At 43.8% G+C, this 121896-nt stretch overlaps 1 protein-coding gene across 1 annotated transcript; it reads left to right on the forward strand.

The window, feature by feature from the left end:
- Positions 1–34786: 34786 nt before the first annotated feature.
- On the forward strand, positions 34787–121527 carry PDE6C (phosphodiesterase 6C). Its single transcript, XM_073681362.1, has 22 exons — positions 34787–35419; positions 53299–53451; positions 54895–54984; positions 71194–71334; positions 72147–72221; positions 73993–74057; positions 74149–74215; positions 74571–74618; positions 74846–74995; positions 77806–77949; positions 78030–78095; positions 80463–80609; positions 86253–86360; positions 88497–88606; positions 89010–89097; positions 90333–90433; positions 98131–98238; positions 105964–106027; positions 107051–107125; positions 107664–107747; positions 112594–112750; positions 120680–121527. Exons 1-22 carry the CDS (start codon positions 34943–34945, stop codon positions 120733–120735), a joined length of 2574 nt encoding a protein of 857 aa, XP_073537463.1. The 5' UTR covers positions 34787–34942; the 3' UTR covers positions 120736–121527.
- Positions 121528–121896: the final 369 nt, after the last annotated feature.

The following is a 121896-nucleotide window of genomic DNA, read 5'->3' on the forward strand; positions in this document are numbered from 1 at the left end:
TATTGGGCTTCTAGCTGTGTGTGGGTCTTGTTCTATTAATCCATCTATACTGACCTCCATCAGGTTGCAAACTGAATATAATTTTTTTCTGCATCTAGCTCTGAAAAAATATTTGGCCTTCTAGTAGTGTGTCGGACTTTCTCTATTAGTCCATCTATACTGACCTCCATCAGGTTGCAAATTAAAACTAATTTTTATCTGCATCTACAGTACCTCTGAAAAAATATTTGGGCTTCTAGCTGTGTGTGGGACTTGTTGTATTAGTCCATCTATACTGACCTCCATCAGGTTGCAAACTGAATATATTTTTTTCTGCATCTACCTCTGAAAAAATATTGGGCTTCTAGCTGTGTGTGGGACTTGTTGTATTAGTCCATCTATACTGACCTCCATCAGGTTGCAAACTGAATATATTTTTTTCTGCATCTACCTCTGAAAAAATATTGGGCTTCTAGCTGTGTGTGGGTCTTGTTCTATTAATCCATCTATACTGACCTCCATCAGGTTGCAAACTGAATATAATTTTTTTCTGCATCTAGCTCTGAAAAAATATTTGGCCTTCTAGTAGTGTGTCGGACTTTCTCTATTAGTCCATCTATACTGACCTCCATCAGGTTGCAAACTGAATATAATTTTTTTCTGCATCTAGCTCTGAAAAAATATTTGGCCTTCTAGTAGTGTGTCGGACTTTCTCTATTAGTCCATCTATACTGACCTCCATCAGGTTGTAAATTAAAACTAATTTTTATCTGCATCTACAGTACCTCTGAAAAAATATTTGGGCTTCTAGCTGTGTGTGGGATTTGTTGTATTAGTCCATCTATACTGACCTCCATCAGGTTGCAAACTGAATATATTTTTTTCTGCATCTACCTCTGAAAAAATATTGGGCTTCTAGCTGTGTGTGGGACTTGTTGTATTAGTCCATCTATACTGACCTCCATCAGGTTGCAAACTGAATATATTTTTTTCTGCATCTACCTCTGAAAAAATATTGGGCTTCTAGCTGTGTGTGGGTCTTGTTCTATTAATCCATCTATACTGACCTCCATCAGGTTGCAAACTGAATATAATTTTTTTCTGCATCTAGCTCTGAAAAAATATTTGGCCTTCTAGTAGTGTGTCGGACTTTCTCTATTAGTCCATCTATACTGACCTCCATCAGGTTGCAAACTGAATATATTTTTTTCTGCATCTACCTCTGAAAAAATATTTGGCCTTCTAGTAGTGTGTCGGACTTTCTCTATTAGTCCATCTATACTGACCTCCATCAGGTTGCAAATTAAAACTAATTTTTATCTGCATCTACAGTACCTCTGAAAAAATATTTGGGCTTCTAGCTGTGTGTGGGACTTGTTGTATTAGTCCATCTATACTGACCTCCATCAGGTTGCAAACTGAATATATTTTTTTCCTGCATCTACCTCTGAAAAAATATTGGGCTTCTAGCTGTGTGTGGGTCTTGTTCTATTAATCCATCTATACTGACCTCCATCAGGTTGCAAATTCAAAATATTTTTTTTCTGCATCTAGCTCTGAAAAAATATTTGGGCTTCTAGCGGTGTGTGGGACTTGGTCTATTAGTCCATCTATACTGACCTCCATCAGGTTGCAAATTAAAAATAATTTTTTTCTGCATCTAACCCAGCCAATAGTTTTGGCCTAATACCACAGTTTGGCCACTCAGCTCTGCTCGGTTACCATCCATTGTTTTTTTGTGTAAACAACTCCAGAGTTGTGAATTAGTTAACCACCAAAATGAGTGGAAAAAGGCCTGCTGCTGGTGGAAAGGGGAATAGGCGTGTTGGGAAGGGGAAAAAAGGTTGTGTCCGTGGGGTAAGTGTTAAAGCAACAGTAACATCTGCAGAAGAAAGACCATCTTCCAGCCAAACTAAAATGTCTACTTCTTTTAGCGGACAATGTGATAAGATCCCTTTCTTACGGCCACGCCAATCGCTACAAATTCCAGATGAGGCACAAAAACAGCAGGTGCTTCAACGGATATCAAGTGCTCCTTTAAGTGGGCTCTCCTCCACATCAACTTCAACATCACAAATACTCCAGTCCTCAAAGGTGTCACCCAAATCGCACTTGCTTCCTCACAGCTCCCAAATCTCCAGCTGCCCGTCTGAGTATGAGGTAGAACAGATGGTTGAGTCTGCAGAGCTGTTTACTCATACTATAGCCTGGGAATCAGAGGTCGACTCCAGCGCTTCTGTGAATCCAGACGAGGAAATGATCTGCACTGATGCCCAGAATCTTTATGAGTCGGATCCAGGACCAGACGCAGAAGGTTCTGACCATAATGTAGACCCTCATTCCCAAACTGTAACTCCTGTTGGTGGAGACAATGAGGAAGACGATGATAAGACTCAAATACCTGATTGGAGCGACAACTTTAGTTTTTTGTCAGGGCAGGAACAGGTTGGCTCTGAGGACGACGGGTGTGATAACGCACAGGGTGATGATGATGAGGTTGGAGATCCCACTTACTGTCAACCCACAGTCAGCCAAGAGATGAGGTCAGCAGAGGAGGTGGAGGAAGATGCTAGTGACGACGAGGTCAGGTTGCGCCTTCCTGGACAGAGACGTAGTACTGGAAGCACGTCAACAACTGCATCCTCAAACACAACTCTGCCTCTCACCACAAGTCGTGGTGGCTCTTCAGGTCGCATGGGTGCTAAGCCTTGCATAGCCTGGGCATTTTTTCAGATCGATAAAGATGACCCAACTCGTGTTATCTGTAACATTTGTCAGCAAAAGCTAAGTAGAGGCCAAAAAATACATAGTTTGAGTACTTCATGCATGAACTGGCACATGGACATGAAGCATAAGTTGCAGTGGGAAGCTCAGTGTGCTACAATGCGGCCTAGCCGGCCGGGCCAACCACCGTCTGCCATATCTTGTGCATCCGCGGCCTCTTCATCCTCTGTGACTGGGGGGACAGCAGTCACACCTGTTTTGGGGCGCAGACCTGCCACCTCTTTACCCGCAACAGCCAGCGTGATTGGCAGGTCATTATTTTCTTTGGAGGTGGTAACACCAGCTGGTGTTGAGCGCTGTCCGACATCGATAGCACCACCTTTGGATCAAGGCAACCTAACATGTCCGCCTGCATCTTCCTCACAGACCGGCAGTTTGCCGGGGACACCCTTATCAACCCCGTCTAAGCACAATAGCCAGCCCTCGGTCCCTCAGATGTGGACAAGTAAAAGACCATTTCCTCCTAGCCATGAGAAAGCTAAGAGGTTGAATTTCACCATCTGCAAGCTCTTGGCTACAGAAATGCTGCCTTTCCGCCTGGTGGACACAGAGGATTTTCGAGACCTTATGTCCGTCGCAGTGCCCCAGTACCAGATGCCCAGTCGGCACTACTTCTCAAAGAAAGGTGTGCCTGCGCTCCACCAGCATGTCGCACATAACATCACCGCTTCTTTGAGAAACTCTGTGTGTGACAGGGTGCATTTCACCACAGACACTTGGACGAGTAGGCATGGACAGGGGCGTTACATGTCGCTGACTGGGCACTGGGTAACTATGGTGACAGCAGGACAAGGGGCTGCTGTCCAAGTCTTGCCGTCCCCACGAGTTGTGCGTCAATCCTCTTTATGTCAAAGTTCCTCCACTGCTTCTGCCTCCTCAACCTCCTCTCGGTCTTCCACCTGCACCCAAAGCCTGTCTGGTCATGCCACAAGCTTTCTAACTGCGCAGAAGGGATCCTGCACACCTCCTTACTATGCTGGCAGTAGGGCTCAACGTCATCAGGCGGTTTTTACATTGAAATGTCTGGGAAATGTGAGTCACACAGCTGAGGAGTTGTGGTCAGCTCTGGAGAACCAATTTCATGAATGGTTGTCTCCACTGGACCTGAAACCAGGGAAGGCCGTGTGCGACAATGCTGCAAACCTGGGTGCGGCCCTTCGCCGGGGCAATGTCACACACGTGCCTTGTATGGCTCACGTGTTGAACCTGGTTGTCCAGCAATTTTTAGCCCACTATCCCAGACTAGATGGCCTTCTGCAGAGGGCACGGTCGCTGTGTGCTCACTTCCGCCGTTCGCATCCCGCAGCTCAGCGACTTACATCTCTACAGAAGTCGTTGGGCCTGCCACTTCACCGGCTAAAATGCGATGTGCCTACCCGGTGGAATTCAACTCTGCACATGTTGCAGCGACTGTGGCAGCACCGACAAGCCCTGGTGCAATACGTTCTGACGTATAGCCTGGGCCAACGAGATTCAGAGGTGGGGCAAATCACGCTGGAGGAGTGGTCTCAGATCAGGGACCTATGCACCCTTCTGCACAGTTTTGAAATGGCGACGAAGATGTTTAGTGCTGACGATGCCATTATCAGCATGACTATTCTGGTGATTTACATGCTGGAGCACATGTTAAACAGAATTCGGAGTCAGGTGGTGGCACAAGAGGAGGTGGAGGAAGTAGAGGAGGAGGAGTTGTATGCGGAAGGGCTAACATCTGCAAGGTCCAGACGGTCGGCAGCACCAAGGCGGCAGGCATGTGAGGGTGGGGGAGATGGTTTTACCAGGGCGCATGGTAGCAGCCAAACTAGTGAGGAAGGTGCAGGAGCCCAGGAAGAAGTGGAGGACGAACTGATGGAAGACTCATCAGATGAGGGAGACCTTGATCACATTTCTGTTGTGCGAGGTTGGGGGGAGAGGACAGAGGAAGGAAGCATGATTGTTACCTCGCCACCAACACAACAGGGACTTGGTGGTCCTGGATGCGCAACACACATGAGTGCCTTCTTGCTGCACTACCTGCAACATGACCCTCGAATTGTGAGAATTAGAAATAATCCTGACTACTGGGTTGCCACACTGTTAGATCCCCGGTACAAAAGTAAATTTGCAGAAATTATTCCTGCCATAGAAAGGGATGCACGCATGCAGGAGTATCAGCAGAGACTGTTGCAGAATCTTACATGTGCTTTTCCACAAAATACCAGTGGTGCACGTAGTGAATCTCACAGTTCCAACTTGCCAACCGTGGGACCGTCAAGTGTTCAGCACTCAAACCGTAACAGAACCACAGTATCTGCTGGTAACATCAATTTTGCGGAATCATTTCACCACTTTTTTAGCCCATCCTTTGCAAGGCCACAGGAGACAAGAAGTCTGACACATAGTCAACGCCTAGAGACGATGGTACAGGAGTATCTCCAAGTAAACATTGAAGCCACGACTGTGTCACTGGACCCTTGCTCTTTTTGGGCTTCCAATCTGGATAAATGGCCGGAGCTAGCCACTTACGCCTTGGAGATCTTGTCATGCCCCGCAGCCAGCGTTCTGTCTGAACGTGTGTTCAGCGCTGCTGGTGGTGTGCTGACAGATAAGCGCACGCGGCTCTCCACTGATAATGTAGACAGACTCACGTTCATAAAGATGAACAAATCATGGATCCGAAACGACTTTTCTACCCCTGTGTCATCCTGGGGAGAGTAAAAGCTTGATGATTGGTTAAAATCACCCTACCAACCGTTTTAAGCTTTCAAATTACTAATCATGTTTATCTGTATCTTGACTGGAAAATAATTTGGGCTTTGTAGCAGTGTGCAGCACTGATCCTATTAGGCCATCTATAATAAGCTTCACCAGATTTAAAATTAAAAATAATTTTTAGCTGCATCTAGCCCGGAAAATAATTTTGGGGCTCCGAGATGCGCAAGGCACATAAGTGCCTTCTTGCTGCACTACCTGCAGCATGACCCTCATATTGTCAGAATTCGAAGTAATCATGACTACTGGGTTGCCACACTCTTAGATCCCCCAAACTTTTCGATCAACCTTTTCATTTTAATAAAGACCAAAAAAATGGTCATTTTTGAAATTATAAGCATTAGCAGGTTGTTGGAAACTGAAATCAAACAGTTTTCAACTCAAAACTTTATTCTAGGTGATGTTACATTTTCACATAGGACCCCTTGTTCGAAAGGAGCTTCTGAACTCTCTCGTCCATTGAATTTGTCAGGTTTTGGATGGTTTCTGCTTCAATTGTTTTGCATGAGGACAGAATACCCTCCCAGAGCTGTTGCTTAGATGTGAACTGCCTCCCGCCATCATAGACACTCCTTTTAATGATGCTCCAAAGGTTCTGAATGGGGTAGAGGTCAGGGGAGCATGGGGGTCACACCATAAGTTTGTCCCCTTTTATGCCCATATCAGCCAGAGATGCAGATGTTTTATGTGCAGCATGAGATGGTGCATTATCATGCAGAAAAATGATCTTGCTGTGAAATACACGGTTCTTCTTCTTGAACCATGGCAGGAAGTGCTGTTTGAGAAAATCCACATACATTATGGAGTTCATCTTTAGCGCCTTCAGGGATCCTAAAGGGGCCGACAATCTCTCTCCCCATGATTCCAGCCCAAAACATTACTCCACCTCCTCCTTGTTGGCGCTGTAGTCGTGTTTGCGTGGGGTGTCCATCAACCAGCCATCCTCCACTCCATCCATCTGGACCATCGAGCGCTGCACGGCACTCATCCGTGAACAAAACAGTTTTGAAATCAGTCTTCATGTAATGTTTGGCCCACTGGAGCCGTTTCTGCTTGTGTGAAGTGGATAGAGGAGGTCGACAGGATGGCGCATGCACAGCTGCAAACCTCTGAAGGACCCTGCATCTTGTTGTTCGGGGGACGTTGGAGGCACAAGCAGCTTCAAAAACTTGTCTGCTGCTATGACAAGTCTTTTTTGCCGCTGCTCTTTCAACCTGACGTAATTGCCTGTAGGAAAGAGTCCTCAATTTGCCCTTATCAGCACGCACACGTGTGTACTGTTAATCAGCTACATACTTCTTGATTGCCAAGACACTTCATCCTGATCATCGCACAATGTTGATTATAGTCATGCCTTGACCTAAACACTCCACAATTTGTTGCTTCTCAGCAGCCGACACATCCTTTTTCTTTCCCATTTTGGCAGAAAATGTAGGCTGCTTAATAATGTGAGAGAGCCTTCTTAAGTAGTCTTGCCTTTCATTGGACACACCTGCCAAACTAATTAGCACAGGTGTCTGCAATTGCTTACAGTGATATAAAGAGCCCTGACACACATCACCATCAATGAGTTTAACTGACAAACAAACAAATTCTTCCCTTATCACTCCTAAACACTTTTTGCATAATAATTTGGAACGCGGTGTACATGTGCTTTTCCACAAAACACCAGTGGTTCACGTAGTGAATCTTACAGTTCTAACTTGCCAACCGTGGTCTGTATGGAGTTGTTCAATAAAGGGCCCAAAATTAAGATAACATAGATGGGAGAGGTCTCTATGAATAGGAATTCCTAAGTATTTGATACCCTGTGAGGGCCAGGCAAAGGGAAAGTTGGACTGGATGGAATCCTATATGGATTTGGGGAGGGAGACATCGAGGGCCTCAGGCTTCGCTGCATTGATTTTAAAATTTTACCATGTAACAAAGTGATCTATTTCAGCCATAACAGCATGGATGGATATATGTGATTGAGTGATATATACTAGGACATCATCAGCAAATAGAGAGCACTTGTACTCGGTGCCTCCCACCTCAATCCACCTAATATTGGGGTTATGGCGAATTGATGAGAGCAGGTGCTCCGTCACTAGGATGTATAAGAGAGGGGACAGAGGACATCACTGCCTTGTCCCATTGGTGATTGTGAAAGGTGATGAAAATGTTCTGACGCACCCCCTGGGCCTTGGGACACCCGGAGCCGGACCCTTTTTGGTGGATGCTGGTGGTTGTAGTCTTCGTGGCGGCGACCCGGTTCCGTGGCTCAGGGCGGTCAAACCAGTGGCGGAACTATTTATGTGGTTTTGATGTTTAAATGTCCGACTACGCCACCCGTGGATTGCGGTCAGAGTGAACCGCCGCTACAGGGCAGACCGCTGAGGCTGGTGTTGTGGGTGCAGCAGAGCGTAGCATAACTCCCCACGGGAGGAGTATAGCCTCAGGGCAGTGTATGCGGAGGATGGGGGTGATGGTGCAGGGCAGCAGCAGTAACGACACGGAGTCAGTGATGCAGTTCAGGGCCTTTACTCACAGTTCTTATTATCCAGACCACGTCTGCAGGTAACGGCTGCCCACGTCGTACTGTGCTCACCAGGTGAGGGGCTCAGACAACTCCCAGATAACTTTGGAGCACTTCACAGGACCCCCTTTGTGTGTCCTTTGTCTGGCCTTTCTTACCAACACTTCTGTCCGGCTGCCTCGGGCCTCCTCTTGGTAAACTTGGCGCCAGTTTCCCTGACCCTATGTGGTGCCTTCCTAGCGGGTGTAGCGAGGGGCTGCGCCACATAAAATGTCAGAGCCTCCGGTTTCTAGCTGAGGGTCGTTTCCTGCCTCCACTAGTTCGGGGACCGGTCTCCCCCTTTGGCCTGACCCCTCCACGCAGGTGGATTCGGGCGTGCGGTGGCGACTCGCCCGTCCGCACCCCTGGGATCCCTTCATTCCTCGTTCCTGGAGCCTTCTCCGCTCCTCTTCCTTCCTTCTCCCTCTTCCAGGCCTGGGCCTCTGTTACTAGGCCCGCCTCTGGAGCAGAGCTCATGCAGAGCCCCTGCTCCCTGCCACTTCTGCTCAGACTTCTCTGCACTGAACTAAGATGGTGCCCACCTTTTATACTCCCTTCTCAATGCACCCAGGAACCGCTTCCTCCCTGCTCCTGCACTACAGGGTTCCCCTTCCTCAGTGTTCCCTCCCCCCACTCCAGCCAGGGACAGGGACTGTCGTGCCCATCTCAGGGGCATATTGGTCGCCCTGCCCCACGGCAATGTGGTGTAATGCATGCAGGTGTCGGGTCCTGATCCACACTCCATCCTTACCTGAGAGTGAGATATCACACCTCTGGGTGAGGTGCAATACGTCTGTAGCAACCGAGCCCTCAGGGTGCTACAGTTCCATTTATCTTCAGCCTAGGTGACGTATTGCGATACAGGGCCGTGATTTTGGCTATAAAAGGGTCCCCTAGACCCCTACCCCAAGCTTTTTAAGATAATCATATATGGCGTGCCAGGAGACTCTATGGAATGCTTTCTCAGCATCCAACGAGAGTATCTAATTACAAATTTTTAACTGCATCTAGCCCAGGAAATACTTTGTGCCTAGTAGCAGTGTCTGCTAGTCAGCGGATTATCCCGGCTGTTAAGCAAGCTGCACCACCTGTAATTTAGACACTTAATTTTTTCAAAGGAAATGCTTCGGGACCATGGGATACTTAGTGAAGAGCATCAGGAGGCACCCCAAGGCATAGGGGCTGGGACTGGCAGTAGGATGCCTTGCGGTGGACAGCCGAGCTCGATCCTTATAAAAGCTTTTTAACTGCAGCAGCTTTAGTGGACGCTACTGGAGCTGGAATTACCGCGGCTGCTGGCATGAGACTTGCCCTCCAATAGATCCTTGTAAATGGATTTAAAGTGTATTCATTCAAATTAGAGAGACAATTTAAATTAAAAAGCTTAGAGCTGCCTCCACCACAGGGGGGCTCGCTCGACCCACCAGCGGACAGGCACCAGTATTGGGAGAGGGGGGCTGGCCGTCAGGGTTCACCGCGGCTCTGGCACAAACCCGGCGACACGGAGGTGGCACGGGCAGGAGCGGACTGGCCGTGTCGGCTTCTCACTTTTTGGATTTTAGAAGGGCATGACATGCCTATATCTGTGTCTCCCCCTCCTTTTACTCCTCCACCTCTTTTATTTTCGCATGACTATATGTACTTGTCACTTTTCCATGTGTTAGTTATGTCTTCTGAGCAGTTTGTCAGCTTTTGGACACCTTTGAAGGTGTTTTCTATGTGTTTCTATGTGTTTTTGTTTGCCTGCCATTGGTTTTAACGGTGTTCGAAGGTGTTCGACGAACAGTTCGACGAACAGTTCGGCGAACACACGGGTGTTCGACGAACCGAACTCGAACACTACGGGGGTGGCTCAACACTATTGGTAAGGTGGATTCTTTAGCTATAGTTCAGGGAAATCAACACAAACTGAAGGCGGTGGCACTGCAACAGGACTTACCAGATGGCATGTAGGACCAGGACATCAGGGTATGCCAGATGGTAAGCACACAGGGAGCAGGAACAGCAGAAGACACAGAGCCAGGAGTGTGGATATGCACAGGAACTGTAGATGTATAGTCAGTCCAGGACTTGCAGCAATCAAATGGGTAATGGCAGAGTTGTATACTATCAGCACACTGATGGTCAATGGCAGAGACATAGGCAATCAGCAAACGAATGAACAGGCACATTGGATAATTGCTTGTATAATTGCATAATAATTTGAATGGTAGCAGTATTAGCAGAGAAAAGATTGTTATGCTTACAACAGACAATTGGTTAACTGTAAATCTGAGCCGGAAGATAAATGCAGATAGATGATAAACAAGCAGGAGTTTGCTAAAGAGATGATTAGCCAGCTGAGCAAAATGGATGGTGAAGCAAAACTCCTGAAGTACAGGGTGGGCCATTTATATGGATACACCTAAATTAAATGGGAATGGTTGGTGATATCAACTTCCTGTTTGTGGCACATTAGTATATGGGAGGGGGGAAACTTTTCCAGATGGGTGGTGACCATGGTGGCCATTTTGAAGTTGGCCATTTTGGATCCAACTTTATTTTTTTCAATGGGAAGAGGGTCATATGACACAGTGGGTGTTGGTGGAGGAAGTAGCTTAGGGGAGCACATGAGAGGAAGGTATAAATAGAGAAGCCATCTTGTTTAGAGAGAACAATCAGAGAATTCAGTGAGTGATGAGTGGAGTTGGAGGAGGAAAGTGAGGGGAGCAGAGGCTCTGCAAGAGCTCTGCTCCAGAGCGGGCCTGAGGAGAGGCCCAGGACTGAAGGAAGAGGAAAGGGAGCAGGAGAAGGTCTCCAGGAATGAGGAAGGGACCCCAGGGGTACGGGCAGTGCTGGAGGCCACCCGTATGCCCGAATCTACCAGGAGGTGGAGGGGTCAGGCCACACAAAGGGGACCGGTCCCTCAACTAGCAGAGCACTTTATGTCTCAACTAGAAACCGGAGGATGCAGTATTTCAAGTCCTGTAGTCAACAGTCCATATCAGTCTCACCAAGAAGGTAGCTATAGAGGACCCAGGGGACGGAACAGACGTCGCCCGACAAGGCCCGCAGGTACCGGAATGGGACAATTGGTATGAGGTGCAGGGAAACGGCCAGAGAGAGAACACACAGAAGGGGGTCCCGCTAAGTACTCCGGAGATATCTGAGGGTGGACTGAACCCCTCCCTGAGTAAGCGCAGCACGACGAGGGAACTTACCCCGGTACCTGTAACTTGGACTGCAACAACCGTGAGTAAAGACCCTGAGGACTGCACCCCACTGTCTATGTGATTATTAACTGCGCCATCACCCCTGCACTACAACGCTCAGCATCACCTACTACATCTACACTGCCCTGGAGCTAAGCTCTACCTGTGGAGAGCCACACCAGCTTTGCTGCGTTAACATCAGCTCCAGAGGACTGCTCCGCAGCGGCGGCTCCACATAGCCGCATACCACAGGTGGCGTCTCGAACTGTACATAAAAACTTTATTAAATTCCCCTGTAAATAATCCCCTTTTGAATGACCGCCCTGGGTCACAGACCGGGTCACCGCAACTGTGACATCTCCCCTAGCAACGAACGACCCGGCACCGAGTACCCCACGGCCAAGGGGGGCGCGTCACTTACATATACCACATTAGCACTATGTTTTACAAAAAAAATATTTGGTCTTGGCATCACGTTTCTGACTGAGTTGGGTTTCCATCTAAATCCCTGAAAACGGGATTCAGATTGAGCACCAACTGAGTCATTCACTATAATACGGTAGATGGAGTCACTTTTGTACTCCACCTGATCTCCATTCTGTCAGTATTCTTCTTTATAGGCAGACAAAAAAAGCGTGGGCTATCATTAATTGGGGAAATTGGGCAGAAACCACAGTTGAATCGCAAACATGAGGTCGAAATGTGATGAGAATTGTCCAAAATCATTTTTTTATGTGTGTCAAGTGCAGGATGTTAGATTTTCAGCAGTATAATAAATTCAAGACTCCAAGTGGTGACCCAAGTGGTGTAGCCCTCTACTTCCCTATATACATTTGGTCTAGAATAGTGTTTAGGGTCGGCGATCTATACAGGAGCATAGCCTACCCATTTGTGGGATCTCTGTTTTTTTGAGATTCTTCCTTACATCTGGTGGTAGTAGGCAACGATGCTTGTCTTAGCCATGACTACTTGGGATATATTGACCTCTGATAGGATCATGGGACACATTTGAAGGCTCTAGTGCAACATTTTAAAATTTTACTTTAGTTTCTGTATCCAATGATTAATTATGAGTATTTCGCAATTCATCTCGTCTACTTTATTCTTGCAGATTTACATCTTTGCTTTCCTGAGGGTAGGGTGATGGATCTGTAAAGACAGGCATGCCTACTAGCATAGAAAACACTATCACTCATAATAATCTCTAGTCTACAGTTAGACAGATGGGATTGGAGCCAACTGATGAAATGCTGAAATTTGTGCTGAGTCAATTCATATAGTATGTAAGAGGATTGAAAATAAGTCCATTGCCATCTTACAAAAATGTAGAATTTATGCCACCTGAACCCCATTGTTATGTTCTGAACTGACCTAGACTGAGATATTCTTTGTACAATGGGTTACCTTCGATGGTGATATCAGCTGGCTATGTCATGCTATGTGACCTATTATGTTTTGAGTGAAGTGTACCGCCGGCAATGCGCTGGTGCTAGGTAGTATTAAGCCCTTGCAATTTATATAATCTCGTTACTGATGGAAATTTTGTTCTTTGCCCAAATTCATAGACATGACAGACAGAACTTTTTTTATTTTTACATAAACTTTGCTGTATGAGTTGTTTTTGCCAGACAAGTGACAGTTTTGTCAACCACATGTACAGATCTCCTTAAATAATATGTTTACAGTATTGTACAGATTGCCACAATTACAGGAATAGTAAATATGTCCATGTAATTTACTGGTTTGTCATTTATTAAAAAAATTATTCTTTCTTTGCGTCATTATTTTTTTCTATACTTTATGTAAGAAAAAAACTCTGACTATTACTTTTCTATTTTTTTTTACCTATAATGCATTGGTATGTAGAGATGTACACTACACCAGTAAAGAAAAAGAATACATTTGGATTGTTAGGCAGAGAAAATTCTCTAACACATAACAGTGCAGCCTAGGGCTCACTATTAATATTTCAGGCTACAAATCCTGAGTTTGAATCCTGGGTAAGACCGTCCATAAAAAAATTAAATATTTTAAGAGCATCCTTTGAGCATATTCAGATGCTGGGTGAGAACTTGTCTACTAGGAGAGATGATGAAGACAGTAACATCATGTGTAGTCGCAAAAGATATCTCCAGGAGCTGTTATGAGCCTATATAAAGTTGCTTTAGTATCAGCGCACTTCAGCCATGCTGGGCCCGCCAACTCTATAGCCCCCTATGAAGCTGATGTTTGGTTCTGCTCATCCATACGCTTTGTTAGTGTTTCAGGGAGCATAAATTATTCCTTTTTCCCACCATTGGAGATCAGACAGAAGAAGATGGAGCAAACAAGTAGAGGAGGAGAAACTGTGCAGCCAGCCAGAAAAGTCTGTGGCTTAGCTTGCTAGCAAGTGGGTGTGAGTAGCACTCACTATTATGTTGCTCTACCTCAGAGGACCACAGTTGAGTATGTGAAAAGTCTGAGCTACAGTCTGTATTTTTTGTTCCCCGTCATCATAAGAGTACCATCATTGCTGAGAGAAAGGTGAAGAATTGCCACCACAGAGTGGAACAGGGAAGACTTAGCTTGAGTGCACACTGAACGTTTTTGATGCATTTTCACTGCGTTTTTTTCCGCGTGGAAATGCACCAAAAACGCTAGGTAATCCGTCTGCCAGCTAATGCAATGGCAATCCTGATGTGCTGTGGACATGATGCAGGATTTTCTGCTCAGGATTGTCATTGCGTTAAAATATGCAGAATGTCCATTCTTTGTAGCGTTTCTGCAGCGCAAAAACACTCAAAGAATGGTGCTCGGGCAGGGGAAAAAGACTACTTCTCCTATCATGGGACCGTCGCTCCCGCTGATAACAGCGAGAGCGGCGCGGCTGAGGTGAGAATTAGTCTCCTCAGCCGAGCTGGGGCTGTGTGCGGCGTATTTTAGCAAAGAGTGCATTACCCTAAAGGGTGAAGATTATCACAATCAGAGTGAGGAAAAGATGAAGTCTAAAGCTGATGCATGTGTGTGGAGAGGATTGTCAGAGACAGCAAGCAGACTAGTGCCTGTAAGGGTCTGATACTGCTTAAGTAGTCATCAAGATGTAAGGGTGTGACAGGGGCTGTTATATGCCTCTCCCTCTCTAAACAGTGTTTGCACCAGGTGTATGGTTTTATTATATTTTTGTGACTATATTAATATATGAATCTGCATTGTTTCATAGGCGCTAATGTACACAGTTAATGTAATGTATTGTGATTAATGTATAATGCTATCCATGTATAGTGTATAGGGAAAGCATAGGATATAGTTTAGGGTTTAGATAGTAATAGACAGAAACATTAGGGCTGATAGGCAGCAGTCGGCCTATTAGTGTATAAAAGATAAGGCATAATTTAGGACATAGGAGGTTTAGTGACTGCAGTAGAGTAGTAACGGGGAAGTTTGCCCAGCAACCAAATGCGAGTTGGTGATTGGTCCAGTTAAAAAGTGGGAGGAGTTTGGACCAGAGCAGAGGAACGTTTTGTTTTTTTCCAGTCAGTCAGTCAGAGATGTAGTTGTTGGTTGTAACCTTAAAGTATGTGCAGGAGGGATAACGGAGAGGAGTGGAAAAGTTCAGAGCCAGTGGGCTGAAGGTCGACCGTATAGCAAGAGGTAGAGAAAGAGAGAAGCAGTGCGGTAAACTGCGAGGAAACTTCCCTAAACGTCCGGGGCCTATGTTCCAGAGAAGGCGTGGAGGAGCCAGCCTTACTCACTTCTCAAGAAGGGGAAACGGACGGGGACGTCACTATAGCAAGCAGTACCAGGTTCTGGAAAGCAGCTGCAGTACCGGGTGATTCATACCTGGGGTTAAGAGTTAAGAGTGAAGTGGGTATTGAAGAAAGCTGAAACTGTCTGTTGTACCCCAATGTGCTGTATCTGAGACCAAAAACTGAACTGAACATATACAGTTAAAAAAATGGTTTTGTTAAGAAAGAATCAAGAGTCTGAGCTTGACTGTGTGCCCGCCTCTGAGAAAGGGACCGAGTATCAGATGTGGTCCTCAGCGGAAAACATAAGTGTTATCTACTACACAGAGCCCACAAGAAGGATAGGACTTTATTTTTTATTTGTGGGGAGCCAGGGTGTGGGAGAAGAACAGCAGCCCCTCTCCATGACTACCACCCTGCGCCCCTCACAAAGAGACAAAACTACTATATGGCATTGCTGCCAAGAGATGTGACCAATAGAGGACTTGTGTCAAGAACTGTGAGTGTGTGCTGTACAGTACAGCATTGAGAGTAAGAGAGTAAAACCGGCAATGTGCTGAATGGTAGACTAGCAGCTAAATACTACCAACAGGCTGTGGTGAGTGGGAGTAAAGTATCACAAGTGTTCAAGCCAAGGTGATGCCTCTGTTCAGACCATCAAGCTCATTGGCTGCGTTCACACATTGCGTATTTTCGCATGCTTTTTTGCGCGCGCTTTTTCAAAATACGCAATGTGCCTTGTGTCTGCCAGCAAAGTGAATGGGAAATTCACTTTGCCGTTCAGACACTGTGTGATTTTACGCAGCGCAAAAGCGCAGCTGCGTAAAGAATTGACATGTCAATTCTTTACGCAGCTGCGTCCCGCGCTTTCTCCTATTGTGCCCATTATAAGCGATGGAATTACGCAGCGGTGTTCACACACTGTGTAATTCCAGCGCTTTTTAATGGAGGTGCAGGAGAAACTATGGATAGTCACCTATCCGATGGATGGGAGAGGCGTCCGCTCCGGTCCCGCACTTCCAGAATCTGCCGGTGAAGGGATCAGGTAACTGTAGCTTACCGGCTTCCGGTCAGCTGATTTACAAGCCGGTCACGTGACAGTCAGCTGATCGCTTCACTGCAGATGCTGGAAGCCGCGGGACCGGACCGGACGGCTCTCCCATCCATCGGATAGGTGAGTATCCATAGTTTTTTTCTTTTAAAGCAGTGTATGTACTGCAGCCAGAAGCTGTCTGTACATACACTGCTAGGGGGACACTCACACACATGACACATAGACACAGACACATACATTACATTACATACAGGTGTCAATGCTCCTCACACTTCATTTTCTCCTGCACCTCTGTAAAAAACGCAGGAAAAAACGCAGTGTGTGAATGGAGGTGCTTTTTTTTACCTGCGTAAAAAAACACAGGTAAAAAAAGCAGGAAATACGCGCGCGTAAAAAAATACGCAATGTGTGAACGCAGCCATTGCCTCATGTAACACTCTGTAAACATCAAGTTTGTTGCTTCCCTGTAAGTGAAGTTATAAACTGTTACCTGTGTGCACCTGCATTCCTTCTCCCAACCGTAAAAGGGGAACTATTCTATTAACATCAGCCGCTACATCCTATATCCTATGTAAAGGGACATACTGTAACACCATATACCGCCCCTTACATCTGCAATGAAAATGTGTATTTGTGAACAGTATCGGACTGGGGTGCTAAGGGCCCACTAGTAACCAACTCCAGGGCCCCACTATTCAACTACATGCAAATGTGGCATTATCGTCAATCACAAATTTACATAAAAATTAACTTGGTAGATTGTTATATGAATAAAATGCAGCCTTTGTCTGTACATAATGATTCATGTATATAGTGCCAAGTATTGCTCATATAAGAGGGGGCCCACCGGAGGATTCTCCTGTACTCCTGTGGGCCAATCCAAGCCTGTTTGTGAGTATAGTTGAAGTAGTAGTCTTTCAGTGATAATTTACATAATATTTTTTACATTATATATTTAAAATATGTGAAATTAGCTTTGCCTCAGATTAATCCCACTTCCTATATTTCCCAAATATAAATATACAGGAATTACTAGTAAAATGTCATGCCAGGTGTGGGAAAAGAGTTAGTGCAACACAGAGGGAAAAGGGAAAGGGAGCCCAGACACTAGGGAAAGGGGGAAGTGGAGACATCCTAGTCTGGTCTAGCGTCACCCTGTCTCAACTGCCGTCCCTATATTGCCTCCTCAGCAATCGCCACACGTGTGTCTCGCCCTACTCTCTCTGGCGTGTGGCTACAGCTAGGGATGGAAGGAGATGAGCACTAGTCAACCTCCACTAAACTCTATAGACAACAAAGGTGGACAAAACAGGGGAAATGGCTTAGCTTTAGATAAACTCCAAATATGTACACGACGATCAAGCTCCAGAGAGGATGAAGTACTGCTCCTGGTTAAGCCTCACAAGTAGAAATGGATATAGCCGGCGACTCCCTCTCAGACATACCAGGTATATATACACCCAGGCCAGAGAGCTAATTAGCAAGAGAGATGTAGCCGCTTGGTCCTAAAGACAGCCTCTTATCTAAGAAGCTGTCTGCAATGCCAAAGATCTCCTGCAGCCAACTGCAGGGCAACTGTCTGTCACCTCCGACACAACTGTGACAGTACCCCCTACTCTACGAATGGCCTCCGGACACTCAGGACCAGGTTTCTCAGGAAAAGAGGTGTGTATTGAGTGAATTTATCTGGGAGTGTTCACCTCTGATGCTGAAACCCACATCCTCTCCTCTGGACTATAGCCTTTCCAGTGCACCAAGTATTGTAGAGAATGATGTTGGAGACGAGAATCTACAATCCTCAAAATATGGAACTCCAGATTACCATCAACCATTACTGGGGGTGGTGGTAGAGGTGAGGGCTCAAGAGGTTCCACATAACTTTTTAGTAAAGACCTGTGGAACACATTGTGGATCTTAAGGGCCTGTGGAAGTTCAAGACGAAACGCTGCTGGGTTAATGACGGCGGTTATTTTATAGGGACCAATAAACCTAGGTCCCAGCTTCCAAGAAGGAACTTTCAATCTTATATTCCTGGTAGACAACCACACAAAGTCATTCACATTCAGGTCCAGACCTGGCAAGCGTTTTCTGTCAGCCATATGTTTATACCTGTCACCCATGGTCTTTAAATTACACAGAACACCCTGCCATACCGAGGAGAGCGACAAAACAAATCATTCCTCCTCAGGAACTCCTGAAGCTCCTCCCCCACTGAAGGTATCAAACTGTGGATGATAACCGTTTGCACCGATGAACGGTGACCTGCCAGTGGATTCTTGACGATGATTATTGATGGCAAATTCTGCCAACGGTAAGTAGGATGAACAATCCTCCTGATTTTCGGAGATGAAACACCTGAGGTATGTCTCCAAGTTCTGATTGACATGCTCGGTCTGACCATTCGACTGAGGGTGGAATGCAGAGGAAAAGGACAACTGCACCCCCAGTCGAGAATAGAATGCCTTCCAGAACTTTGAAACACACTGGGTCCCACGATCAGACACCACATCGGAGGGAAACCTGTGAAGCTTCACAATCTAATTTATGAACACCTGAGCAAGTGTCTTGGCATTGGGAAGTGCAGGTAATGCGACGAAGTGAACCATTTTACTGAACTTATCTACTACCACCAAAACCAAACCGTTTTGCCTGCAGAAACCGGTAGGTCAGTAATAAAATCCATGGACAAGTGTGTCCATGGCCTACTAGGGATAGGTAGCAGAAGAAGAGTACCAGACATACGGGTATCCGAAACCTTAGAATGCACGCAAATACTACAAGCAGCTACATGTTCAATTACATCCCGATGCAACCCCGGCCACCAAAAACGACGAGAGAGGAGGTACGCAGTTGCCTTTCCACCTGGATGCCCAGCAAGCACAGAGTTATAATGTTCCTTGATTACTTTGCGGCGCAGATCAGATGGTACAAATAACTTTCTTGAAGGGTAGGAGGCAGGGGCGTCCCCCTGAGCCTCCAACACCTCAGCCTCCATTTCAGGATAAAGAGCCAAAATGACTACCCCTTTCTGTAATATCGGGGCAGGGTTCTTATGGTCACCACCACCAGGGAAGCAATGGGACAAAGCATCAGCCTTGACATTTTTGACCCCTGGACGAAAAGTGACAACAAAATTGAACCTAGTAAAAAACAGGGACCATCTGGCTTGCCTAATGTTGAGACGTTTAACTGACTGGAGATATGACAGGTTCTTATGGTCAGTAATAACTGTAATACGATGGACAGCCCCCTCCAACCAATGTCGCCATTCCTCGAACGCCAATTTGATTGCCAAAAGTTCCCTATTACCCACGTCATAATTTCTCTCAGCCGAAGACAATTTTTTAGAAAAGAAGGCGCATGGACGCCATTTACCAGAGGACGAGCCCTGAAACAACACAGTCCCAACCCAGACATCCGAAGCATCGACCTCCACAATAAAGGGTTGCGAAACATCGGGTTGACTGAGTTTAGGTGCAGTGGAAGAAGAAGGAAGAAAAAGCCTGGAGGGAAGCATCCGACCATTTGGAAAAATCAGGCCCCTTCTTAGTCATGTCAATAAGGGGTTTCACTATAATAGAGTAATTTTGGATGAATTTCCTGTAAAAATTAGTAAAGCCTAGAAAACGTTGTAGAGCCTTCAGGTTCTCGGGACGTTCCCAGTCAAGAACTGCATGGATCTTCTCAGGATCCATCCAAAAACCTGAAGATGACAACAAATACCCCAAAAACTGCACCTCCTGAACAGGGAAAACATATTTTTCTAGTTTGGCATAAAGTTTGTTATCCCTTAATATCTGGAGCACCTGCTTAACATGCCCTCGATAAGTCTCAAAATCAGGTGAATAAACCAAAATATCATCCAGATAGACCACCACAAACCTCCCCACCAAATGATGGAAAATATCATTTCTGAAATGCTGGAATACCGCAGGTGCATTGGTCAAACCAGACTCTCGAAATGTCCTTCCGGGATATTGAACGCTGTCTTCCATTTGTCCCCTTCTCTGATTCTAACCAGATTGTGGCCTCCTTTTTAATCCAACTTGGAGAATACCTTAGTTCCCACAACCTGGCTGAACAAATCAGGAATCAGAGGAAGAGGGTATGGATCACGAATCGTAATTTGATTTAGTTCCCGGAAATCTAAACAGGGACGAAGACCGCCATCTTTTTTCTTCACAAAGAAGAACCCTGCCACCACGGACGAAGATGAGGGTCTGCTATGTCCCTTCTCCAGACTTTCCGCAATGAAATCCTTCATGGCTTGCCTCTCAGGGCCAGAAAGATTATACAGTCTGGCCTTCGGTAGTTTAGCTCCGGGGGTCAAGTTAATAGGACAGTCATAAGCACGATGAGGAGGCAAATCCTGACACCCCTTCTCAGAAAAAATGTCCTCAAAACCAGACAGAAAAGCAGGTAATATTTCTGTAGAGACAGTAGCAATGGAAATATCTAGACAGTTCTTATGGCAGTAATCTCCCCATTCAATAATCTCCCCGGTTTGCCAATCCACCAATGGATTATGTTTAACAAGCTAGGGTATACCCAAGACAATCGGAGTGGGAAGATTGTCCAGCACATAGCAAGGGACGATTTCACAATGAACTGACCCCACCCTCAGTTTTACATTTGTTACGCTCACGCCCGGACTGACTGTCGTGAGCGTGGTTAGTGGTCCCACTGGGCCACGAACTGAGGACTGCCTGGAGGGGCGTGACTAGGGGCCTCGCCAGATCCGACCACGAACACACGGTGGCACAAGGAGGGACGTGGGAGGTGGCCCAGGTGCTACTCCAGGTCAGACCCCGGTCACAGCTGTTGACCCACACCGGGGAATACAGGAACGGGCAGGGACGGCTGGTATGCAGACAGGTGGGTACTAGCAGGCACAGCTGGTATGCAGACAGGTGGGTACTGGCAGGCACGGCTGGTATGCAGACAGGTGGGTACTGGCAGGCACAGCTGGTATGCAAACAGGCGGGTACTGGCAGGCACAGAAGGTATGCAGACAGGTGGGCACTGGCAGACACGGCCGGTATGCAGACAGGCAGATACTGGCAGGTAGGAAAGCAGGCTGGATAGGGACCAGTACAGACTGGAATACAGGAACAGAGCCGCAGGTGCGGTGAAGAAGCAGAGCAGAACCACAGGCGCGGAGGACAAGCAGAGCAGAGCAGAGCGAAAACCGCAGGTGCAGAGGACAAGCAGAGCAGAGCAAAAACGTAGGTGCGGAGGACAAGCAGAGAAGAGCAAAACCGCAGGTGCGGAGGGCAAGCAGAGCAGAGTGAAACCGCAGGTGCGGAGGGCAAGCAGAGCAGAGCGAAACCGCACGTGCGAAGGGCAAGAAGAGCAGAGCGAAACTGCAGGTGCGGAGGGCAAGCAGAGCAGAGCGAAACTGCAGGTGCGGAGGGCAAGCAGAGCAGAGTGAAACCGCAGGTGCGGAGGGCAAGCAGAGCAGAGCGAAACCGCACGTGCGAAGGGCAAGAAGAGCAGAGCGAAACTGCAGGTGCGGAGGGCAAGCAGAGCAGAGCGAAACTGCAGGTGCGGAGGGCAAGCAGAGCAGAGCAAAACCGCATGTGCGGAGGGCAAGCAGAGCGAAACCGCAGGTGCGGAGGGCAAGCAGAGCGAAACCGCAGGTGCGGAGGGCAAGCAGAGTAGAGCGAAACCGCAGGTGCGGAGGGTAAGCAGAGAGAAACCGCAGGTGCAGGGGGCAAGCGAGGCGGAACAGAGCAGAGCGTAACCGCAGGTGTGGAAGGTGCAGGCAGACAGGACAGGGCTCTGTTCACATCTAACAGACTGGGAAACACAGGAAGATAGCTAGAACACAGGAGGTAGAAACGAGGCAGGGAAATGGGACAAGCAGAACCAGATACACACAAGGTACTTGCAATGAAGTAACGAGTGGGCACAAAACTCACAAACAGAAGTACAGAGACAACGAGTTGGAGTTAGGTGCAGGTTCAGACACTGCAGGAAAAGGAAAGGATCGGACATAGAGACAAACAGGTAACGGGCTAGGACACAGTTCAGACAGGAACTGAACCTGGAAAAAGATACAGGAACGAGCCTGGTACTCAGCCCCCAGGGAGGCAGAAACAGACTAGAAGTCACAGATACAGATAACGGGCCTGGGTATTCAGCCCCCAGGGTGGCAGAAACAGACTAGAAGTCACAGATACAGGTAACGGGCCTGGGTATTCAGCCCCCAGGGTGGCAGAAACAGACAAGATACAGGACAGGACCTGGCAATCACTGAAAGAAAGTGATGCTCAGGCACCTCCTAGTGGGTGGAGGGGGTTTAAGTAGCCAGTGACTCACAGCAATAAGCTGGGGATGCATCAGGACTGTGCACACTATAACTTTAAGAATCAGGAAGTAACAGGGCCGCCGCCCAAAGCAATCAGACAAGAGACATGCACACAGCAAGTAATGGAGCAAAGTGTGCAGCCTGGACTGATATGTAAATTGGCGGTCTTGCATGGTGGGAGATGGTAAGCCATGCCAGCACGCCGCCAGGGATGTTACAGTGCCCTCCCTTTACGCCCCCTCTTCTTCAAGCCTGCAAGGATTTTCTGCAGAGAATTTAGAGGCCGATTCTTCTCTTCAAGAAGATTACCTCTTCTGTCCACTAGAGGGAACGAGACTGGTCTCACCATCTTGGTGACTAGGATGCTTCCTCCCATCGAGCCATCCTCAGCATCAGATGAAGTGTGCGAAGTACCAGGAACAGGACACAGGAAAGTCTCTCTCCATTTGTTAATATCGGGTAGCACCCCAAAGGATTCACGGGACAACTGGAGATCTTCCACCGGGTTGGAGGGGTGCAGAGACTCGGTGGTAACCACCGCCTTGACGTACACTTTGCCAAGCTTACTGGATGAAGTGGGCAAAGTACCAGGTACAGGGTGTAGGAAAGGCTCTCTCAATTTGTTATCAGGTAGCACCCCAGAGGATTCAAGAGACCTCTGGAGGTCCTCCGCCTGGTTGGAGAGGTGCAGAGACTTGGAAGTAGCCACCGCCTTGATGGACTTATTGCCTGATTTATTAGAGATGGAGGATCCTTGCTTTGGGACCATCTTCAGTCTGGTTTCTGAGATGACACATCTGCGAGGCAGGGCGGTACCTGAAGCCAGATCATTGGTACAATCATCAAAACTGTGTGGGGACATTGCCTCCGCTTCCCTTCCTTCGGAGACTTCAGCGCACAGCAAGTCAGCAACTAGCAGATCTGGTGAAGAAGAAGAAGACATTGCTGACTGTCCTGAAGGTATGGGGACTGGACACCCCTTGTACCTCAGCAGTCCCCCAGGAAACACCACGCAGGATCTCCAGACCTGAGTGGGCACTAGATCTCTCGGCTCTGGACGACCTGTGGGTAAACCAGAAAGCACCTGGAATGTGAACTTCTTCATGTGTAATGCTCCAATCTTGAGCTTAATTTGTAGAGACATATTTTGACTGTTTCTGAGTAGGGCTTGTCCTTCCGCTGACAATGCCCAAATCGGATTCTGGAGTTGTCGGACGGGAATCAGACACCGACTCTTCAAGGCTTTCCGCCCGAAACTTCCGGTTAATCCGAGGCCTTCACTTGCCACGGAGACAGTGAAGAGGAAACACTAATGCCAGGGCAGCCTCTCCTTCAGGCCTAATGTCTTGGGATTCTCCAACCTTCGCTGGACAAAGACCGTCAGAGTGTCCCAAACAACCGCAGCGGGTCCGCAATCCGATTTTATGACAGAGTTCCAGCCTCTGCTTTGCCTGACGAACATGGCCAACCTTCATGGATTCTGTGCGGATAGCTGCCTCTACAGGCTGGGGAACAAGAGGTCTTTGGGATGACAGAACCTGACGTGACGGTTTACCTGTCACGGGTGTGTTGCCACGAAGATCGTCACGAGTACACAGCCTGACTTCTCGCAGCTGACTTGTTGGTGCTTTGTGTCTCTCGGCAGTGAGGGAGTTAATTCTCTCTCTCTCTGGGCTAGATGAGGTCCAGCCTCGCCCAGCTGCAATCAATACTTCTGTAGTGAGACTCCTTCTTATACCTGCTGGTCTGTTTGGGAAGTGTCGGTGAAAGCATTTCATTCAGACTGACAGAGCGGATCGTGGTGTTTGGAGTTGCTGAGATAAGTGTATTTGGAAGTGTTTTCCCTTTCCTCGCTTTATCATTTATCTCCTTTCCCGTTGGTTTTCCCTCTGTTGTAGTTGAGAAGTTGTTTGTATGCAAGGTGGTTTTGGTTTTTCCCTTGTACTGTCTCGTTCGTCTAAGTATTGTGTTTGGGCATATTATGTCTTGTTCCCTTTGGTTGTGATCGGGGTCCTTCTCAGGACTAGATTACTGTGGTGCAGGGATCTTCAGGAGGTAGGGGTTACGCTGGCGGCCTGGACCTCTGTACCTTTAACAGTACCTCCAGGTTGAGGGATTAGTCAGGGCCCCAGCTTAGGGTCAGCTTAGGCCCCCTACTTCCAGTATACGGAGACAGCGTGACATTTTCACCGACCCAACTTAGTTTTTCTCCAGCTACCATGGATCCAGTAGCCGGTCTAGCTCGGCAATTGCAGAGTTTGTCCATGGAGCTGGCGGACGTTAGGTCCAAGGTTTGGCATCCTCAGGAGCAAGCCGGACCAGAACCTAAAGTAGCTCTCCCTGATAGGTTCACTGGGGGGCGGGACAAGTTTTTTGTTTTCCGGGAGGCATGCAAATTGTACTTTTGGCTGCGGCCTCGGTCATCGGGGAGTGAAGAACAAAGGGTGGGAATTGTCATCTCGCTCCTACAAGGGGACCCACAATCCTGGGCGTTCTCTCTTCCCCCGGGTTCCCCGGCTCTCCAGTCAGTGGATAGGTTTTTCGCTGCTCTGGGACTCGTATATGATGACCCAGATCGGATCTCCCTTGCTGAGTCTAAGTTACGTAGGATCCAGCAGCGAGATCGTCCGGCGGAGGAATTCTGTTCGGAGTTCCGTAGGTGGGCCACGGACACCCAGTGGAATGACCCGGCTCTTAGGAGCCAGTTTTGTCATGGTTTATCCGACAAATTACAGGATGTGTTGGCACAGTATGACTCTCCCGTGTCACTGGAAGCCGCTATGGCCCTTGCTATTCGCGTGGACAGACGGCTTCGGGAGAGGTGCGGGATAATTCTACCCCCTGTGATGACTCCACCTCCTACAAGGTCCCCTCATATGGTGGTTCCCCTGGTCAGTCCAGAGGAGCCTATGCAATTAGGAGGGACATCATTTCGGGGGAGGGGACCGGTGGTGCGCCATAAGGCAGGAAGGTGTTTCTTCTGCGGGAGAAAGGGACATTTTATTGGGGGGTGTCCATCCCGTCCCTTGCAGAGTGAAGAGTCGTCGGAAAACTGTTAATCCCAGGTTGTGTGGTGGACGGCAATCTGGGAGTAGGTATTTCGTCCCTAGGTTCGTCTCAGTTTCTCGTACCGGCGGAGGTGGTGGTGGGTACGAGAACTGAGAGGATATCTGTTCTTCTGGATAGTGGGGCCGGGGCTAATCTGGTTGATGCTCGGTTTGCCCGGGTCCAAGGTATGCGGTTGAGTGAGTTGGCTAAACCCATCCCCATATTCTTGATCGATGCCAGGCCTCTCGGTCAGGGAAGTTTTTTGCAAGCTGTGCATGACGTAAAACTTCAAGTGGGGGCAATACATAAAGAACTGTTGTCTTGCTACGTGTTGGAGGGTCTTCCCACTCCTATTGTGTTGGGCCTTCCTTGGTTAGCTAAGCATAACCCGGTTATTAATTGGCAAACCAGGGAGATAAGCCAATGGAGTAAATTCTGTAATAAAAACTGCATGAACACGGTCATTGGTGCGGTTACTCCTTGGGTCTTACCTCCATTTCTGGCGGACTTTGAGGATGTATTCTCGGAGAAAGGGTGTCAGGAACTACCTCCTCATCGCGTGTATGACTGTTCTGTAAAACTGCTCCCTGAGGCCAAGTTACCTAAAGCTAGGTTGTATAACCTTTCTGGTCCTGAGAGGCAGGCCATGAAGGATTATATCTCAGAAAGTCTGGCTAAGGGGCATATTAGACCTTCATCTTCACCGGTGGCTGCGGGGTTCTTCTTTGTTAAGAAGAAAGATGGAGGCCTACGCCCTTGCCTGGATTTCCGTGAACTTAATCGGATTACGGTCCGAGATCCGTATCCGCTCCCACTTATTCCCGATCTCTTTAATCAGATCGTGGGCGCCAAATGGTTCTCTAAGTTGGATCTCAGGGGGGCGTACAATCTGATTAGGATGAAAGAGGGGGATGAGTGGAAGACGGCGTTTAACACTCCGGAGGGGCATTATGAGAACCTTGTCATGCCATTCGGTCTGACTAATGCCCCGGCGGTGTTTCAACACTTTGTTAATGACATCTTTCGCCGCCTGGTGGGACAGTTTGTTGTCATATATCTGGATGATATCTTAATTTACTCGCCGGATCTGGTGTCTCATCAGGAGCACGTTAGGCAGGTGTTACAGATCTTGCGGGATAATAAACTGTATGCCAAGTGGGAAAAGTGTGTGTTCGCCGTACAGGAACTCCAGTTTTTAGGCTTCCTGGTTTCAGCGTCCGGTTTTCGTATGGACCCTGGGAAAGTGCGGGCAGTTCTTGAGTGGGATCGGCCAGAGAATCTTAAGGCACTACAACGTTTCCTGGGGTTTGCTAATTATTACCGGAAGTTCATTCGTAATTTCTCGTCCATGGTTAAGCCTCTCACAGACATGACTAAAAAGGGGACGGATTTTTCTAGGTGGTCTGACAAGGCTTGTCAAGCATTCTCCTCTTTGAAAAAATGTTTTGCCTCGGCGCCCATACTCATTCAACCTGATGCGTCTCAGCCATTCATTGTAGAGGTAGACGCTTCCGAGGTAGGGGTGGGAGCAGTATTGTCACAGGGTTCGTCCCCTGGTAAGTGGCATCCGTGCGCCTTTTTCTCTAAAAAATTGTCGTCCGCTGAGAGGAATTACGATGTCGGCAATAGGGAACTCTTGGCCATTAAGTTAGCTTTTGAGGAGTGGCGCCATTTTTTGGAGGGGGCAGTTCATCCGGTCACCGTCATCACCGATCACAAGAACCTGCTATATCTGGAGTCCGCGAAACGTCTGAATCCCAGACAAGCTAGGTGGTCATTGTTTTTTACCAGGTTTAATTTTGTCGTTACATATCGTCCTGGGTCAAAAAATGTAAAGGCGGATGCCTTATCTCGTAGTTTCCCGGGGGCCGGGAATACGGACGACCCGATTCCTATCCTTCAGGAGGGGGTGGTGGTTTCGGCAGTATGCTCTGAGCTGGAGGAGGAGGTATTGGAGGCTCAGGGGGACGCCCCTGTTGGACCTCCAGGGAGACTGTTTGTTCCAGATCAGTTGCGACAAAAGGTGATCGAGGCACACCATAACTCTGTTTTTGCAGGACACCCGGGGAGTAAAGCAACTGTGGATCTCCTCTCGCGTCGGTTTTGGTGGCCTAACTTACATAAGGAGGTGGTAACTTTTGTCGCGTCCTGTGGGGTTTGTGCGCGCTCTAAGACCTCACATACCCGTCCGTCTGGGGCCCTCTTACCTTTGAAGATCCCGGAGCGTCCTTGGACTCATCTGTCTATGGACTTTATTACGGACCTCCCTCCGTCTTCGGGTAAAACGGTCATACTCGTTGTAGTGGACAGGTTCAGCAAGATGGCACATTTTATCGCTCTTCCGGCTCTCCCTAATGCTAAAACTCTTGCGCAGGTGTTCATTGGGGAGATTGTGAGGCTTCACGGGGTACCCTCCGAGGTGGTGTCTGATCGGGGGTCTCAGTTTGTGTCTAAGTTCTGGAAGGCGTTTTGTGCACGGCGGGGGATGCAGTTGTCATTCTCTTCGGCTTTTCATCCTCAGACCAATGGTCAGACGGAACGTATGAACCAGAGCTTGGAGACATATCTCCGGTGTTTTGTGTCAGAGAACCAGGAGGACTGGGCTTCTTTCTTACCTCTGGCAGAGTTTGCTCTTAATAATAGGCGGAGCGAGTCCACTGGTAAGTCCCCGTTTTTTGGGGCATATGGTTTTCACCCCCAGTTTTGTACTTTCAGTAGGGGGGGCTCTTCGGGGGTTCCTGAGGAGGAACGATTTTCCTCATCACTCGCTTCAGTATGGAGAGGGGTGCTGAAGAATCTGAATACTATGGGGAACCGATACAAACGTATGGCTGATAGGAGGAGAGTGTCTGGTCCGGACCTAAGTGTGAACGATCGGGTATGGTTGTCTACCAGGAATATTAAACTTAAGGTTCCCTCCTGGAAATTGGGTCCCAGGTTCATTGGGCCGTACAGAATCAGTTCTATTATTAATCCGGTGGCATTCCGTCTTGATCTCCCCCCTACGTTTAAAATTCACAACGTGTTTCACAGATCATTGCTTAAGAGGTATGTGGCGCCGGTGGTACCGTCACCTTTACCTCCCCCTCCAGTGGTTGTCAATGGTAACTTGGAGTTCCAGGTATCGAGGGTCATTGATTCACGCTTTAATCGCCGGTCCCTTCAGTACCTGGTTCATTGGAAGGGGTATGGTCCTGAGGAGAGGATGTGGGTTCCTGCGTCGGATATTAACGCAGACCGATTAGTTCGGGCCTTCCACACGACTCACCCGGATAAACCTGGCCCTGAGGGTCCGGAGGCCCCTCGTAGAAGGGGGGGTACTGTCACGGGTGTGTTGCCACGAAGATCGTCACGAGTACACAGCCTGACTTCTCGCAGCTGACTTGTTGGTGCTTTGTGTCTCTCGGCAGTGAGGGAGTTAATTCTCTCTCTCTCTGGGCTAGATGAGGTCCAGCCTCGCCCAGCTGCAATCAATACTTCTGTAGTGAGACTCCTTCTTATACCTGCTGGTCTGTTTGGGAAGTGTCGGTGAAAGCATTTCATTCAGACTGACAGAGCGGATCGTGGTGTTTGGAGTTGCTGAGATAAGTGTATTTGGAAGTGTTTTCCCTTTCCTCGCTTTATCATTTATCTCCTTTCCCGTTGGTTTTCCCTCTGTTGTAGTTGAGAAGTTGTTTGTATGCAAGGTGGTTTTGGTTTTTCCCTTGTACTGTCTCGTTCGTCTAAGTATTGTGTTTGGGCATATTATGTCTTGTTCCCTTTGGTTGTGATCGGGGTCCTTCTCAGGACTAGATTACTGTGGTGCAGGGATCTTCAGGAGGTAGGGGTTACGCTGGCGGCCTGGACCTCTGTACCTTTAACAGTACCTCCAGGTTGAGGGATTAGTCAGGGCCCCAGCTTAGGGTCAGCTTAGGCCCCCTACTTCCAGTATACGGAGACAGCGTGACATTACCTCTACGCCTTGCACGTCTGGACTGCCTCTTGAGGTTGGGAAGAGAAGTATTCTGTGGAGCATTTTTATCCTGTGTGGATTCTGCATGGGCAGCAGCCTCTTCAGGCTGGGGAACTGGTGGGCTACCTACACGCATCACCCATCGGGACTGCTCCAGGATATTGGGAAGGGTAGCTTTAGCGGAAGCTTCAGGGTAAGGGCCATCGAAGACCATTAGAAAGGCCACCAGGAAGGCCTGCAGGTCAGAGACGATAGGATCCCATGCTTCCCATACCGGGGTGATCCAATTCAAGGCATCACCCGCTAGGTAGGACATCAGAAATGCTACTTTAACCCGATCAGTGGGAAAATAGTGAGCATAGAATTTGAAATGCAGCATGCATTGCTCCACAAACGCACGGCTTTGTTTTGGATCCCCATACTACCGTGGTGGATCTGCAGGAATGAATGCTGATAGCTCCATTTGGGCTGGTGCGTAAATCGCCAGGACCTCAGCTTGAGAAAAATTTTTTCCTTGGTGTATGTATTTGCCAGACAGGGATTCAAATGTCTCTGAGAGCGAAGGGCCGTGGGGCTCAACGGGGCCCATGGCCTGAGCAAACTGTTACACTCACGCCCGGACTGACTGGCGTGAGCGTGGTTAGTGGTCCCACTGGGCCACAAACCGAGGAGTGCCTGGAGGGGCGTGACTAGGGGCCTCGCCAGATCCGACCACGAACACACAGCGGCTTAATCGACTCCGTGGTACAAGGAGGGACGTGGGAGGTGGCCCAGGTGCTACTCCAGGTCAGACCCCGGTCACAGATGTTGACCCACACCGGGGAATGCAGGAACGGGCAGGCACGGCTGATATGCAGACAGGCGGGTACTGGCAGGCATGGCTGGTATGCAGACAGGTGGGTACTGGAAGGCACGGCTGGTATGCAGACAGGCAGATACTGGCAGGTAGGAACATAGGCTGGATAGGGACCACTGCAGACTGGGATACAGGAACAGAGCCGCAGGTGCGGTGGACAAGCAGAGCAGAACCGCAGGCGCGGAGGACAAGCGGAGCAGAGCAGAACGAAAACAGCAAGTGCGGAGGACAAGCAGAGCGGAGCGAAACTGCAGGTGTGGAGGACAAGGAGAGCGGAGCAAAACTGCAGGTGCGGAGGACAAGTAGAGCAGAGCAAAACTGCAGGTGTGGAGGGCAAGCAGAGCAGAGTGAAACCGCAGGTGCAGAGGGCAAGCAGAGCAGAGCGAAACCCCAGGTGCGGAGGGCAAGCAGAGCAGAGCGAAACCGCAGGTGCGGAGGACAAGCAGAGCGAAACCTCTGGTGGAGAGGGCAAGCAGAGCAGAGCGAAACAGCAGGTGTGGAGGGCAAGCAGAGCAGAGCGAAACCGCAGGTGCGGAGGGCAAGCAGAGCAGAGCAAACCCCCAGGTGTGGAGGGCAAGCAGAGCAAAGCGAAACCCCAGGTGCGGAGGGCAAGCAGAGCAGAACGAAAGAGCAGGTGCGGAGGGCAAGCAGAGCAGAGCGAAACCGCAGGTGCGGAGGGCAAGCAGAGCAGAGCGAAACCGCTGGTGCGGAGGGCAAGCAGAGCAGAGCAAAACTGCAGGTGTGGAGGGCAAGCAGAGCAGAGCGAAACCGCAGGTGCGGGGGGCAAGCTGAGCAGAGCAAAACCGCAGGTGCGGAGGGCAAGCAGAGCAGAGCGAAACCAGAGGTGCGGAGGGCAAGCAGAGCAGAGCAAAACTGCAGGTGCGGAGGGCAAGCAGAGCGAAACTGCAGGTGCAGAGGGCAAGCAGAGCAGAGCGAAACCGCAGGTGTGGAGGGCAAGCGAGGCAGAACAGAGCAGAGCGTAACCACAGGTGCAGAAGACAAGCGAGGCAGAACAGAGCAGAGCGTAACCGCAGGTGCAGAAGGTGCAGGCAGACAGGACAGGGCTCTGTTCACATGGAACAGACTGGGAAACATAGGAAGATAGCTAGAACACAGGAGGTAGAAACGGAGGCAGGGAAATGGGACAAGCAGAACCAGATGCACACAAGGTATTTGCAATGAAGTAACGAGTGGACACAAAACTCACAAACAGAAGTACAGAGACAACGAGTTGGAGTTAGGTGCAGGTTCAGACACTGCAGGAAAAGGAAAGGATCGGACATAGAGACAAACAGGTAACGGGCTAGGACACCGTTCAGACAGGAACTGAACCTGGAAAAAGATACAGGAATGAGCCTGGTACTCAGCCCCCAGGGAGGCAGAAACATAATAGAAGTCACAGATACAGATAACGGGCCTGGGTATTCAGCCCCCAGGGTGGCAGAAACAGACTAGAAGTAATAGATACAGGTAACGGGCCTGGGTATTTAGCCCCCAGGGTGGCGGAAACAGACAAGATACAGGACAGGACCTGGCAACTCAGTTGCACAGAACACACTGAAAGAAAGTTATGCTCAGGCACCTCCTAGAGGGTGGAGGGGGTTTAAGTATCCAGTGACTCACAGCAATAAGCTGGGGACGCATCATGACTGCACACACTGTAACTTTAAGAATCAGGAAGTAACAGGGCTTCCGCCCAAAGCAATCAGACAAGAGACATGCACACAGCAAGTAATGGAGCAAAGTGTGTAGCCTGGACTGATAGGTAAGTTGGCGGTCTTGCATGGTGGGAGATGGTAAGCCATGCCAGCACACCGCCAGGGATGTTACAACATTATGTACAATCTGAGTAAATGCTTTCTGTGCAAGTGGCGCCAGGTCAATGGCAAAGATGGGAATAGGTTCAGCTAAAACACAGCATGCAAGACCATGAGTTTTCACAAACTCAGCATCAACCTTGCTGATTCCGGCTCCACTATCAACAAACACAGAAATTTTTTCAGTTTTGTTCTCTAGCCCCACCACTGCTGTCAGGACAAAGCGGGAACTGCAGTTTGGCCATAAATGCACCCCTTGTTTATCCAACTCTAGGCTACTGAGAGTTAATTGAGTCTCCTTTTGTTAAGGAATTGAAGGACAGATACCAACAAAATGTTCCTTTTCCCACAAAAAAAACATATGCCTTTTCTCTTGCGAATCTCCAGGGAGAAGTATGATGTAGAGACATCCCCTAACTGCATGGGTTCCTCCACCTCCCCCAGTACTGGTTCACCCCCAGACCGCTCTCCTGGCAGAGGTACACAACCCCGACAAGAAGGCCCTGGAGAAGGTGGTTGCACCGGTCTATCCCGAAGGCGTCTATCAAGACGTATGGCCAAAGACATGGCAGCCTCCAAGGACTGAGGGGTTTTATATACAGCCAAGGCATCTTTCAACCTTTCAGTAAGCCCCTCACAAAATTGACTTCTAAGGGCTGAGTCATTCCATTTGGAATCCGTTGCCAATCTACGGAATTCCGAACTTTATGTTTCCACTGACCAAATCCCCTGCTGAAGGTGACGTGTCCTAGACTCAGCCAAGACAACTCGGTCAGGGTCATCATAGATGAGGGCCAGAGCTCCAAAAAACCTCTCCACAGATTGGAGACAAACCAAGTCCTGCGGTAACGAAAATGCCCATGACTGAGGATCGCTCTGCAATAGAGAAATCACAATACCAACCCGTTGCTCCTCATTATCGGTGGAGTAGGGAAGAAGATTAAAATGCAATTTGCATGCCTCCTTGAATACAAAAAACTTGTGTCTACCTCCTGAAAACCTGTCCGGGAGGGCAACCTTGGGTTCAGGCTGGACAGGCCTACCTGCAGAGACCCCCATATTGGCAACCTGTAGCCGCTGATGCTGCTGCTGTACCTCACCACAGAGGTCATTCACCTCCAGAGACAGCCTGTGCAGCCACTCTGCAAGCTCTGCAACTGAATCCATACCAAAGGGAGAAAGGAAAGAAAAACGGTGCACACCCAAAAACACACAAAGAAAAATAAAAAACAAAATGCCAGTTCCCTTTTTTTTTCTTTCCTTTTCAAAACGTGCTCGGCCGGCTATGATGTCACGCCAGGTGTGGGAGTTAGTGCAACACAAAGGGAAAAGGGAAAGGGAGCCCTAGGGAAAGGGGGAAGTGGAGACATCCTAGTCTGATCTGGCGTCACCCTGTCTCAACTACCGTCCCTATATTCCCTCTTCAGCAATCGCCGCATGCGTGCCTTGTCCTACTTTCCCTGGCGTATGGCTACGGCTAGGGATGGAAGGAGATGAGCACTAGTCAGCCTCCACTAAACTCTATAGACAACAAGGGTGGACAAAACAGGGGAAATGGCTTAGCTTTGGATGAACTCCAAATATGCACACTGCCTCAAGCTCCAGAGAGGACGAAGTACTGCTCCTGCTAAGGCTCACAAGTAGAAATGGATATAGCCGGCGACTCCCTCTCAGTCACACCAGGTATATATACACCCAGGCCAGAGAGCTAATTAGCAAGAGAGAGAAAGCCGCTCGGTCCTAAAGACAGCCTCTTATCTAAGAAGCTGTCTGCAATGCCAAATGTAGAGATCTCCTGCAATCCACTGCAATGCGATTGTCTGTCACCTCCAACACACCCGTGACATAAATGCAGGAAACTACAAGTAAATTAGATCCTTTATGAGAACCCACACTGAATACATTTTGTAAGGCTCCTTATACAAGAAAAACAATTCTTTAAAACTTATTGTTTCATTTTTCAAAATTCACAGAACCCAGTGAATTTGAGCAATTTGTGATTTTCTTGTGCGAATTGCATAAAATGACTGCTGCCATTTTATACATTGCAGAAGATTGTATTAGCCAGATATGGTTCACATGACCTTAGATGGGCTTCCCTATAATGCTTCACAGCTATCATATTACATAGTATATCACAGCAAATCAGGAGGGACTATAATAGCCTGTATAAAAGCAGAAGCAGGAAATGCAGCCGCCATTTTGAGGTGAATCTGGAAAGTGAGAAATCATCACAGCTCACAGCTTAGCCATACAGACTGGGAGAGAAACTCATGAAACACTGATGAAACTGTACAGTTAGTGTGTGACAGGACAGCAGTGAAGAAGATTTCTGAGCGTGTTTCTAGTAATTTGAGATTTCTTTATTTAATCATTTCATCCATCCGTTCACATGGAAGCAGAAGGACGGGAAGTGGGACTACTGACAATCTTTAAACCCATCAACCTGTATTAAGCTGCATTATTTTCCACAGTCTAATATGTGATTACATCTTCCATTCACAAATACGTAAGTAAGTCACGAGACAGGATGTTAATCATGAATTAAATTTTCAGTGTAGACGCACGCTCTACTTTGGTACCTTACGAGGAGGCAGAGCTGTGATCTTAAAATGGATTGCTCTATCTATAATGATTCCTGTGGGATTTACAGGCTAAAAGCATGCTGGGGGGTTTAGTGTCCTGACATCTGTTTAATTAGCCATCTTCAGAATCCGAGGCTAAGAAGACACTAAGCTAGTGCCTTCTGTCAAACCTCAAGAAGGCTGGCGAGGATTTTTTAAGCTCTCAAGGATACACAAGTGTTTGTAGAGATAGTCCACAGAATGACCAATTTGCCATGTCTTTTATGACGAAAAATGTTTAAATATTTCTAGGCAGCATAAATTATGCATGGTTAAGAAATAATCATCGTGAAAATGGGCGAATTGAAGAAAGAAGATGTTGAGAAATATCTGGAAAACAACCCTCAATTTGCCAAGGAATATTTTGACAGAAAATTGAGAGGTGAAGCTGTCGGAGCCTTGTTCAACAACAAGCAGGTGGACTTTAAAGATGGGGTATCATTTAAGGACCTAACAAAACTGGAAGAAGCCGACGTCTTATTGGAATTGGTGCAGGAGATCCAAGATGACAGCAACATGGAGAAGACTATTCATAAAGTCCTCCAAAGACTGGCAATGTTCCTTCAAGCCACCTATTGTAGCTTTTTCATCTGTAGATCCAGGAACGGAATAATAGAGCTGGCCACAAGGCTCTTAAATATCACCAAAGATTCGAAATTTGAAGACAACCTTGTATCACCTGAAACTGAAATAGTTTTTCCTTTAGATATGGGTATCGTGGGGTGGACGGCTCATACAAAGAAGATGTTCAATGTTCCTGATGTGAAAAAGGTAAGAGACTAATAATATGGTGTGGTATCAATTGGAAGATGATTATTGAGAAATGTGTTTAGAATTTTTGTAAAGTCAATGAAAAAATAATGAAAGTATAAGTATTAGGAGACTTTGTTTTTACAGGTGTGGAGAAAATATATGAATTTTTAGGGTCAATACATGGTGGAGCAAGCGAAAGGGTCATTGTTGAGGTATGTTCTGTTTGCCAGGGAACGAACCACAGAGCCACTATGCTTTGTGCAACGGCTAGATAAAAGACTTTGTCCAAAAACTGAGATCCTTGCCCTAAAAGAAGCCTAGTTATCACTGGTAGATCTGGGGTTTAGCGAAATGATGCATATCTACTAGATATTTCTTGACTATGTTACTGTAGTCTGGGTTGAAGAATGATTTCTGTTTTATCGGTGCAAAAGTTGTGACATAAAGAAGGTCTGTGAAATGTCCTACACAGTCCTATCTGAGGACAGTGCTCTTATACTTTAATAGGGTTTATTGTGAAAGCAGATAATATCCTAGTCCGACTCATGGAGTGAGCCTGTGAGTCTGATTTCCCTGCCCATGCATGGCGATTGACAGCTTTTTATTTTTTTATACAGGCTTGTACTTTGTGAACAATTTTTTTATAGTAGCTAGGCCTATCAGCTTTCTTATATTGTAAATACCAACAAAAAAATGGTAATGGTAAAAAATTTCATCATAAAACATTTATCAAAACCACCTAAAAACTGTGGTGCTGCTAGTAGTTATAAAAGAAAGAAATAAATCACCAAGATGTTCTGTAACATAGAAGGAATACATTATTCCTTACAGTACATCTCAGCTAATGCAGAACATGTTTATGAAGAAGTGGGAGATTCATTTAAATTACTGGTGATTGACGACCGCAGATCTTGAGATCCGTATTACGGTAACAGCCAGAGAATACCCTCAAAAGTTCACCAGTATACTCTGCCTTGTCACCCACAATGGCTCCATTGCTAGACACGATATCCAAGGTTTTCTCGTTTGATGCATGTTGGTGGCTAGTCTATGGCCACCCATATGTAAATTCACTTTTTGTGTTATAAATAGAAACAGATGAACTTTTTAAAACCAAAAGGAATCAGTATCAGATCACCATGAAAGTTACAGCCTAGTTCACAATTCTTCAGCCTGCAATTAGAATTAGCTGAATTTTCAGATGTACCTATTTTGGAATCCACGTTTGGCAAAAATGTTTGTGTCCCTCTTTATTCCCTTAATGGCCCTCTGTTTGAACGTATGAATTGATTTACATTAAATCAATGCTGTTCAAACTTTGGCCATCCATGTTTGTATGGGTGTGCATACAGATAGCTGTCAATCACTGATTAGGACTGCCCACTGGACTCTCAAACCCAAAGTGAGGGATTTAACTACACATTATACTGAATTTATTCCTACTATATATCAATTTGCTCATTTTTATCCTGCACTTTGTTTTATGAGAACATTGTACTTGTCATGTCAACATCAATATTGTGTTTGTAATATTGACTTAATGTAAGACTTGGCTTGTTTTATACAATGTGCTGCAAAGGCTTCATTATTTATTAGGGAAACTTTAATGGGGGTATCCTGAGGATAACAAAAATACATTTTGGTATGACAATTTTCTAGTTCCAGCAATTAATTTATGTGAAAATTATAGGACTTGTCATAGTGTGTGATTTTGATAAATTCACCCTCCCCTTGTAGGATATAGGTGGAGGCACCAGTATGACACCACTTCAAGAGACTATGCTAACATAGGAATCATATCTTTCAATGTTAGAATATCAAATTAGGAGGTATTTGAGCTGATTATGGTCTGACTATGAACCTTCTGCAAAGATACAACATATTGGAAGCTAATGTTCGTTATATAATGCATAATAATAATACAAATAGTAATAATAATAATAATAGTTCTATTGGAGTAAAGACATTCTAAAAACTTTTTTGTATTTGAAGTCCTATTTTTTTAAAATTAATCTTTTGGGCAATATTAGATAAACTGTCCCTTTAAAGGCACTGTTCATGGACATTTTGTGAAAAATGATGTGATGTGCTTTTTATATGGTGTCATTCAGAGCCAATGCACTATAGAGCATGATGTGTTCTGAGTTATGGTGGGGCAGGTGGACCATGGTGTATAATGGCCCCGCTGTGCCCTGTCTGCAGGAATGGTAGTTTCCGGTTTGCTGATTTGCAGGAGGAGGTGCCAGCATTAGTGAATGCCCAAGAAGAGCATGACGCTGAAGTAGGCGTAAGTGTTGTGTCATTGAAACACAAAGGTAACAGGAAGTGAAGGGGGGACATTTTTTTTTCAAAGGTGGTGTTTGGCGCCAGGTGAGGAGTGTCGAATTAATCTACATACAGTGCCTAAAACGCCAGCTATTGGTCTATGGGGCTAATCACACATTGGGTTTATAAGGCAAAATCTGGAGTGCCTAAAAAAAATAACAAAACTGAATTTTTCATTATTAGTTTTTCTCTCTATAGGCTCCACTCCTGATTTTGGTTTAAAAATACTGAGGAAACACTGACATAAAAAATCTGATATGTGCATAGCCACTTAAAAAGAAAGTGAAAGGGCCTGAGCTTGCCTAGTAAGGTGCCATCGTTAGTCTGGAATTAGTGTGGCGTGACTGAGTAGAATCTGCTTGGTGGGTCAACAGCAAGGTCCCAGAGTTTACGTTCAAGAGAGAAATGGTGTCATAGGCAGAAAGTGTCCTGTGTACTGCTGAGCTGTGTGAGTCTTCAGGCCCCGAGGAAGGCCAACACTGAGACTTTGTGAACTGTATGATAACTTCAGCCCCAGGAGAAATATAGTTGGTGAGGCTCTATGGTCTGTGTGAGACTTTAAGCTCTTTGGGAAGCCAAAGTAATGTCAGAGTGGACTTTATGAGAGCTTCTGTCCAAATTGTAAAGACAAATTGGCAGCCCTGTAGACTGAAGGGCAAGAAAAAGGTGCTCCTCATAAGTACGTTACGGGGAGACCCTATTTCTGCATGGAGTAAGGGGACAGCAAGCATAACAAGGTTAAGCTAATCTTTGAAGAGTAAAGTTGGTCTGTTAGTATCTGTGTAATGTTTAAGGTAAGTTGCCATGAGTTGCCTTCTAGCAGTGGTGGCCTTAGACTGTACCAGTGTGGCTATTCGGTGGTCTGGGACCATACTCCTGTGACGTAGAGTTGGTGACGTGCATGTTGGCATATTTGCAATCAGGGAGTAATTTCAGAGTAATACATAGTAGTAAGTGACTTTGCAGTCACGTGGAGGAACACAATGGTGTGGCTGATGCTGAGGATAGGGGGTTGCCTCCCCAAGGACCCACAGGGGCACAGAAGGATTGGAAAACGTTTACAGCCAACCCAACTTTCAAAGGGCCAGTAGACCATCACATGGCTCCAGGTCAAAATAAAAAACTCTCAGTAAATGAACTTTGTCTTTAACCAAATTTTTCCAACATCAAGCTTACTAAGTCATCAAGTATGTGTGGAAAAAAAATAATGCTAATGATCCCTTTGCTTAGAGACCATTAAGAAGAGCTCCATAAGCACCCGTTTCAGGCCCCCTCCAAACTGCAGAAACAAAGGATTCAAGTATGTCAGCATAGTTTTTTTTACTATTTTCTGCATATAAAACTATGCTAATATAATAGAAAAAAGGAAGTTTAGTCCAGATTCTGTATATTTTCCAAAACGTAGGATTCCAAAAGAGGAGCAACATGACCCTCAATCTTTGTAGGACTTCATAAAGAGAACTTCCATCCAGAACATCTATTGAAGCTGTGAACCTGGACCGGTTGTTACTCTCCCTCCCCTTTCTTGGAGTTTTCGAAAAAAGTGTAATTTTCAGTTAGAAGAACCTTGTAGGAGATGTATCCAGACTGATGTAGATGTAGGAGGGGATGACGCCATTTACGCAGTGATCTCAACCTGTCAAATCATGATCCAATTAACCTACTTACTCCAGGTCTGCTTTATCGCAGACACATTAGATAAACCTGCACAACCTATATACGTGACCTAAATATCTACCTCCTTTTAATGCCATTTTAAGAAATTATAACCCTCAATTACCAAACAAAAGAAGGTGCTTAATGCTTATAATATTGCAAAGTTAAAAATGACATGATAATACTGGGGCAGGTGAATAGTTCACAGTTGCTTCTTCTTAAGGCCTTGTAGAATAATTCCTGGTAATTTTAGGCATTTATGTTTAAATGTGGTATATAAAAAGCTACTTGACTAAAGGGTTAAAACAATAATTATATTTTGTAAAGTTTATTGCATTTTATTTCTTACTGAAAAAAAAGAGAGAATTCTTCATTTTAAAGTTATTACATTTCTGATGCCTTGGTAGGGATTATCATAGAGAAGGTGTCCTTATGCATTCTTGTAACTTGAATAGATATACTGCCACTAGTGGTCAAAAGTAATACTACTACTAGCAAGTATAATCAAGTCAATGAATTTGATGGATTTGTACATTCTGATTTTAAATTGTATCATTGTGTGATTGTTGTATAGTACTCAAAGTCACTGGCTCCTCAATAGAATTGCAGCCAGGGCTACAATATAAAATATCTAGGCCATATGGGCAAATAGATGGAGCTTGTGCACTTTAAGAAAAGTCAGAGAACTTACACTTACAAGTTTCTAATTTTTCTAGTTTATTGGAGAGTCACGAAGTATGAAAAACACTTCTCCATTGAATGTTGAGGTCTAAGGGGTAAAGTTTCTCCTTGTGTAGAGTGACCGGCTCTGGCATGCCATTGTAAGGAGTCTTATTCATCATGCAATGCTTCTCTGTGAAATTTAAGATGCAAATTGCCTCTTCAGAGAGGAAGAGGACTTGAACTCTATAGTGCCACCTGTTGGAAGCAGCATTCCAAAGTCACTATTGACCCTTTAATGAGCCTTGTAATATGATTTAGGATAAAAGCCAAATCAGAATCTTTGCCCATTGAAAGTTGAGAATATGACCTCTAGGATCCTTCCTTCTTCCCACTTTCCTTCCTTCCTCCCTTTCTTCCCTTCCTCCTGTCAATAATATGTATTGTGAAACCTTTTTAAAATGATCACCCAACATTGAAAATTGGTCTTCAAAGGGGGGGTGGCCTTCTCAAACAAGATTACCAGTGTACCTTATATATGGTGGAACTTAAAATCTGCCTCACGACATCCTATCTGGATAAGGTGTGGTCTTTTCAAAGTGGAAGTCTTTAGCTTTTCCATCTCATATCTATCTTTCCATTTAAGCATAAAAAGTAGGAAGCACTCAATAGCAAATTCCATGCAAAAATCTATTGTATTTATTGACCCATGTGAACAGATGACAACATTTCACTTCCCAAAGGCTTACTTGTTCTTGCCCTGAAACATTGCCACCTGTTCATATGATTCAATAAATGAGAGTGGATGGAATTTGGTAATGAGTGCTGCCCACTTTTTATGCTTTGATAGATAGATAGATAGATAGATAGATAGATAGATAGATAGGCTCTCTAAAGGACCATCATTTTTTGCCTGGAATTTGCCACTGAATTCTGCTCACTTTTTTTGCTTTCTTATGTTACATAGGTTGGTGGGTTCCAACCCGTGGGCTGACACTTATACCTGCATTTTTCTTTGGTCTACTTAATTTGTTTGTTTTCTATCTATCTAAAAAAAACTGAAAGTAACACTCCATCAAGAATTTAGGAAAAAATGTAATTTAATAGCCCATTGGGACTCAGTTGAGCCCCAATGGGCTATTAAATCACAGTTTTTCCTAAATTCTTGATGGAGTGCTGCTTGCGTCTTTTTTGAGCTATCTGGAGGTTTGGTAATTGCGTGAAAGATTTTGCACCCGTATTGACTTTATATGGCCTGCTAGTGCTGCTTCTTTTTTTATCTGTCTATCTAATATTAATTTGATATAATTTCTTTCTCATTCTTACAGAATAGTTGGGTGCTTGAGTTTGGGTTTTCTCTTCTACTGTAACTAGTATAGCATAGTTTTCTGTATGTCTGTTATACTTGTATTATCTGTGAATGTTATATGCCGTATTTCAGCAATAATGAGGATGATGTCGCTCTATAAATAATAGTACTATACTACATTAGTGTCTTTTATGATATGAAATAGACATTTGCTTGTCTGGTAATGCCGTACACAAGTGATGTTGCAGTGGATTGCAGTCCTTGTCGTATTCCGACCCTCCAGCACATGGCAAGCTGGGGATAATCCTGATAAGTGCATAAGGCTGATTATAGGGGTAAAGATCAAGTAGAATCTGTGTAGCGTATAATGTCACAGGGTAACGCCGTCTCCAGTGCACACAAGCCTGGATGCCATTCTCCGTGTCTGCTTCATCTAATGTTATACTGTAGGAATATGAATTTATTGCAGTAATATCTTACATCTCCATTACTACACATTGCCGGAGGAGAAACATGTAAAAGCCTTAAAACCTAATTTCCAATACTGCTATGTTTTCTTCTTAGAAGTCATTAGTAAAAAAAAAAAAACCCTAACATGCAAACACCTCATATCTAACTGACCATTGCATGGCCTCAATATGTCATAGCTACAGTGGGGATCCATAAAATGGCCACAGACTGTAGAAGGGCAAATCAATTCTCCAGACCCTGGTCCAACAACACCCAAAGCCCTGCCAACAGCTTCCTACTTGCCGGCATCCACCACCACTGCTGATTAGTAGGCCCGGCTGTGGCGTTATGCATGAATCACGCTGATGTCGTGCTGGGTCTACAAATCAAAAGAGGCGCTGAGAGTACCAGTGGAAATGAGGCAGTTCACAGGTCTCTGGTCTGACTTCCATGGGGTACTAATTTTGCCACTGAATCAGGGCCCTGCAAATTTATTTGCTTATCTCTACCCCAGATTAAACCAATAAAATACTGCAGACATGGCCGGGACAAGTAATAATGCAGGTAATGGAGAAACAAATGGGTTAATTCTGCGCTGCCATGTAGAAAGTACGAGGGATGACAATCCGAGTGTAAGTGGTTTATTTAGTCAATGCGTTTCGAAGTGTACAAACTTCTTCTTCAGGACAACTGGAAGTTTGTACACTTCGAAACGCATTGACTAAATAAACCACTTACACTCGGATCGACATCCCTCATACTTTCTACATGGCAGTACAGAATTAACCCATTTGTTTCCCCATTGCCTGCATTTTCATCCCCTCGTGGGTCTGCAGCAGCCTAAGCGTTATTAGTGGTTGTGTGCACACAACCCGACCAGGTGAGCACTAACAAGTTATTGTCTCAATATTGTGACCCAGATAAGACCCTATTTTTGGCGTTTTGTGTCTTTCCAGTTTTCCCTTTACTGGGGAGAAGTAATAGACAGAGTAGGTGGCTGCCTGAGACACGTTGGCCAGAGGCGGCACAATTTACGGGTTATGTCTCTGCACTAAAGTTATCGGTCTCAAGCGTCTGTAGACAATTTGTTCATCCTGGTATATGTACATCTCTAGACACAGGGTGGGTCATGAAAAACAGAACTCTGTTTTCCTTATGTGATTTGTGTAGAATAATGTGTAATATATAGATACAAAAAATGCATACTGTTATTTGTCGCACGACTTTGTTTTCTCCCCTTCCCAAAACTTCCCAAAAGGGGTGTTCCCATCTCCAAGATCATATCCCAATATGAAGTAGATGTAATAATAAGAATAATATTATCAAATCCCCCCAATTAGAAATGTAGTCTAGTTTTTCTGATTTCTATGTCTCTTTCCTCATGTGCAGGGCATTGCAGGATCTTAGGTATCCATGTTTACGACCACTGATATAGTGACAGTTTGTTAGCTAGTTGCTAGTGGTCGTAACCATGGATACTTAAGGTCCTGCAATGTGTGCACATGAGGAAAGAGACATAACGAATCAGAAAAACTAGACTACATTTCTAATTGAAGGTATTTGTTAATATTATTAATATTATTATTACACCTACTACATATTGGGATAGGATCTTGGAGCTGGGAATACTCATTTAAGTCTTGCAAAGCTGACGTTCCGTGGCTTCAGGTGAAAAGAGTTCAGTACACGTCGACATATTCTGCTGACGTGCGTCTACTCAGATCATTTTCTCATTGATTTCCTTGGGCTTCTCATAATCCCTCCTGGACGTCAGCAACGACAGGTGATTAAACACATGGTTATCTATAGTTTGGGCATCGGCCACAAATCCCATGTTATGTCACTTCCGCATCAAACCACTTATACTGCTTTTTGCTGAAATGGGAAGGTCTAGAAATTGACCAGCAGAACAGTCCTGTGATTCTGGAAAAAGCCTGTGCGTACATAGTTCTCCGCTATAACAATAAGGCATGTCATACACAACTACTGCCCTTCACCTTCACCACTTGGTTATCAGGGAGGGTTATGGTGGGCCTCGATAGTTTCTTACATGGCTCTAGTAAAATGAAAGCTGAGCTATGATTGATTGCTATGGGTGACAAAGATAGTTTTACTGTAAGATAGTTCTGATTAATGAGGTCTGATAAGCGTCATAGCGTACAAACCATATCAGAGAAACAGGGACAGTGGGTTGGTGGCCCACTTTGTAGATGAAACACAACCATATACTGTAAACATCCAGGTGCTTCTCACTAAATTAGAATATCATCAAAAAGTTAATTTATTTCAGCTCTTCTATATAAAAAGTGAAACTCATATATTATATAGAGTCATTACAAACAGAGTGATCTATTTCAAGTGTTTATTTCTGTTAATGTTGATGATTATGGCTTTTAGCCAATGAAAACACAAAAGTCATTATCTCAGTAAATTAGAATACTTTATAACAACAGCTTGAGAAATGTTTTTAAAATTCAAAATGTTGGCCTACTGAAATGTATGTTCAGTAAATGCACTCAGTACTTGGTCGGGGCTCCTTTTGCATCAATTACTGCATCAATGCGGTGTGGCATGGAGACGATCAGCCTGTGGCACTGCTGAGGTTTTATGGAAGCCCAGGTTGCTTTGATAGCTGCCTTCAGCTCGTCTGCATTGTTGGGTCTGGTGTCTTTCATCTTCCTCTTGACAATACCCCATAGATTCTCTATGAGATTAAGGTCAGGCGAGTTTGCTGGCCAATCAAGCACAGTGATACTGTTGTTTGTAAACCAGGTATTGGTACGTTTGGCAGTGTGGACAGGTGCCAAGTCCTGCTGGAGAATGAAATTTCCATCTCCAAAAAGCTTGTCGGCAGAGGGAAGCATGAAGTGCTCTAAAATTTCCTGGTAGACGGCTGCGCTGACTTTGGTCTTGATAAAACACAGTGGACCTACACCAGCAGATGACATGGCTCCTAAACTATCACTGATTGTGGAAACGTCACACTAGACCTCAAGCAGCTTGGATTGTGGCCTCTCCACTCTTCCTCCAGACTCTGCCACCTTGATTTCCAAATGAAAATTGGAACTCTGGGACCTTGTGGAGTGTGTCAGTGACTGCCTTCTGGACATCTGTCAAGTCAGCAGTCTTCCCCATGATTGTGGAGCCTACTGAAACAGACTAAGGAGCCTTTTAAAATGCTTAGGAAGCCTTTGCAGGTGTTTTTGTTAATTATTTTAATTTACTGAGATAATGACTTTTGTGTTTTCATTGGCTGTAATTATCAACATTAACAGAAATAAACACTTGAAATAGATCACTATGTTTGTAATGGCTCTATATAATTTATGAGTTTCACTTTTTGTATTGAAGAACTGAAATAAATTAACTTTTTGATGATATTCTAATTTAGTGAGATGCACCTGTATGTGGACATGCTGAGCTTCAGTGACTGGGAGAGATGGAGCATGGGATTATATATTATATTAAGCCCAAAACCCATAATAATAATAATAATCACACTCCTAGGGCGGTGTAACAAGCATTGGCATCTGCCTACTTTTTTACCTTTAACACAATGTAAAAACACACCTTTAATAGTTTGCATGAACCAGATCAATAGTTCAGAAATAGACCCAAAAATCCATTCCAATGCACTTGAAATAGACTTTTGCTCATTTTTAACAGAGGTTATGGCAAACAAATATAGTAATGCTTGAAAGTTTGTGAACTTTTCAAAATTTTATATATTTTTGCATACATTTAACCTAAAACTACATCAGATTTTTGCGCAAAACCTAAAAATAGATAAAGAACCAAATCAAACAAACAATATAAAAGTATTAGACTTTCTCATGTTTTAAATGAGGAAAATGATCCAACATCACAAGCTTGTAAGTGGCAAAAGTATGTGAACCTTTACTTTCAGTGTCTGGTGTGACCTCCTTGTGCTGCCATAACTGCATCTAAACATTTCTGTAATTGTTGAGAAGTCCTGCAAATAGTATTGGAGAATTTTTAGCCTTTTCCTCCCTACAAAACAGCTTCAACTCTGGTATGAAAAAAACAAAAGCACAGAAACATCAGCTCACCGGGTAGCAAAATTTCTTAAAGTAGTGTGCGGTGCATGGCAGCCTAAGGCCGGTTCCTGAGTATGTGAGGCATGAAAAAGGAGAAAAAATGCCAGCAACCACAAAAATGAATAAATTAAAACATCACAATTTTCTTGTAGTACATAAAAATCCCCCCCTAAAAAAGTTTAAAAATGCATACAGAAGATGAGACACCGGGTCTACAGGTTTCGAGATGACTATCTCATAGTCTTGTCGAGATGATCTTTAGCAAACTGCAGAGGTGCAGCAATGGTTGATTTGGAGAGCAATTGCTTTCTCCTTGCAGCCCTGTCAGGCACATCATTGTTCAGTGTCTTCCTGATGGTGGACTCATGAACATTAACATTAACTAATGTGAGAGAGGCTTACATGTTCCTTGGGTTCATTTGTGACCTTATTGACTACTATATGCCTTGTTCTTGGAGTGATCTTTGCTGGTCGGCCACTCCTTTTGAGGATAATCATGGTCTTGAAATATTCTCCATTTGTACATAACCTGTTTGTCTCTGAATTGGTGGAGTCCAAACACTTTAAAAATGCTTGGGTAACCTTTTCCAGTCTGATTGAGCATCAACCACTCTTATAAGGTCCTCAGAAATCTTCTTTGTTAGTGCCATCCTACAATTCAACAAATACTTGTTGTGAAGATCAGACTTTGATAAAACAGGTTGCCCACTCACATCTGATTGTTAGCCTAGTGATTGAAAACACCAGACTTTAATTTCAACTTTAAATTATGTGGTAATCCTAAAGGTTCACATACTTTTGCCATTCATAGACATCGGATATTGGATCATTTTCCGGGTGCAAGGAAGAATCTTTACCAAACAACAGTACTGGATAGGCCTGCAATGCGTCAAATAAAACTGTATCACCATGCAATCTGTTATGGCTATGGTGACTGAAAAAAGGAGGAAAAAGTTTATATGACAACCTGTAAAATGGATCCAATAGAGATAATAATCTCATGTTGATCCACTCATTCCTAATGCCCTGCCATGTCAGACTCTCAACTAAAGTGCAAAAATATAGAAAAATACAACATTTACAATTATGAGAGTCTTAACTTCCTGAAGATTAACATTTACCATTATCTTATGAGTAGCAGGCCTCAGGACAGACAATTATACGATGTATGGCTGTCTGTGTTCTTAGAATATTAATTAGTAAATGAACATTATTTAATCAGATGCTGAATCCAGATTTATGGCTTTGCTAAATTTTTTATTTAATCAGGGTGCATTTAATTAATGTAGTCAGAATTGAAATGATATCTGACTAAGACCAAACTCCTCCATCCAGAGAAATTGTACAAATTTCCAAATATCAGGTCTGATAACAGGAAAATCGTATGCGGAGTGAATAATCCTAGTAATGTTCAGATTATCCCTGCCCCAGCTCATTGGCTATGTATGGTCTGCTGCTGTTTGATTCATCTTGTTGTTACTATTTAGACAAGCGCTACTCAGTGACTTTGGCCACGATATGTCACGCGACCATTGATTGGTAGGTGTCGCTGCTACACCACAGGTGAATAGGGTTGCAATATGACCGAGACAGTACTGAGATCGCAACAAGTAAGTCACAAAAAATCCAACCAGGTTCAATTTTTTGCAACTTGCTTGTTGGAGTCATAGTTCTCACAGGGTCGCAATGTGATGTACAAGCGACACATAGTAAACTTTGACCATGCGATATGTGTCAAGGCCAAAGTCGCCATGTCGCCCTAGTTGAAGTTTGGAGCAGCTTTCTTAACTTGTTCAATAAAGGACAATTCTGCAGTTAAGGCCTTATCCTTACAATGAGAAAAATAATTTAGTTTTTCATCAGTGTTCTAGATCCAAATTTTTTAGTACTTGCGGCTTTTTTTACCATTATGTTTTTCTCTTATGTAAAAAAAAACCTTTTGCTCCCCATAAAACATTAAAAAACAGCACTCGGATGATACATCGATGATGTTGGTATCTTTTTTTTTCACAGTCCCATGGATTTGAATGAAAAATGGATGTCTCCTTTATTTTTTAACTCCAGACGCCTAGTCCACAAAAAACATGGGCATGTGAACATCACGATTGATTCTAATGGTCTATATCTGTAAAAAATATGAATAGACCACGTATGTGAAAAACGAACATCCAAATGAGGCCTAAGTGTTATTTTTTATATACTGAAAACTAACAGTTTTGCTAAATACTTTCCTAATAAATTTCTCACAGTTTTCATGATATTTCCTCCCTTTCAATTCAGACAAACTTTCAATACTTAAGGGGCCCAAACTCATAGGATGACTTTTTGCGGAATCCACTAATTTTGGCACGATTGGACAACCATCCACTATGCATAGTGTATTTCAACTCTCCCATGATTCCAGAAATTGATTATTGGCCAAGCAGAGCGTACATGTACAGTTATGGCTGAAAGTATTGGCACCCTTGAAATTGTCCCAGAAAGTGAAGTATTTCTCCCAGAATATTATTGCAATTATACATGTTTAGTTATACACATGTTTATTTACTTTGTGTGTATTGGAACAAAAAAAAAATGAGAACAAAAGGCTAGTTGGACATAATTTTGCACAAAACCCCAAAAATGGTCCAGACTAAATTGTTGGCACTCTCAACTTAATATTTGGTTGCACGCCCTTTGGAATAAATAACTTTAATCAATTGCTTCCTATAACCATAAACAAGCTTTTTACACCTCTCAACTGGAATTTTGGACCACTGTTCTTTTGCAAACTGCTCCAGGTCTCTCATATGTGAAGGCGCCTTCTCCCAACAGCTATTTTAAAATCCCACAGATGTTCAATGGGATTTAGATTAAGATTCATTGCTGGCCACTTCAGAACTCTCCAGTGCTTTATTTACATCCATTTCTGGGTGCTTCTTGAAGTATGTTTGGGGTCATTGTCCTGCTGAAAGGCCCATGACCTAGGACGCAAACCCAGCTTTCTGACACTGGACACTATATTGCGACCCAAAATCCTTTGGTAATGTTCAGATTTCATGATGCGTTGCACACAGTCAAGGCACCCTGTGTCAGAGGCTGCAAAACAGCCCCAAAAAAAACTGAGTACCTCCACCATATTTGACTGTAAATACTGTGTTCTTTTCTTTGTAGGACTCATTCCGTTTTCGGTAAACAGCAGAAAATTGTACTTTATCAAAAAAAAACCTCTATCTTGGTCTCATCTGTTCAGAAGACACTTTCCCAGAAGGATTTTGTTTTACACACGTACCTTTTGGCAAACTGCAGTCTAGCTTTTCTATATCTCTGTGTAAGCAGTTGGGTCCTCCTGGGTCTCCTGCTATAGCGTTTCATTTAATTCAATTGTCGACAGATAGTTCGTGCTGATACTGATGCACCATGAGCCTACAGGACAGCTTGAATTTCCTTGGAACTTGATTGGGGCTGCTTATCAACCATCCGGACTATCCTATGTTGCAACCTTTCATCAATTTTTCTCTGCCGTCCACGCTGTGGAAAAATGAACATCAAGATCTCTGGAGATGGACTTTTAACATTGAGATTGTTGATATTTTCAACAATTTTGGTTCTCAAGTCCTTAGACAGTTCTCTTTTCTTCTGTCTGTTCTCCATGCTTACACACAATGCAAAGATGGAGTCAACTTATCCCCTTTTTATCTGATATCAGGTGTGATTTTCATATTGCCCACACCTGTTACTTGCCACAGGTGAGTTTGAACGAGCATCACATGCTTGAAAAAAATTGTTTAAGCGCAATTTTGGAGAGGTGCCAACAATTTTGTCCGGCCCATGTTGGGGTTTTGTGTGAAATTATGTCCAGTTTGTCTTTTTTTTCTCAGTTTTTTTTTGTTTTGTTCCACTACACACAAAGGAAATTAACATGTGTATGACAAAACATGAGTAATTGTAATAATTTTCAGGGAGAAATACTTAATTTTCTGGAACAATTTCAAGGTTACCAACACTTTTGGTCATGACTGTATATCTAAGGTGTATGGCCACCATAACTCTTAGGAGATAAAAATATTTTCTGGTCAAGGGATGGACACACAATTGCATGGTTACAAGCGATAAATGTACTCTAAGACTATGTTAAGAAGGGACAGTATTGCTTTGTGGATTTCTCATTGCTAATCCAGGCAGTTTAATGGACAATACTTGTAGTTGGGGACTTATGTGGAAATTTGGGTATGATGTGGACTATGAAATGCTCATTATTTTGAGGAAAGACATAGGGCCTCATTTATCAAAACCTAATGGACTAAAACAAAACTAGCTTTGTCGTTTATAGCAACCAATCAGACCTCAGCTTTAATTGATTAAACTGCTCTGGTAAAATGAAAGTTGTGCTAGGATTTGTTGCTATTGACAACCAGACAAGTCAAACTATTTTAACCCGATAACGACCAAGTGATGTAAAATTAAAGTGCTTGGCCCTGGCCCTGGGCATTAACCCCATGATGGATTAAAGCTCCTGCATCAGCTCCAGCAGTCTAGCAGGAGCAGATCCGGTCCCTATTGTATCTGACAGAGAGAAGACAGAAGGGGTTTATTACTGCTTCTGTCTTTATCACTTGTTACATAGTTCACAGTGAGCGCTATACAGAGAAAAGAGGCATCGGCAGTTCTGATTCTTCTCTATGCACCTGGAAATCGTATGATTGCTGTGCCTCTGGCATTGTAGACCTGCAGGGCCCTAGCAGACCCAAATCACATGTCTCAGTTACATATATTCTGTATATCATTTTTACCGTTCTCCTATGAAGCCCAGCCAGAAACTGGGCTTTTAGCTCCAATCATAGCAGTCAGACTCAAGTGCTGGCTGTACAACACAGCAAGCACTCATGCTGTATGGAACTCCTAAGACATTTTCATTTATACAGTACCTATAGGGCCAAGTGGCTTTCATCTGGATTTGCCAGGTGCTGGCCCTACATACACACAGTAGACTGCCCCATACTTCTCCTTCTCTCCATAAAAGTACCAGTCACACAGTGCACCATTAATATTTACCTGTCTTAGCACCATTAATATTTACCTGTCTTAGCTGTGGCATGACATGATACTACTCAACACATCTTCCTGATCTAGAAAATGTATGGGAGTAGTTGATTTAGGGCACTCACATGTGCCACACAAGCCTTATACTCAATGTATATCTAAGAACAGAGGAGAACAGCGTAAAAAGACCACGTAGATCGGGACCCAACAAGTATCAAAGTAGAAGAGTCCAGGTCAACGAACCGTGGATATGCTTTATTTCCATCAAGTGTTCAAGAGAGGATATACAAAGTCTTCTTGATTAAGGGTGCGCAGTCGCCTGAAACGCGTCAATGCCGGGTGTCATGTAATCTGTACTGCTGACTTTGTATATCCTCTCTCTTGAGCACTTGATGTGAATAAAGCATATCCACGGTTCGTTGACCTGGACTCTTCTACTTTGTGACAAGTTCATGCCTTGACACGGCGTTCCCAAGCTCTGGACACTTCCAAGATGTCTCCTACGGTGAGCTGGATTTAACTCTTTCCATCAAGTATGCCTATGTTCTGATGGTTGGGAGCAACGTAGATTGGCGTCCGTGCCGATCATGTTTAGTGAATAGTAATTCACGCCACCCTGCTGGTAGGTACGCTCGGCATTTATTAGAAATCTTTATGTCCATAATAAGCAACTTTTGGGAAAATCATATCAGCAAATCGATAGAAGTGCACTCTTTACTAGTAGGAATAAGTATCTGTGACCAGGGCAGACTGTATCCACATTGTCACTATAGGTAACACAGAGCAAAAGAAGAGCAGAAGAAATGCAAAGTGAGTTCAAATAGCGCTAAAATGGGAAAATGGCAGTGGAGGTAAGTGCAAAAGATGCCGGAAAATGTAGATGGGACATAAAACGCTAACTGTCCAGTCCATAGTTGCTCTGTTAGGATAAGGTGCTTCGTTCACTTTATATTATGGTGATATTTTTAGGATTGGATTTCCTCCAGCTTTCTTTTCGGTATCAACTGCCTATAAAATTCCCACCAAATGCCATTATGCAGATGAATTTTCTATTTTTCGTGCAACTATCATTTTCTGCCTGACCTTCAACCTCCATAGCTTTAAACACTTTCTACAAAACATATTCTCAAGGAATAGTATTGCATTTCCATCCAGCCAGTCCTATGTGTCTCCTTTACTTTAACCATACAGCATAAAACTTTAGAGTCCAATAATCATGTAGTTCTTCGAAGAAACTAAAAGGTTTGTACCACTGTCGGCTTATAATACCTTCTGTATGTTTTTTAGAGTATTCAAAAAGTTTGCCACTCCAACCAAAAGTAGGCCAAGCCCAACAATTTTGCTGGATCAGTCAATGATCAGATGTGTATGGAGACAGCCTGACTTAATCTTTTTGTTTCTTGGGAGCAGCCAAGAAATGTAAATACCCTGCAATTTCTTTGTTAGACCAGGTCTTTCTTTTGTGCCCTTATAATTAAATTTATATAAAGCTTCTGTCATGCATATTAATCAATTGGTAATAGATCACAGATATCTACCGTATATTGTCGATCTCAGTGGTGGCATAGCGTAGACAGCAGAGTACTATATGCCTATTTGATGGCAAGTGTCTGGTGGGCAAGTATCCCGGGTTTTTGGTTGTAAACCCTTCCCAACCCTCCTCCTTTGCTCTTGAGTAATGGTTTTAGGGGTCTTTTGTGTCATATTTATCCAAAGTAGCCCAGTAAGACCCAAGGCAAGAGTTGGGTAGGATTTATAAATGAGAACCCAGTGAATCATTACATCAGCATAGGTATTGAATTTCCCCCTCCGGACCACTAAAACATGTGTTTTAAATTCGATGACAAATTCTTTTTAGGATAGATTCAAGTATTTTGACTCATTTTAGGGCCAACATCAAAGCAAAATGATCCTGAATTCTAATTGCTGGGTGCTTACAACATTCAGGGGACTCTACCTTCCCATCTCCATCTCATGCAGTCCGCTCTAATGAGTATATCATTGAAGCACTGTTATGTATGTATTATATAACTATATTATGTAGGCACTATACTTCTTTTGGCAAAGGAGGATTTACATACAGAACTAGGCACAATTATTTAGAAGACAGTATTGCAATGCAATGCCAAAAACTGGAAGGAATTTCTTTCACCTATGGTTTCCCACCAATCATGATCCAGCCCCAATATTATATTCAATTTTCCACCAAATCTGAAAAACTGAATATAATATTGGGGCCAGTCTTCAATACTATCATTTCTCCATTACATTCGTATGAATTGTGATGCCTCTAAATCTGCAACGTGTGCAAGAAAACATTTGATGAACAAATTGACAGGACGAATGCCCCATGACAGATCTAGCCCACCCTACCTGTACACAGCTATTTTTCAATCATTATTTTTTTATCTCTGCAGAACACACACTTCTCTGACTTCGTGGACAAGCAGACTGGCTTTACGACAAACAATCTTCTGGCTACACCCATCATGTATGGAAAAGAGGTTCTAGCAGTCATAATGGCCCTTAACAAACAGCAGGCCGACGCCTTTACCAAGGAAGATGAAACTGTAAGATAAAGAACTATTGTGTACAAACGTTTTTGACAGGTGTGTAAAAAATGGTGCAAAGTAAGAATGCTTTCAAAAATAGTATACAAGTATTTTTATTAGTTAAAATGCAAAGTGAATGAATAAAAGAGAAATAGATCAATTTTTGGTGTGACCGCCCTTTGCCTTCAAAACAGCATTCTAAATACATTTAAACAAAGTCAGGGATTTGGTACGATTAGCAGGTGAATGAGTAACCAATTATACCAAGCAGGTGATAATGATTATAATTTTCATATGTAGGTTCGAACACATAAATGAACTGAAACAGAAACAGCTCTGTTGGAGGTTTAAAACTGGGTTAGGAACAGATAAACTCTACTACAAAGGTGAGGTTTTGAAAAACAGTTTCATGTCACAGAACACCATGGGACGACTGAGCACAGCAACAAGACACAAGGTAGTTATACTACATCAGCAAGATCTCTCCCAGGCAAACATTTCAAAGCAGATCAGGGTTTCTAAATATGCTCTTCAATTTCTTTTGAAGAAGCACTAAGAAATGGGCAATGTTGAGGACTGTAAACGCAGTGGTTGATCAAGGAAACTTAGTGCACAAGATGAAAGACACATCATGCTTATTTCCCTTTGAAATTGGAAGATCTCCAGCAGTGCCACTAACTTAGAACTTCACCCATCTACTGTTAGGAGAAGTCTAGCCAGAAGTGATTTTTATGGAAGAATAAAGCCATACCTACAGCTTACAAACAACGTCAAGGGACTAATCTATGCATAAAACATAGTTTGGGCAGAAAAATCGTAGCTAGTGCTGTGGACTGATGTGTCAAAAAGTTAAATATTTGGCTGTAACAGAAAGTAGTGTGATTACTGAAGGGTTGGAGAGAGACACAATCAGTGTCTGCAGGCAACAGTGATGCGTGGTGGAGGCTCCTTGTAAGTTCAGGGCTGCATTTAAAAAAACAGAGTTGGGGGTTTGGTCAACATTAATGGTGTGCTCATTGCTGAGAAATACAGGCAGTTACTTATTCATCATGCAATACCATCAGGGAGGCATCTGATTGGCTCCAAATTTATTCTGCAACAGGACAATGAGCAAAAACATTAAGAACTATTTTCGACATAAAGAAATTTTCCAAGATCTTTGGAATAACCTCAAAAACTGTGTGCAAGTGTGCATAGAAATGTTGCTTTAAGATAAAGTGTGGTCACACCAAATATTTATTTGATGTAGATTTCACCTTCGTACATTCACTTTGCATTTTATTAATTGATACAAATAAACTGATAATACTTCTATTTTTTAAAGCATTTTTACTGCGCAGCATTTTTTCCACACCTGCCTAAAACTTTTGCACAGTGCCGTACATTTTATTATTAAACCTTATATAGACATTTAATATACTCGTGTGTTATATATGTAATATATTTTATCTCTTTTCGCAGGTCTTCACCAAATATCTCGAATTTATATCTGTTGTTCTTAAACAGCATCATATCAACTACCTTTATGGCATTGAATCCCGAAAAAGTCAAGTAAGTAGATCTGTTTCTAAAAAATGGCAGCATGCACCTAAAGGTGAATGGAATCCAATAGTGCAAAGAAGTATTTATCCCCTAGATACTTCTTATTACTGTAGTATTTTCACCCCAACTGGTGTATGACTATAATAAATGTCATATTACACATATGCAAAAGAACTTGCGTTATTATTACTTACTAACTATTGAACCCGTTCTACGCCCAGGGGGCGAGCATTTTTATTGGTATATGGTCCCCCATCCTGGTATATGCTCCCCCATCCTGGTATACAGTGGGTACGGAAAGTATTCAGACCAATTTAAATTATTCACTCTTTGTTTCATTGCCGCCATTTGGTAAATTCTAAAAAGTTAATTTTTTTTCTCATTAAAGTACAGTCTGCACCCCATCCGGTTATCTGGAACGCAGCCCTGGCTGAGGACGCAATTTGCGTCATGTCTGGACATGCGGTGTCTAGGCCGGATATGAAAAATCGTTCCTTCCGGTCATGCACTCCAACTCCCGATGCGCTCCACATTGGAATGCCAATGGAGGGCACACACGGGTGCTCGACGATCTTGGCTACAGGAAATGATTTGGTGTTTGGGGAGGGACTCTGGGTGAGCGGGCCTTATAAAAAGAAAAACAGGCCATGAAACACCTATATGTTTTACCAATCTATCTGGAAGGACATCATTAAATATTAGGCCTATTGAGGAGCCAACAGGTGCGAAACGCGTTAAGGCATTAGAGGCATATCAGTGATCGGGGGCGCAGCCTCTCTGGATGAGTACAATACAGTGGGTACGGAAAGTATTCAGCCCCCTTTAAATTTTTCACTCTTTGTTTCATTGCAGCCATTTGGTAAATTCTAAAATGTTCATTTTGTTCTCATTAAAGTACACTCTGCTTTTCATCTTGACTGAAAAAAAACAGAAATGTAGAAATTTTTGCAAATTTATTAAAAAAGAAAAACTGAAATATCACATGGTCATAAGTATTCAGACCCTTTGCTCAGACACTCATATTTAAGTCACATGCAGTTCATTTCCTTGTGATCCTCCTTGAGATGGTTCTACTCCTTCATTGGAGTCCAGCTGTGTTTAATTAAACTGATAGGACTTGATTTGGAAAGACACACACCTGTCTACACTGTGTTCCAAATTATTATGCAAATAATATTTTCTCAGATTTTCCCAAATTACCCATATGAATTGCAGTCATTGTAATTTTCCAGTCAAATAACTATTAGAGTACAATTGAAAGGTTTTTGTACAAACTGCCTATGATAACAGTATATTTTTAAAGAAATAAAAAAATCAAACTGCACTCAAAATGCATGTTCCAAATTATTATGCACAGCAGAGTTTTCAACCTTTTCATTTTAATAAAGAACAAAAAAATGGTCATTTTTGAAATTATAAGCATTAGCAGGTTATTACAAACTGAAATCAAACAGTTTTCAACTCAAAACTTTATTCTAGGTGATGTTACATTTGCACATAGGACCGCTTGTTCGAAAGGAGCTTCTGAACTCTCTCGTCCATTGAATTTGTCAGGTTTTGGATGGTTTCTGCTTCAATTGTTTTGCATGAGGACAGAATACCCTCCCAGAGCTGTTGCTTAGATGTGAACTGCCTCCCGCCATCATAGACATTCCTTTTGATGATGCTCCAGAGGTTCTCAATGGGGTTGAGGTCAGGGGAGCATGGGTGCCACACCATAAGTTTGTCCCCTTTTATGCCCACAGCAGCCAGAGACGCAGATGTGTTATGTGCAGCATGAGACGGGGCATTATCATGCATGAAATGATCTTGATGGTCCAGATGGATGGAGTGGAGGATGGCTGGTTGATGGACACCCCATGCAAACACGGCTATGGCGCTAACAAGTAGAAGGTGAAGTAATGTTTTGGGCTGGAATCATGGGGAGAGAGATTGTCGGCCCTTTTAGGATCCCTGAAGGGGTAAAGATGAACTCCATAATGTATGTTGAGTTTCTCAAACAGCACTTCCTTCCATGGTTCAAGAAGAAGAACCGTGCATTCCGCATCAAGATCATTTTCATGCATGATAATGCCCAGTCTCATGCTGCACATAACACATCTGCATCTCTGGCTGCTATGGGCATAAAAGGGGACAAACTTATGGTGTGGCACCCATGCTCCCCTGACCTCAACCCCATTGAGAACCTCTGGAGCATCATCAAAAGGAGTGTCTATGATGGCGGGAGGCAGTTCACACCTAAGCAACAGCTCTGGGAGGGTATTCTGTCCTCATGCAAAACAATTGAAGCAGAAACCATCCAAAACCTGACAAATTCAATGGACGAGAGAGTTCAGAAGCTCCTTTCGAACAAGGGGTCCTATGTGCAAATGTAACATCACCTAGAATAAAGTTTTGAGTTGAAAACTGTGTGATTTCAGTTTGTAATAACCTGCTAATGCTTATAATTTCAAGAATGACCATTTTTTTGTTCTTTATTAAAATGAAAAGGTTGAAAACTCTGCTGTGCATAATAATTTGGAACATGCATTTTGAGTGCAGTTTGAGTTTTTTATTTTTTTAAAAATATACTGTTATCAAAGGCAGTTTGTACAAAAACCTTTCAATTGTACTCTAATAGTTATTTGACTGGAAAATTACAATGACTGCAATTCATATAGGTAATTTTGGGAAAATCTGGGAAAATATTATTTGCATAATAATTTGGAACACAGTGTATTTAAGACCTCACAGCTCACAGTGCATGTCAGACCAAATGAGAATCATGAGCTCAAAGGAACTGCCCAAGGAGCTCAGAAACAGAATTGTGGCAAGGCACAGATCTGGCCAAGGGTACAAAAGAATTTCTGCATTACTCAAGGTTCCTAATATCACAGTGGCCTCCATAATCCTTAAATGGAAGAAGTTTGGGACCACCAGAAGTCTTCCTAGACCTGGCCATCCAGCCAAACTGAGCAATAATGGGAGAAGAGCCTTGGTGAGAGAGGTAAAGAAGAACCCCAAGATCACTGTGGCTGAGCTCCAAAGATGCAGTAGGGAGATGGGAGAAAGTTCCACAAAGTCAACTATCACTGCAGCCATCCACCAGTCGGGCCTTTATGGCAGGGCGAAGCCTCTCCTTAGTGCAAGATATATGAAAGCCCGCATAGAGTTTGCTCAAAAACACATGAAGGACTCCCAGACTATGAGAAATAAGATTCTCTGGTCTGATAAGACAAACATAGAACTTTTTGGTGATAATTCTAAGCAGTATGTGCGGAGAAAACCAGGCACTGCTCATCACCTGCCCAATACAATCCCAACAGTGAAACATGGTGGTGGCAGGATCATGCTATGGGGGTGTTTTTCAGCTGCAGGGACAGGACGACTGGTTGCAATTGAAGGAAACTTGAATGCGGCCAAGTACAGAGATATCCTAGAGGAAAACCTCTTCCACATTGCTCTGGACCTCAGACTTGGCCAAAGGTTCACCTTCCAAAAAGACAATGACCCTAAGCACACAGCTAAAATAACAAAGGAGTGGCTTCAGAACAACTCTGTGACCATTGTTGACTGGCACAGCCAGAACCCTGACCTACACCCAATTGAGCATCTCTGGAAAGACCTGAAAATGGCAGTCCACCAACGTTCACCATCCAACCTGAAGGAACTGGAGAGGATCTGCAAGGAAGAATGACAGAGGATCCCCAAATCCAGGTGTGAAAAACATGTTGCATCATTCCCAAGAAGACTCATGGCTGTACTAGCTCAAAAGGGTGCTTCTACTCAATACTGAGCAAAGGGTCTGAATAGTTATGACCATGTTATATTTCAGTTTTCTTTTTTAATAAATTTGCAAAAATTTCTCCATTTCTGTTTTTTTTCAGTCAAGATGGGCTGCAGAGTGTAGTTTAATGAGAAAAAAAATGAACTTTTTTAGAATTTACTAAATGGCTGCAATGAATCAAAGAGTGAAAAATTTAAAGGAGTCTGAATACTTTCCGTACCCACTGTATGCTCCCCAATCCTGGTCCCCCATCCTGGTATATGCTCCCCCATCCTGGTATTTGCTCCCCCTTCCGGGTATATGCTCCCTCATCCTAGTATATGCTCCCCAATCCTGGTCCCCCATTCTGGTATTTGTGCCCTCATCCTGGTCCCCCATCCTGGTATATGTTCCCCCACCCTGGCATTTGTGCCCCCATCCTGGTCCCCTATCTTGGTATATGCTCTCCCATCCTGGTCCTCCATCCTGGTATATGCTCTCCTATCCTGCTATATGCTCCCCCATCCTGGTCCCCCACCCTGGTACATGCTCCCCCATCCTGGTATTTGTGCCCCAATCCTGGTCCCCCATCCTGGTATATGCTCCCCCTTCCTGATCCCTCATCCCGGTATATGCTCCCCCATCCTGGTCCATGTCAATTCATCCTGGTATTTGTGCCCCCAGCCTGGTATATGCTCCCCCATCCTGGTACTCCACTCTGGTATTTTCTCTCTCATCCTGGTCCCACATCATGGTATATGCTCCCCCATCCTGGTATATGCTCCCACATTCTGGTATTTGTGCCCTAATCCTGGTACCCCACTCTGGTATTTGCTCTCCCATCCTGGTCCCACATCATGGTATATGCTCCCCCATCCTGGTCTATGCTCCCCCATCCTGGTCCATGCTCCCCCATCTTGGTATTTGCGCCCCCATCCTGGTCCCCCATCCTGATATTTGCGCCCCCATCCTGGTATATGCTCCCCCATCCTGGTATCTGTGTCCCCATTCTGGTATGTGCTCCCCCTTCCTATGATATGCTCCCCCATCCTAGTATTTGTGCCCCCATCCTGGTATATTCTCCCCCATCCTGCTCCCCCATCCTGTTATTTGAGCCCCCATCCTGGTCCCCGATACTGGAATATGGTCCCCAATCCTGTTATGTGCTTCCCCATCTTATTATATGCTCCCCCATCCTGGTATTTGTGCCTCCATCCTGGTATATTCTCCCCCATCCTGTTATTTGAGCCCCCATCCTGGCCCCGCATTCTGGTATATGCTCCCCCATCCTAGTCCCCCATCCTGATATATGCTTCCTCATCCATCCATAAATGAAAAAAAAAAAAACACTCCTACTCACCTTTCCATCGCTCCCCTGCACCGTGTTACCTGGGTTATTTTACTAAAATGGCGCCGGAATCAGCGCCTGCATAGCGCGCTATCCGACGCCATTTTATTGAAGACAAATGTGCAATGTTTTCAACAAAATGGCGCCGCAGTGCGCGCATGCGCATACCGCGCTGTCCGGCGCCATTATTTTGAAGACAAATTGCAAATGTGTCTTCACCAATATGGCGCCGATATCACGCTATGCGCAGTCGTCGAAAAACGATGCCACACTCCTCTCCCGGCCTCCAGCCCGAACAGAGGCACCGTGGCCACACTCCTGCCAGGCAGGTATGTGCTTATGGTGCCGGAGATCGCGGTATGAGTTAAGTGCCTACGCATACAGTGATCTCCGGAGCCACACTCCTCCTCCCTGTAACGGCTGGGTGTTTTCTTCTGTCTGGGACTAGACTGCATAGGCGCATTGCGCAGGCGCAGTCTATAGGAGCTTCGGACAGGAGGACACATCCCTGGTTATATTATAGATTACATTAACTCCTTAATGATCAGACTTGAAAGGACCACCATAGATGGGATGTCTAGTGAAAACTCCTGTTTACCAGATAGGTGATAATTTATTGCTTTATGGGGGTCCGACTACTCGGATACCCTAATTGGCAGAACAGAAACTTTCATCCCCATTAGAATGGAACTGCAGTACGAAAATGCGACATATGCTCCATTAATTTCCTTTGGCGCTTTTGAGCACTATGCTCTTTTTTTTTACTGGCAGTCCCATAGAGAATAAATGTGTCACGCCAGGTGTGGGAAAGACTTAGTGCTACACAAAGGAAAGAGGGAAAGGTAGCCCAGACTCTAGGGAAAGGGGGAAGTGGAGACCTCCTAGTCTGGTCTAGTGTCACCCTGTCTCAACTACCGCCCCTATATTGGCTCTTCACCAATCGCTGCACGCGTGCCTCGCCCTGACTTTCCCTGGTGTATGGCTAAGGTTAGGGAAGGGAGGAGATGAGCACTAGCCGATCTCCACTAAACTCTATAGACAACAAGGGTAGACAAACAGAGGGAGATTGCTTAGATTTAGACCACTCCAGACAAATGCGCACACGGCCTCAAGCTCCAGAGAGGACGAAGTACTGCTCTTGCTAAGCCTCACATGTAGTAATGAATATCGCCGGCGCCTCTTTCTCAGACACACCAGGTAATTATACACCCAGACCAAGGAGCTAATTAGCCAGAGGGAGGTAGCCGCTGGGTCCTAGAGACAGCCAGCCTCTAAGAAGATGTCTGTAATGCCAAACATAGAGATCTCCTGCAACCAACTGCAGGGTGACTGTGACATGCAGAAGTAGTGCTGTTGCTTTAAAAGCAATCAGCAACTATTAGAAGTAACACAAGCACAGGAGACAGGAAGTGTTGTGCTCCAGAAGCATCCAGCAACTAGTGGGTGTTAACACAGTCACAGGAGAAGGGGAGTGTTTTAGCAAAACCCCAGGGGGATTGTGGGGAAGTTGTTTACTGTCTGTCCAGAGCTGAAGAGAAAGGTGGCTTATGATCTGTATCTCACAGAAGGAAAGGGAACAGCATTCAGGTCAGGAGAAAGCTAAACAAAGGTCAGACTCCCTGACCTAACAGTGTGAAGTATTATCGGACAGGAAGATAAAGACTGGAAAGAAGCCTGTCATAGAGATCATCTCCCTCATCACACCCTTCCCCCCTCCATCTCCATGCAGGATAAAGAATGATGTGTACTATTGAGTCCTTGTGAAGGAAAAGCCTGTGGTTGTGTATGCATTAAAACTGTGCTGTACTGTGCTACTGGATAATATACTGTGTACTGCTGTGCTGCAAAGGAGACTGTACTGTTATTACTGGAGCCTGTTGCTCAAAGAGACATTTGCATTGCACTGGCCATGCCACATTAAATGTTACTGTTCTACTGTTTATGAAGACTCTTGTCAGATGTGTCTGGTCAGCAACTGAATCTATCGTGTGCCTGAGAGAAGCTGCAGCCTATGGTTGCCCTGAGTAACGGTTCCCCCAGGATTCCAACGAATTCATGAAACCCGTCTCGCCCTATCTGAACTTAGGCGGCGTGCGTGTAACACGACTGTCTGTCACCTCTAACACACCAGTGACAAAATATCATGGATAGATAATACCTTGTTTTCACTAGACAACTTCATTAATAACCCCATTTTTTTTTTCATTTTTGCCGTCATGCTTTTCATAGACATAACATTTTTATTTTTTTCACTCATGTGGTTGTATGAGGCTTTGACTTTGTAGGATAAATTGAATTATTTCATAACTTTATAGTACAGTTTTGGGGCACATTTAAATGAATTACCATATAATTAATTACCATATTATATCTTCCTATCTATCTATAGACATACAGTGGTGTGAAAAAGTGTTTGCCCCCTTCCTGATTTCTTATTCTATCAATTAAATGTTTCAGATCACAAAACAAATTTCAATATTAGACAAAGATAACACAAGTAAACACAAAATGCAGTTTTTAAATGAAGATCTTTTTCATTAAGGGAAAAAAAAAACAAACCTACAGGGCCCTGTGTGAAAAAGTAATCCCCTCCCTCTTTTAAAACATAAATTAACTGTGGTTTATCACATCTTTGGGATGACTAGTTCAATTTCCTTAGCCACACACAGGCCTGATTACTGCCACACCAGCTCTCAATCAAGAAATCACTTAAATAGGACCTACCTGACAAATTTAAGTAGACCAAAAGATCCTCAAAAGCTAGACTTCATGCTTCAATCAAAATAAATTCAGGAACAAGTGAGAAACAAAGTACAGTTGCATCTCACTAAATTAGAATATCATCAAAAAGTTAATTTATTTCAGTTCTTCAATACAAAAAGTGAAACTCATATTATATTAAGTCATTACAAACAGAGTAATCAGAAATAACCAGAAATAAACGCTTGAAATAGATCACTCTGTTTGTAATGGCTCTATAATTTATGAGTTTCACTTTTTGTATTGAAGAACTGAAATAAATTAAATCTTTGATGATATTCTAATTTAGTGAGATGCACCTGTATTTGATCACCTACCAACCAGCAAGAATTCTAGCTCTTACAGACCTGTTAGTTTTTCTTTAAGAAGCCCTCCTACTCTGCACTCAATACTTGTATTACTTGCACCTGTTTGACCTTGTTACCTGTATAAAAGACACCTGTTCACACACTTAATCAATCACACTCCAACCTCTCCACCATGGCCAAGACCAAAGAACTGTCTAAGGACACCAGGGACAAAATTGTAGACCTGTACAAGACTGGGATGGGCTACATGACAATAGGCAAGCAGCTTGGTGAGAAGTCAGCAACTGTTGGCACAATTATTAGAAAATGGAAGAAACACAAGGTGATTGTCAATCTTCCTCGGTATGGGGGTCCATGCAGGATCTTATCTCGTGGGGTAAGGATGATTCTGAAAAAAGTCAGAAATCAGCCCAGAAGAGACCTGGGACCACAGTCTTAAACATTACCATTAGTAAAACATTACGCTGTCATGGGTTAAAATCCTGCAGGGCACTCAAGGTCCCCCTGCTCAAGCCAGCACATGTCCAGGCCAGTTTGAAGTTCATCAATCACCATCTGGATGATCCAGAGGCGGCATGGGAGAAGGTAATTTGGTCAGATTGAGAACAAAATAGAACTTTTTGGTATCAACTCCACTCGCCATGTTTGGAGGAAGAAGGATGAGTACAAACCCAAGAACACCGTCTCAACCATGAAGCATTGTGGAGACAGTTCAACTGCACAGTATTGAAGGGAGGATGAATGGTGTCATGTATCGTGAGATTTTGGCCAGCAACCTCTTTCCCTCATTAAGAGCATTGAAGATGGATCATGGCTGGGTCTTCCAGCATGACAATGACCCAAAACACACAGCCAGGGCAACTAAGGAGTGGCTCTGTAAGAAACATTTCAAGGTTCTGGAGGTCCTTCAGACCTGAAACCAATACAAAATCTTTGGAGGGAGCTGATACTCAATGTTGCCCAGTGACAGCCCCGAAACCTGAAAGATCTGGAGAAGATCTGTATGGAGGAGTCAGCCAAATTCCCTGCTGTAGGGTGTGCAAACCTGGTCAAGAACTACAGGAAACGTCTGACCTCTGTAATTGCAAACAAAGGTTTCTGTACCAAATATTAAGTTCTGTTTTTCTATTTTATTAAATGTATATTTCATGCAATAAAATGCAAATTAATTATGTAAAAAACTTACAAGCTGATTTTATGGATTTTTTTAAGATTCTGTCTCTCACAATTGAAGTGTATCTATGATAAAAAATACAGACCTCTTGTAACATACCTGGCGGCGTCCTTGCATGGTGGTCCATCTCCCACTGTGCAAGAGCGCGCACTTGATCTCCAGTCCAGAATGTCTCTCTGGCTTCCCTCCTTGCTGTCTGTTTGTCTGTTTTGGCTGCATAGGGCGATGCCCGCTGAACTTCCTGTTTCTTGTACCTGCTGCGGACACGCCCCTGTTGCACCTTCAGCCTATTGCTGTCCATCTTTGGGTATTTATACCACCTTCTTCCTCAAGATGGCGCCTGAGCATTGTGTCCTGTCAGTCGGCTTTTTGTCTCTGACATGCCAGGTCCTATCCTGTTTTCCTGCCTGTTTTCCAGTTCTGTGTCTGAACTGTGGTCTGTTCTTGTGAACACGCTTCTTGCCTGTTCTTTCGCCTTCTAGGGGCCGTATTCCTAGATCTGCCTGTCTGTGCCTTGCGGTATCTGTTCCCGGCTGAACAGAGTCCTGTTTGTGTCCCTGCCTTGCGGTATCTGTTCCTGTCTGAACTGAGTCCTGTCTATTTCTCCTGTCTTGCAGTATCTGTTCCCGTGTCTGAACTGAGTCCTGTCTATGTCTCCTGCCTTGCGGTATCAGTTCCCGTGTCTGAACTGAGTCCTGTCTGTGTACTCTTGCCTGCTGCCTTTCCTGGAGGCTGTATTTCCAGGCCTGTCTGAACACGCTCCTAGCCTGTTCCTCCCGCCTTCTAGGGGCCGATTACCTAGATCCGTTCCTGTATCTTGTCTGTCCTGTCTGAACACGCTCCTTGCCTGTTCGTCCCGCCTCTCTGGGGGCCGTATTCCCAGACCCGCTCCTGTATCCCGCTGCAGTGTCGGTCTCTTCCGTACACTCAGTTCCAGTCTGAACTCTCTCCTATCCTTTACCTGTTTTGCCTCTATGTCCGTTCCTTTCCTTTTTCTGCAGAGTCTGAACTCGTACCTAACTCCTGCTTGTTGTCTCTGTACTCCCGTTTGTGAGTTTGTGGTCCCCTCGCTACTTCACTGCAAGTACCCTGTGGGTATCTGGCTCTGCCTTTCCCTTCCTGTCTGTTCCGTGTGTACAGAGCCCTGTCCGTCCTGCTCTGACTCCTTGCTCACTGCTCCGGCAGCCTTGCTCCGCTCTTACCCTTTTGCTCACTGCTCCGGCAGTCCTGTCCTGCCCTGCTTCTGCCCGCTGCTCCGGCAGTCCTGTCCTGCCCTGCTTCTGCCCGCTGCTCCGGCAGTCCTGTCCTGCCCTGCTTCTGCCCGCTGCTCCGGCAGTCCTGTCCTGCCCTGCTTCTGCCCGCTGCTCCGGCAGTCCTGTCCTGCCCTGCTTCTGCCCGCTGCTCCGGCAGTCCTGTCCTGCCCTGCTTGTGCTCGCTGCTCCTGCAGCCCCGTCCTGCTCTGTTCTTGCCCACCACTTTGGGCGTTCCCTCTCTGCTGTGGTTGTCTACTGCATCTGCGGTTCTGTGACCCAGTCTGTACTGGGTCTTAACCTTTCTGTGCTCCAGCCCGTCCTTTCGGCCAGTACCTCCCTGCCTGCATACTCGCCTGTATCCACCCCTCTGCATACCTGCCGTGTTTGCTTACATCCACCAATCTGTGCCAGCCTAACCTGCCTGTTCCAGTAATTCCAGTGTGGGTCAACCCCCGTGTCCGGAGTTTGACCTGGAGTAGCACCTGGTCCCTCTGCCCGGTTTCTCCCTGGTGCACTGGCGTCGTATGCCGTCGTGCCACCTTGGTCGGATCGGCCAGATACTTAGTCACGCCCCTCCAGGCACTCTCCGGTCCATGGTCCAGTGGAACCACAACACCCGCACACGCCAGTCAGTCCGGGCGTGTGCATAACACCTCTCCATTCTTTGTAGGTGGAAAACTTGCAAAATCAGCAGTGTATCAAATACTTATTTTCCCGACTGTACATATATATATATACAGTACAGACCAAAAGTTTGGACACACCTTCTCATTTAAAGATTTTTCTGTATTTTCATAATTCTGAAAATTGTACATTCACACTGAAGGCATGAAAACTATGAATTATCACATGTGGAATTATATACTTAACAAAAAAGTGTGAAACAACTGAAAATATGTCTTATATTCTAGGTTCTTCAGAGTAGCCACCTTTTGCTTTGATGACTGCTTTGCACACTCTTGGCATTCTCTTGATGAGCTTCAAGAGGTAGTCACCGGAAATGGTTTTCACTTCACAGGTGTGCCCTGTCAGGTTTAATAAGTGGGATTTCTTGCCTTATAAATGGGGTTGGGACCATCAGTTGTGTTGTGCAGAAGTCTGGTGGATACACTGCTGATAGTCCTACTGAATAAACTGTTAGCTGCTTTTTTCTTGCCATAATACAAATTCTAAGTAAAGAAAAACGAGTGGCCATCATTACTTTAAGAAATGAAGGTCAGTCAGTGCGAAAAATTGGGAAAACTTTGAAAGTGTCCCCAAGTGCAGTTGCAAAAACCATCAAGCGCTACAAAGAAACTGGCTCACATGAGGACCGCCCCAGGAAAGGAAGACCAAGAGTCACCTCTGCTTCTGAGGATAAGTTTATCCGAGTCACCAGCCTCAGAAATCGCAGGTTAACAGCAGCTCAGATTAGAGACCAGATCAATGCCACACAGCAGCAGACACATCTCTTCAACAACTGTTAAGAGGAGACTTTGTGCAGCAGGCCTTCATGGTAAAATAGCTGCTTGGAAACCACTGCTAAGGACAGGCAACAAGCAGAAGAGACTTGTTTGGGCTAAAGAACACAAGGAATGGACATTAGACCAGTGGAAATCTGTGCTTTGGTCTGATGAGTCCAAATTTGAGATCTTTGGTTCCATACACTGTGTCTTTGTGCGACGCAGAAAAGGTGAACTGATGGACTCTACATGCCATGTTCCCACCGTGAAGCATGGAGGAGGAGGTGTAATGGTGTGGGGGTGCTTTGCTGGTGACACTGTTGGGGATTTATTCAAAATTGAAGGCATACTGAACCAGCATGGCTACAACAGCATCTTGCAGGGGCATGCTATTCCATCCGGTTTGCGTTTAGTTGGACCATCATTTATTTTTCAACAGGACAATGACCCCAAACACACCTCCAGGCTGTGTAAGGGCTATTTGACCAAGAAGGAGAGTGATGGGGTGCTACGCCAGATGACCTGGCCTCCACAGTCACCAGACCTGAACCCAATCAAGAAGGTTTGGGGTGAGCTGGACCGCAGAGTGAAGGCAAAGGGGCCAACAAGTGCTAAGCATCTCTGGGAACTCCTTCAAGATTGTTGGAAGACCATTTCCGGTGACTACCTCTTGACGCTAATCAAGAGAATGCCAAGAGTGTGCAAAGCAGTCATCAAAGCAAAAGGTGGCTACTCTGAAGAACCTAGAATATAAGACATATTTTCAGTTGTTTCACACTTTTTTGTTAAGTATATAATTCCACATGTGTTAATTCATAGTTTTGATGCCTTTAGTGTGAATGTCCAATTTTCAAAGTCATGAAAATACAGAAAAATCTTTAAATGAGAAGGTGTGTCCAAACTTTTGGTCTGTACTGTATATATATATATACACTATATTTTACTATTTATACCAAATAGGAATGAATTCTTTAGGCTATTGGCCTCATGTGGATACTTAATAAATATACTGGACATTTATTTATTTTTTTACATGATTTGATCTTATAGAGATCATCACAGATCTTTTGGGAACATTTCATTTCCTTTATGGTTCATTTTTTCCATTGTATCTAGAGCATCCATAGGAGAAAAAGAGCCCACTAGAGTAGGTGTGTTCAATTAATTTTCCCAAGGGGCCACATGAGAGATTGTGACTGTTGTGGAGGGCCGAACCAATAGACTTAAATTAATTTTGCTCAATATTAACATATTAATTAAAATTATTATTCTATATATATATTATCACTTAACCCCCTACCGACATGGTACGTATTAGTACGCACCACGTCGGTACCCCCGCACTGAACCGGGCACATGTCAGCTGATTCATACAGCTGATATGTGCCCATAAAAGCTGCGGGTGGAATCACAATCCACCCGCGGCTGTTAACCAGTTAAATGCTGCTGTCAATCTCTGACAGCGGCATTGAACTCGGGCTTCCGGGAAGCACGTCACTGACTCCGCCCATCGGTTACCCCGTCACGTGATCGCGGGTCACTGATGGGTTGGCATGACAACCCGGGGTCTGCAGCAGACCCCTGTGGTTGTCATGTCTAGATTGCTATGAGCGCCACCCAGTGGTCCGGCGCTCATAGCAAGTGAACATTTCTATTACACAGAGGCAATCTGCTCACCGCCTGAGTGCAACAGAAACGATCAGATAAGTGCTGCTTCTAGTCTCCCATGGAGACTATTGAAGCATGCAGAAAGTGTAAAAAAATGTTTTTCAAAATATTAAAAAAATAAAAAATATATAAAAGTTTAAATCACCCCCCTTTCGTCCCATTCAAAATAAAAAAAAATAAAAAAAAACCACATACACATATTTGGTATCGCCGTGTTCAGAATCGCCCGATCTATCAATATAAAAAAATAATTAATCCGATCAGTAAACGGCGTAACGAAAAAAAAATTCTAAATGCCAGAATTATGTTTTTTTGGTCACCGCAATAACTGGCGATTAAAACATCGGATCTACCCCAAAATGGCATCAATAAAAACATCAACTCGGTGCGCACAAAATAAGCCCTCACCCGGCTCTAGATCCTGAAAAATGATGATCCCCACATAGCCTCCTATATTCAGTATGAGCCCCTATATACATGTAAACATCTGTGGGCCACTGTTTTCAACCCCTTGGCTGTCTCGGTCCAGAGGCCAGACTGGAACAGCCAGAGGGTCAAATGTGGCCCTCAGGCCGCTCTTTGCCCATCTCTGCACTAGAGTGATTGAGTGATAGAAGTCACTGTCATAGCTGATCTTTGCCTGCTAGGCCTCAGGAGCTCTGCTATGTTCAGCAGACACTTGGTGATCATGTGATTGCCAGGTCCTACAGAAGCATTGGCTGCTGCTTATGGCTGCTTCTATTCACTACATAGCGATCGTAGAACACTATAAAGCTGGCTAAAGAGAAGATAGAAATAGAGAGAAACTGCTTTTGTCCCTTCCCCGGGGTCCCCATTTGTGTCTGTTATCTGGCGACCGGACCTGCCCCCACTAGATTCCAGTAGAAGGAGCTTTAATCCTGTTTCGTAAATTTACAATAACGCGAGATTAAAGTTCAGAACCAAGGGCTATAATTTTACGGCACTCGACCATTATCAATTTAATATTAATATTATTAACTGCAGCAAATCACTGACATCAGCGGTGTGATTAGTGATCATTTAGAAGCAACGCTGCCTCAAAAGACCTAACTGGCAAATTTGCTTTTCCTGGATCACTATTTGGCTAAACTACTGTGCAGTTATATAAGATTAATGACGCGCCCCCTGGGCCGTGGGGTACTCAGTGCTGAGCCGGTCATTGCTGGGGGAGATGTCACAGTGGCGGTGACCCGGTCAGTGACCCAGGGCGGTCAATCCAAAGGGGAATATTATTTAAAGGGGATTTATAGTTTTTATATACAGTTTGTGACGCCACCTGTGGTATGCGGCTAAAGGGAGCCACCGCTGCGGAGCAGGTCCTCTGGAGCTGATGTCAGTGCAGCAGAGTTGGTTTAGCTCTCCACAGGTAGAGCTTAGCTCCAGGGCAGTGTAGATGTTAAAGATGTTGCTGTGTTGTGCAGGGGATGATGGCGCAGCAGTAATAATTGACAGAGACAGTGGGGTGCAGTCTTCAGAGTTTACTCACGGTTGTTAAGTTCCTCAGGTTGCACTTTCTGGATTACAGCATCCCACGTCGCGCTGCGTTCACCAGGCAGGGGTTCAGCAAACTCCCAGGTGTTTCAAGAGTACCTGACAGGACCCTTTTCTATATGCCCTTCTCAGCCGTCTTCCTGCGCTGGCCCTCACCCTTCTTGCCCTGCGCCTCGCCAAACAATGTCCCAAGCCGATATCCTCGGACCTTTCTGGGCAACCTCGAGTTCCCTGTATCCTATGTGGTTACCGTTTTGGCGACTGGAGTGCGGATGTGGCAACTGCACCCTGAAAGTACAGAAGCCTCCGATTTCCAGTTGAACTTTGTAATTCTCACTGATTAGGGGCTGGTCTCCTCTGCGGCTCGATCCCTCCACCGCCTGGCAGATTCGGGCGTACGGGTGGCCTCCAGCACTGCCCGTACCCCTGGGATCCCTTCTTCTTTCTTGGAGCCTTCCTCCTGCTCCTCTCCTCCTCAGTCTGTCCTGGGCCTCTCTGGCTAGGCCCTCCTCCTCATGAGTAGAGCTCCTGCAGAGCTCCTGCTCCCTCTACTTCTCCTCCCAGACTGAACTGTCCTTTCAAGATGGCTTCTCTACTTATATTACTTCTTAACAAGTGCTCCCCTGATTTACTTCCTCCACCCACACCCACTACATGGTTCCCCCTACTTTGGTTCCCCCCACTCCAGCCAGGGACAGGGCTCAGCAGGAAAGCGACGCATCTTGCCCCTCCTGCTGGTCTGGAGTAGTGGAGTGTTGGATGCAGGTGTTAGGGCCCTGGGCAGCACTCTATCCTTACCTGAGAGTGAGATACCACACCTCTGGGTGAGATGCAGTACCTCTGTGGCGACTGAACCCTCAGGGGCGCCACATTAACACTGCAAGATATTGAAAATATATCAAAGCCAACTTAAAAAAAAGCAAGAAAAATTGAGTGTGATCTAAGACAGGTGATTTTTGTCTTGCATGTACTGTAATAATGACGGCTCACCGTGCTTCCTCTCCCCAGATCCTGCTTTGGTGCGCCAACAAGGTGTTTGAGGAACTTACCGATATTGAACGTCAGTTTCACAAAGCCCTCTATACTGTCAGAATATACCTGAACTGTGATCGTTACTCTGTGGCACTGCTGGACATGACAAAAGAAAAGGTGACGTCTATAGATATAATATGAAGGTTTATAAACCCAAGGCTTTATCATAAGCAAAGCATGGAGGCAGGAGAAAGCACTACTATGCTAGTTACTCAGCCTGCAGGTCACAGGAGGTTTTCAGGGAGGAAATAATCAGTGCAGGATTTTTTTTGTCCAATTTTATACACCGAGGGCTTGTTCACACGCTGCGTTTTTGTCCCATTTATTTTTCCTCGTGCGTTTTACTGCACAAGCAAAGTGAATTTTTCCCCATTTTCCTCCATTCCTAATAAAGCACATTTTCGGGGGTTTTTGTACGAGTGGTTTAAAAAGATGTAAAAAATGTTCTTGTTCAAATATTTAAATAATTCGGACCTTTTTTCCTGAAGTGTGGGGCCTAATTTATAAGTCATTTTCAGATTCCCTTTTTTTAATATTTTGTAGTTTTCCTACCAATATTGGCAAATATTAAAAAAATAACAGAAAATGAGTGCCTGCTTTTCACATTTTTTTATGACCACTAAAATTCCTTTTTAAAATTAGTTCCACTCTCTGTAACAATTATTTCTATATATCGGACATAGTTTTTCTTTTTTTCAGTGGTAGCAGGGCTAGTAATAGCGAATTAAATTGTCAGCGGCCAGGTTCTTCTTCAGTACCGGGTGGCTTATATACTATACTGCAGAAAGCGTATGGATATCGTGTGCTGTAAAATCTGGAGTTGAAAAGGAGAACATCACAGTGCCGAGTTCTTAAAGAAATACACAGATCATGTACAGAATATTTATGACATTTTCTTTCATTGACTTTTCACCTTTTCTTTCATCTAGGAGTTCTACGAACAATGGCCAATCCTACTAGGAGAAGTACCACCTTATAAAGGACCAAAGACCCCTGATGGAAGGGTTTGTAAGGCCTTTGCTCTATGCTGCATATTGAATAATACACATGTGTCTATTTCGACTATAAGGGCAGTCGGTGTATGATATAAACTCTCTATTTCTATAGGATCCTACTTCTATAGGATCATGAACTCAGATGCATCAGATAAGTCACCCATAGTAATCTCTGGACCAATACCGTACCCTAGTTTGTCTTAAATTTGAGGGTACATCAAAGTGGGTCTTTGGGATTTATTCGTTGTAGACACAATAGGTGTTATTCCTGTTCGGGGGCCAGTCTCTTGTGTTGGCATGAACTCGTCATCCAACCAGTGATGTGACAAGAGTAGATAACTGAGGATCGGTAGAAGTTAGGCTATCTGTGGCTAAGGAACACAAATGGAGCACACCCGGACTATGGCTGTAGTTAAAAAAGAAATTCTCATCTAAGACATTTGTGGCATTTCCATAGGTGATGGATCTAGAGGTGAGACCCACACCTACCAAACATTTATGGCATATCTTACAGATATGCCATAAATTTCGGAAATGTGAAGACCCCGTTGAGTATTGCAACATAGGCCCCGTTTGAAGCGCTGAGATATGGAGAAAACTTGTAACATCGGAAGCAATGGTTCCATAGACTGCACCACAGGAGAAGTCCTGCAAACCATAGTGAGAAAAATTGCCAAAATTAAATGCACAGGATGAGAAAAACCATGGCTGCTTTCTTTCAGAATCAGCACCGCACCTGTCCATAATTAATTAGATCATAGTCTACATGCTGACTTTAGGAACCCAAACTGGTTGACATAATTTCGTTTGAGTGTCCAGAGACTACTTATTCAATAACTCCTGTAGCAAGGATGTGTATTTTTGGTGTCACTGAAGCGCATGACTTCTCAGTAGTTAAATGGTTATTATGATTTTAGCAAAGAATGCATAAATGAGTAAGTCAACTTTTAGGGAATTTTTTAATGTTTTAGGACCTTTCCATTTAAGCAGATTAGAAGGAATTCGGGTCTTGAGACCCCCACTGATCGCTCAAATGAACTGCGCACTTATAAGCAGGGCTGTCGAGTCGGTAAACCAAACCTCTGACTTCGACTTCAACTCCAACTTTGACTCTCGACTCCGACTCCACAGCACTGCCTCACTACTCAGCACTGCCTCACTACTCAGCATGCACATAAAGTGCAGCACAGATGCATCTCGAGAGATCCTTAGATCAGGAACAGAACAGACATTTATAGGACATTTCATAACTTTCCCAAATTCTTATGAAATTCTTATTCAGCATATACTACATTGAACTACTGAACTCAATTTATTATATATTTTAGGAGTCGGAGTTGGTCCATTTTATACTGACTCTGACTCCACCAAAATGGACACCGACTTCGACTCCACGACTCAGACTCCACAGCCCTACTTATAAGATGTCTTTTGAGTGATCGGTAGCAGTTTCAGGGCCTGGACCCCAATGATATGCTCAGGATTAAAGGCCCTAAAACGTATACAAAGTCGCCCAAAAGTTTTCTTAGAAAACCACAATGCATCACGTGAGGCTCCTGACCAGCGGTCAACAACCTGCAGCACTCCAGCTGATGTGACTCCACCACCCCCAGCATTCCCTAGCAGCCGCCTGACAACCGGAGGCTGTGAGAACTGCTGTAGTACCGCAGGTTGCTGACCCCTACTTTAGGCACCATAACCTGTTGTTTTCTCTTGTTGTTTTCTTGAGTAATTGTCATGGGCAAAACTCAACTGATGTTTTTCTTTTTTTTTTGCTCAGGAAGTTAATTTTTACAAGATAATTGATTATATTTTGCACGGGAAAGAAGAAATCAAAGTCATCCCGTAAGACATTGACCCTTCGTACCATAGCCACTGTAATTGATGGATCTTGTCATCACTCTATATTAACTCCTGTTATGTTTTGTCATTAAAGCACTCCCCCTGAGGATCACTGGTCGCTCGTTAGTGGGCTGCCCACCTATGTTGCCGAAAATGGATTTGTAAGTTTTTCTATTATATACATATAAGTAATGTGTAGGCTCAGCTTATATTTAATTTAAGCAGAAACTTCCTAATATATCTGAAATCCAACTGTTTCCCTGTACAAGTGAGATAATGCCACAATAAAGCAGGAACTGCCTGCAACCACCACTAGATGGCGCTAAGGAGACCATTGCATACTGTTTTTACATTGACCTCAATAATAATGCTGTATATAATAAAATGGTGGCTGTTTGTGGACAGAATTTAAAACTTTAAATTAAAAATATATTAGAGGCTGACCCTTTGTAAATAATAAATGCATAGGAGTCATGAATATGATCACTTACTTGATGTTATTTTTCCATGAGTCAGATTTGCAACATGATGAACGCATCCGCTGATGAATACTTCACATTTCAGGTGAGAAAATCGATCATTTACATTTGTTTTTTTTAAAGAATTTGTCTGAATTCTGATTAATTGTACAAAATTATATTTTACCGTTATTCCGATGCAGGTTTAGAGGGTGAGTAATCTTATAGATGTAATAACATGCATTATTCTATCAGAGTCTTCTCTTTCTGTAGAGGTCTAGCATATATCTTCTACTGGAATGATAAAAGGATGTTTTAACTTTGTCTTTCTAGAAAACGGAGGTGGATGAGAGCGGATGGACTATTAAAAATGTCCTGTCCCTGCCGATTGTGAACAAAAAGGAAGAGATTGTGGGTGTAGCGACGTTCTACAACAGGAAGGATGGGAGACCATTTGATGAGTATGACGAGCAAATCACTGAAGTAAGGACTTAACTGTGCAAATATTTAACAACAAAAAGAGTGTATATACTGTGTGCACATATATGTATATACATGTGTATAGATATATTATATATATAGGCACCCTTGAAATTGTTCCGTAAAATGAAGTATTTCTCCCACAAAATTATTGCAATTACATATATTTTGTTATATACACGTTTATTCCCTTTGTGTGTATTGGAACAACACAAAAAAAAACAAAGAAAAAAAGGCAAATTGGACAGAATTTCACACAAAACCCCAAAAATGGGCCACACAAAATTGTTGGTACCTTTTCAAAATTGTGGGTAAACAACTTTGTTTCAAGCATGCTCGTTCAAACTCACCTGTGACAAGTAACAGGTGTGGGCAATATGAAAATCACACCTGAAACCAGATAAAAAGGGGAAATGTTGAGTCAATCTTTGCAGTGTGTCTGTGTGTGCCACACTAAGCATGGAGGACAGAAAGAGGAGAAGAGAATGGTCTGAGGACTTAAGAACCAAAATTATTGAAAATGATGTCCGACAGAGAACACAGTGACTCCATCTGCATCATTATAGTCAATGAACCCATCCGAATACCATTTTCGAGGGCTTCAGATGGGAGCCCCAATGGTGCCACTGACCGAAGGCAAAAAAAGAAATGCAAACTCAGCCTTAGGCTGATGGGAGGAAAGCTCAGACAAATATGGAGCCAGTCACCGCCTCCAATAGTTATATATATTTACATGTATATATATGTTTAAAAGCCAAAATTAGCTCATCCCACTGCACATGTATAACAATGATAAACCAAGAGAAAAAAGTGGAGAATACCGGGAAACTCAATAAAATATATACATTTTATTAAGATCTCATTAAAAAGGTATATATAAAAAATGAATATATAAGAAGTAAAAAATGCTAGAATACACAGACAGAAAGAAATGGTGAGTGAGCCCCCCAAAAATTAGATGTATAGATATAAATAGCAAATACTAAATTCGTATATTGCAATGTAAAGTGGGGGAACCACGAATGGAATGTATATGCATTTATCAACAAGGAAAGAGGTGAATCACGGGGGAAGAATAGAGAGTAAGTAGTAGTGGTCTCTGTGGACCAAATGTATTTAGATACTTATGAAATGTGGTTGTGTAACCATCAAAAATGGGTAAAATTACAAAGTGCTTGGAAAAATAAGAAATTTTGCAGCTTACCTCTTATTAAAAATCCTCACTGTTCCCAAGGGCTGAGAGATTTCCAATTCTGTTATGTATTGCTCATTGCCAATGTTAACGACCACCTTTGCAGTGTATTATTGATGGATGGTTTCCTAGGTAAGGAGAGAAGTTCTTACAAGCCCATTGGTGTCGAGCAAGAAAAACCGGAAAGACAATAAGCGCAATAGTCTCATAACCGAGTGAAAACAGGGAAACAAAAGTAGTGATGCTCACCTGTGGGGTTGTGAAGTCACAACCTCTGTATAAAGTATCAAAAAAGGTTGCAGCAGATCCACGATGTGGAGAGAATGGTGAGGCTGGAGATGAGAGGATTAAAGTTTGCTCTGCCAGAGGACCAAAGATGAGCAGGAGATAGGAAATGTGGAAATGCGGTTCAATATTTGACGCGTTTCGAAGTGACACACTTCTTTATCAGGACAAACCAAAATCTGTAGCATTTTACACAACATTCTTGATTAAAGGTGCACCAGAATACGATCCATTAAATTCATAAAGAGGCATGCACTTTCTAATCAATTTGATGCACCATTTAATCTGCCATGCACCACTGCAAGAGATGCGTCACGCATGGTGTGGGAAAGACTAAGTGCAACACGAAGGGATGAGGGGAAGGTGGCCCAAACCTAAGGGAAAGGGGGAGTGGAGTAGGCAGATCTAATATCTATAATTGGTTCCACACCTATAGGCGAACGAGAAACCTAATCTTTGTATATCCCTAGAGCTAGGCCCTAGATAGAGAGGAGAGTGAGCTCTGGTCAATCCCCACTATAAACTAAAGACAACAAGAAGGACAAAAAAGGGGGAAAACTTAGCTTGAGTAGACACCAGAGAGATAACACCAAACGTCCTCCAAGGGCACCGGAGAGGAAGCTAGCCGAGTGCTATAGCTCCATGCCTGCACAAGGGAAAATGAGAATATCACTGGTGACTCCCTGAAGCAGATTGAGAGTTTATAAACACCCAGACCAGGGTGTGTCAATCAGAGCAGGAGGGAGGTTGCCGCTGGGTTCAAAAGTAAGAAGGATTAAGAAGGCATCTGCAATGCCAATTGCAGTGACCTTCTGCAGCCAAATCCAGAGCGACTGTCTGTTACACCTGACACACCTGTAACAAGATGTCCATGCTTGGCCACGCCACCGCTGGCTAAGTGGGTGGAACAGGTCGGGACTGGCATAAAAATGGCAAAAGTCATAAAAGTATTACGCAACTACGACTTGTGCAAACATTTTTATGACATTTCAAACAGTTTTACGTCAGAATTCTGGTGGAAACTGATGTATTGGGACACCTGCCCAGATGGGACAAAAATGTTTTGATGGTGGCCCTGGCTGAAGCCCTACCGATGAGCCACTGATTGATAAAAAAAACATCATGTGATGTTTATATCGAGCCACAATACAACTCGGGTGACATTATACAATTTCATATCAGAATGTACAAGTTCATCAGAAATAAGAACTGTAAATTCTTGACTAACCAACATGCCTTGCATACGATTTATATAAGTTTCTACTGTCTAGCGAACACTTGGGACTGTCTGACATTTACCTTGTGTTTAGCACTGATAGCATCTTTCCTATTCCAGACCCTCACCCAGTTTCTAGGATGGTCGGTTCTGAACACTGATACTTATGACAAAATGAATAAACTAGAAAACAGAAAGGACATTGCCCAGGAGATGTTGATGAACCAGATGAAGTGCACGCCTTCAGAACTCCAGAGTATTCTGGTAAATGTCTTCAAGGATGTTCTCTACTTTAGAGCAAGACTAAAATGTGAGGTCTAACCAAAGCAATGTTTCCATTTTAGAAATCAAAAGAAAAGTTAAATAAGAACGTAGACGACTGTGAGCAGAAGGACTTGGTGAAGATATTGGTAAGATATTTGGAGGAACGCTTGACCTCTTGTGTAGAAGTATAATCAGTATTGACCATGGATAGATTGAACTAAAGTCTATGTGTAGGAAGTCCCAATCTTGGAAAGATGTTTAAAGGACTGTCTAACCCCTTTAAACAATTATCAGTTGAAGTTATGAAACATAAGTACAATAAAAGGCTAAAGAAAAAATTCAAGGTCTTCCTATTAGATAACTCAATGAAATGTAGGAAAATTCACAGCACTAGTTTTTCTTTGCGGAGACTTTCCTTTCTTAGATTGTGCACTGGCCATGTTGCTCCACTAGAGCTAAGTTGCAGTACTTAAGAATGGCCACTACATGGTGTATTGAGCTGTGATGCTCTGGCTCTGTACACTGTGTACTTATAGCCGGCACAGAACATGCTGACAACCGAATGGTGGGGATCCAGCTGATCTATGGATAGACAACCAATATTAAAGTCATGGACAACCCTTTAAATTGAAGCAGCACTCCCTTTAAGACTCTCATCTTTTAGCCAGAGGAGAAAAACATTACAAGGAGAATCTCTTGTTCTGGAGGCTCACAAAAATTTGAGAATTACACATAAGGTCTGTGAAGAATCCACACCCTACCACGTGTCTGACGTCACAATTACGTCAGACGAAGCACGTGGTATGAATCTGCCCTTTGCACCAATGTGACGTTCCGCACCCCCCTCGAGGACACGTAAGGTCAGATTGGTACAGTTATGCACAGACACCCCCTGTCTACACAGGTACAGGAAGGCACCAGGGAGTGAGAAGAGGAGGTCCACTCAGTCACTGATGTGGCACCACACTCGCCCGCAACCCTGACTGGCTGAGAGGCTCCTTCAGTAGCTCCAGTGAAGCAGAGCCTGGTCAGCCTGGAAGAGCTGGCACCAGTTTCTATGAGATATAACTAGACAAACATTATATACATAAGGGTTATAAATACACAATGGTCAGAATTGCAAGTACAGTAGTAGTGGTACAACAGGTATAAGCAGAACTTAAGAGTCAATTACCGGTTAGATGAAAAAGCCTGGCTTGTGAGGGAGGGCTGCCACATGGGAAGCTGTGGGCCCTCTCTTGTTGAATGGACTCCTTCCACACAACGGGACTTCACGGTCTCCCCAGGAAAAAAGACCATGGAGCCAGGTCGGCTGGAGCTTTAACCCCTCTGGATCACTCCCACTCCTGCCTCCTGTGTGGACTCAAATCTCCTCCCTCTGGTCTCTCCCAGTTATAGATTACCAAAAACTAAAATAAGCTATACCTCCTTACTGGACAATCCTAGGGAGCCGGTTCAGGTGTCATCGGACCCAGCTGGGCCCCTGCTACGCGTGAATACCAAGCACCGGAGTCCTAGGGGCCCCCTCAAGGCTGTGCTGGGTATCTCCTTTTTCGCATGTGCTAGACTGCTTTGAGATCTAGGGTGACATTCCCCGTTCTCTTAGGTTTCCAAAGATCTAGTTGGTTTGTCACTAGGATGTATCGTATTCCCATAACTCGGTGTTGAATTATAGTACCTTACACAAAGGAAGCACATGGCCGGGGGAGGGGCCGCCCTGGGCCTCTCACAGCTGCTGAAAGGAATGTCACTCTGTGCCATTTGGCCCCCTCCCTTGCAGCTGCAGTGTCTCAGATTTGCATATGTAGAGCTCTATAACCCCCAGAAAACAGTGCACAGGGATTGACATGGGATTATCTTAAATATTCTTCACAAGGCCCATTTCATGGAAATTGTGCAATGTTTAATTTCCCCTTTGGTGGTGGTGCTGCAGGGAAATTTTATACTTGTGCATAGATTTCCCTAGAAGGTGCTGCCATTGGACACCCAATGCTCAATCTAATATTGATGAACCCTTCCAAAAAAGTGCAAATGCATAGAGTATAATCCCTTTAAATGGTAGTAGATTTACTTTAAAGTGATATCAATATGGAAAATATGAAGTATCAAACTAAAAATAATGAAAGGGTTGACCAAGACTGTCATATTAATAACGTATTCTTAGAATACGTAATGAATGGCAGATGGGTGGGGATCCAACAGCCGAAACCCCCACGATCAACATGTCGGCACTTGAAGTAAGCTGGAACACCACAGCTCCATGCACTGTGTAGTGGCCCTTCTCAGGTACTGCGGCTCAGCTCCCATTGAAGTAAATGCAACACAAATATTCTGTGTGATCACCACAGTATATTAGTTTAATGGCTATGTAGACATTTTTTTCGTGCTGTTCTATCAAATGGCCTATAAAAGCACCGACACTCCTTTGGAAAACAAATCCATAAGTTAAGGAAAGTATTCGACTTGACTAATAGGATCCATCTGCTCACAAGTGTTTATCTTCTTTTGAACAGAAAGAAGAGCTGCCAGACCCAGCGGCGCTGGAACTCTATGAATTCCGCTTTAGTGACCTGCCAGTGTCCGAGCACGATCTCATCAAGAGCGGCATTCGACTGTTTGTAGAACTAAATGCTGTGGAAAAATTTAAGGTGCCGGCAGAGGTAAATGGCCTGAAATACATAGTGATTTCCTTATTGTATAGAGCTATTTTATTTACAATGTTTATATGAAACCTAAAAGCTGAGTATACTAATATTATCTAATTCACATAACCATCATATCGGTTTGTTACATGGTTACAATGGATGGGAAATGATAACAGGGATGGGGTTCTTGTACAAGGCCGCTTGTAACACACGCAGGTGGCGCACGTGGTTCGTGGATCCACTGTGCCATGGGGCCAGGCTTACCTGGGAGGGGCGTAGCTAAGTGGCTACCTGGTGTTCACCAGTCAGGTTTGAGCTGCAGGTAACCACGAGGTACCACTGCTAGGCAGTCCCCGGTACTGCAGCTGCTGACCCCCGCGGTCAGGTGCGCAGACACGAGCTGACTCGGGCTCCGTTCAGACTACTCTTCGGGCAGGACAGATACTGACACGGAGTCACAGACAGAGCTGGATTTGGAGTCTGGTATAACAGTCCAGACAACTCGGTGTACTAGGATAGATACACATTCAGACACATGAGTCTCGGGAACAGGTTCAGCTTTCGCCAGAGCGACTTCAGAGTCCGGATAGCGTCGGATGCGGTTCTAGGATTCAGATACTGGCCATACACGGACCAGGGGAGCAGGTTCAGACACTGGCCACACAAGGACCAGAGGAGCAGGTACAGGCACTCGCCGTACAAAGACCAGAGGTTTGGATTTAGACACTGGTCACACACGGACCAAGGAAGGCAGGTTCAGGAACTAGCCACACATGGATGAGGGGAGCAGGTTCAGGCAATGGCCGCACAAGTACCAGGGGTTCGGGTTCAGGCACTGGCCACACATTGACCAGGGGAGGCAGGTTCAGACACTGACCACTCACGGACCAGTGAAGTAGGTTCTGGCACTGGCCACACATGGACCAGGGAAGTAGGTTTGGGCACTCGCCAAGATTGCTTAGTCACCTCCCTATTGGGCAGAGAGCCTTTTTTGAAAAGATGCCTCCCAACTATTGGAGGAGGCATCTTAACAGGTGCGCGCTGCACCTTTAAGAAAAGTGGAACGCGCACTAGGTGCGCCTTTGGGAAGTACACAGACAGGGGCAGGAAGCAGGGAGACATAATGTGGATCACAACGCACGTCTGGGTGGTGAGTATGCAGGCATCCCTGCATGGAGGTGAACGGGGAACCATGCAAGGGGGCCGACATAAGTGTTACACCACCCCAAAAGAGATAATCTTTCCCTCCTGATCCCGATACTCGATCCTCTCGACTGAACATTCAGAAAAAACTTTACACATTTACAGTACAGACCAAAAGTTTGGACACACCTTCTCATTTAAAGATTTTTCTGTATTTTCATGACTATGACAATTGTACATTCACACTGAAGGCATCAAAACTATGAATTAACACATGTGGAATTATATACTTTACAAAAAAAGTGTGAAACAACTGAAAATGTCTTATATTCTAGGTTCTTCAAAGTAGCCACCTTTTGCTTTGATGACTGCTTTGCACACTCTTGGCATTCTCTTGATGAGCTTCAAGAGGTAGTCACCGGAAATGGTTTTCACTTCACAGGTGTGCCTGTCAGGTTTAATAAGTGGGATTTCTTGCCTTATAAATGGGGTTGAGACCATCAGTTGTGTTGTGTTGTGCAGAAGTCAGGTGGATACACAGCTGATAGTCCTAGTGAATATACTGTTAGAATTTGTATTATGGCAAGAAAAAAGCAGCTAAGTAAAGAAAAACGAGTGGCCATCATTACTTTAAGAAATGAAGGTCAGTCAGTCCGAAAAATTGGGCAAACTTTGAATGTGTCCCCAAGTGCAGCTGCAAAAACCATCAAGCGCTGCAAAGAAGCTGGCTCACATGGGGACCGCCCCAGTAAAGGAAGACCAAGAGTCACCTCTGCTTCTGAGGATAAGTTTATCCAAGTCACCCGCCTCAGAAATCGCAGGTTAACAGCAGCTCAGATTAGAGACCAGGTCAATGCCGCACAGAGTTCTAGCAGCAGACACATCTCTACAACAACTGTTAAGAGGAGACTTTGTGCAGCAGGCCTTCATGGTAAAATAGCTGCTAGGAAACCACTGCTAAGGACAGGCAACAAGCAGAAGAGACTTGTTTGGGCTAAAGAACACAAGGAATGGACATTAGACCAGTGGAAATCTGTGCTTTGGTCTGATGAGTCCAAATTTGAGATCTTTGGTTCCAACCACCATGTCTTTGTGCGACGCAGAAAAGGTGAACGGATGGACTCTACATGCCTGGTTCCCAACGTGAAGCATGGAGGAGGAGGTGTGATGGTGTGGGGGTGCTTTGCTGGTGACACTGTTGGGGATTTATTCAAAATTGAAGGCATACTGAACCAACATGGCTACCACAGCATCTTGCAGCGGCATGCTATTCCATTCGGTTTGCATTTAGTTGGACCATCATTTATTTTTCAACAGGACAATGACCCCAAACACACCTCCAGGCTGTGTAAGGGCTATTTGACCAAGTAGGAGAGTGATGGGGTGCTACGCCAGATGACCTGGCCTCCACAGTCACCAGACCTGAACCCAATCGAGATGGTTTGGGGTGAGCTGAACCGCAGAGTGAAGGCAAAAGGGCCAACAAGTGCTAAGCATCTCTGGGAACTCCTTCAAGATTGTTGGAAGACCATTTCCGGTGACTACTTCTTGAAGCTCATCAAGAGAATGCCAAGAGTGTGAAAAACAGTCATCAAAGCAAAAGGTGGCTACTTTGAAGAACCTAGAATATAAGACATATTTTCAGTTGTTTCACACTTTTTTGTTAAGTATATAATTCCACATGTGTTAATTTATAGTTTTGATGCCTTCAGTGTGAATGTACAATTTTCATAGTCATGAAAATACAGAAAAATCTTTAAATGAGAAGGTGTGTCCAAACTTTTGGTCTGTACTGTACATAATTATTTATGTGATTTTCTTCTTAAAAAGCATTCAAACATTTTTTAAACCATAATTGGTACCCTCACTGAGTAGTGAGGTAGACTATTCCACAGATTAATAGTTCTCATGGTAAAGAAGGCTTATACCCTCTGGAGACTGAAACTGTCTTTCTCTAGGTGCAGGGAGTGCCCCCTTTTTTTTATGGGGTTTCACATGTAACAGCTCTCTACAGCAGCCAACAATGATGAATCAGAGGCTTCAAAGCTAATAAAGGAGGGTCCTGACCAATAAGGCATGGGGACAGGTGCTATTTACATGAAGCAACCCCATTAATGAAACTAACTCATTAAATAACTCCTTTTAAGATATTCCATCAATACCTGATCACCCTCTTTGTTTAGCTGGGTGAAGGGGGCATGTTTCAGTGGGACAAGTTGTACTTTGAATGACACCATTCATTCTACCACATAGTGTACTGGAAAACGGGAAAAGAATTCCAAGTGAGTTGAAATTGTAAAAAAAAGTGCAATTGCACAATTGCTTTTGTTTTTTATTTATTTACTATACAGTGAAACTGATATGGAAATATGATTCTCCAGGTCAGCACGATCATGCAGATACCAAACATGTATAATTTTTTTTATTTAAGTGGTGAAAAAAAAAATCTGAAATTTGTAAAAAAAAAACATTTTTGCCTAAATTTTTTGCTTGTGTTGCCATATTCCAAGACCTGTAACGCTTTTAATTTTCAAGATATGGGGCTGTATGAGGACTTATTTTTTGCACCCAGAGCGGACGTTTTTGTTGATAGCATTTTGGGGTAGATACGATATTTTGATCGCCTCTTGTTGCATTTTGTTGCCATGTCGCATCTGCCAAAAAACATCATTTTGGCATTTAGTTTTTTTTTCACGTTACACCATTTACCAATCAGATAATTTTATTTTAAATTTGATAGATCAGACTTTTACGAATGCAGCAACACCAAATATATGTACTTTTTATTTTTTTAATTGCTTTATTTTTAATGGGGAAATAAGAGGGTCTTTTTTCATATCTTTAAAAAACTTTTTTTTCACTTTATACTGTATTTATTAGTCCCCTCAGGGGACTGAACCAACGATCATCTGAGTGCTAATAGCACTGCTATGTATATCAAAATCACAGTATCCTATGAATCTCAGCTAAAGGGCAGGGACACACAGCCGTATAACTCGTGCGATGATCGCATCGCACTGAATGGACTTGCCGGCACCTCTCCTGACCGGAGCATGACAGCATGATTGATTTCTATACAAATGTCAAGCTCAGGTCAGGAGAGGTGACGGGCAGGACAAGGTTTACCATGCGATACTCGCAGGAGAAATATCGCAGTGTGTCCCTGACCAAAAGCTGGCTTTCACAGAATAATCGTCATGACAAGCATAGGGGTCTTCAGTAGACCTCCAGCTGTAATGACAACCCATCAGCACCCCGCAATCACGGCACGGATGCGCCGATGGGCGCCTGCAGGGTGGAATGACGCACCCCCCTGCCGGAGCATATTACATGCTGCTGTAAGAGACTAGAGGAGATCATTGCCTTGTACAAAAAAGGAGAAGGATGCAAAAATTAGCAAAGGCTTTTAATCTTCCCAAAGATACAATCTGAAGCAGAGTGCACAAGTTCAAAGTTATAGGAACACTGGCTACCCAACCTGGACGTGCCAGAAAGTGGAAGCTTTCATCATCTGCCACCAGATTCCTGAGGAAGCAGGTGGTCAAAAACCCTCAAGTGATTGCAAAAGACCTGCAGCAAAATTTGGTGGCAGCAGGCACTGAGGATTTAGTTTGCATAGTAAGGTATATAGTAAACATTGAAAGACTCCATACCCGGAATCCAAGACTTCCACCTCAACTGACCCAAAAGCACAAAAAAAGTTGTCTCTCATATGCTCAAAATGATATAAATAAGCCACAGAATTTTGGGGGGATTCGGTTCTGTGGAGCAGTGAAACAAAACTGGAACTTTTAAGGCCTATGGATCAGCAGTATGTCTACAGGAAAAAGAATGAAGCACACACTGGAAAGAACACCCTGTCTAAAGTAAAGCATGGCGGTAACTCAGTGATGCCAATAGTAAAGCATGGCAGTGGCTCGGTGATGCCAGCAGTAAAGCATGGTGGTGGGTCAGTTATGCCTCCAGTGAAGCATAGCGGTGGCTCGGTGATGCCTACAGTGAGGCATGGTTGGGGCTCAGTGATGCCTCCAGTAAAGCATGGCAGTAGCTCCATGATGCCTACAGTGAAACATGGTGGGGGCTCGGTGATGTCTACAGTGAAACATGGTGGAGGCTGGTTGATGCATACAGCCAAAATACACTGTCCGCTTTGTTGAGATGATCTGATAATGAAATAGTACCTGTTTAATATCTATATTATTTGTGGTAATGAAAATGAAAGCTATGCAAAATATTAATAGGGCTATCCAGAATGAAAAAAAAACATAACTGCTTTCTCTCAAAACCAGTACCACAATTGTCTACAGGTTGTGTGTGCTATTCCAGCTCAGTCTCTAATACTTCCATTGAGCTGAGCTCCAATACCATACAGTAGCCAGGTTAGGCCACGTTTTTGGAGGAAAGCAGACTTGTTTTCTACCAGAATTTGTTTATGATGAATAGTATATCTGACCTCTGATTTACTAACACTAGTGGCCAAAACAATGTAATAAATCTTGTTTTTCCTCTATCTAGGTCTTAACAAAATGGATGTATACAGTGAGGAAAGGCTACAGGGACATAACATATCACAACTGGCGGCATGGCTTTAACGTGGGACAAACAATGTTTACTCTGCTCATGGTATGTAATGTTCCAGTTGTTGAACACTGTTGCATAAGTCATTACTTTTGTCAGAGGATCTGTCAGTTCTCCCATGTATCTGCTTGTATTCCTCAAGTAATAATAGTTCTGGAGCAACATTGCTTGGAACTTTTGTGCTGTTTCTGTTATTCCTCCTGTAAACCTATAAATATATTGACAAATGGGTATGTCCTTACAGTTTGACACTGACCGTAATTGGATAATGCCTGTGTTAAAAGGTTGGCCATGCCAATCGTTCGATGGAATAATCAGAAGTTGTAAATATCTGTTACATGAGGTCTAAAGTTAATTTTCCTGACGACTCTCATATTGTTGCAGTAATCACCATAAGTGAACGTCATACATACTTACCAACTTTAAAGTTGATAGCATAAGTCTTGGCGAAAATCTCACCTGGGAACGGCCCAACCCCCACCCACCCCGGATGGCCACTTTAAAGTGGTATTTGCATAAATTTGCACCTTTTTTGAGACCTGGGAGTGCCCTGAATTTCCTGGGATTGTATCTGAAAAATCAACATACTGCTGGCAAATTCATTTCGTTGGCAGCTATGGCTTTTTAGGCAGTGGTGTTTCCTTTGGGGGAACCAAAGGAAAGACTCCAGCATCAAAGTTTATAAAAGCGTAAAATATCACCAAGCGGAAAGCACCAATTCTTCCTAGAGTGTTCTAGAGCACTACAGCGAGTGCCTGACCTGGCTCTCTATATAATGATGTAAGGGTTGTCATCTCTTTCGCTGCCTACACAGAACCTAGGATGCAATGACAAACTTATCTCATAGCCAGTGAAGATAACAAGCGGAGCAGTTATTGAATCAAGTGTAATGCACATTTTCTTTATTACTGTCCTACGGTTGCAATATTCTCCATGAGTAGACATGATACATACCAAAATTTAAGGTACGAATTATGTGCAATGCACACGATTCATTACTAAGAGCTGCTTTACATTTTTACCTTTTTTCTACCTCTAACTACAGCTAGGGCTAGGCTTAGGGCTAGTGTTAGGTTTAGGGTTAGGAATAGGGCTAGTGTTACTGATAGGGATAGGGTAATACAATAGATGCATAAATAAACAAAAACAAATTGTAATAAAAAAAGAAAACATGAAAAAAAATTCTAACAATATATACATTTTTATTTTTTAAATATTATTTTGGATTTCAGCAAAAAAAATGAATAAAACTAGAGGGTCAAAGACCAAACTATAATTGTTTTCTTAATTCAATACATGTGCTTAGGGTATAAGGGGTTCAACATTGGAATGATGAAAGGGAACCTGTTAGCAGGATTTAGGCATCCATAATTGACACCAGCAGTTATTCAGGATGGTGACAGGTTCTCAATGAGAAGTTCTATATGGGTATGTTCACATGTGGCATTTTTGCAGCCTTTTTTTGCTGCATTTTTTTTTCTGCAGCAAAAACACTGACTTCTATAGTACCAACAAAGTGAATGAGATGTAAAAAATCTCATGCACATGCTTAGTTTTTTTTTTCCTTGTGTTTTTAGAGCTGCTGGGCATATTAAAAAAAACTGCAGCATGTCAATTCTTTCAGTGTTTTTGCAGCATTTATCACCCATTCTATTCTAATGAACAGAAAAAAATGCAATTAAAAATATATAAAAAATTCACGCAAAAACGTATGAAAAATACAGCAAAAACTTGTGTATTTTACACATTGTTTTTCCTGCCCAAACTGTTTTTTGCAGCAGAAAAAAAAGCTGCAAAAACATCATGTGTGAACATACCCTACGAGAGAAAAATATCCCTGAAAGCTGTATTCAAACAGAAGTCATGAAGGTAGAGCTGCTATCTCCTAATCAGATTGCACACGTGCCAGATACCGCTGAGCGACTTGTGATGATGTATCCAGACTGTGGGCGTCAGTCAGCTAGGAAGGGGGACTGACCTGCTTGACTGTTCGGAGGGATGACTCCTCCCCTGTGACTTCTTACTGCTGTGTGAATAATACAACAAAGTTACCATTTTTGTTAAGACACAGAAATTCAGGAAGGATCATAATAGATTATTATTCTACACGTAGTGCAAATGTGTGTACAAAGAGTTGTGCTGACAGATGCGCTTTAATGAAAGTCCATTCCTTTTCAAAAGACAGGTAAACTCAAGAAATATTATTCTGATCTGGAGGCCTTTGCCATGGTGGCTGCTGCTTTCTGCCATGATATCGACCATAGAGGAACCAATAATTTGTACCAATTGAAGTAAGAGCCTAGCTTTTGATAACTTTTATTTAAATAAAGTTAAAGGGTTATTATCCCCCCAAAAAAAAACAAATTAGGGGATAATTTTTTGATTTTAGGAGGTTGACTACTAGAATCCCCAGTGATCCTCAGATTGGGGCTCTGGAACCCAGAGAATGGGGTTGTGCATGCTCAACCTTTGCTTCATTCATAGTTTATGAGACTGTCAGAAACATCCAAGCGCTGTACTTGACAGTCCCATAGTGAATGAATGGAACATAGTCTAGGCATGAGCACCTCTACGGCATTCAGGACAGAGTTCCAGAGCCTTGATCTGAGGATCAAAAAATAGGGGATATCTTTAAATTCTCAACATGTTGTAACTTGTAATACATTATCTACATTGTTTTTTACTCTACTTTAGATCTGCGGCACCCCTTGCAAAGCTTCATGGGTCCTCTATTTTGGAGCGACATCACTTAGAATTTAGCAAAACCTTGCTGGAAGACGAGGTAAGGGTATTGTCATGCTAGGTATGGGAAGAACCCAGCGTACGACAACGGGAAAAGGGGGGAAGCCAAGCAACTAGGGAAAGGAGGAGTGGAGACCCATAGGCAGATCTAACAACACCCTGACCAACTATAATGCTGTGTTGGTTGCTGCACTATAGCTGCATCTTTTGTGCAAAATGCCCCCAAATGTTGCACCATGGAAGTAAATAATAGTGCTACACACATTCGTGTCAGAGAATGATGCCACTATCAGGGGGCTAAGTGAGTGTACCGTTTGTCCTATGGCTAAAGTAGCCCTTCCTTCAGCTGCCCAGCTATGAACTTAATATTATCATAAGATAACAATAATAATAATAATAACAATAGTATGCAACAAGCTCCTAAGCCCCCTCAAGTGGTGGCTGCAGACAGGTAGAATTTTTTAAGTTTGAACGTTATCCCCTATCCACGGTACAGGAGCTAACTTTCCAATTACTGTGGGTCCAACCGGTCCAAAAGAAGAGCCCAGGCTGAACAGAGCGGTGGTCGATCATATGCACCACTGATCCAGTCATTCTTAATGGTAGAGCCGGAAATTAGCAATCGTAGCTCTTGGCTGATCTTTGGTGTTCCCATTAGACTGAATAGAGCAGCAGTGCACATGTTCAACCTCTGCTCAATTTATCCGGGGCTCTTCTTTTGGACCTGTTGGACCCACAGCGATTGGAAAGTTAGCCCCTGAATGTCAGGGTTGCTGAGGGCCACGGCAGTCGGCCCTTCAGCAGTTGGAACGTTATTCCCTATCTGTGGATAATTTTTAGACTTGAGAACACCCCTTCACCTATTTCTATGCAGGTGATTTGGAGCTCTGTATCAGGAAAACAAGGCATATATACTAAATGAAAAACAACATTTTAAAAATATGTAAACTTTTTAATAATACATTTCAATAATTGAAGAAATGTCTATTTCCTTCAGTGTCTCTGATGATATTGCTTCATAGATTCTTTTCACTGTACTGTCCCTGATTTACCCCACTGACTGCAATATTTTTGCAGTAAAAACTAACGGAAACTAACAGTGTGAACACAGCCTTCATCTCAGCTTGAATATTGACAGCTGCTATAATTCAATACATTGATTTTCTCTGGAAATACTAAGTTTTCATTTGTTTCAGGTTGGATTCCCAGGACTTTGCTGTGCTGTTCTTTGCTTGTCCTCCGAGCTGCGATAACACAAACTTTTTTATCTTGCAGAGTTTAAACATTTTCCAGAATCTAAACAAGAGACAGTTTGAGAATGTGATTCATTTGTTTGAAGTCGCAATCATAGCAACTGACCTGGCTTTATATTTCAAGTGAGTGTGCCACGGAAAGATGCCAGCTGCCACGTGCTGCCCGGCTGATCGCTGGCTTGGATACAATCGAAGTTTGTTAGATAACACGTTAAATAACAAGTGTATCATTAAAATTCTCGCAAGGAAATTTGGAAAGCAAAACCACTCATTCAGAATACATTACAATAAGTTTTATTCCTAAATGGGTTATATAAACTTTTAAGTACTTTTCTTATGTTATAACCTCCTTTCAGTACTAATGATTGGTGAATTTCCGGCTCCAACCAATTTCTCATTTTGCTTATCGAGTGCAAGCAAATCAGTGTAGAGACTCAATAGAAAGTCTGTGAAGTCCATGCAGTGCTCTGCTGAGTTATTCTGCCCCTTAGTTAAAACGATAGGCGGGGGCTATCCAGACCCCTATTGATCAACAATACTGAATAGGGGCTATAAAACGTTGAAAGTTAGTTAAAAGTTAAGTTATTCTTTAAAAGTGTTATCACACTCCAGAGAACCCCTTTCCACAGGGGAGTTGGTGTAGCGTGCAATTGATTTCATGGCCACATAGAAATGTAGCATCACATGCTGGCCGTTCAGATGATTATGGAGCTGCTCTTTAAACTGGCTCATGGATGGGACTCATAAGTATACAGTCATGGCCAAAAGAGTTGGCACCCTTGAAATTGTTCCTGAAAATCAAGTATTTCTCCCAGAAAATTATTGCAATTACACATGTTTTGTTATACACATGTTTATTCCCTTTGTGTATATTGGAGCAACACAAAAAAAAAACAGAGGAAAAAAGGCAAATTGGACATAATTTCTCACAAAACTCCAAATGGTTGGAACAAATTTGTTGGCACCCTCAACTTAATATTTGGTTGCACACCATTTGGAATAAATAACTAATAATAATCAATCGCTTCCTATAACCATCAACAAGCTTCTTACACCTCTCAAATGGAATTTTGGACCAATCTTCTTTCGCAAACAGCTCCAGATCTCTCATATATGAAGGGTGCCTTCTGCCAACGGCAATTTTAAGATCTCTCCACGGGTGTTCAATGGGATTTAGACCCGGGCTCATTGCTGCCACTTCATTACTCTCCAGCGCTTTGTTTACAAACATTTCTGGGTGCTTCTTGATGTATGTTTGGAGTCATTGTCTCGCTGGAAGACCCATGACTTAGGAAGCAAACTCAGCTTTCTGACACTGGGCACTACATTGCGACCCAAAATCCTTTGGTAATCTTCAGATTTCGCGATGCCTTGCACACAGTCAAGGCATCCAGTGCCAGAGGCAGCAAAACAACTCCAAAACATCTTTGAACCTCCACCATATTTGACTGTAGGTACGATGTTCTTTTCTTTGTAGGCCTCATTCCGTTTTCGGTAAACAATAGAATGATGTGCTTTACCAAAAAGCTCTATCTTGGCCTCATCTGTCCACAAGACGCTTTCCCAGAAGGATTTTGGCTTACTCACGTACATTTTGGAAAACTGCGGTCTAGCTTTTTTATGTCTCAGTGTCAGCAGTGAGGTCCTCCTGGGTCTCCTACCATAGCGTTTAATTTCATTAAAATGTCGACAGATAGTTTGCGCTGACACTGATGCACCCTGAGCTTGCAAGACAGCTTGAATTTCTTTGGAACTTGATTGGGGCTGCTTATCCACTATCCAGACTATCTTGCGATGCAACCTTTCATCAATTTTTCTCTGCCATCCACGTCCAGGGAGATGAGCTACAGTGCCATGGGTTGTAAACTTCTTTATTATGTTGCACACCGTGGACAAAGGAACATCGAGATCTCTGAAAATGGACTTGTAACCTTGAGATTGTTGATATTTTTCAACAATTTTGGTTCTCAAATGCTCAGACAGTTCTCTTCTTCTTCTGTTTTCCATGCTTAGTGTGGCAGACACAGACACACAATGCAAAGATTGAGTCAACTTCTTCCCTTTTTATCTGGTTTCAGATGTGATTTTCATATTTCACACACCTTTTACTTGCCACAGGTGAGTTTGAATGAGCAATACATGCATGAAACGAAGCTGTTTACCCACAATTCTGAAAAGCTGCCAACAATTTTGTCCAGACTATTTATGGAGTTTTGTGTGAAATTATGTCCAATTTGCCTTTTTTCTCATTTTTTTTTATGTTGTTCCAATGCACACATAGGAAATAAACATATGTATTATAAAACATGTGTAATTGCAATAATTATCTGTGAGAAATGCTTCATTTTCTGGAACAATTTCAAAGGGGCCAACACTTTCGGCCATGACTGTCTATCAAGACTGTTTTATATTGATAATTGATTGCTGAGTTGGAGAGATCCCAGTTTAAGACCCCATATTATTCTGCTTATGCCAACATCATATTCAGAATATTTTTAAAGGACTGCTTCCGAGTATATGGCATATGGATATGAGAAAAACCTTTCAACTGTATGTATGCTCGGGTCCAGGGGTAGAACACGACCAAAGGCATCATGTGGATGGAGTTTGTATGGTCTTCGAATTTTGTGGGGCTTCCCCTAGGAACTCAGCTTTCCTGCCACAGTACTAAAAAGACATGCGGGTCAACACTGTAAATATTGAGTCGTTGCTTAACCCCTTAACGGCCACTGATACGCATAAAAACGATGGCCATTAAGGGGCCTTATTCCCTCATTGCCATTTTAAAACGTCAGTTCGGAATAAGAGAATAACGCTGCCCTATGGCTGAAATTGGAGAGGGTGACAGTTGTACATGACAGCTGACACCCTGCAGTATCGGCCCTGGATGGTTTGGGAGCCCCTAAGGGCCAATTTAATCCCTTAAATCTTTTGACAGCACTATCTAAGTGGTTAAAAGGGGGTTGAAAGACCCCCTATAGCAAGATTGACCCCCCCATGATCGTAGTATCCTGAAATCATCTGATGACCCCAGAGTACGGTGGCCTTTGAGATCCAGCTATAAGCAGGGTCTACCAGGCTCAGTCAGTGACTCACTGCAGTACACGAGTATTGCAGTGTATGAGACCAACGATCAAAATAAAAATTATACATGTCCCACATTGGGACTTAGTGAAGAAGTGAAAAAAAAGTAAAATTAAAAGTGTAAACAAGTAAAAAGAACACACAAAAAAGAGCACAAAAATCACAGAAAGCCATTTCACCACTAATAAAAGCAGCTTGTATGATAAAACAAGGATAAAAAAAAACAAAAAAAAGTACACGTAACTGGTATCGCCGCGTCCGGAACAACCTAATCTATAAAACTGGCATGTTATTTATTCAGTACAGCGAATACCATAAAAAAAAACTAAAATAAAAAACACACCAGAATGTCACTTTTTCATGATACTAACACACAAAAAATTGAATAAAAAGCAATAAAAAAACAAGCTCTAATTTGGCTCATTCGGGAAAATAAAATAAAAAAGTTGCAGGTCTCAGAATATGGTGATGCAAAAACAAATTCATTTTTGTAAAATATTGTTTTTAGTGTGTAAAAACAGCAAAGCATAAAAAAAAAAGATATAAATCTGGTATCGCTGTGATCGTACTGATCCGAAGAATAAATTAGTCTTATCACTTTTGCCGCACGTAAACGACGCAAAAAAAATAGATAAAAACAATTACTGAATTGTTCATTCTGTGTCTGAAAAATCTGAATAAAAAACAATCAAAAAATGTTATATACCCAAAATGGTACCAAAAATCTCCAGCTCGTCGCACAAAAATAAGCCCTCATACAGCTCTGTTCACCAAACATTTAAAAAGTTATAGCTCTCAGAATATGGTGACAAAATAACTATTTTTTTATTCAAAAAAGCATTTTTACTGTGTGATAGCAGCAAAACCTAAAAAAAATCTATAAATCTGGTATCGCTGTAATCGCACCGACCCAAAGAATAAAGTCGTCTAATCACTTATACCGCATAGTGAACCGCGCAAACATAAAAATAAGAACTATTCTGGTACTGCTATCTATATGTTCATTCTGCCTCCCAAAAATCGAAACAAGACTTGGCTCACATTTATCCTGCGCTCTCCACTAACATCGGGATTTCTATGTAAATCCCCAAAACCGTGATTCAGACGAAACCCAGACAGAGCTACTCACTTATGAGGCACATGAAATCCCTTTGGACTCAGTCTGGTCTCTGTTACGGCGGTGTCCCTTCATTTTAGGTGTCTTTTTAGTGCACAAGTGTGGGCGACCACAATTTAGTGAACACCTAAAAAGATTGAGACCACCAGAACAGACGCCAAATGGACCCCAAAGTGTTTCCATCTGCCCCATTATGGTGGGTGGTTCCGTCGGAAGTTTCTTCTACATCTCATTGTTGTGGGATTTACACGGAAACCCCAAACACAAGAAGGTGATCCAGCCTTATGCTGAAAGTGATCCAAAAATGTTATGTACCCCAAAATATTACCAATAAAAATCCTAACTTATCCCGCACAAAACCAGTCCCCACTCAGACCCATCATATGTTACTGGAAATATAGGGGTTTCCACATTACTGGTAGAACAAAGACTCCGGAAAAGTGACACAGCTCCAAACCACTCTCAAAAATCCTTCTTAGCCCCACTGTGCCTAAAACCACAGTAAACGGCCACAAGTTTGGCATTATTGTAGCAGAGAGAGCCCAGTTAACAATTTACGGGGTACGTGTCACCAGAAGCACAAAGTGGGCACAATGTATGGGGGCACAACAACATATGGGAGCTCTACACTATATGGGGGCACAGTGTATGGGCACTAAACTGTCATATTTGCAATACTCAAGAAAAAAAGCCTTTGCGTGGATGTTAAAAAATAGTCACTGCAGCCATAGATGAATTCATTTAGAAGTGCAATTTCTACAATGGTGTCGCTTTTGTTTTTTTTCTGCTGTTCTGGTACCTTCGGGGCTCCACAAATGTCACCCGCAAACTATTCTACCAAAATCTGTGCTCCAAAAGCCAAATAGTGCTTCTTCCTTCTTAGCCCCTACGTGTGGCCTAACAGTAGTTTCTGATGACATATGGGGCATCACCGCGTTCATAAGAAATTGTGAAATAAATTATGGGGTCCAGTTTCACCTATTAACTCTTGTATAACTGACATATTTGCAGCAAATACAAAAATGACATTTTTACCACTAAAATGTTATATTTCCATATCCTAATATTAGAAAATTCTGTGATGGACCTGTGGGTTCAAAATACTCACTACACCCCCTAGATGAATTCCTTAAGCAGTGAAGTTTCCAATATGGGGTCACCTGAGGGGGTTTCTCCTGTTCTGGCACCTCAGGTGCTCAGCTAATGGAGCCCACAATCTATTCAAACGGAATCTGCATTGTAAAAGCCAAGTAGCGCTCCTTCCCATCCGATCCCCGCCGTGAGCTCAAACAGTAGTGTGCAATCACATATGGGGTACTGCCATGTTTGGTAAAAACTGCATAAGAAAATTATGGGGTCCATTTTCTCCTATTACCCCTTGTGGAAATTATAAATTTGGTGATAAAACAGTATTTTAGTGGAAATAATTACATTTTTTGTTTTCAGATCTAAATGTTATAAAGTTAAAAATGCTCGATACACCCCCATATGAATTCCTTGAGGGGTCTCCCTTCCAAAATGGGGTCAATTGTGGGGAATTACTGCTGTTTTGGCATGTTAGCGGCTCTACAAATGAGATATGGCATTCACAATCAATTCCAGACACATTTACGCTCCAAAAATCAAATTCGTGCTCAATCCTTTCCGAACCCTGCCATGTGCCCAAACAGCAGTTTTTGAGCACATATGGGATATTTTCGTGCTCGAAAGAAATTGCGTAACAAACTATGGGGTCCATTTTTTCCCTATTATCCATTGTGTAAATTTGGAGCTAAAACATTTTAGCAGAAACACCGTAATTTTTGTTTTCACATCCACATTTTAAAAAGTTCTGTGAAGTACCTACGGGTTCAACAAGCTCAGACACCCCCTAGATGAATTCCTTAATGGGTCTAGTTTCCAAAATGGGGTCACTTGTGGGGGTTTCTGCTGTTTTGCTACCTCAGGGGCTCTGTAAATAATACATGGTGTCTGCAATCTATTCCAGCCAAATTTACATTCTCGATACCAAATGTCGCTTCTTACATTCCGAGCCCTGGCGTGTGTCCAAGCAGAAATTTTTGACTACATGTAGGGTAGTACCATGCTCAGAAAAAAGTGGGTAACAAACTTTGTGATCCGATTTTTCATGTTACCTCTTGAAAAAGAGAAAAAATCGAGGTTAAGGCAACATTTTTGTGAAAAAAATGAAAATTTTCGATATGACGAGCTAATGTTTTCAACTTTTGTGTAGTACGTTTGAGTTCAAAATGCTCACTATACCCCTGGATAAAATCCTTGAGGGGTGTAGTTTCCAAAATGGGGTCACTTGTGGGGGTTTTCTGCTGTTTGGGCACCTTAGGTTCCCAGCAAATGCGACATGGCGCCCGCAATCTATTTCAGCCAAATTTGTGTTCCAAAACTCAAATCGTGCTCCTTCCCTTCCGAGCCCTGCCATTTGTCCAGACAGAGGTTTCTGGCCACATGTGGGGTATCAGCGCGCTCATAAGAAACTAGGTAAGAAATTTTGGGGTCCTTTTTCTTGGGCTATTCCTTGTAAAAGTGAAAAATTGGGGCTAAGCAACATTTTAGAACAAAAATGAGAATTTTTTTCCTTCGAATTTGCATTAATTCCTGTGTAGTACCTGAAGGGTTAAAAAATTTCCTGACAGCAGTTTTGAAGTACTTGATGGGTGTGATTTTTAAAATGGTATCACTTTTGGGGAGTTCCTAATATATAGACTCCAGAAAGTCCATTTAAATCTGAATAGGTCCCTAAAAAAAACAGCTTTTTGTAGATTTCTTAAAAAAATTAGAAATTGCTGCTAAACTTTTAACCCCTCTAACATCCTAACAAAATAATGACTTTTGAAAAATGATGCAGATGTAAAGTAGACATATGTGAAATGTTATTTATTTATTATTTTGTATAGCATGACTAACTGGTTTAAGGATATACAGATAGATGGTTTAAAAATCGCCAATTTTTCAAAATTACAATATTTTCACAAATTAACACAAAGCAGATTGACCTAAATTTAACACTAACATAAAGTACAATGTAACACAAAAAAATCTCAGAATCACTGGGATATGTTGAAGTGTTCCAGAGTTATTACTACTACATGATGTGACTCTGGTCAGATTTTAAAAATTTTGCCTGGTGACGAAGAGTAAAAACTTGAAGTATTTGTCAATAAAACCACAATTACAGGTCTTCATAGAACTTTATAAGCACCAACTGACTTCTCCCATCTCAGAAATGGGAAAATATTTATTCACTGAAGATACATTTTGCCAGAAAATTGAGAATTTTGAGAATAAATGATCAGTTCAGGAGGAGAAAAAAAACAGATTTCTCTAGTAAGCTATATTACAAAGTTTCTTATTTTCACAAGTACTATTCATTTAAGAAAAACTTAAAAAACAGTTACTTTTTAAAGGGAACTTGACAGCTGAGACATGCTGCCCGTGGATCTCTATCAGGTTCCCTTTAAAGGATACATGGACGTCTACTGTATACTGTTGAGATGTTGACACCAGCATAGTAATATTGTGCTTGTTGCATGTGAACTTGTTCTTTTTGGCATTGAGATATTAGCTGAATATATTGACATCTTCTAATTCTCCTTTGGAACAGGAAAAGGACGATGTTCCAGAAGATAGTGGACGCGACGGAACAAATGCAGACCGAGGATGAAAGGATAAAATATATTATTACTGACCAAACGAAAAAGGAAATAATCATGTGAGTGATTGGAATCATACATAATATTGTGTCTTTGGTGTTAGTTACAATAATAATTGGGGCCATGGATCGGCAGCAAAATGAAAGAGCTAGCTGACCAAATCACCAACTGAAAATTAAAGATATTGTCAGATTACATTACAGTTGTTGCAGATCTGGTGGCATTTATGCTTAATACTTCTTCAACGTTATTCCACCAAGAGCACCGCACACTTCACTATAGGGGTCCCATTCTGCCAAGAGGACCGTATACTTCACTACAGCGGTCCCATGTTACCAAGAGGACGGAACACTTCACTATAAGGGTCCCATTCAACCAAGAGAACCGCATGTTTCACTATTGTAGGGTTCCCAATGTACCAAGACAACTGAACACTTCACTATAGGGGTCCTTGATGTGTGAAAAATGTATCCTTCCAAAAATAGAAATAAGCCCAATATTTTTGACCTTCCCAGCTAGGGTCAAGCACCAGTAATTTGCCCTCAATAAAAGCAAGCTCAGTCTGTGCCCTAACACATACAGTGGCTTGTAAAAGTTTGGGGACCTCTGGTCAAAATTACTGTTATTGTGAATAGTTAAGAAAGTTGAAGGTGAAATGATCTCTAAAAGGGCTAAAGTTAAAAATGACACATTTCCTTTGTATTTTATGCAAAAAAGTCATTTTTCATTTTAAAAATTACAAAAAGGAAAATGGGCAGATGCAAAAGTTTGGGCACCCTTGGAGACTTATGTGCTCAGATAACTTTGTGCCAAAAAAACAGCAGCCATGGGTTCTTCTAAACAGCTGCCTAGCACTCTGAAAGTGAATATAGTGGAGGCCCACAAAGCAGGAGAAGGCTTTAAGAAGATAGTAAAGCATTTTCAAGTTGCTCTTTCAAAATGTAATTAAGAAATGGCAGTTAACAGGAACAGTGAAGGTCAAGATAAGGTCTGAAAGATCAAGCAAAATTTCAATGAGGATTGTAGGATTGCTGGAGAGGCAAATCAGAACCCTGCTTGACTGCAAAAGACCTTCAGAAAGATTTAGCAGACTCTGGAGTTGTGGTACATTATTCTACTGTTCAGCGACACTTGCACAAATATGGCCTTCATGGAAGAGACATCAGAAGAAAACCTCTTCTGCGCCCTCACCATAAAATTCAGCATCAGAAGTACGCAAAACAACATCAAAGCAAGCCTGATGCATTTTTGGAAACAAGTCCCAAGGACCAATGAGGTTAAAATAGAACTCTTTGGCCACAATGATCAAAAGTATGCGTGAAGAAAAAAGGGCACAGAATTTCAGCAAAAGATCAGATTCATCTTGCCAAACATTAAGCATGGGGGAGGATCAATCATGCTTTGAGGATGTGTTGCAGCCAATGACACTGGGAACATTTCACGGGTAGAGGGAAGAATGGATTCAATGAAATTTCAACAAATTCTTGATGCAAACATAACACCATCTGTAATAAAGCTGAAGTTAAAAAGAAGATGGCTTTTACTAATGGATACTAATCCTAAACACATGTCAAAATCCACAACAGACTACCTCAAAAGGCGCAAGCTGAAGGTTTCACAATGACCCGCACAGTCCCCTGATCAGAACATCATTGAAAATCTGTGGCTAGACCTCAAAACAGCAGTGTATGCAAGACGACCCAGGACTCTCACAGAAGTGGAAGAATTTTCCAAGGAAGAATGGATGAACATCTCTCAAACAAGAATTGAAAGACTCTTGGCTGGATGCAAAAAGTGTTTACAAGCTGTGATACTTTCAAAAGGCGGTGCTACTAGGCACTAACCATGCAGGTTGCACAAACTTTTGCATCGGCACATTTTCCTTTTTGTAATTTTTAAAATGTAAAAGATTACATATATATGTATAGTGACAAAGTCACTGACAGAGTGATGGACGTGAGATTTCACTGAGGCTATTAGCTTTAGTGATGTGAAACCAGGAAGTCGTCTCCAGCATGTTATGTGCTGATGACACGCCCCCTGGGCCGTGGGGTACCCGGAGCCGGGCCGGTAGATGCTGGGGGTTGTAGTCACTGTGGCGGTGACCCGGTCCGTGACCCAGGGCGGTCAATCCAAGGGTAATTTATGTATAGGTTTATAATGTCCGACTACGCCACCTGTGAAGTGCGGCTAATGAGGCCGCCGCTGCGGAACAGTCCTCTGAAGCTGATGGTTTGGCAGCAAGGGTGGTATAACTCCCCACAGGAAGAGTGTAGCTTCAGGCCAGTGTGTGTGGATGATGGTGGTTGTGCAGGGTGTCGCGGTGCAGAAATAACCACAGAGTCCGTGCAGTGCAGTCCCAGGGTCTTTACTGGTGACACTTTAAACAGGCCTGGACTGGAGTACTGGCTAGTGATAAGAGTCCGGTCAGTCTGGGAGCAAGCATAGAGTCCTCCTGGGCAGGTGGAGTTGTAGGCCTGCCATTCTTGCTATACTCTTTGGCTATTCTGCTTGTAGCTGTGTTGTAGCTCACGTCCCTGAGTGTAACGTGCTGTGCTCACCCGTATGGCTGGCAACTCGGACCTTGTGGATGCCTCGCTCCTCCTTGGTCCCTCGGTGCTGCTGAGCCTCCGGGCATCTGATGGGGGCCAGGAGACCCGCAATCTCCTGCCCTACGGTATCTGCTGCTGAGTCTAGAATCCTCCACAGCCTCGGACTCCAGTGTCCGGTTCTTTGTGTGCTCCAGCTAGGACGAGCTATCTCCAGCTCCAGTCCCTAGCTCCTCTCTCTTCAGTGTCCTAAACTCAACTCCCTGCACTAAGCTAAACTAACCCCACCTCCAGATCCAGATGCCAAGGGGAGGGTTGCTTGTATTGTGTTCCTGACCAGGAAACCCCTGCTTGCCTCCAGACATGGCATTACCTCTTTTAAGGGAGGCAATACCACTGTGGCAACCGGACCCTCTAGGGTGCCACACTGAGAAAGTTAAACCGCCATTTTAAAAGGGCTGTTTTTTAGTGAATGATCATAGTGCGGGTGGGAGGTCATTCACCATATATCCACCCCAGGGTGTGGTCTAGCCTATAAATAGACAGCCTTTTCACTAATGTGTTGTTCAGTATCTGGAGGCCAGCTCCAGAGAGAGGTACTTGTGTTATTTTGTGCTAATCTGAACCATGTGCTTCGCTAACTCTGAGTGGCAGGACCCTGGCAGGTACAAGGACTATGCTCGACATTTTCTTTTGTTTTGCTATTATGCCAGAAGGGCCGTGTTTATTTTTATGAACTTTATATTGGTTTATGCCATTTAATAAATCAACAAGAAATTTAAAGAGACAGTGTTCTGTGTCTACCTCCGTGTGCAGCCGAGTGAGCTGATCTACCACAATATATGTATACAGGTGCATCTCACTAAATTAAAATATCATCACAAAGTTAATTTATTTCAGTTCTTCAATACAAAAAGTGAAACTCATATTATATAGTCATTACAAACAGAGTGATCTATTTCATGTGTTTATTTCTGTTAATGTTGATGATTATGGCTTACAGCCAATGAAAACACAAAACTCATTATCTCAGTAAATTAAAATAATTAACAAAAAAGACCTGCAAAGGCTTCCTAAGCGTTTAAAAAGGTCCCTTAGTCTGTTTCAGTAGGCTCCATAATCGTGGGGAAGACTGCTGACTTGAGTCTGAAGAACGAGTGGAGAGGCCACAATCCAAGCTGCTTGAGGTCTAGTGTGAAGTTTCCACAATCAGTGATGGTTTAGGAGCCATGTCATCTGCTGGTGTAGGTCCACTGTGTTTTATCAAGACCAAAATCAGTGCAGCAGTCTACCAGGAAATTTTAGAACACTTCATGCTTCCCTCTGCCGACAAGCTTTTTGGAAATGGAAATGTCATTCTCCAGCAGGACTTGGCACCTGTCCATACTGCCAAAAGTACCAATACCTGGTTTACACACAACAGTATCACTGTGCTTCATTCCCCAGCAAACTCGCCTGACCGTAACCCCATAGAGAATCTATTATAGAGAATCTATGGGGTATTGTCAAGAGGAAGATGAGAGACACCAGACCCAACAATGCAGACGAGCTGAAGGCTGCTATCAAAGCAACCTGGGCTTCCATAACACCTCAGCAGTGCCACAGGCTGATCGCCTCCATGCCACGCCGCATTGATGCAGTAATTGATGCAGAAGGAGCCCCGACCAAGTATTGAGGGCATTTACTGAACATACATTTCAGAAGGACAACATTTCGGATTTTAAAAACATTTTTCAAGCTGTTGTTATAAAGAATTCTAATTTACTGAGATAATGACTTGTGTTTTCATTGGCTGTAAGCCATAATCATCAACATTAACAGAAATAAACACTTGAAATAGATCACTCTGTTTGTAATGACTCTATATAATATATAAGTTTCACTTTTTGTATTGAAGAACTGAAATAAATTAACTTTTTGATGATGGAATATATATCTCCACACACTCGCGCTACACTAGAATTATATGCAGCTGCTGGTAGTAAAGCAGTCTCCGTGTGGCCCTCTGCCAAAAGTAATAACAATATTGATGAGGTATACTGCCGCGCTATGGGATGTACTAGGTATCTATTGGAAAAACTCAGGTCGATTGTAAATTTTACTAACTGTCCATAAATGCGATCATTAGTAAAGGGAAATGCAACTGCATATCTCTAAGTAAACAATGAGGCCCCTACCAAAGAACCCCTCCTGGCACAGAGTGGATTATGTGCAGGAAAAGTAAATAAATGCAGTAGGGCTTGCTCCCTTGATGGTACCGGTGTACTAGTGGAGAGTCACAGGTGCATATACGCAACATGGCATTAAGCTCGCGGCGTGCTCCGGCCAGAAACTGCGCCGCTTGCTTCTGCCGCGCACTGGGGGGCGTGTGGCTGGTGTGACGTCACTGCTGAAAGTGCTACGGAATCTTGGGTAGGCCACAAAGGCCTGAAAACGCTCGGCGAGTGGGATTCTTGGGAGGACGCTCCCATCACAGACTTTTGCGGCGAGATCAGCACGTGGACCCAAGCGCAACCCAGGATGATGCAATGATTTACAAGGTATTTCAGCATTCAACCAATTATTAACCTTGACATTTGCAGCCTATACGTATATGCACCTGTGACTCTCCACTATATAACTTTTTGATGATATTCTAATTTAGTGAGATGCACCTGTATATTGAGTAAAATAGAAAAGTGTCATCTTTAACTTTAACAGTAATTTTGACCAGGGGTGCCCAAACGTTTACATGCCACCCGGACTTCCTTTAGGGCTTGGTAGCTTTGTGGCTCACCCAGAATAGGGTTCTTGGACATTCTGCCTAACAGAAGGCTCTGGCAAGTATAGGAGTGTTTGCCATCCAATGTAAAGTTGCAATGTGCCTTCAAATGAGATTCAACTTGTACTAATCAGGCTTTCAAACTACTAAGCCCATGACCTGGATCTGGTGTAAGCTGGTCCACTGTGAGAAGGGGGTGTCACTGCTAATGTACCCAGTTACACCAGACCCTAAGGATTCATATTGCTACATGTCTCTTCACTGTCATCGGCCTTTTGATAGTTGTTAAGAATAGATATTACACTCCATCTAAAGCTGGTCATGCACATCGGAAAGCTCATTCTGCAAACAGCTTTATCTCGAAATCCCCCAGACACTCAGATTAACAGAGTGTGCATGTCTTCAGTATGGTGAGGGAGCAGTACACCAATGCCAGACTACGGCGGAGGTAACTTATGTCCAAGGAGAATTAAATAATTGGGTGTTTGAATTCAAAACTCTTGACCCTTCTTTCTGATGGGAAACCACCATATACATAAGACGATTGGCTGGTTGACCTTGCCAGCTACCAGGATTAGTATTGGACCAACATCATCGATGGACTGGGTCTTGCGAATCGATTTGCACCAACTTTAGTAGGAGTACAAGCAGCTGGTAGGGGCTACCCCACATACAGTGCCTACAAGTAGTATTCAACCCCCTGCAGATTTAGCTGGTTTGATAAGATGCAAATAAGTTAGAGCCTTCAAACTGCAAACGAGAGTAGGTTTTATGAACAGAAGCATAAATCTTACAAAACAAAAAGTTATGTTGCTCAGTTGAATTTTATTAAATTTTAAACATAAAAGTGTGGGTCAATTATTATACAACCCCTATGTTTAATATTTTGTGGAATAACCCTTGTTTGCAATTACAGCTAATAATCGTCTTTTATAAGACCTGATCAGGCCGGCACAGGTCTGTGGAGTTATCTTGGCCCACTCCTCCATGCAGATCTTCTCCAAGTTATCTAGGTTCTTTGGGTGTCTCATGTGGACTTTATTCTTGAGCTCCTTCCACAAGTTTTCAATTGGGTTAAGGTCAGGAGACTGACTAGGCCACTCCAACACCTTGACTTTTTCCCTATTGAACCAGGTCTTGGTTTTCTTGGCTGTGTGCTTTGGGTCGTTGTCTTGTTGGAAGATGAAATTATGACCCCTCTTAAGATCCTTGATGGAGGAGCGGAGGTTCTTGGCCAAAATCTCCAGGTAGGCCGTGCTATCCATCTTCCCATGGATGCGGACCAGATGGCCAGGCCCCTTGGCAGAGAAACAGCCCCACAGCATGATGCTGCCACCACCATGCTTGACTGTAGGGATGGTATTCTTGGGGTCGTATGCAGTGCCATCCAGTCTCCAAACGTCACGTGTGTGGTTGGCACCAAAGATCTCGATCTTGGTCTCATCAGACCATAGAACCTTGAACCAGTCTGTCTCAGAGTCCTCCAAGTGATCATGAGCAAACTGTAGACGAGCCTTGACATGACGCTTTGAAAGTAAAGGTACCTTACGGGCTCGTCTGGAACGGAGACCATTGCGGTGGAGTACGTTACTTATGGTATTGACTGAAACCAATGTCCCCACTGCCATGAGATCTTCCCGGAGCTCCTTCCTTGTTGTCCTTGGGATAGCCTTGACTCTTCGGACAAGCCTGGCCTCGGCACGGGAGGACACTTTCAAAGGCTGTCCTGGCCGTGGAAGGCTAACAGTAGTTCCATAAGCCTTCCACTTACGGATGATGCTCCCAACAGTGGAGACAGGTAGGCCCAACTCCTTGGAAAGGGTTTTGTACCCCTTGCCAGCCTTGTGACCCTCCACGATCTTGTCTCTGATGGCCTTGGAATGCTCCTTTGTCTTTCCCATGTTGACCATGTCTGAGTGCTGTTCACAAGTTTGGGGAGGGTCTTACATAGTCAGAAAAGGCTGGCAAAAGAGATCTTTAATCCACACATGTGAAGCTCATTATTCTTGGTGCCTGAACTACTTCTTAATACTTTAGGGGGACCAAACAGAATTCTTGTGGTTTGAGGGGTTGAATAATAAATGACACTCTGAATTAACTTTTTACGTTTTAAAAAACAAAACAAAAAAAAAACAAAAACAAAATTTGCTGCAGTGCATTTCCCACTTCCAGGCTGATCTACAGTACAAATGTCACAATGCCAAGTTAATTCCGCATGTGTCAACCAGCTAAATCTGCAGGGGGTTGAATACTACTTGTAGGCACTGTATCTAGTAAATGACTATTTATGAAAGTCTACAGTTAGCAGAACAGAGTCGTCCGAAATGGGTGAATAAAGATCCATTTTCTTTTTTTTCAAGTTGGAAGTATTACATCAATTTTTCTTTCTTATTAAATAAGTCCCAGGTGCATTTATGTACATTTGTTGGTTTTTGGGTTTAGTTTGCTTACAAAATGTGATTATGTCCCTACAGGGCTATGATGATGACAGGGTGTGACTTGTCTGCCATTACAAAGCCCTGGGAAGTACAAAGTCAAGTAGGTATCTAGAGAAATAAGACCACAACATCACTGTTTTATTTGTCCTTTGTTTTGCAGTTAATTTTGCAACGCAATCAACTGTTTCTACGCTTTTTAGTTCAATTACTCTAATAGTCTAAGACTTCCTGATTTGTCCTCAAGCTTCCAAAGAATTTCTTTGCTAAAGGCAAAAAAAAAAACCCCAGAACAAAACAAAAACTAAATTCTTTGGAACTCATGCTGTTCAAGATGTGAAAACCATCCATGGTCCAGATGTCACATAGACAGTGCTTGGAAGGGTTCCGATATTATCATTATTATTCTAAATGTGGGCAAAAACTTAAAAAAAAGGGTAGAAAGGTAGGCACTTTCCTACCCAGAATTTGGAGAGGTTTCCCCAGAATTTTAAAATCAAGTTAGATATATCTGACCATAAAAAAAAAGGTATTTTTGTCCCATTTTTACCTTTCCAGTTAAATTTTAGTTCCTTTGATCTTGGGAAGATCCTCAACTTATGCATGAGATTGTGTTTAAACGACATGGAGCACTAAGTGAAAACTATGATGATGAGTTTTCTATATTCCTCTTGGGGAACCCATCATAAGCTCAATTGGTCCTTACGAAAGTGAATTGTTCATCTGCAGTGATATTGGTGGCCTCGAAAGACCAATGTTTGTTTGGCTTAATGCCATCTCTCCTGATGCCCCCATACAATTAGCTTGGCCAGAGCCAATGGGTATAGGAGAGTAAGCTGCTGCCAGAAAATTCAGTTTTTTCCTGGGAGTAGAAATGAATCGGCATTGAAACTGAAGCCCAATCCTTCCTCAATCACCAGTGACCGGAGAATTGGGAGGCTACACATTAGATGGTCGATGGGTTCAGTTAACATTAATTAATGGGACGCCATGCTTCAAGGAAACTTGAGTACAAGTTGACCTAATGTATAAAACAATTTACTCAAAAATACCTATCACAGTTTTTTGATTAATGAAATCGCATTTCAATCATGTAGTGAATTATAGTGGATTTATTTGCATCTAGGTTGCCCTTATGGTTGCTAATGAATTTTGGGAACAAGGAGACCTGGAGAGAACGGTTCTTCAGCAGCAGCCTATCGTAAGATGAATTATTATTACAATCCTATCATGTTGTCACTGCTTATACTTTCCACGTTATTTGATATTACATATTTCTGTACTACATAGATTTTATTTTTCATTCCTTATTTTACAACTGGTTTTATGACTTTTTATTTTATTTTTCTTTTATCAAATTCTGCCTTTAGACAGTGTAATCTCAAAATGCACCAAATTTATCACTGTAGCTCAGGCTGTATGATCAGTTTGTCACGCAGTCTGGGGTAACTTTTTACATCACCCTTTAGTTGGCTTATTTTTTTAATTAGAATTATAGCCATTTTTGGGTTTACAGCATCACGTGTAAAGTTAGGGTTCTTTCTTGTTGAGCCACGCTCTCGTTAGTAAGTGTCTAAGACATACGGTAATAAATTTGGTAGAAGACATGTACAACATTTTTTGGCACACTCAGTGAATCTTCCCCATAGTATCACAGTACAGTAGAATGGTTCCTAGTAGGGTGGAATGCATGTTTTAATGTCTATTTTACTACAGAATTGATCTATTTATTCTTATAGCCAATGATGGACAGAAACAAAGGGGAGGAGCTTCCGAAGCTTCAAGTTGGTTTCATTGACTTTGTATGTACATTCGTGTATAAGGTAAGTAGTCCACAGAATGGGTTTAGGCCAAATTCACGCATCCTTGAAACAGGGACGCAATATCCAGCCCAAATGCCGGGTCTCCTAATGTGAGCTAATGGTCTCATAGGTGCATAGGCAGTTAGCCCAGTATTGTGATGCAAGCACGGTCCATGTTTAACGGATGTGTGAAATCGGCCTAAATTAATGGAAATCTTTCTGAAAATAACCTGAGACTGTGAATCGTGAATGATTGTAGCGTAAAGTGGCGTGGGGCGGGAGACGTGGGTGAGGTACTCATATCTTGTGCCCCGGCATGTTACATGATGGTGGGGGTCCTGGCTGGGTGTGTGGACATGCAGGTGTACCTTCCCTGGACCCATCTCACTTGGTCACTCTGCTCTCTGATCATTCCTCTGATCTGGCACTGTCCTTCTCTCTGCGTCTCTGTAACTCTCTCTCTGTCTCGGTCTGTTCCTCAGGATCACGCTATCTCCTTTCTCTCTTGCCACAGAACACACTTTAAATGCGGCCTTGCTGAGCACTCAGACCAAACGTCTGTTCTAGCTGTAAGCTAAACCCTGTCTGACTCACTACCAGGAAGTCCTTTCTGGTCTTGCTACATAGTCCCTCCCTCTCTGGGCTAGTCCCAACACTTAACTCTATCTTACCCTACTCACTGTCTGTTGCTGGGCAGAACTCAGCTTCCTCACAGTACAGTGTAAAACATTATAATACACATCACAATTTACATTACACATCACTCTCACAATAACGCATGACATTATACACATTACATTTTACATTGTACACAGCACTGATGTCTTCAAGGGGGAACAGAGCAATATGTCCATCTCCTTACAATAGCTCAGTGATTAGCATTGTTATCCTGCAGCATTAGATTTAGGGTTCGAATCTGACCAACTGCAACACCTACATTCATTTTTTTTTTTATCTCTTTATGTCCCTCATTGGATTTGCTTCTCCTCATTAACTTCAAAGTGGTTGTCCGTCCTTAGGGTACAGGTCTGCCATCACTCACCGTGACTGCAGACTTTTGAATCCTCACAGCGCTCACACTGTGTGCTGTCAGGATTCTCCGGTGCTGTGACCGGGACTGGGCGGTCATGTGACCACAAGTATGCAATTTGGATACTTCCGGCCACATTCTGACTACACGTTTCCGGCCTCAATCAATTCACTTGCACGGAGTGAAGCTTCGCAAGTATAGTCGATACGTGATCGCATGTATGCAAATCACATGCTTGTGGTCATGCGCCCACTGCTCTCGGCGCTGACAACGTAGAATCTTGATAGCACGTATTGTGCAAGCTGCGAGGATTCACAAGTCTTCAGTCATGTAGAGTGACTGCAGACTTGTACTCTAAGGCCAGACAATCCTTTAACTGAAAATAGATTGGAAGACTATTTTTTCCATTATTGCATACAATTTTATAAAACCTCATGTATGTTTCCGATAACATGTTTTCTCTTTTGCTTTTCTCAACAGCGTACAAATAAGCCCAGCCTCAGTTTTCAGCATTATTGCCTCCTCCTTTAGTTCTTAAAACATTTTTATATATAGTCTATATATTACACAGCTTGGTGCGGTCTTACTTCTCTTCTACATTTACATTTTAGAACTGTCTGTAATATTTAGGTTATAGCAGTTCCTGTGCAGTAGTTGTATAGTCATGTGCCCCTCTCTGTCCCAATAGTCAATGCCATGCTCTGCTCTCACTTTCAGCAGTCACAGCTGTGTTGCCACCTCACTACTTGTAGTCAATCTAGTGCCACCTGGTGGTGATCAAACCATTCCCTCGCACGTCTCAGTATAGCGGAGCCCCCTTTTAACTAACTCCAGTGCAAGTCCAATTCATCAATATACATAGCAGCACCTCCCTTGCCCTTCATCAATAGTTGCAGCAGACCCTTCCATAGACTTCCACCAGTAGTCAGCACGGTGCCACCTTTCCCAGTGCTCCACTACCCCCTCCAGTGGTCACATCAATAATCACCTGTCGTCACCCAATAGTCACAGCAGAGCCTTCCCCTATTACTCACAGCTGTGAGTCTCTTCTTCCTCTAGTAGCGGGAGCCGGGCTTCACCCAATAGTCACAGCAGAGCCTTCCCCTATTACTCGCAGTTGTGAGTCTCATCTTCCTCTAGGAGTGGGACCTGGGCTTCACCCAATAGTCACAGCAGAGCCTTCCACTATTACTCACAGTTGTGAGTCTCATCTTCCTCTAGTAGTGGGAGCTGGGCTTCACCCAAGTCACAGCAGAGCCTTCCCCTATTACTCACAGTTGTGGGTCTCATCTTCCTCTAGGAGTGGGAGCCAGGCTTCACCCAATAGTCACAGCAGAGCCTTCCACTATTACTCACAGTTGTGGGTCTCATCTTCCTCTCGTAATGGGAGCCGGGCTTCACCCAATAGTCAAAGCAGAGCCTTCCCCTATTACTCACAGTTGTGAGTCACATCTTCCTCTAGTAATGGGAGCTGGGCTTCACACAATAGTCATAGCAGAGCCTTCCCCTATTACTCACAGTTGTGAGTCACATCTTCCTCTAGTAGTGGGAGCTGGGCTTCACACAATAGTCATAGCAGAGCCTTCCCCTATTACTCACAGTTGTGAGTCACATCTTCCTCTAGTAATGGGAGCTGGGCTTCACACAATAGTCATAGCAGAGCCTTCCCCTATTACTCACAGTTGTGGGTCTCATCTTCCTCTAGTAGTGGGAGCTGGGCTTCACACAATAGTCATAGCAGAGCCTTCCCCTATTACTCACAGTTGTGAGTCACATCTTCCTCTAGTAATGGGAGCTGGGCTTCACACAATAGTCATAGCAGAGCCTTCCCCTATTACTCACAGTTGTGGGTCTCATCTTCCTCTAGTAGTGGGAGCTGGGCTTCACACAATAGTCATAGCAGAGCCTTCCCCTATTACTCACAGTTGTGAGTCACATCTTCCTCTAGTAATGGGAGCCAGGCTTCACACAATAGTCATAGCAGAGCCTTCCCCTATTACTCACAGTTGTGAGTCTCATCTTCCTCTAGTAGTGGGAGCTGGGCTTCACCCAATAGTCACAGCAGAGCCTTCCCCTATTACTCACAGTTGTGAGTCACATCTTCCTCTAGTAATGGGAGCTGGGCTTCACACAATAGTCATAGCAGAGCCTTCCCCTATTACTCACAGTTGTGGATCTCATCTTCCTCTAGTAGTGGGAGCTGGGCTTCACCCAATAGTCACAGCAGAGCCTTCCCCTATTACTCACAGTTGTGGGTCTCGTGTTCCTCTAGTAGTGGGAGCTGGGCTTCACCCAATAGTCACAGCAGAGCCTTCCCCAATTACTCACAGTTGTGGGTCTCGTGTTCCTCTAGTAGTGGGAGCTGGACTTCACCCAATAGTCACAGCAGAGCCTTCCCCAATTACTCACAGTTGTGGGTCTCGTGTTCCTCTAGTAGTGGGAGCTGGGCTTCACCCAATAGTCACAGCAGAGCCCACTGCAGCAATTGCCCCTTCCTCAAGTAGCCACTGCAGCACATTTTCATTGCCCCCGGCCCTAGCAGCGCTCCCTTTCACCAAGTCCTAGTGCATGACCCATTAAGCTAATAGTCCCTCTCTTGTCTACAAGCAATGTAAATGGAGAATGAAGTCTGCCAGCGAGAGCACCCATGGGGGTTTTGATTTTCCCCGTCTTACCTCTTCCATTACCCAAATTGGTTCTGCTTGAAAAGGCAGTATTTTATGTAGCAACTAAATATTAGTAATAATAATAGTCCCTAAAGGTAAATATCCCTATATATGATGTCTTACACCTTATGTATATAGCATGTTGACACATTTTAAGGTTCGTAAACTAGTATACATTTTGTTTTACCCAAATTTCTGCAGATTATTTTTCAGAATTGATTATAAAGTTATCAGATTAATACTTACCCCACTTTTTTTTTTACCTAAATTCCATGTATATGCAGTTTCCCTACACATTCAACTTTGATGGGGTCTATGGTCATAAATCAGCCGAAAAGAGCTCAGAAAATGAGAGATAAAACAGTTACAAACATTCCCGTCAGAATGCAAGCTCTCTGACGAATTCTCAGTTAACTCATTCTTCAGTCAGTAATAGATAGCACAATACAGAGGAAATAGAAGGCAAACGGTGCAAAATTATTAATGAAACCCACTTATAAAAATTATTTTTAACCCAAAATACATTAATTTAACTTTAATAAACCCCATATTATTAAGTTGAAGCTTTAATTTACCTGGCTTCATATCGATATTTTTTTCTTTGATTTTATGTGTAATCTGAAAAAGTATTTTTATTTTGCACGTCTACAGCTCTGCTCACATCTGGGTCTTGTCTTTCATTTGTAACAAAAGCCATACATTTGTGCAGGATTTCTTATAGCATGGGTCCATGTTGGTGCCTGTCAGACCTGATTAACTTATGATGGGGTGTCATCTTTGGCAGGTGGGTGGACACAGCAAAGTCCTTTTGACCAAGGGGGTCAAAATATTTTGCTCAACTGCAGACAGGGCAGAGGGGGGTGGGGGCTCCTGCTGCAGACAGTTATCTTACAGCCAGACATATGATATGAGGAACATGGCTGATCTCCAGAATCACAGAGATTTCATTATATATTTCTTGGCTCTTATAGCAAGAGAAGACAAACTACGATCAAAGGAAAAAAAGAGCGTTAAATGGAGGAAATGCTGTGATATTTGTATTTTTTGTGCATTTTCTGTAGTGTCCAGTGTGAGAGAACAGTCCTCCCTAATATGATATTGAAGGGGCATTATAATGTTGACCTTATGTGAATTGAGCTGATAAGTCTTTGTGTTTAATTACCGCTTCTAGGAATTTTCACGGTTTCATAAAGAAATTACACCCATGTTTGACGGACTTCAATATAACAGAGTTCAATGGAAATCACAAGCTGATGTGTATGATGAAAAGATGAAGGCTTTAGAAGAACAGAAGAAGCTACAGGAAAATGATGTTGGGGCTAAGAAAGGTAACTAGTGTCCAATGAGGCGTTGATGCGTCAAGACAATGTCCAACAAAATTCTTTTAGTTCCATGAGCTAAGATCATTTCTTCACCAATGTCTCTTGAAACAATTTCTTGCACATTCTTGCTACTATTTTTCATGCTCTGTCATTTGCTATACAGTAGTTTTAAGTTAGCATTTTCTCTTTATTAGCATTCTGCCAGCACTCTAGGAGCTGGAACTAACCTTCTTTCCTTCACTTCCCAAGATGAATTGTGCCTACTATTGCCCAATATCTTGCTTGCCCAGAACTGAAAGTGCATTTTTCCATTAAGCCTGTAGTCAGGCAGGTGTACTATAATGGAAATGTGCGGCAGTCTACAGCGTCCACTAGCAATATCAGCTGGGCAGCGATCACTAGGTTTACATTTAAAGGGGTCATCCAGGACTATATTATTTTTTCTTACTATAAGCCAAAAACTAACAGGCAGGTAGTTGCTAACTACCTGCCTGTTGTATCCAGTGCCAACTCAGAGTAGTCACTGACCGCTCCTGCCGATGATTCAGCTGCTCCACGTCAACTGAGCAGCTCTTCTTATGGGGTGCTCTGTTGATGGGGCTAGACTACTGGTGTCATCCTGATTAACAGCTGGCTCCCCGCAGTTAGGCAGCAGGGAGCCGCCTGTCAGTCATCATGACATCGGCAGTCACGCCCCATCAACAGAGCAGAGCGGAAGAGAAGCTGCTGCTCTGACGACGTGATGTCAGCAGTCGCTCCTAGGATTGAGAAAAATGATGTGGTCTTATATGGTGAGCTTCATTACCTCGGATGGGTAATTTAATAGCCCGGAGCCCAGATGTGCCACCATTAGGCTGTGCAATCGGTTCTGCTTGGTTAGATAATGGACAGCATGAAATCAGGTCATGGTCTAAATAACAAGTGATCTCATCAAAGGGATTCAAAGTCCAAAGTGCGGGTGATCAATTGTGTTTGTTGTATGTGATCAGGTGACTGATAAGAGTAAAAACACTGACGCATCTCCCACCCCACACATCCACATTCTACCGAATGGTCAACATTGCTTCTAGATTACGGAGGTCTCGGATGTTTCCAGCACATCTATTAGAAGACTGCTCATGATACAGAGCTGTCAACTTACCCATCATTGATTAGGTACCCTCGCCATCTGACCTCCACGGTTCACGCAGTCCGTGCTCCCAGCACCCAGAAATTATTGTTTCCTTATTATGCAGGTTGACTCCCATAGTTTATTACTGACCGTGCAACGTCCAGTAGGATCTACTTATTCCAGGTGGGTGGCTGGAACTTTTAGGCTATGTTCAAACGTTGCGATTTTGATGGATTTCTTTCTGCTCTCTTGTGCATGAGATTTCTGAAATCTCAGACTTTGCTGGTACTGTAAAAAACAGCTGAAAATTTGCATAAAAAAATGCAATGTGTGAACATAGCCTCTCTCTATTCACTCTATTTCAATTTTTACAAATGCTAATACTGTATCTAGAAGTATTACTTCCAAAGTTGGTAAGCATGTTACGTTTGTAAAAATAAGCCAATGACCAAAACAAATGCACTAAAAGAGTGAAAAAAAGCTGCACTTGTTGTAAAGTGTTTAAAGGGAATCTGTCAGGCCATTTTTGTGTACCCTACTAATAGTATCCTGAAATAGGGCTTCGGCAGCCAATTCAGGATATGTAACTTTTATTGTTGTACGTTACCCCGTTGTGTTGCTGACAGCCCCTGAAAATTTATTGTCTCATGCCGGCTAGTCAAGTGTACGTAAATGCAAAATAAATATTTACCTCTTACCCCGCCCATTAAGACACGCACCTCTCTGCGCTGGTGTCACTGATTGGGGGCCGCTAGACGGCCGTATTACTCGCCCGAGGATCGCATCGCAATCCTCGGACTGGCCGGCCGCTCTCCTCACCTGAGTGTGACAGCTTGTATTTCTTTGCAGCTGTCATGATCAGGCAGACGGCCAGTCCGAGGATTGCGATGTGATCCTCGGACATACGGCAGTCTGACCGAATCAGTGACACCGGAAGACAGGTGGGCAGGATTATGGGTGGGGGAAGGGGTGAATATTCATTTGGCATTAACATACATTTGACTAGCCGGCGCACAACAATACATTTTCAGGGACTTGCAGCAACACAACAAGGTAACGTACATCAATAAAAGTTACAAATCCTGAAAGGGCTGCCCGAGCCCTATTTCAGGATACTATTAGTAAGGTATACAAAAATGACCTGACAGATTCCCTTTTAAAGGGCTTGATGTAACCAATATATGAATCCAGAACAGAGTGGCTCCAGGAGCTGGTCTGCAAGTGGCCACTAAACAATGTACGGAGCCGGCTGTTGTGACTTGCTACACTGTTTACATGCGGCTGCCAACACCGGAGAAAATAACAACTGATCAATGGGGGTGGCGGGTGTTGAACTCTCACCGATCTGATATTAATGACCTAAATGGTCATCAATATGCTAGTCCTGTACCACCCATTTAATATTTTCCTACTGATTTAAAGGGAACCTTTCATGTCAGATAACGCTATTTACCTGAAGATGTAGGGTCAATCTGTAGGTAAATAGCATTAGAAAGGTGCCCGGCCACAGTACTTAAACACTGCCGAGCCGGCTGTCAGTCAAAGTGCCAGGGCGTGGTCATAGCCGCAGCTCACAGTGCTGTGAGTGATGACTGAAATCTGGCGGCTCCTGGGAAGAATAGTTTGTTTTCTCCCATGAGCCATGCTTACAGTATGGCAGCCGGCCACCTTTCTAATGATATTTATCTGCAGATTAACCCTATATCTGCAGGTAAATAGATTTATCCACTTTGACAGGTTCCCGGTCATGGATTTACATGGGTTCGATACTGGATATTAAATAGTCTGAGATGCATAAATAATCCCTGCAATGTCTATGTAGCTAATCGCATAAAGTTATTTTAGGATTTTTTACATCCAGTGCTTCTCTACAGTCATAGAAAAAGAGGTGAAAGAGCAGACACTGACACCAGGATCGTTATCCCACATTCCAGACATGTTCAGCTCTGTTTCTTCTCAGTAGATGTACAGAAAAATAACACAAAGTCATAAATAAAAGTTTTGAATACATAGTTACCCAAGTTGAAAAAGACACAAGTCCATCAAGTTCAACCTTTCTCCACCAGTTTTACATTGTCTATCGCTTTTAGAGGCCAAAATGGCGTTCATTGTGAGAAAAGCATGCGGCCCTTTTACAAAATGCTGATATACTTGATGCATGTCCAGCACGAGCCTACTATTTTATACATTTGCTGGAAGTGCCACAGTGTCTGGATATGCTACAAATCAGGACGAGCAGTTTTGTATTTTCAGTGTATTTTCTAATTTTGTTTTGCATAGGTCTTATATCAGCACACAAAGTGCATTTTCGGTTCCCTCTGGTGGCCAAATAGTTATGAAAAAATATTTTCAACATACAAGTTTTTCTTTTTAGGACTTTGTCAAGCTAGCTGGGTCATGTCAACCTTAGCAGACTATTCTTTTGGCAGAGAATACACAGTAAACATTGGCCAATCAAATATCATGAAAAACGAATGGAAGGACGTCTTTTAACAGAAAATAACTGTTCAAACCAAGCACAGGAGCAAGGTGCACCCTTGGTGTGGTTAAACATTTAGCGCAACATTCCAAGTACTTGTTTTTTCCATCTATCTGCACCCTTCTCTGGCTCCCGTAAAGACAGAGCTGTCAATCAAGGGCGAGGAGGTGGAGATGGATGCAAAATAAGGAGAGAAGGTGGAATGAACAGCTCGACCACACCAAGGGTGCACTAAACTCCTGCTCTTGGTTTGAACAGTCGTTTGACTCCTTTTAAATGTGACAATAAAAATGGACTTCAAATCTTCATTTAAACCCTAAATGCAAACCTCAGAACATGATGACTGCAGTTGAAGCCTGGGTTTGGCCATTAAATTGTAACAAGCATCCCAGACAGCTATGGTTTTTAGGTTCCCATAAAAGATGCAGTCAACCAGAAAATGATCAGGAACATTAATTGACCCATGTAAAAAGGCCTTTTTTGCTTAGTGCACTCAGCATGACAAAGTTAAGAAAAATCTGTCACCAAGGTTAAGCTATGTAATCTGAGTGCAGCATGTTGTATGGACAGAGACACTGATGAAGGGATGTGTCACTTACTGGGCTGCTTGCTGCAGTTTTGATAAAATCCTTGTTTTCTCTGCTGCAAATCTAGCAGTTTTCTGAAAGCTGATCTCCGTATAACCCCGCCCACACCACTGATTGGCAGCTTTTTGTGTACACTGTGCATAGGCAGAAAGCTGATACAGTAGTGAGGGTGGGATTACACAGAGCAAGAGGACTACATGGAACATGACCACTAGTCCTAATCTCCAAACTGATAAAACAGTGATGTGTCTACAACATGCAGCCCAGTAAGTGACACATTACTGGAATTAGGGTCTCAGTCCTTGCATCATGCTGCCCTTAGATTATCAAAAACCTGCTGAAAAATTCCCTTTGAAGAGCACTAAGATATTAGACTGGTACATGCATCATAGTCTAAGTCCAACAACTGTTCAGATTTTCATGCGCTGTAACATGCCATCTATAATTTTTGAGTGGGGGTGGCTCCTCTATATCTGCATTCTGCCCCCATTATATGTGCTGGAGCTTCCTTTCTTTCACTTTCCAGGGAGCACTGTGCAATGACTTGCCTGACTGAACTAAAACTACACCTCTCTTGTATGGCTGTATGCTGTATGACAGACAGGGAAGCAGCAGCAGAGAGGCAGGAGCAGAGAGACAGGAGAGCAGGAGCAGAGAGATAAGAGAGAAGGAGCAGGAGCAGAGACAGGACAGCAGGAGCAGAGAGACAGGAGAGCAGGAGCAGAGAGACAGGAGAGCAGGAGCAAAGAGACAGGAGCAGAGAGAGAGAAGAGCATGAGCAGAGAGAGAGGAGCAGAGAGAGAGGACAGCAGGAGCAGAGAGAGAGGAGAGGAGGAGCAGAGATACAGGAGAGCAGGAGCAGAGATACAGGAGAGCAGGAGCAGAGAGACAGGAGAGCAGGAGCAGAGAGACAGGAGAGCAGGAGCAGAGTGACAGGAGAGCAGGAGCAGAGTGACAGGAGAGCAGGAGCAGAGTGACAGGAGAGCAAAAGCAGAGTGACAGGAGAGCAGGAGCAGAGTGACAGGAGAGCAGGAGCAGAGTGACAGGAGAGCAGGAGCAGAGTGACAGGAGAGCAGGAGCAGAGTGACAGGAGAGCAGGAGCAGAGTGACAGGAGAGCAGGAGCAGAGTGACAGGAGAGCAGGAGCAGAGTGACAGGAGCAGAGAAGCAGGAGAGAAGGGGCTGAGAGACAGGAGAGAAGGAGCAGAGAGACAGGAGCAGAGAGAGAGGAAAGCAGGAGCAGAGAGACAGGAGAGCAGGAGCAGAGAGACAGGAGAGCAGGAGCAGAGAGACAGGAGAGCAGGAGCAGAGAGACAGGAGAGCAGGAGCAGAGAGCTGGAGCAGAGATAGGAGAACAGGAGCAGAGAGACAGGACAGCAGGAGCAGAGAGGCAAGAGGACAGGAGAGCAGGAGATGAGAGACAGGAGAGCAGAAGCAGAGAGACAGGAGAACAAGAGCAGAGAGACAGGAGAGCAGAAGCAGAGAGACAGGAGAACAAGAGCAGAGAGATAGGAGAACAGGAGCAGAGAGACAGGAGGACAGGAGAGCAGAAGCAGAGAGCTGGAGCAGAGACAGCAGAACAGGAGCATAGACAGGACAGCAGGAGCAGAGAGGCAAGAGGACAGGAGAGCAGGAGCAGGGAGACAGGAGAGCAGGAGCAGAGAGACAGGAGAGCAGGAGCAGAGAGACAGGAGAGCAGGAGCAGAGAGACAGGAGAGCAGGAGCAGAGAGACAGGAGAGCAGGAGCAGAGAGACAGGAGAGCAGGAGCAGAGAGACAGGAGAGCAGGAGCAGAGAGACAGGAGAGCAGGAGCAGAGAGACAGGAGAGCAGGAGCAGAGAGACAGGAGGACAGGAGCAGAGAGACAAGAAGACAGGAGCAGAGAGACAGGAAGACAGGAGCAGAGAGACAGGAAGACAGGAGCAGAGAGACAGGAAGAAAGGAGCAGAGAGACAGGAAGACAGGAGCAGAGAGACAGGAAGACAGGAGCAGAGAGACAGGAGCAGAGAGACAGGAAGACAGGAGCAGAGAGACAGGAAGACAGGAGCAGAGAGAAGGAGCAGAGAGACAGGAGAGCAGGAGCAGAGAGACAGGAGAGCATGAACAGAGACAGGAGAGTATGAACAGAGAGAGGGGAGAGCATGAACAGAGAGAGAGGAGAGCATGAACAGAGAGAGAGGAGAGCATGAGCAGAGAGAGAGGAGAGCATGAGCAGAGAGAGGAGCAGAGAGACAGGAGAGAAGGAGCAGAGAAACAGGAGAACAGGAGCAGAGAGACAGGAGAACAGGAGCAGAGAGACAGGAGAACAGGAGCAGAGAGACAGGAGAGCAGGAGCAGAGACAGGAGAGCAGGAGCAGAGAGACAGGAGAGCAAGAGCAGAGAGACAGGAGAGCAAGAGCAGAGAGACAGGAGAGCAAGAGCAGAGAGACAGGAGAGCAAGAGCAGAGAGACAGGAGAGCAAGAGCAGAGAGACAGGAGAGCAAGAGCAGAGAGACAGGAGAGCAAGATCAGAGAGACAGGAGAGCAAGAGCAGAGAGACAGGAGAGAAGGAGTAGAGAGACAGGAGAGCAGGAGCAGAGAGACAGGAGAGCAGGAGCAGAGAGACAGGAGAGCAAGAGCAGAGAGACAGGAGAGCAAGAGCAGAGAGACAGGAGAGCAAGAGCAGAGAGACAGGAGAGCAAGAGCAGAGAGACAGGAGAGCAAGAGCAGAGAGACAGGAGAGAAGGAGTAGAGAGACAGGAGAGCAGGAGCAGAGAGACAGGAGAGCAGGAGCAGAGAGACAGGAGAGCAGGAGCAGAGAGACAGAAGCAGAGACACAGGAGAGCAGGAGCAGAGACACAGGAGAGCAGGAGCAGAGAGACAGAAGCGCAGGAGCAAAGAGACAGGAGAGCAAGAGCAGAGAGACAGGAGAGCAAGAGCAGAGAGACAGGAGAGCAAGAGCAGAGAGACAGGAGAGCAAGAGCAGAGAGACAGGAGAGCAAGAACAGAGACAGGAGAGCAAGAGCAGAGAGACAGGAGAGCAAGAGCAGAGAGGCAGGAGAGCAGGAGCAGAGAGACAGGAGAGCAAGAGCAGAGACAGGAGAGCAGGAGCAGAGAGACAGGAGAGCAGGAGCAGAGAGACAGGAGAGCAGGAGCAGAGAGACAGGAGAGCAAGAGCAGAGAGACAGGAGAGCAAGAGCAGAGAGGCAGGAGAGCAGGAGCAGAGAGACAGGAGAGCAAGAGCAGAGACAGGAGAGCAGGAGCAGAGAGACAGGAGAGCAGGAGCAGAGAGACAGGAGAGCAGGAGCAGAGAGACAGGAGAGCAAGAGCAGAGAGACAGGAGAGCAAGAGCAGAGAGGCAGGAGAGCAGGAGCAGAGAGACAAAGCTTCGTTTCCGCTTCCTGCAATCTGTCTAGAGATGGATTATGCTGGACAGCAGGCAGTGAAGAGCAAGGAAGACACTGGGACCATTTGAAACTAGGCTATCAAATAATCTGGATTCTATCAAATTACTTTGAAGTCAGAATAAGGCAGTTTTGTACTCAAAAATTGGCACCAAAATACATCCATCATTGTATATTTATTGTCATGTGATGATAAATTGTGAGACTTGTGCGCATTAAATGTTCTGTCAAGACAAAAATGCAGAAATTGCCAGAAGGGAAGGAGTGTTAAAAATGATTTATAGAAAAACATACAGTACGTTCAGAAATCTGTAACCACAGGGGGCAACCTGAACCCTTTCCCTGCTTTTAACATTCCTCTTTCTTTTTTTTATTAGAGACAAATGGCGAAGAGAACGGACCAAACAAATCAAAAACATGTACAGTTTTGTAGAAAAAGACACCAAAAAGGACCCTAAGAGACTGAGAGCAACACTACAACGTCCCCAGACGGGAGGGTGACTGGGATTAGAATTTAGCATAGTCGTGAGGAATCTATTTCTATGTATTGGGTGTCAACTGCTATTAAAACCCTGGTGACTTCAGAAGGATTTACTGAAGTTGTGTTCTTAGGGTGCTGAATAATAAACCATTTTGTAATATATAAATAAAAAAAACACAAAACGTTCTGCCATAGCAGTGAGTCTAGCAGCACATTAATGGCCACACACACTAAAGAACCGTTGGCCGGATGAGCATGCTAATCTTAATGGCTAGAGGGGAATAATCCACAGTTGGACCCCCTCTGGCATCAGACTCGCAGGGAAGGGGCTATGCAGGGTAGTGCAACACAGCTCCATTGAAAGTGGCGTGTTACAATTCCCAGCACAGTGGTTAGATGGCGCTACACAGGAAAATCTGGGAAGGAACCGCATAGATTTAAGGGGTGGAATAGGATTGGAAAAAAAAAAAGGTCTACTTTTAGTTCTCAGTGCCATGCTTTTATTGGACAAACTTTTGCATACAGGTGGCAGTTTGTGAAACAAAAAAGTGGACCCTTTTATCCACTCCTGTACGACCTCCTTAATTAGCAATGCAGCTCTCCTTCATTCTAAGGATCGGAGGAAATTTCATCACTCAGACCTCCACCGGCCAGGAAGTGATGACCTCCACCGGCCAGGAAGTGATGACATATCCTAGCGATATATTCTACCACTTATAGGAGTGGAAAAACCCCATTAAATGTTGGCCTTAAGTATATAGGGACAACCTTTAAAGGGATCGCTAGGTTTTTACTTTCACCTGTTTTTACCTCAATTTTGTTCTCGCAAAAATACTTATTGATTATTGAAAAATAAATAAAAATCTGCATTTAAAGCCTGTGGGTTAGTTTGATGTTTTTCTACTACTCCTCGCACCATGTATTTAGAGGAAGCCATAGACTTGTCTTTATATAAAAGCTATGGTTAGGTAATAAGTGTAGTGTTTTTGAAGGGCTCATCAGATTTCTCCCTACTTACAGGATTTGTGTCAAGTAGGGAATTTATTCTCTATCCACAATAAAGGGAATAACTTCCTGATCACCAGATGTTCAACTGCTGGACCACCACCGAAC

Source organism: Phyllobates terribilis, unplaced genomic scaffold (assembly GCF_046119375.1).
Source record: "Phyllobates terribilis strain yellow unplaced genomic scaffold, ASM4611937v1 Scaffold_5__5_contigs__length_657084704, whole genome shotgun sequence".
Classification (NCBI taxonomy): domain Eukaryota; kingdom Metazoa; phylum Chordata; class Amphibia; order Anura; family Dendrobatidae; genus Phyllobates; species Phyllobates terribilis.

Bases quoted from the DNA above. Each gene is read 5' to 3' on its own strand.
- PDE6C (XM_073681362.1), top strand. From the start codon at position 34,943: ATGGGCGAATTGAAGAAAGAAGATGTTGAGAAATATCTGGAAAACAAC. The intron at 86,361-88,496 runs GTATGTAATGTT...CCTTTTCAAAAG, and splicing joins CAATGTTTACTCTGCTCATG to ACAGGTAAACTCAAGAAATA. The intron at 98,239-105,963 runs GTGAGTGATTGG...ATGTCCCTACAG, and splicing joins ACGAAAAAGGAAATAATCAT to GGCTATGATGATGACAGGGT.